This window comes from Odocoileus virginianus, chromosome 24 (assembly GCF_023699985.2).
Source record: "Odocoileus virginianus isolate 20LAN1187 ecotype Illinois chromosome 24, Ovbor_1.2, whole genome shotgun sequence".
NCBI lineage: Eukaryota > Metazoa > Chordata > Mammalia > Artiodactyla > Cervidae > Odocoileus > Odocoileus virginianus.
Window position 1 is genome coordinate 30,820,090 of NC_069697.1, and position 144,179 is coordinate 30,964,268.

The 144,179-nt window shown below is 38.3% G+C and overlaps 1 protein-coding gene and 1 pseudogene across 4 annotated transcripts; one reads left to right on the top strand and one right to left on the bottom strand.

Annotated features, from left to right (window-relative positions):
- The first annotated feature begins 17,189 nt into the window (after nucleotides 1-17,189).
- Nucleotides 17,190-95,296, top strand: SLC38A4 (solute carrier family 38 member 4). Of its 4 annotated transcripts, XM_070454524.1 has the most exons (17): nucleotides 49,388-49,467; nucleotides 60,240-60,292; nucleotides 61,417-61,646; nucleotides 66,600-66,690; nucleotides 67,196-67,311; nucleotides 70,151-70,224; nucleotides 70,873-70,965; nucleotides 77,455-77,536; nucleotides 77,623-77,705; nucleotides 77,802-77,860; nucleotides 78,740-79,015; nucleotides 79,144-79,223; nucleotides 80,319-80,419; nucleotides 82,616-82,740; nucleotides 88,648-88,792; nucleotides 89,910-90,007; nucleotides 91,704-93,973. In XM_070454524.1, exons 3-17 carry the CDS (start codon nucleotides 61,528-61,530, stop codon nucleotides 91,803-91,805), a joined length of 1,644 nt encoding a protein of 547 aa, XP_070310625.1. In that variant the 5' UTR covers nucleotides 49,388-49,467; nucleotides 60,240-60,292; nucleotides 61,417-61,527; the 3' UTR covers nucleotides 91,806-93,973. The 4 variants fall into 4 exon arrangements, with proteins under 4 accessions (XP_070310626.1, XP_070310627.1, XP_070310624.1 ...); XM_070454525.1 differs by lacking the exons at nucleotides 49,388-49,467; nucleotides 60,240-60,292 and adding an exon at nucleotides 17,190-17,212; XM_070454526.1 differs by lacking the exons at nucleotides 60,240-60,292; nucleotides 91,704-93,973 and adding an exon at nucleotides 94,192-95,296 and having other exon boundaries at nucleotides 49,374-49,467.
- A 19,033-nt stretch (nucleotides 95,297-114,329) lies between these two features.
- LOC110121522 (eukaryotic translation initiation factor 2 subunit 3-like) lies at nucleotides 114,330-115,952 on the bottom strand (annotated as a pseudogene).
- Between the last annotated feature and the right edge of the window lie 28,227 nt (nucleotides 115,953-144,179).

Here is a 144,179-nt window from a genome sequence, read left to right on the forward strand (position 1 = left end):
TTCCTTCTTGTAGATTCCATATATAGGTGAGATCACACAGTATTTATTTTTCTGTCTGATTTATTTCACTTAGCATAATGCCTTAAGTTCTATTCATTTGTAGCAAACTAGAATTTTCTCATTTGTTTTTAGTGTCTGAATAGTATTCCACATATTATGTTTCCCTTGTAGCTCAGTTGGTAAAGAATCTTCCTGCAATGCAGGAGACCCAGGTTCAATTCCTGGGTTGGGAAGATCCCCTGGAGAAGGAAATGGCAACCTGCTCCTGTATTCTTGCCTAGAGAATTCCACAGACAGAGGAACCTGGCAGGCTATATCCCACACATACCTCACAACTTCTTTATTCATTCATCCATTGATGGGCACTTAATGTGTTTTTCATATCTGACTACTGTAAATAATGCTGCTATAAACTTAGGGCAAGGAGATCAAACCAGTCAAGCCTAAAGAAAATTGGTTCTGAATATTCATTGGAAGAACTGATGCTGAAACTGAAACTCCAATACTTTGGCCACCCGATGCAAAGAACCGACTCATTGAAAAAGACCCTGATGCTGGGAAAGATTGAAGGCAGGAGGAGAAGGGGATGACAGAGGATGAGATGGATGGATAGCATCACTGACTCAATGGATATGAGTTTGAGTAAGCTCTGGGAGTTGGTGATGGACAGGGAATCCTGGCATATTGCAGTCCATGGGGTCAAAAAGTTTGGACACGACTGAGTGACTGAAATGAACTGAACTGAACTGAACTAAAACATAGGGGACATATATTCTTTTTGATTTAATGTTTTTTATTTTGGATATATTCCCAGGAATGGAATTGTTGAATTATATGTTAGTTCTATTTTTTAATTTCTGAGTGTCCTACACACTGTTTTCTATAGTATCTGTACCAATTTACAATTTCACTGATGGTGCACATTTCCTATTTTGTCCAAATCCATGCCAAGATTTGTTGTCTCTTTTCTTTTTGGTAATGGCTATACTAACAGGTGTGAGATGATATCTCATTGTGGTTTTTATTTGTGGTCAATCAAATTTAGAACACTTTCATCACATCCCAAAAGAAATTCCATACTCATAAACAGTCACTGATCATTTCCCCTCTAAGCACCCATCCCCACACAGCCCTGGGCAACCACCAATCTATTTTCTCTCCATGCATTTGTCTGTTTTGAACATTTCATATAAATAGAGTCATGCAGTATATGTATTTCTTATGGCAAGCTTCTTTTTTTAAAATAACTTTTTATTTTGTATTGGGGTATCGCCAATTAACTATCTTGTGATAGTTTCAGGCAAACAGGGAAGGGACTCAAACATACACATACATGTATCTATTCTCCCCAAACTCCCCTCCCACTCAGGCTGTGTGATTAGCTTCTTATTTTATTTAGTTTTTGACTAGCTTCTTTTATTTGACATAATGCTTTCAATGTTCATCCATGTTGTAGCACATATCAATAGTTTCTTTTTTTGACAAATAATATTCCATTGTATGGACAGACCACATTTTATTTATCCATTTGTCAATCAATGAACATTTGGGTTGTTTCCACTTTTGCACTGCTATGAATAATGATACTATGAACACCAGTGTAAAAGTTTTAGGTGGATGCATGTTTTTGTAGGAGTGGAATCACTAGGTCATTCGGTAATACTTTGTTTAGCTTTTTGAGGAATTGCTGGACTGTTTTTCAAAATGCAAAAGTCTTTCTTTCTCTCGAAAAGTCTTTGTTTCACCTTAAGTTTTGAAAAATGGTTTTGCTGAATATAAAATTCTTATTTAGCATTTTTATTCTTTGAGGACTTTGACTGTGTCATCCCACTGCCTTCTGGGTTCCAACTTTTCTGAACAATGAAGTTGGCTGTTAATCTTACTAATTTTCTCATATAATTAAGAGCTTTTTTCTTGATCTTTCAAAAGTTTCTCAGTGTCTTTGGCTTTCAGGAATTTTACTATGATATGTCTGGGTGTGGATCTGTTAGTGTTTATCTTACTAGGAGTTTGTTGAGCTTCTTAGATGTGTAGATCATGGTTAATGGATTTTCTTTCTTTTTAAAAAATCAAACTGGTAAATGTTTAGCCATTATTTCTTTAAGCTTTTTCTTTTTTCTGCTTCTTTATCTCTCGCCTCTCCCTGTGGTACTTCCACTATATATATGCTGGTGCACTTTAGTACGATCCTATGTTTCTCTGAAGCTCTGTTTATTTTCTTTATTCTTTTTTTTCTTTGTTCTGTGTATTGCATTCTTCATTTCAATTCCTTCACCTTTTGTTGCCAAAGTTTCCATTTTGTTCTTTTGGATAATTTATATCAATTAATTAATATTCTTTATGAGACATAGTCATCATACTTTTTTTTCTTTAAACATAATTTTCTTTATTTTTTTGAATACATTTATAATAGCTGCAGTAGAGTCTTTGTTAAATCCAATAACTAGACCCAGTCACAGGTAGCTTCTGTTGTCTGCTTTCTTTTCCTGTGTATGGGTCATACTTTCCTTCATGTTTTATATCTCATATTTTTTTGGTGTTAAAAACTGGACACTTTGGGTAAAATTTGTAGTAATTTTGGATACTGTTCTCCCCTTTCCCCTAGAGTTTATTTTTATTATTATTTGCTTTTTCATTTGTTTAGTGACTTCACTGGAATATTTTAAATAAAATCTATTTCTCATAAATATAAAGTTTCTGATGTTATTCCTCAAAGGATGCAATCTTGGGCAAGTACACATTTACCCTGGGAGTGTTGTACTTTTAACAGAGTTCTCTTTGACTGTCTTTCCTTGATTTCACTGTTAAGTTGTCTGCCTCTGCTGGTATCACACCCAGATGTTAGGCTCCACTAGTCGCTGGATGGTTGAGCTATTGTTTTGATGATACCCTAGGGCATCCATTGTCCCACAGTATGATCCAATTAAATTCAGGTTCCTTTGCAAGGGAAGTCTTTGAAGCCAGTCTTTGAGGTTTCTCTTGACTCTAGAAGATATCTCAGTTTTTCTTTCCCTGGTTCTCTCAGTAAACAGACTGGCCTACAATTTAACTTGTTACCTTCATAAAGCTATTAGCCTCCACTTAGTTGCTTACCACCAAAACCACCATTATTTTTAAGAGTGCTTGAGCTTGAACTCCCCCAAAATCTGTTTCAAATAAAATCAGTTCCTCTAGGAAGAGCTTTGAGCTGTTCTTACTGACTGCCTCTCTGTCTAGGCAAAACCTCTGAGTCCCTGCTCAGGAGCTGTAGATGGGGATAGCTGTCTACTCCTCTCTGATTGGCATCCTTCCTTCATAAGCCAAGTTCTGGGAGAAGGTGATAATCTCTGGTGTCCGCTTGCCTCTGTTGGAGTGGAACGTCTGCTCTCTGAGTAGCTGGTATAATCAATTCCCAGTATTGTTGGTGCAACTATCTCTCAGAAATGCAGGCTAGATGAAGGAAGGAACCCCTAATCTCTTGATTGTGCTCACCAGGAATTTAGACTTGGCAACCAGGAGTGAAAAGAAATGCTGGCATCCTGCTCTACCAGTGAAAAATTGTATCCCTTCACTGAGATCTGAAGAAAGCTCCAGTTTCTTAGGCACCTCCCCCAATGTGGAGCTCCCATTACAATGCGCTGGGGAGTGAGAGAGAGGATCATGGTACAAGAGCCACAGGCTCTTGCTAGTCTTACTGAGATTTAGTAGATTTTCTTGAATAAGTAAAATTTTCTTCACTTGCTTTTTAGGACATTTTCCAGAGACCTTAAATTGTTGTTTCTTTCAGGGTGTAATTGACATAAAAATAGACACATAGATCAATGGCAGAGAATAAAGAGTCCAGAAATAAATTGACCCACTCACCTATGGTCAATGAATCTTTAACAAAGGAGTCAAGAATACACAATTGAGAAAAGGCCGTCTCTTCTACAAGGGGTGTTGGGAAAACTGGACAGTTACATGTAAAAGAATGAAGTTAGAGCATTTCTTCACATTTATACAAAAATAAACTCAAGACGGTTTAAAGACCTAAATGAAGACACAACACCATAAAACTCTTAGAAGAGAATGTAGGTGAAACATTCTTTTACAAATTTTTATTCATGTATAGTTGACTACAATGTTGTGTTGAAACATTCTTTGACATGAATGATAGCAATTTTTTCTTAGGTCAGTCTCCCAAGGTGAAAGAAATAAAAGCAAAAATAAACAAATGATATATAATTAAACTTAAAACCTTTTGCATAGCAAAAGAAGCCATCAGTAAAATGACAAAATGAAAAGACAACCTACAGAATGGGGAAAATATTTGCAAATGATGCAACTGACAAGCAGTTAAATTTCCAAAATATACAAACAGTTCGTACAAATCAACATAAAAAAACAAACAAAAATGAGTAGAAGACTTGAATAGATATTTTTCCAGAGAAGACATGCAGATGGATAACAAGCACATGAAAAGATGTTCATAACTAATTATTAGGGAAATGCAAATCAAAAGAACAAAGAGATATCACCTCACACCTGTCAGAATGGCTATCATCAAAAATGTTAGGGAGAATATGGAGGAAAGGGAGCCCTTTACTCTGTTGGTGGGAATGTAAACTGGTTCAGTCACTATGGAAAACAGTATAGAAGTTCCTTTAAAAACTGAAAATAGTACTACCATGTGATTCAGCAATTCCATTCTTAGGTATATATCTAGAAAAAACAAAAACACTAGTTTGTAAAAGATACATGCACCCAATGTCCATAGCAACACTATTTACAGTATCCAAGACATGAAAGCTTAGAGCCTATCAACACATGAATAAATAAAGAAGATGTAGTATATACATACAATGGAATATCAGCCATAAAATAAAGAATGAAATACTGTCATTTGCAGTAATGTGGATGTACCTAGGTAATATTCAGTTCAGTTCAGTTGCTCAGTCGTGTCCGACTCTTTGCAACCCCATGAATCACAACACGCCAGGCCTCCCTGTCCATCACCAACTCCCGAAGTCCACTCAAACTCATGCCCATCTAGTCAGTGATGCCATCCAGCCATCTCATCCTCTGTCATCCCCTTCTCCTCCTGCCCCCAACCCCTCCCAGCATCAGGGTCTTTCCCAATGAGTCAACTCTTTGCATGAGGTGGCCAAAGTATTGGAGTTTCAGCTTCAGCATCAGTCCTTCCAATGAACACCGAGGACTCATCTCCTTTAGGATGGACTGGTTGGATCTCCTTACAGTCCAAGGGACTCTCAAGAGTCTTCTCCAACACCACAGTTCAAAAGCATCAATTCTTCAGTGCTCAGCTTTCTTCACAGTCCAACTCTCACATCCATACATGACTACTGGAAAAACCATAGCCTTGACTAGACGGACATTTGCTGGCAAAGTAATGTCTCTGCTTTTTAATATGCTATCTAGGTTGGTCATAACTTTCCTTCCAAGCAGTAAGTGTCTTTTAGTTTCATGGCTACAATCACCATCTGCAGTGATTTTTGGAGCCCAAAAAAATAAAGTCAGCCACTGTTTCCATTGATTCCCCATCTATTTCCCATGAAGTGATGGGACCAGATATCATGATCTTAGTTTTCTGAATGTTGAGCTTTAAGCCAACTTTTTCACTGTCCTCTTTCACTTTCATCAAGAGGCTTTTTAGTTCCTCTTCACTTTCTGCCATAAGGGTGGTGCCATCTGCATATCTGAGGTTATTGATATTTCTCCTGGAAATCTTGATTCCAGCTTGTGCTTCATCCAGCCCAGCGTTTCTCATGATGTACTCTGCATATAAGTTAAATAAGTAGGGTAACAGTATACAGCCTTGACATAATCCTTTTCCTATTTGGAACCAGTCTGTTGTTCCATGTCCAGTTCTAACTGTTGCTTCCTGACCTGCATATAGGTTTCTCAAGAGGTAGGTCAGGTGGTCTGGTATTCCCATCTCTTTCAGAATTTTCCACAGTTTATTGTGATCCACACAGTCAAAGGTAATATTATGCTTAGTGAAATGAGAGACAAATACTATATAATGCCATTTACAAGTGGAATCAGAAAAATAATACAAAAGAACCTATATACAAAGCAGAAACAGACTCACAGACTTAGAATGCAAACTTATGGTTACCAATAGAAGAGAGATCAGGAGAGGGATAAATGTGCAGTGAGATTAACAGATACAAACTACTACATATGAAATAGATAAACAACAGGATTCACTGATATATCCCAGGGAATTACACCCAATATCTTATAATAACCTTTAATGAAATATAATCTGCAGAAAATTAAATCACTATGCTGTAGATCTGAAATTAATACAATATTGTAATTGATCATATTTCTTATTTCTGTTGACTCAATCCATTCTCATTGTCATAGATTAAACAAGGTCTCAAAGTTTTAACATTTTTTTCATTAAGAGGATGAAGATGAGGTCAGGCTCTGTGACTGCTTGACCAATAGTATATGGTAGAGGTGCTGCATTCCCTTTTGTAGGCCCTGAATTAAGCAGATAGCATTTCCAATTTCTACCCTTTGGAAGATTCACTCTTGAAAATCAGTCACCATGCCAATAAGAGCACTCAAGCAGTTCAATGTGCAAGGCCCAGGTGGAGAATAACTGAAGCTCTCAGATCATAGCTCCAGTTGAAATTAGATGACATTCATCACCAAATTGTGAGCCATGTGAATGAGCTGTCTTGGAAGTGAATTCTTACAGCTGATGCTCTGTAGAGCAGAGATTAGTCATTCCTACTGAGCAAATTCATATGCAAATTCAAGTGCCACCGGCCCCCAGTTCTCAGTGTTATAACCAAAGTCCTTCTGCCCATGATCCTAGGGCTTCCTGAATCTCCTAACTCAGGGCTTCTCTCCACCCTCCCTACCCGACCCTCTAGAATTACCTGCTCAGTATCTCCATTTGCCTGACCCTCTCGCTTCTCCATGGAAGAAGCTGCATCAGAGATAATATGGTGAGCTGTCACCAGACCCTGTAAGTACTGTATTTAGACTGCTGGACCTGCCACCCTCCCAGCACATCCTCAAATTTGTCTCATCACTGGGTGCATCTTGTCAAGATATTCTCTGTCTTAGTGGGAGTGAGAACCACTTGAGGAATCTGTTAAATATATGGTTTTCCTCATATTCTAGAGACTCTGGTTCAGCACACCAGGGGTGAAATGAAGGAATTTTTCACAAGTATTCTGGGGAATTCCCATTCAGGTGGCTATCTAGGGACCCTACCTCGCACAAAATTTTCATCTGGTTCCAGGCCCAGTAAAATGGGCCCTAACCAGGTAAAGTTTATGGACCGGGATTCCAAACCCAGTATGATCCATATAACAGATATGGACACTGAAATAGTAAGACTCCAATCTGTTTGGGACCTAAGTCATTCTCTGACATTAAGTTAGGACCCTGGGGAATGGTGAGAGTTGACCTTACAAACAGACATGATCTGACCCAGTATAATTTCAGATTTTCAAGAGATAGCATTGTAGTTTTCAAACCTGGCCACACACTAGGATGATCCAAGGTATATCATTAAAAGGTAGATTTAAGGGACACAAATTGATGTTACCAAATCAACTTCTTCAGAATGGAATTTGGGAGTTTCCATATACCCCATGCTTCAGACAGATCTGGTACAAATCTGTGTGTGGACCTGTCAGCAATTAGAAACAATAAGGATATAGCACATTTCTTCTGGTTCCTGAAATTCCACAATTAGAGATTCATTCATTTGGCCTGAAGGTTATTTGGTTATTCTATCAGTAGCAAACATTCCAAGGAAAGAGGGTCCCTTTAAGTGCTGGAGAATAGGAATAACTAACCTTAAGCACTATCACATTGCTTTGGGTGAGGGTATTGAGATGTTTTTCAACCATGACCCAGCTGGAACCTTGAGGATGCTTAGCTCCACATTCCTTCACATGTTCTTCTCAACACTGTCCTCCACTCACACCGCAAATTATTTTAGAATAATTATTTTTACCTGTACACACCTCTCCCTTAGACTGCTAATTCTTAAGAACAGGGTGGGTGGGCTAGGTAATTTCAGTTGTGTCCGACTCTTTGCAACCCTATGGACCATAGTCCACCAGGCTTCTCTGTCCACGGGATTCTCCAGGCAAGAATACTAGAGTGGGTTGCCATGCTCTCTGCCAGGAGATTTTCTCAACCCAGGGATCAAACCTGTGTCTCCTGCACTGCGGGCAGAATCTTTACCACTGAGCCACTGGGAAAACCCAAATAGGTGATACCCCCTCCCCCATATTAGGACATCTCTTGGGCTGTCACCAAGTAGTTCTTTTCAGGGCCTGTTCACAGAGTGGGTGATTCTGAGGATTTTGGTGTATTGGATGGCTAAAGCTCTGCTTGCCCTAAAGAAGTACAAACTTCTGAATAAAATGAGAGAAAGAGCATTACATTTTTATGGAGTATCCAGAGATTAGGACCCTACCTCAGGGAGCAAAGTAGGAGTTTGCCTTCCTAAATAGACAGAAGGCTCTTTCCTGTCCTGCAAAAGATAGGAAATAGGACATGTTCAGGCAGGGAAGAGGATACTCAAAGGGGAAAGTAAGAGAATATGTCAGTCACATTCCATCACATTTACTCCTCTGCCTAAGGCCAGCCTAAAGAGTGAGGACCCTGTGTAGCAAGCTGATTTTAAAGTGAGAGCAAAGGTAACAAAAATACTAGGTTCATGAACAGAAGACTCAATTTGATGAGGATACTTGAAATTTACATTTAGAAACCAATTGTCATGATCACCTTGACACTTTTGTGTACTAGCTCATACCTCTGAAGAAGGATGGCCAAGTTTGTCTGGAGGCATTTTCCCTCTAAGTTATAAGTGGAATTGCTAACATAAAATGGGTTATGTTAAAAAACACAGAGCCCAGAAGCTGGGCTTGAGGTGTGACTTTGTCCTTTACACATTAAATATTGCAACAGGTCTTTCCTAACATACTACATGCTGCAATGTGTCAACATGGGTTTAAGAAAAATTTACGCACTGATTGTAAATCTCAGTTTTAAATTGACTTTTCATTTGTTTGTTTTTTTAAGTTTTAAAGGAAACTCTATTTCATGCACCAGACCCTCCTCAAAAAGATGGTGTTCAGTGTTCCCGAGTTTGAGCCTCATTCATTACCATCCCACTCAGATGCTTTCACCAGTTTATAGTCTGGCTTTATTATAAAAGCCAGAACCCATTTTTACCTTGAACTCTCTATGGCAGACTGAACTAAGAGATTCCATCCTCTCCTATCTAGAGCATCAACAGAGCATCTCTTATCAAAAATATCCTATCAAGCTGGATCATTGCTTCCAGAAAGCAAAGGGATAACTGATAACTAGTGTACCATGATGTTTAGTGTGATGTGCTTGGCTTAAGGAAGAACATAAAAAGAGCTGAAAGTATTGTGTTAGGGGTAGGCTGGGATTCTCTTGGATTCCTAAGTATGAGTATGTATGAAAGTTGCATACATAAGACTCTTTGCAACCCCATGGACTATACAGTCCATGGAATTCTCTAGGCCAGAATACTGGATTGGGTAGCCTTTCCTTCTTCCAGGGTATCTTCTCAATCCAGGGATTGAACCCAGGTCTCCCACATTGCAGATGGATTCTTTACCAGCCACAAGGGAAGCCCAAGAAGACTGGAGTGGGTAGCCTATTCCTTCTCCAGCTGATCTTCCCCACCCAGAAATCAAACCGGGGTCTCCTGCATTGCAGGTAGATTTTTTACCACCTGAGCTATAGGTTACTAGAGGATCAGACAAAAAGAGGAGTAACTCTGGTTGTCTCTAGATGAGTAAATTGTGTGTCTGGGAAATGTGTGGATTTGCAGAGGCTCTAGGAACACAGACCAGCCAGCCCACAGCTCTCACTGATAGGGAGACAGAACTAGAATCAGATTCTTGCATTTATCCCATTGTCCACCTCTGGAGAGAATGAGTAAAGAAAAGCGAGTGCGGGAAGGTGTCCCTCTTGCTGCTAAAGGTGATCATTCTACCTGAGATGGATCCACATGTCCCAGCATCTCAGGAGCACCAGGCTGCCCTGCCTCCCCTACAGGCACGGGCTTCCCATATGCATGGGAATACGTTCAAGTTGGTACTTTCATCTTCAAGACTCATTTCCTCAGGGAAGTCTGTCCCTATGATCAGTGTACCCACCTTTCACTGCAGTCTTTGTCATTTTATGTGTATTAGTGTCACACTTTGATTGTTTTAGCCTACCAGATCACAAACCCCATGAGAACGAAGATTGTGTCTGCTTCGACTCACTATTGGACTTCCCTGGCGGCTCAGATGGTAAGGAATCCGCAATGCAGGAGACCAGGCTTCGATCCCGGGGTTGGGAAGACCCCCTGGAGAAAGGAATGGCTACCCACTCCAGTGTTCCTGGCCTGGAGAATTCCACTGACGGAGGAGCCTAAAGGGCGACAGTCCATGAGGTCCCAAAGAGTTGTCACAACTGAGTGACTAACACTTAACACTTTGATTAAAATGCTCTCTCCTACCAAATTATAAACTCCATGAGAACAAAGATTGTGTCTGTTTTGACTCACCATTTTGTCACTCATAGCTAGAACTTAGGAAGTACCCAATAAATGTTTTTTAAATCAGAGGATGAGCAAATGCAGACAGAACTGGATTTTCTGAGGAAGGACATGGGGTCATGAGCTTTAAACAGGGGGCTACCTGTGGGCAGGCAAAGCCCAGAGAGGCGAGATGTCTCAAGAGAAAGCAATATACATGAGGTTTCGTGTCAGAGCCTTCCTTTGTGCAGTCAAATTAGTCAGAATTTCAACCCTGAATTGTCCACCTTGGAATACCCTTCAGAGATGCACCTCACTCCTCAGAACTTAGCATATTTACATAGTCCTGCACTTGTAAACTATTGAAGGCTGTCCAAGCAGGATGACATGAAAGAGAAGGGTCTGGATGTTCTGCTTTGCTGAGAGCCTCGTCAGAGAAGGATCTGGAAAAGCATTGAACCCCTAGGTGACATGGAAGGAGAAATCCCCCTTGGTCAGTGACAGCTACATGGAGTGGCACAGAAAATCCCAAGAAGACTCAGTCTCTCCAATGTCCCACACAGGTTAGGAAGAAACCTTCATCCAGGCTGAAGTAAAATAAGAGCCCCAGTAAAGCCATGTGATGAATAAATAAATAAATGAGTCAAGCAACTGATGCTTCTCTGTTTTACAAAAAGTTGAAAAGCTAAGTGGTCATTTTCTTCAAGATAAGGATGGAATTTAATCAAACAAAAACATTTCAAATTCAAATACCACTATGAAGACACTTTTCGAACTCACTGGTTTAAAATTATAACCTGGCTTTGTGTGCTGGGCTAAGTCACTCTGTCATGTCCAACTCTTTGTGACCCCATGGACTGTAAGGCGCCTCCATCCATGGGGATCCTCCAGACAGGAATACTGGAGTGGGTTGCCATGCCCTCCCCCAGGGCTTCCTTGGCGGCTCAGACAGTGAAGAATCTGTCTGCAATGTGGGAGACCTGGGTTCGATCCCTGGGTTGGTCAGATCCCCTGGAGGAGGGTATGGCAACCCACTCCAGTATTCTTGCCTGGAGAATCCCTATAAATGGAGGAGACTGGCAGGCTGAAGTCCACGGGGTCTCAAAGAGTCAGACACAAGATTGAGTTGACTAAGCACAGCACACAAAGCCAGATTATAATTTTAAACCAGTGAGCTCCAAAAATGTCTTCATAGTGGCATTTGAATTTGAAATGTTTTCGTTTGATTAAATTCCATCTTTAGCTTGAAGAAAATTATCACTTAGCTTTTCAACTTTTTACAAAACAGAGAAGCATCAATTGATTGACTCACTTATGTATTTATTCAGCAAATATGTTTTGATATCACATCTACAGAACTTACAGTCTCAAGAGGAACCATGTAAACAATTTATTATACAATGAGAAAGAATGAAACCTACTGCAGCATTGGAACAGGGCCATGGAAAAGTAAGCACACAATTTTGACCTCTTTCACAATATCTATCTCTTATATTTGAAGACTAGAAGTTAAATCCTTTCATGGTTTCAAAATTGAACTGCAAATTTTGTATTGCTTTAAATTTTAATTTTAAGAAATTTAAGTAATAGATTAATGATAGTTTCCTGTTCTCCATTACTTCAGAAGGCAAATTTTAGGGAACTAGGGTTTTATTGTGGTAACAAGGGAATAAAAGAAGTAAATACCCATAAGCTGTGCAATTGTAGAATGTTAAGATCACACAGGACGCAAGGATCAAATAGTCTGCTCTCTTGTACTAAAAATGAGGAAACAGGCCCAGGAGAATAGAATGAAGTTTTAGGGTAATTACAAGAAATTTTCAGTAACAGATGATAGAACTGTAATCAGTATTTTCCATGTGAAAAAGGATGATTTAAGTGCCTTAAGAGATTTACTTGATTTTTTGAAACAACTCTAGAATAGGTAAAAATACATGCTCAGTCACTTCAGTTGTGTCCAACTCTTTGCAATGCTATGGACTGTAGACCTCCAGGCTCCTCTGCCCATGGGGTTTCTCAGGCAAGAACACTGGAGTGGGTTACCATGCCACCCTCCAGGGGATCGCCCCAACCCAAGGATTGAACCTGAGTCTCTAAAGTCTCCTGCATTGGTAGGCGGGTTCTTTCCCATTTATAGGTGGTTCTTTAGCACCACCTGGGAAGCCCATGTTATCCCCAAATTACAGATGAGGAAACTGGGGCATAGAGAAGTTAATAATTTACCTAATTATTGTGTAACTAATAACTAGTCACCAGCTAGTAAATATCAAATCCAGGAAGGATTCTGGTTCCAGAAATCAGAAACCAAGTGTTTAACTTTACATGTTCTACATCATTCGCAAAACATATGTATATATTCATACTTATTTTAATTGTGGTCATTCTCATTAAACATCTCTAGTTTTTGGAGATTAGTGATAAGTTCTTTCATTTATTTTTTCCAAATAAAGGAAATAGTAAGTTAAGTTTGACATGACTATGTTTCTAGCTCTCAGAGGAATGTCACAAAGGGGAAAATTTGCTTTGAGAGTAATTCGCTATTTTCTGAAAGCTGCCATGCTATTGTGTTACCTGGCAATAGCAAATCAATGTCAGTCTCTGTTCAAACACCAGTTGTGCAAAGCATGTCAGAGTAACTGGTAGCCTGGCAGACTCAATCAGCGATTGCCTCTCTGGGCACCAAAATTCCAACTGGCCACCTAATTATGGTTCTTCTTAACTACAGAGAAAGAATTGAGAGAAGATGCAAAATACCAGTAGGGATAAATCACAGATCACTATTTAACAAACAGCTCAGGCACAGATAGTGTGTGACAGTATACAAATTGTAGGGGTGTTCCTCATTAGTTCATCCACTCATCCAATAAATAACTATAGAGCTACCCTATGGCAAATGCCAGGAACACTGATGAGGATAAACAGAGAATGGTTGCTCAGGAGCATGAAGTCTAGTGGGGCCTCTACTCCACTATAGGAGTATAGTGTGTTATGATGTGCTTCTGGAGCCCAAATGAGGACAAGGCTAACGATGGGGCAGAAAGGGGAGACCTTTGGAATCATATATAGCTGAATCCTTACTCTGATTCTGCCTCTGGCAAGTCCATTAACTCATTCACTCTGTTTTCTCACCTGAAAAGTAAATAAAAACAACAACCTCACAAGCAGTAGTAGTAGTGTTAGTCACTCAGTCGTGTCCGACTATTTGTGATCCCGTGGGCTGTAGCCCACCAGGCTCCTCTGTCCATGGGATTCTCCAGGCAAGAATACTGGAGTGCATTGCCATTCTCTTCTCCAGGGATTTCCATTCCCTTCTCTTTCAAATGTTGGTTTAAAACAAGCCCTTGGGGTGCACGTGTCTCTTTCAGATCTGGTTTCCTCGGTGTGTATTCCCAGGAGTGGGATTGCTGGGTCATATGGCAGTTCTATTTCCAGTTTTTTAAGGAATCTCCACACTGTTCTCCATAGTGGCTGTACTAGTTTGCATTCCCACCAACAGTGTAAGAGGGTTCCCTTTTCTCCACATCCTCTCCAGCATTTATTGCTTGTAGACTTTTGGATAGCAGCCATCCTGACTGGCGTGTAATGGTACCTCACTGTGGTTTTGATTTGCATTTCTCTGATAATGAGTGATGTTGAGCATCTTTTCATGTGTTTGTTAGCCATCTGTATGTCTTCTTTGGAGAAATGTCTGTTTAGTTCTTTGCCCAATTTTTGATTGGGTCATTTATTTTTCTGGAATTGAGCTGCAGGAGTTGCTTGTATATTTTTGAGATTAATTCTTTGTCTGTTGCTTTGTTTGCTATTATTTTCTCCCATTCTGAAGTCTGTCTTTTCACCTTGCTTATAGTTTCCTTTGTTGTGCAAAAGCTTTTAAGTTTAATTAGGTCCCATTTGTTTATTTTTGCTTTTATTTCCATTAATCTAGGAGGTGGGTCATAGAGGATCCTGCTGTGATTTATGTCAGAGAGTGTTTTGCCTATAATGTTCATCGCAGCTCTGTTTATAATAGCCAGGACATGGAAGCAACCTAGATGCCCATCAGCAGATAAATGGATAAGAAAGCTATGGTACATACACACAATGGAATATTACTCAGCCATTAAAAAAATGCATTTGAATCAGTTCTAATGAGATGGATGAAACTGGAGCCCATTATACAGAGTGAAGTAAGCCAGAAAGATAAACACCAATACAGTATACTAACGCATATATATGGAATTTAGAAAGATGGTAATGATAACCCTGTATGCAAGACAGAAAAAGAGACACATGTATAGAACAGACTTTTGGACTCCATGGGAGAAGGCGAGGGTGGGATGATCTGAGAGAAGAGCATCAAAACATGTACATTATCAAGTGTGAAACAGATTGCCAGTCCCGGTTGGATGCATGAGACAACTGCTCAGGGCTGGTGCACTGGGATGACCCAGAGGGATGGAATGGGGAGAGAGGTGGGAGGGGGTTCAGGATGGGGAACACATGTAAATCCATGGCTGATTCATGTCAATGTATGGCAAAAACCACTACAATATTGTAAAGTAATTAGCCTCCAACTAATAAAAATAAATGAGAAAAAGAAAAAGAAAAAAGAAAACAAGCCCTTGAGGACTGTTAAATAGATTCAGCATAGTTATCAAAGGCTCAAGAGTTTGATTATACCACGGAAAGACAATGGCATACCAGTTGTCTTGTACCACCTAGACATTGCTCAGAGCACTTCTAAAACTCTGCGAACGTAAAATAGCTACAAAAGATGACAAATTTGAATTTTGCTCGTCACTTTGTGGCTTTGTAGACAATGCAACTCATTTTATTTCAATATATGTATGATTAAAGTAAGTAGCACATATGTAAATGAACAATCTGTAGTTCTCTAGAAAATTAGGCAATGAACTACTACTTTTCTGTACTAGCTAAGATATGGACACCAAGAACTGACTAAATAAGCAATTCATTAAAAAGTTGAGTAGCTGCATAGTGAACTAGTATCAATCTTAGGACTGCATTGATTCCATCTTTATTTATATTTTCTCTGAAAGGGATTTTTGTTTTAGAAGCTTGGATTTTGCTTTTGCTAATTTAGGTAGAGAGAAATATAAATCTATCATGAGCTCTCATTAATCCTCTCCCAATTTTACCAATTTTGATGATTTAGTACTTTTATAAAAGATGCTTACATTTATTAAACAAGAATCAACGGAAAAGTGTAATAATGTGAGGATAATCTAGTTTCAACAAGTTTAAAGAGACATCAAAATTATTCTGATGTATTCTTATCTCATAAGGTGAAATTTTTTATGACAAACTAAAGATGTTTGTTGCATTTGGCTAGGCAGGGGATAATCAGCTTTCATAAAAAATATACCCTCTATATTCTGTTTAAATAATGTATTTGTTTTTAGGTTTCAAAATGGTAACTCCAGTGAAGGTAGTTATCACATTATCCTTATACTTGATTTACATTGTTGGATGGTTTTAATACGATTTGATGTGTGTGTATGTGTGTTAATGGAGAGTTTTTAATCCTCTTGATTATTATATACCTGCATTGTCTGGATGGATTTTTGTTTTTGTTGTTGTCCTTTTTTTTTTTTTAAGTGCTGAGATGCTGCTGATGCATTAGTTAATGGGAACTGTAAAATAAGACAGTTCTAGATATTCACGGTCTGAACAGTGAACCTTACCATTCTAAATAAAGTTAAATTGGGTATGTGAGAATTTAGAAAGTAATTTGTGTTGCCTGATAGTTGTTAAACTGTGGGGCTCAGGTCTCTACAGGAGAACATTTTTCCCTTAAAGAGTGACAAATGAGTATTAAATAAATAGGAGGTTGTGAACATATTTGCTACATGCATAGGCTTTCTGGAAACAGGAATTTTGGTTAACCTCAGAAAAGCTGCAGTGTAAACAGCTTTCCTTAAAATGGTAAGTGGTGCTTTAACAAGCAGAACTGAAATTATAGTGTTATTTATTAAATCTTAATTTCATCTTCATATATACTGAGGATTATGCTTAGAGTGGGCGCAGTGGGGAATGTGTGGGAAATGACCGCAAAAGACCCCTAGCCATGGTTAAGGGCTGGCAAGCTATCTTCTACACTGCTCTTGCATTAAGTGATTTTTACTGTGAATGACAGGTTTTTCATTTGCAACCCTTCCTCAAATTTTTTTCCTTTATGTCAGATACAGGTTTGACATCATTAAACCTACAGGAAGTTTAGAACCACCTACTGAAAGAAACACTCTTTTACAGATTTCAAAATGAGCAGGGACATGTATTTCCACATATAGGACAGATCCAATAAATGCAACCTTGACTAATGAAGAAACTTAATGGTTTAAAAAAAAAAAAACCCACAGAAAAGCTCAACTCACACCACGATATCCTCTGTTGTCGTGGACCCAGGAAAGCTGGAGCAGGGGCTGGCAGGTCCCAGGCTTCACTCTTGGGGGACAGCTGGACAGCTCAGCCCCACCTGGGAGGATGCTTTCGTTAACATCTCAGGTTGCCGCCTGACGATTGGTGGCTGGGGCTGGAAGGGAGGGTCCACAGGAAACGCGACACTGGGGATGCTGCCCCCTATCACATGATGGAAATTTCCACTCTTTAGAAAGGCGAAAAGAAAGGAAAGAAGGGTCTCTCAATCCACCCTTTTCCCCTGGATCCCAATCGGGAGAGGGAAGAAAAAGGCGGGTGAGTGAAGCTGTTTATATTTTCCGTTGACTTAAAGACTTGTCAATGTGCAAACCTGTGGCTGGATCCCAACTGGGATGTGTGTGTGTGTGTGTGCGCGCGCGCTCGTGTGCGCATGGGGACACGCACGCGTCTGCAACGTGGTCTCTCAACCTTCTGGGGCTTAGGTCAGGCGCTGGAGCTCCTCGTGTCTTGTTGATGGTCCTAAATCCTTATCATTTTCCAAAGAATCCCACTGCGTGCGGGTTACTGCAGGCTAATGACCGGATTGACTAGAAATTAAGTAAACCAGGGCAAACCGAGGTAAAGGGCACAGGCTGGGAAAGCTCCTGTGAGCCTCTATGCCAGGAGAAGTGACTGTGCCAAGGCGGCCTATTCTTGGGGGGCGGGCAGTGGCTGGCCTGCGCTGGAACGCCCCGCCCGCGAGCCCGGGATTCCCTGGGTGCTCAAATTTCGAGATCCTTTTTTTTGAGCCCGCCATCCACAGCCGTGGCGCCGCCGCCTGCCTGGCCAGGGGGTCCGGGACCCTCTGGAGGAACTGGCTCCACGTCAGCTCGGGATCGTGCTGGAGAGGTGTTACCCGAGTCGCGGGACCCGTGCCCGTGCCCTCGGGGTTGGGGACACGCGATGCAGGACCTAAAATAGACCCATCTTCCCTGACAGCTGGGCCCCCCGGGAGGCCAGCGCGGTTCCCTGGGTCGGGAGCTCGGGCTTTGCCCAGGAAACTCCGGGGAGGCTCCTTCAGGGGAGGAAGAAGGCGAGATCAGCGCGGGATCTGGGGACCTTGGCTGGGGCGGTGAGCGCGTTCCTTGCAGTCGGACTGAGAAGCCTGGGGTGCTCAGGAAACAGGGAAAGCGGCGCAGAGAAGCGAGCAGGAAAGACAAGTGGAGCCCAGGGAACGGAGAGGGGCCGTCGGGGAAGAAGTCTGAAGTCCAGGGATGAGGGAGGAGGAGAGAGCGATACGGGTCCAGACCCCGAGAGGGGTAGGAGTAGGCAGGAAAATGGAGAAAAGGGAGAGAAAGAATGGAAGGAAGAAAGGATGGAGACGGGAGCGGGGACTCTGGGAGCACCTCGGAGCCCGGGAGAGGAGAGGGGTGAGCGCGGGGACCAGCTCCAGAGCCTTCGCACAGGTGGGCGTGCGCCCTAGTGGGCGCTGGCGCAAGTGGAGAAACCGCGCGTCCCCGAGCTTCACCTCAGTGATCCATCCGGCAGGGAAAGTTTGAGTATCCCTTCCACGTGCACCGGAACCAACCCGGGAGGTGGGCACCAGGCTGCTGACTTGGTTAGAGGAACTGGGTAAACTAAACCAGGGATGATCCAGAGATCTCCACCTGCAGTCCTCCGCAGAGCCTTTAAATACCTGGTCCTGATTTCACCGGAGGACGCCAGTTTGGCTCTTGATGTGTATCTCTTAGTGCAAAAGGTGTATTTCTACCTGTTTCAGAGGGACCTTAGACCCTGATAAGAGAAGAGAGGAAAAGCGAAGGGTAACCTCTGCCCTGCAGGTGTAAGCAGACCTGGTCTTGCACTTACCTCCTCCGCCTCCTGGTCAGGTGCCCCAGCCCCCAAGGCTGCTGGACCTGCTTTCTTTGTTATTGGTTGGGTAGTGGTGCACTTTGGCACCCTTAAGGAAAGGAGGGAGTGGCCAGCCTCTCACCAGGAATGGTCTGTTTCCCAAATTACTGTTTTCCTGTATTCATCTTTATTCTCTCTCTAGGCAGTGCAGACATAATCATTAGGACATCACTATGACTAAATTGTCTTATGTTGTAAAGAGAGCATCCTACCCCAGATCACAATTCCCAGGGCCTGGGTTCATTTCAGCTTTGGTTAAAACTTTTTATTGACCTTAACTTTTGCCTGGAGGAGGTGTAAATTCGCCCGTGGGTTGGGTTTGTTTTTTTTTTTCCCCCCACTGCAAATAAGTCTCTAAGGAGTGGGTGAGATTGGTGGACTCTCTCATATGGAACACAAGAAATGTTTGTGTGTGTGTGTGCGCGTGATATAGTCTCAAATTCTAGCAACTGAATCTACAGAAAATCTGTGTTTTGGGTAGAAGATTGTAAGCACAGAGACACTGAAAAGAATATCTGATCTCCCCAAGTTACAGAATACCATGGGGTGGCAAAGGGTCGGACATGACTTAGCCACTACACAACAACAAATATGTGTTCAGAGACAGAAAGCTTCTAATGGGCTGATTTTATCACAAAACCTCAAAAAACAGGAAGACTGGGGTAAAGGGATAAATAACTTTCAAGGCTGTGGGCATAGGAGGTCAGCTCTTCTGCCAGAGTATGCAGTGCTAGGTGCCCCAAAGAGGCTAGTCTCTGCTAGATTCATCATAATAATGGCTCACGCATACATATCAACTATTATATTCCCTATATGTTTCTAAGTGCTTCTTTTAACATTTGACCCTCATTTCACCCTAGCCTATTGAGCTAGATTATATTATTCTAACTATATTATAGATCAAGAAATGGAGATACAGTGTAGGGTACATAGAACATCTTTGGAAGTTCTATTTGGACATTAATTATTCTTAAGTGTACAGGACGATCTTCTTTCACTTTATATTTAATCATAGTCAGAAATGGACAGGTTCTGGAGATCCAAGACTGACTTCTTAGTCTATTAGAGACTAATTCTATCCTAAGAAAGCCAAAAGCATGACCATGAAGCTTAAGAATTAATCTTTGTCAGACCCAGGACTGGATTTTTTCTTACAAGTGACATTTGAGAAATGAATAACTATGGTTCAGTTCAGTTCAGTTCAGTTGCTCATTCATGTCCGACTCTTTGTGACTCCATGGACTATAGCACGCCAGGCCTCCTTGTCCATCACCAATTCCCAGAGCTAGCTCAAACTCATGTCCATCATGTCAGTGATACCATCCAACCATCTCATCCTCTGTTGTCCCCTTCTCCTGCCTTCAGTCTTTCCCAGCATCAGCGTCTTTTCCAGTGAGTCAGTTCTTCACATCAGGTGGCCAAAGTATTGGAGTTTCAGCTTCAGCATCAGTCCTTCCAATGAATATTCAGAACTGATTTCCTTTAGGATAGACTGGTTGGATCTCCTTGCAGTCCAAGGGACTCTCAAGATTCTTCTCCAAAACCACAGTTCAAAAGCACTAATTCTTTGGTGCTCAGCTTTCTTTATAGTCCAACTCTCACATCCATACGTGACTACTGGAAAAACCGTAGCTTTGACTAGACAGACCTTTGTTGGCAAAGTAATGTCTCTGCTTTTTAATATGCTGTCTAGGTTGGTCATAACTTTTCTTCCAAAGAGCAAGCATCTTTTAACTGCATGGCTGTAGTCACCATCTGTAGTGATTTTGGAGCCCAAGAAAATAAAGTCATTGTTTTCATTATTTCCCCATCTATTTGCCATGAAGTGATGGGACTGGATGCCATCATCTTAGTTTTTTGAATGTTGAGCTTTAAGCCAACTTTTTTACTCTCCCCTTTCACTTTTAAGAGGCTTACCTCTCAGTTTATCAAGCTCTCAGGGCAAGCATAATAAATATAGCAGCTTGTGAACTTCTGAACGAAAGGTTTTTTTCTTTTATATTATCATTTTTGTTAATTTCTGCAGAGGTTTTTAGGCATATTTCCCCCTCCCCATCCTTTGTACTGACAATAATATTTCTAACTATTTTTTTGTTTTATTTTGTTTTTTTCTTCTCATCTTTAATTTTTATTTTATTTTGGAGTATATATATCTCCATTCTCTTTCAGATTCTTTTCATGTTTTCAAAAATCTTTAATCTTTCTTTTATTTTTTTAGTTTTTGCATATCCAAAGCAATAATTTCTATAGAAAACAAAAGTTAAATGTTTAATGACATATATTTTAATATGTATAAGTAATATTACTATTCTAAAAATATATAAGATATATAAAAGTAATATTACTATTCTAGAAAATTCCATGTATCACATGAAACCATATCGCATACTACTACTACCCTGATGATGTCTTGTAGGAAGATGAGGGATAGAAGAAGGGAAGAGCCAAAAGAAAGGAAAGAAAGACTCTTCAAAGTCAGACTAAGAGTCAAGCCCTTTTCATGGGTGAATCACATTTAATCTTCACACAGTACTCCACCGTATAGGTATTTGTCATCTCCATTTTACAGAGGAGGAGATTCCAGCTCAGAGAAATTAAGCACAGAGCCAGGGATCACAGAGATAGTAAGCGACAGGGCTGGCATCAGAACTGTGGTCCCTCTTATGCCAAAGTTCCTGCTTCCTATAAAGACAACAGTAAGATGAAGACTACGAGGAGAGCAAAAACTTCAATCAAGAAGATTAGAGAGGTGTTATACAACAGAGTGGGCTGTGAGAAATGGGAGAATGGAAAAAACTAATCACTTTTATGTGCCTGCTAATCTGCTGATCTTTTTTCCACTGTTTGTAATGACCTAATTTCATTCATTCATTCCGCAGTCACTGAATATCATTATCCCCCCAGGAAGTATATTAGGGAGTTTCTTTTCTCCTTGTCTCCCTAACACCTACCAGAGTCCCAGGCAAATACTTAGGTGCTCAAGAAATGTTTGTTGAGTGAAAGGATGAGTCTAGTGGAGGAACGGAGAAGGCAATGGCACCCCACTCCTGTGCTCTTGCCTGGGAAGTCCCATGGACAGAGGAGCCTGGTGGGCTGCGGTCCATGGGGTCGCGAAGAGTCGGACACGACTGAGCGACTGACTTCACTTTCACTTTTCCCTTTCATGCATTGGCGAAGGAAATGGCAACCCACTCCAGTGTTCTTGCCTGGAGGATCCCAGGGACAGGGGACCCTGGTGGGAGCCGTCTATGGGGTTGCACAGAGTCGGACACGACTGAAGTGACTTAGCAGCAGCAGCAGCAGTGGAGGGAAGAATAAATAAACAAACAGTTGTGTTAACAGCATGTGAAGGGCCAGGGGGAAAAAATTCAGATTTGAGCACTCTGCCACCAAACCTGGCTTAGGAAAGGGGTCAGAGAACATTTCTAGACCAGATGATACCTCAGCTGGGTTTTGAAGCAGAGATAAAAGTCAGCCAGGCAAAGAAGTGAAGGAAGTAGGGGAGGATTCTCAACAGAAAGACTGGCCTAAGCGGAGAAAGAAGGTAGAGACCATTCGGGAATTTAAGAAAGAGTTCAGTGGAGATTGTTGCGGGGAGGTGAGGGTGGGTGTGGGAATGAGTGGAGAGGTGAGGGGTGACGGAGTATATGGTCTGGTCCTCGCATGATTTCTCTGCAAATGTCCCATAGCTCTGCCTCTCTCTTGAATGTAGGAAGTGAACTGTGCTAACAGGGAGCAAAATGACCGAATGTGAGTTACTGGTACATTTTATTATTTTATCATTTTATTATGGCCCTATAATAGAGGACTATAACTCTTTATAATGTTAGTGTTTTAAAACCTAAGCTCAGATAGGAAGACCAGACTCTGTGTGGGAAAACCAAATTATTTTTCTTGTTCTCAAGGGGATATTTTATTTTGGTATAGGTACACTCTACATAATCATGAGAAAGACTTCCAAGCTAATGCTTTATTATGCTTTTCTTAAAAGGTAGCTTGGAGGACTATGGATTTCTCTTGTTATTTTAGTTTTTAGTGATTTTATTTTTCATTTTAGCATGCTAAAGAAGAATCAGAAAGTAAAAATTTATTTAAAAAAATGAAATGAGAAGACAGTAATAAATTTCACTCTCCTATCTCCAAAATAGATGTTTAAGCCAATTAAAGTTCTAGCTTTTGATAGTAGACTTTGAAAACCTAACTCCCAGCATCTCTTTTTTCTTTAGGTATCTTTTATACTAGTTTTTCATTGCAGGTTCGGAGGTCTGCATGCCACTTCACCATTTCCAGACTTGTAAAACACTTACACTGTCATGAGGAAGGGAATTCAAAGAGTGACTGAAACCTATAAGTAATCCCAAACCTAATTTCCATTAACAGATTAAAACCTCCACATTTTAGCATTAGATCCTTGGGTAAGTTTGTTAGTCTTTCTGAGTTTCAATCTGTTCATCTATAAAATTTGGGTCATAATAGAATCGGTTTGTATCATTAATCATTATATCATTAATCATATAGAATCGATCTCATGATCTATTAAATGAGTTAACATATGTAAAATTCTTAGACTAATGCCTAATACATAAGAAGCGTTTAATATGTGATAGCTCTTATCATTACTGTTACACCTTCTGTCACACAAAGCACTATTTGAAGCGTTAATAATGTCTATACTGAGTGTTATTTGATAACGTGTTCTCCTCAAAGTGCTGTAACTACAATAAAGGAAACAGAAGGGAGGAAATAAAAAGAAGGCTAAATAATACTCATGTGGGACAGTCCAGCCCAGAATAATGTCATTCCCTGGATAATAAGATTGAAATGTTCCCTTATTTCCTGTTGGCTGTTTGCCCCTAGTGCTCCTGATAAATCTAGTGTGTATTCATCATTAAAATGAACATCAGGTCCGGTTCCCTTGTTTTCTCTCATTTTTGTCTCTTTTGGTCACTGCTGTCACCCCGGTACCTCACATAGTGTCCGGAGTAAACAGACACTCATGCATGTTTATTGAATGAAGGAAGGAAGGAGGAAAACATGTTCCCCCTTTTTTAAAACAATATTTATTCTTCAAATAAACACTTTTTCATTGCAATATTAAAGGCCTTTACAAAATACATCTGCACTGTGAATAGTCAATATAAATATTTTTAAATTAAGTTATTTTTTCATTGTGCTTCATTTCACATAATGAAGCACACAAGTTTGAGAGTCAGGGCATGTGGATATGAATCCTGGAGCCATCACAGAGTTGGGCTTCCTGGATTTGGATCTTCTGACTTCTCAGGTTCAAATTCTGGCTCCCTCACTTTCTGCCTGAGCCACATCGAGCAAGTCATTTCACCTGACCGCTTCGTTCTCTTTATCTGTAAAGTGAGTGAAACAGTTCCTATTTCAGAAGGACTTTATGAGAATTAAATGAGTTAATTTATTCAGCAGCATATTTGGCACTTTGTAAGCATTAGAGGTGTTTGTTAACAGTTAAAAGAAACCCTTTATTTCCAGGTAGGTACAATAAAAGTACCTGCATTACAGAATTAGCTCGATGATACTGCGTGATACATATTAATAACAATAAACACCCCCAAATGTTACTGTTGCTACTGCTATTATATTTCTGTTTTGCGGGGAGGAGTTGGAGCCCTGCCAGTAGCCGTTCCATTCTTGGTCCATTGAAAGTCTAATTGATTCTGCCTTACATTTCCTCCCCACTCCGTGTGTTTGTGCTGTTATTTTTTCTTGCATCATTCACGCCTTTTACACCACATACTCCTCAGGACAAGGACTTTACCCTTTGTTTTGGCATAATTTTATAACACTGGGTACATTCACAGTACTACTATAAAAATGTTAAATGAGAAAAGGAAAAAAAGATGTAATTCACCAGGAGGCAACTTTGGCCGACAGCTGATCAGGCTGCTGCTGTGTTTGCAGTGTTGGTACTTGGTGAGGGCTGCCCGGCAGCGTCTCCAGGGGCAACTGGTGGTTCCAGGGTAATGCTCACATCCCGCCAGCTTGTGGGGAGCATGAGCTGGGCCGCTGTGCCCAGGAAGGACCGCAGGAGGCCACCGCCTGGGGTTGCCACATCGCTCACAGGTTTGCCTGCTTTGCCATTAATACAACTTCACTAGAAAGATCAGGCTAATGAGTCAGGCAAACTTGGAGGGAGACATAGCAAAGAACTGAAAAAGGTGGGGAGAGAGAGGCATTCTTTAAGGAGAGGCTCTGGAGATCCTTTCTGTTGGAAGAAACGTTTCCTGCATGCTCATGGGGCTGCATGCTATGGTCTTATTTTCTGGAATTTTTCCAAAGGGGAGAGAGGAATATGGTATCTGGTTGCAGAAGGTTCTTATAGACGAAACAACCAAACTGACCTTGATTGTTGATGGGATCCAATTAAAGGGGTTCGTGCTTCCACCCTCACTTTATGCATCCCTTGAAAACAGTCAGATGGTTCAGAGCACTGCAGAGATGGAGGGCGCTATGATAGCCCTGAGAACGCAGTTCAGCATGATTTTATTCCTTCTTGCCTTTGAAGCAACTCTTTAGTGACAGCACACCTGTAAAAAAGAGCTGATACTTTTTAGGCATTGGTAGCTATGATGTATTTATACTTGCTGTGCAGAGGAATCCGCACTGTTGGTTGATTTGTATAAACTTATTATTTTAAAGCAATTATAGTTTCACAGGAAGTTGTCGAGGTAACACAGAGAGACCCCATGTACCTTTCAAAACTGCTTTCCTCCAGTGGTTCCCTGGGACATAGTTTTCTTACAATATGAAGGCCAGGAAACTGACATTGGTGCAATATGTGTATATAGTTTCTGTGTCATTTTATCACGTGCACAGATTTGTGCAACCACCATCACAACTAAGAGACAGAACTTCCATGCCACAGAGATGAAGGACCTTTGTCGTCACACACCCTCCTCTTTCTCTCTGCCCTTGGCAAACAGCTATTTTCCATCTCTTTATTTATTTTTATCATTTGAGGATGTTGCATAAATGAAATCATAGTGTATGGGATCTTTTGTGGGATCAATTTTTTTTCATTTGGGATAATGCTCTTGAGAGTCATTCATGTTGTTGTATCCATGCACACATGTGTGCTAAGTCACTTCAGTCATGTCCAACTCTTTGAAACCCTATGGACCGTATCGCAACAGGCTCCTCTGTTCATGGGATTCTCCAGGCAAGAATGCTGGAGTGGGTTGCCACACCCTCCTTCAGGGGATCTTCCTAACCCAGGGATCAAAACTGCCTCTTTTGTCTCCTGCATTGGCCGGTGGGTTCTTTACCACTAGCGCCACCTGGGAAATGGGTTGTTGTATTCATAGTTGGGTCCTTGCTATTGGCAATTAGTATTCCAGTTGTTTGACTGTATTTACTCGTATATTTTTATATTTTTTCCTCTCACTTGCTATACTTATTTAGAACTTAAGTTGGATTAAAGAGGTGCTGAAGGAACTTGATGGCGTGACGTGTGAAGGTAAAATTTGAATGTTTTTCTCTTAAAAATGACATTTGTATGGTAGGGCAAAAAGGTGTATGAACTACATCTCCATTTAAGACAGAGGTCATTGGAGAGATGGAAAGGAGAAAAGGAATAGGGAATAGAAAGTATGTCTTCAGACAATAAGTTATAAAATCTAGAATCTGTTCAAATTTCCACACCCATTTAATAGTCTATTCTGTGATGTTATGTTTAGTTTGGACAACTCCAATTTCTTGAAACTAACACAAACAAAGCCTCTGCAGTAGGAAATCCCCTGCCAGTTTATGCTCAGTCACACAGCTGATAACTCAGGGACAGACACATAACTAGAAATGCCAGCAAATGGCACTTTAGTTTGACAGGGTCGCTGAGAGTCAAAATAGCATCTCTGGCCCCAGGGCAACTATCAAGGGTCCAGAGACAGTCATTGTTACCTTACTCTGGCTTTTCATCTCACCGGCTAATGGGACGAGCATCCCCTAGAGGTCACTTAAGTGTTAAAAGAGGATGTTATCTCTCACCTGAAGGCCCACAAACCTGGACGCTGGTGGCTGTAATGACTAAGGGAGTGCATCACTTCTGTAGGATTGGAAGAGGTAGGCTTGGCCCCTCCATCAGTCAGCACCTAATTAGGGAACTTCCCACCCCAATACTACCATGCCTCCAAGCAGAGGAAAGAATGAAATATCTACTACTATCTGAAAGTGTAAATACTCCTTTAAGGTTTTAGAATTTCACATTTTGGGCTTTCTGAGTCACAACAATTCACAAAATAACATGAACTATCAGTCAGGAACCCTGACCAGAGCCAAGTTTAACTGAAGGCATCGTCCCCTAAACCTCCATTTTAATGCTTTCTGTTACCAGAAAAATATTTATCGCACATCCTCTGCCTGAGGATGGAAGGTAGATACAGGATGCTGGTTCCAAAGCCTAAAACATAGAAAGGACCAGTAATGTCATAGCTAAAATAACTTATAACTTCTTTGATAAGCAAATCTGCTTTTCTGAATCTTTCAAAATGAAATAGAATTGTTTGTACTGTCTTTATGATTAATTTTATTTTGTGTAAATGTTAAATATCCCATATTGATTCACAGGCAGTTCTTCTGGGTCACGTCTCCTGTGTTTGGACCACATGGTCACACAGCATGTGGTAGGGCAGGTAACTCAATCCTGCAATCTTGAAGGAGCCAACAGTTGGCTGTTAGTGAGAAGGCTGAACAAAAGGCCCGCTGAATTTAGTTTACCTTTCTTATATTAATGCTGTTTACTTATGTGACTAATGATGGCAGTCATTGGTATAGGGGGCCAGACACAAAATATAAGCACATACATAAACTGTGGTTCCCAGCACTGTAGTTATTTTTTTTTTTAAGGGGTGATGGGGAGGTTGTTTGTTTTTGAAATTTTGTTCTTTAAAGAAAAGAAGTAGAGCTTTTCTGAAAGAAAAATAAAATATAAATACTGCATGTATTATATTAATGTACATAGAAATCAAGTTCTAGCTGTACAGTTAGTTTCAAACAATGTTGCAACACTATAGTAGTATCCACACTTTGAAGAATGAAAGAAAATCCAATGCTTTACATTATTTTTTATACCAGAATTACAGAATGTTCAAACTCCTTAACTGGTGGTCAAGGCCAACCTCAGACAGACTCTGAGCGAACATTCCATTTGAGATAAAGTAGACTGTAATCATTTTGCTATTTCTGGGCCCGTACTTCTGAAACCATTACTCCTGCCTGGAACCCCTCTCATCTCGGAAGCCACACCAGTTTTCCTCCATGACCCCTGCTCCATTTGCCCCAACTCTCTTGCTGAGCCCTCCAGTTTAGTTCCATTACTTGATGACAGGAACCCTATTAGAAATAGTGTTCAACATGGAGTAGGTAATCCGTGGCCATTGAACTGGATTCTGCAGTCAGACATGGGGGTATGCGTGTCCTGCTTATCCAGTCCTTCACCAGCTTTGGTCTTTGAATAAGTTACTCCATCTTTTTGATCATCAGTTGCCCTACTTGAAAAATGGGGAGATAATATGGCATCATCAACTCAGTGAACATAAATGTGAGCAAACTCCAGGAGAGAGTGAAGGACAGGGAGTCTGGTGTGGTGCAATCCACAGGGTCACAAAGAGTCTGATACGACTTAATGAATGAACAAGAATGAAGGTTAAGATATTACTGACTTGATACAAGTACCTGGCATAATGTTGGGCTGTTATGAATATGATTATTACTAGTGAGAACTTAAATAAAAGAGATTTCAGGCTTTACAAAATTAACAGGATAGTGCTGTGAGTGGAGGATGAAGAAAACTTGATAGTTTAGACTTCTCTGCATCTTTCAACCCTAATTGGTATCTCAAGGAGGAACAGAGTCCCTCTCTGCCTGTCAGCAAGGAAGGGAGAATCTTCAGCTGCCCACCCACTGAGACCAGATACAAACAGATGGAAACAGAATGATTCTTCCCTTCTTAAATCTATGGAAATATGTGTGGTTTGGCATAGATTTTAGTTTTAGTAAGAGATAATCAAGTGATGGAAGAATTTTCACAAAGAAGGGAACCAATCCTAGATATTAGCTACAAAGAGTAATTAAAATAGTCTCATGATGAATCAGCTATCCTTGAAGCTATTCACAAACACAAACTGTAGCCTCAGACAAGTGAAAATTTCCATGAATTAACTGGTTGTTTGAGCTACCTAATACCAAGTTATTAGAGTTCTAATGCTTCCCTACAAATTGATTGATATTTTACTGAAGCATGGCTTCAATCAAATCAAGGGCATAACTACTAGCTCTTTTTCTGGTTACACTTATGTCTAAACAAACTCCTTTTGTGTTTTGAATTACAGACCTAAAAAGGATGTGTTTAGACCATAGCATGCAATTATAAACAGAACAGCCATACTTTAAATAAATAGCAAAATATACTGGGTTTGGAATAAAGGGTCCCATACAAATTCTGACTTTTTCCTATTCTGGGGCCACACCTTAAATAATTACTCTTTTTTAAAGTGGTTGGAACTCTATGTGTGCAAGTGTTTCAGGATAACAACCTCTTCCAAAGGAGTTCTCAATATTACGTGAAGTGCACATATGCACATGGATCTGTACAAATTTCACAGTCACAGAGGAAGAACATTTGCTCAGAAGTCTCCTTTGTCTAACTAAGGATATGGAAAAGCTCTGTTAAATGACTGAGGAATAGAGTGTTCTGATTAAGGGGAAATTGTACCTGCTATGGATTGCTGATTTTCAAAAAATTAGAACATAGCAAGATTCATTTTAAAATCACAGTCTTATCAAATGTAATTTAATCTTTCAATGTTTCAGAGTGCTCTGGGCTCACCATCATGAACTTCATCTGTCATGGCCAAATTCAAAGGTGCCAGTTAATAGAAATTTCTGGTTGGTTGAAGAACTTTATAGTGTCTTCCTTCTGCTTTTAAACTTCTGGGAGAACTATCAAGGAAAATACATGTAGTAGTTCTGAACTAGGAAACTTAACCATGTTTAATATGGAAATCTCTAACATCTTTCAAAATAGAGAATGATATTCTGTAACTCTGTCTTCATGTGACTTCAACAATTGTTAATACTCTGTTGCATTTCACCTATACCCAAGCTTTTCCGCCCTGCTACCCCTACCATAATCATTACCAGATTATTTCTAAGCAGATCCCAGTCATCATACCATTTGGTCCATACATGATTCAGGATGTATCTCAAAAAGATAGGAAGTCTTTAAAAATAGCTAAAATATCATCACGCCTTAAGTAAACCAATGTTTCCTTAATATTGGCAAATATTCAGGCAGTGTTCAAATACCTGATTCTCTTTTTTGTTTTACCCTGTGTTTGAATCAGAATGAAACAGGTGAACACACTCATTGATTGATATTTCTCCTAAGTCTGTTTTAGCCCAGAGGTTCAACCACACTTTCTCTTTTTTTAACCTCATGTAATTTATTTGATGATAAATCCCAATCATATGTCTGATAGAATTTTCAATATTCTGAATTTTGTTAATTTATACAACCTTAAAAATGTCACCTTCAAACTCTAATCTTCTGCCTTCTTCAATCTAACTCTTGTAAATTGCTTCTGTTTTAAAGAAAAATTGCACTTTCATTTCTTTGCCTGTTTCCCTGACTGTCCTGTCCTGTCCTGCTGCATATCCTTCCTCATAGTATCTCTAATTTACTGAACATTTCTTCCTGATAGAATCTGGCCAAACTGGAGTGCCCTTTCAGTATGGTTTCAAAATGTGTACTGATCTACTAACCCAGGTGCTTACTCAACTTTCTCTAAGATTGCAAGACATCATCAGTAAACAGTAGGGGTTGTTTTGATTTTAAAAACTCTGCTATGTGACTACATTTTTAAAAGAGTACTTTTCTATTACTGATATGGAAAGATATATTTACTTGGAAGTTAACATATTTGGGATTTGCCTTAAAATAATGAAGTGGTGGTTTACAGGTAATGAGATTAACTATGGCTATAATTGTTGAAACTGATAGTGCATATGTAAGGTTTCCGTATATTATTCCACCAACATTTGTATAACTTTGAAATATTCCCTAGTAAGAAATAAAAATGAAATACAGTATATAAGCTAAGTTATGTAATGAAACATTCCATTTTGGGAAACTTTATTACCAAGGACACTTAAAAAAATCGTCTAGACCTACAGGGGTGGGATGAGGGCATAGGTTCCAAAGGGGGGAGATATAAATATATTTATGGCTGATTCACATTGTTGCACAGAAGAAAACAGCGCAGCATTGTAAAGCAGTTATCCTCCAATTAAAACATCATGTCTAAGGAACAGTGCACTTTGGTTTGTCTAAAAACAAGTTAGTTCTCAGGTGAAAAAATCAATATTAAATAATATTTAAATAAAATGGAGAAATGGGGTTGGAGCGATTGAAAATGTGACTCATGCAGAGGTGATTCGTTGGTTTTGTGATTTGACTAAGCTGCCTTCTTTAACACTCTAGTGTGGCGGAACCCATCAACATGCCCCTATAGTCTACCAATAGTTGACAAAAGACTCCCCGAAGAGGAATGACCCAAACCCTTTGATTATCCCATAAGAGAAGATACTCAGATGGATTATGACAGTCATACTTAAAAGCTTTCCTGGCTATTATGCCAGATGAGAATTCAGGTTTTATTTTCCAAAGTGAAGGTCAAAAGCAAAACTTTCCCAAAACCTATCAATGTTTAACTTTAGTTTGATTTCCCTTTGTTCTTTTTATTGAAAACATTAAGAATTAACACCTTATGCTTACATTAGCCATATATACTAGAAAATACTTGTCAAGCGACATTTAGCTTCTATTCATAATAAGTTTCTATTATCTCATTAAGTAATTGATTTTGTTGTTTAGTCGCTAAGTTGTGTCTGACTCTTTTCGACCCCATGGGCTATAAACCTCTGGGCTCCTCTGTCCATTGGATTTCCCAGGCAAGAATACTGGAGTGATTGCCATTTCCTACTCCAGGGGATTTTCCAGACCCAGGGATCAAACCTGCATCTCCTGCATTGGCAGGCAGATTCTTTACCACTGAGCCACCAGGGTAAATAATAGTTAATTTTTTGTAGCTATGCAACAGCAAAATTTGAGATTCTACAGGAAAAAAAAAGATTCTAGGGACATTTTCATGGGCAAAAGGTGAGAAGTTGGAATTTAACTGTATTTATCATCATCAGTTTAAAATATGTAATAACATCATCCGTGATATTTTTACTTTTATGAGTGTAAAAGTATTTTGTGGATTCACTCAGGCTTGGCCCTAACCCTGTAAAACATATCTTCCCGTAAGATATTGAATTACCCAACCTGGAATTCTCCTCTCATGGATTTTTCAGAAGTTTAATGCTCTCATCTGATGAGAGGTTATTCTATACGCAGATTCCTCAATCCCTCTGAGCTATTGCTTTCTACCTACTTACTTTTTAAGAATTTTGATCAGAATTGAAATAAAAAGCTAACTGTGTCTCTTTCTAATTCTTTCAGTAAAACTAAAATAGGTATATGTCCTCAGTTTCTAGATTTATTAAGTTTTATTTAAAAAATTAGAAAAATGATTCAATAACCTATGTGAATACATTTTTAAAATTCCTTTATTCTCTATCAAAATTAAGTGAGAAAAATAGATGGAGGCAACCCACGTTTGAATAGGGAAAGCATGGAAATAGTCAAGTGTGTTGGGCTTCAAATTTCATGGGATTTAAGCCAACAAATATACCAAATATTGAGGCCAAAGAAAGGCCCAGTCACCTGCTCACCTGACAATAAAGCACAAATCATTTTTTCAGCATAAAAAGAGAAAGAATGTTTTTTATTTGTTCTTTAAAAAGATATAGAGTGGGTTTTTTCAGGTTCTACAATGTTCACTTTTAACAAATAAACTTGAAAACAAAATGTCAAATGTCATGGAAAATAAAAATAAGGCATTATATTTACAAATCATGTGTATTTTGTAAAATGATAGCCATTAACTCAAATTCTTACACTGCTGTGCCTGTCTTCTTTGCCAGATTCACTGTTATATATCCAAATACACCACACCTTTCAGATTTCTTTTTTAAAAAATAATAGTGGTAGCAATAATAGGTACTTAGAAACAGTCTAAGTATTTAAAAACATTCTTATGGCTCCATATAAAAATGTTATTACTATACACATTTCCATTTTGCAGAATATCTAATCTGCACTTGGACAACTAGTATATTTTTGTATGTTTCTTTAAAAAAAAAAAAAGGTTCTTCTTATCTTAGAAACACATAGAGGCTTTGTGTTGCAATGGTTGCCATGGCAAATGTGTATATTTTAATAAATACCAGACCAGAGTAAACAGACATCGCAGCAGGCGGAGGTAGCTGGAAGCATCGAGAGCGTGTCAGTATTTCTGTTGTGAATATATATGTTTTCAGGGTTTCCTATGTTTGAAATGTTAACTCCAAGGCAAGTTAACACAAGGCAATGAATGCTAATGCTTAAAAGGCTGACTTTTATTTTTAATTAATTAATTTTAATTGGAGGCTAATTGCTTTACAATATTGTGCTGGTTTTTGCCATACTTTGGCATGAATCAGCCATGGGTGTACATGCGTCCCCCATCCTGAACCCCCCTCCTACTTCCCTCCCCATCCCATCGCTCAGGGTCATCCCCGTGCACCGGCTCTGAGCATCCTGTCTCATGCTTCGAACCCGGACTGGCGATCTGTTTCACAAATGGTAATATACATGTTTCAACGCTATTCTCTCAAAGGAGCCCATGAAAAGAAGTTATTTCTCCTGGGGATCTGTGAATATTGCAAATAACAAAAGTTTGGAGGCTATTCCTGGAATGTTTGCTAGTAGGCCGAGGAATTAAATTTGCCACCTGGTTTTCAGCCAAGAATATAGAATGAAATGTTTATGGAGGAGCCTGGTGGGCTACAATCTGTGGGGTCGCAAAGAGTACTAAGTGAGTGACTTCACTTAGTACATAATAATTGCTCTTCTGAGTCTAAAACAATCTACTGTTTAAGAGGGTTCTCATAAAAACATTAAATTCCTAGGCTGCTTCATATGGTTCATGTATTTAAAAATATACAACCAACAACAACAACTAATATTTGTTTACTTCTATACAGGTGGCACTAGTGGTAAAGAATCTGCCTCCAAATGCAGGAGATATAAGAGACTGAGGGTTCAGTCTCTGGGTTGGGAAGATCCCCTGGAGGAGGGCATGCAAGCCACTCCAGTATTCTTGCCTGGGAAATCCGATGGGCAGAGGAACCTAGCAGTCTATGGTCCATAGCGAGGCAAAAAGTCAGACATGACGGAAGCGACTTAGCACAGCACAGCACTTATCTGTATCTGTATTACTACATCCCAAGCTCTGTTCTAAGTTCTGTACATGTATGATCCCACTTGTGGAAAAGTAAATAACAAATGCATATGCCTTGTTTAATAAGTTACTGTGTTCCGTGCAAAAATAAGAACAAAAAAGAAGGAAAAAGCAATATAATAGAAAATAAAATGTCTTCATTTACCAGTCTATTCAAGATACAAAGCAAAGACCATTTCCATTTGATCCATAGAGCTATACACAGAGATTGAGATAGGTGCTTTTTACCTTTTTATAAATAGAATCTCTGAAAAGTTATTCCCCACCCTCTCCAAATCTGCTCAAGGTAAGCATACTATCTGATCTACAATTATTCTCAAATAATTTTAGTGGTCACAACAGAGAATAACTAAGTCTGATTTGATGAGATAATGCAAAGCTTTGAAAGAAAATTGTTTCTTAAGCAGTTGTGGTGGAAACTCAGGAGGCCATTTGACTGCATCTGTTTCTACATTTTGAAAATGACCTGTACATACACCTAAACATTCCTCATGGGTAGATCTAAACTTGGTGACAATGCATATGGAAACTGAACACTTTTATTTGCTAAAATCCTAGAAAAAAATAAACAGAGTCTCACATTTTTCATTCTAGCTGGAGTGAGAAGACATCTAAACATGTGTTTCATCTCTTTGCCACATACTTCTAAATCCTTATATTAGTGTTGTAAATACTATCTATACTGGATATAAAAGAAATATTTAAGCTGTATTTCCTATGACAAAAACATGACCAAAAACATTGAGAAAAGTCTTTAGGGGATATTTTCAACAACTCACTGCAGTTTCATTTTTTTTCTGTTTCATATTATAGTTCTTGCTCCTGTTGATGCTTTTCATAAGTGGGCATGGGAGTGATAAAAATCTTGTTTACTTAACAATTGCCCCAGGAAAACCAGTCTACATGGTGTGACACATTGGACAATGAGCAATACAACAGGCTAGTTATTGTTATCCTACCACCAAATGGGCAGATTTAAAAAACAACTAAATTTATCTTCTGAAAATTAAACAGCATTGTTGAGACCACAAGTCTTAGCAGTCTAGATAAGTATTAAGTCTCAAGACATTATTGATATAATAAATATACTTCAACGTTATTCTGTTTAGGAGAAAGACAGGGCTTGATGTCAGTACGGATACATTCATGTGAGAACAGTTCATTATGTCAGCAACTGGAAGACCAACCGTTTGAAAGAGGAAAAGATGGAAAGAAAGTAAAATATCAGGGTGGATAACACCAACTTTTACCAGCATTGTGTTTATTCCCATTTCTACCCATACCACCTAGGAAAAAATGGCCTGTTTCCCAAAAAGCATAAGAATGATAAGAATACTAAAGATTTTTAATGTTGTTTTTTGTTTCTATAAAGCTTTCTGTTTGAAAACACCTGCATATATGTTTCCTTATCTCTAAATTTCCAAGAATAAATTGATCTGGAGGTAATAAAAAATTTGATGCACTAGTTATTTAAACTTCAACTCATATTCTAAGCAGTCTTATACAAGTTAACTGGAAACTAGTGAGAAGTAGCATATGTGCATGCTTATAAGACTTCCCTGCATTTAAGAGATAAGGAAATGGAAGTTGTGGGTCCTTCCTTCTTTGATCAAGAAGGGCCTCAAAGAGAGCCAGTCATCCATTCATGTTGCCAGCTTATCCAGACACTGACTCATAATGATTAAAAAGGTCTTACCTTTGAATCAACTGGTTCTGATTAGACAAACCTATGTGGGTGGACAATTTGAGAATTAGTACAAGAAGGCCAGCAATCTCAAATCCCATAGTGTAAGCAAAAGGTCAGTCATTTATTGTGGCATCTGAAACATGTGTCTTGGAACATTTTGGGGTCTTCGTGTTTTGTCAATCTTATAGAAAAAAAAAATCCAAAGCAAGCCAAATCAAAGCTCCCTAGATCCACCAGCACATTTGCATGTTTAAACACTGTCTCTTGAGGACACATTCAGAGGTAAATATGTACCATGGTACTGTTCAGCTTCAGAGGTTGGTTAATGTTAAACAAAAGCATGTATTACAAACGGTATCTTATTATGAGGTTGCTTTCTGAGATTCCATGGGTCAGGGTCAAAACCTGCCGTTTTCTAGCTTTTCAACAGCACTAATCAATAGTTCAACAGATGAAATAATACTCTAATAAACAGTGACAATACACTGCCAAACCAAAAGGTGTTGAAACCAATTTAATTCTATGAATGATTTAGCTAATGTCACATTGCCCTTATAATCAAACAGCCACAAAAATACTTTTTATCTCTATAATGCTTAAATATCCGTTATCTCATTTCATCCTCACAGTCATAATGGTTCTTATAAGGCACAATTTTAAAGAGAAGACTGAATTCTAGGATATTTACATTCCTTTCTCTGCTTTTCAACAAAGAAAATAAGAACCATATTAGCTTTCGAAGTTAGAGACAATTCCTTAAGCATACACGTATAACAAATACATGATATTTATTATGTGTCAGAAACTCTTCTAAATGTTCTACAAATAGGGACTTAGTTAATCTCCACAACAGCAGAGTGAGGGAGGCACTATTATCTCCTTTTTACAAAAGAGGAAACGGAGACATGGAAATAAAAAACAACTTGCTCAAAGCCAGAGGATTATGAAGTGAAAAGAATCAGAGTTAAGTCTAGGCAGTCAAAGTCCAGAACCTATACTAGATTCAGCTACACTAAATGAGACAGTGTCTGCTCCTAAGGACTTCAAAGTCTAGAAGCTCCTGTAGACCAGTATGCTAAGAGAGCAGGTTGGCATGGTAGCAAAGCTTTTAGAGAGCAGAGACAGCACACGGGAGGGAGGGATTAACTCTGCTTTGTAAAGCCCTTCAACTAGTAGGCAGCAGAAGAGGATTCAGATCTGAATCCTTGAATTTGGACTCCAGAGTCTGTGTGTGCTCCATTTCATAGGGCAATTCCATGTTTGGTAGAAGAATTCGGGATTACAGTGAGAAAACAACAATGCACTTTTAGTACCCTAGCATATGAACCAAAGGATAAAAGCTAAGTTTGTTTAAAAAGTGGAAAAAAGCACTGTGAAACCTAATAGATATAAACATAAACATAGATACAGATCTTTTGTATATGTAACATAGAATATATAATTTAAAAGATATATGTATATAGATAGCCACAGAACTCTTGTATATCTCAACCCAACTGTAAAGCTCTCCAGTCATTCTTGTGACTTGGGGTTTGTCAGAAAAAACAGCCAGATGTTCAGAAGTAGAAGGAGAGACTAAAGACGGGAAACTCTGAGGGGCACGGTTATAGGAATATACATAATAGGTGTTCAGTGTTTCCACCCTAATTGAGTGAGTGCTAATTGATTGATAGAAAACAGGAAAAGGAAAGGAAAAAAAGAAAAGATTAGAGACAATTCATTCTGTTATTCACCTTTTAGCTTGCTAAAATTTTGATGAGAGTTATTTAAACCTAAATATTTAGAATAGGAATTTTATGTCACCAATCAGAATTTTATGTCCAAAGAGTCTCTAGGGGAAAACCACTTTGCTATTTCTTTGACAGGTATATAAATATAGTTACCCTCTGTTTACATTTCTAAGTTTTGTGGTTCAAATGGTGGCAAAAGGGACTCTATGGGAAGAAAGAAATAACTGTTTTGCCAGTAGGACCTATAGTCATGTTTATAAGTGTTTTTTCATCACACAGTAGATCTTCAATAGATGAATGGGTGAATTGCATTTACTTCTTGTCACCTCTTGTCTTGTCACCTCAGGAATTATATACTCTTTGTAAATGAGAAAACAAAGGCCCACAGAGTTTACTGAGTTGATAGTTCCACAGCTAATAAATGATGGAGTTAGACTAGGAACCCAAATCTTTAGGATCAAGCGCAATGGTAAATGTTAGCATAACAAAAGAGAGAGACCTAGTTTAGCCATTCAAATCCTTTGGGTGTCAAAGATTAGAAGGGATGAATAGAGACAGTTTCAAGACAGAAAATGTGAGCTCCTCTCAGGCTTCCTCTGAAAAAGCTGTTAAAAGTCATAAGTTTCAAAGGAAATGTCATCAGTCTTTTAAAATTGAAAAAAGGCCACAAGCAAAATTATTTGCATCACCATGATTGTCTCATGTGCATGTAAAAATCAGATCACCCATCATTAAAAAACAAGTATCAGTCTTCCAATTGTTAAACTTCCAATTATTACACTATACTGCTGGGGCTATTGCTGCTATGTCACTTCAGTCGTGTCTGACTCTGCGTGACCCCGTAGACGGAAGCCCAGCAGGCTCGCCCATCCCTGGGATTCTCCAGGCAAGAACACTGGAGTGGGTTGCCATTTCCTTCTCCAATTCATGAAAGTGAAAAGTGAAAGTGAAGTCCCTCAGTCATGTCTGACTCTTCGAAACCCCATGGACTGCAGCCTACCAGGCTCCTCGGTCCATGGGTTTCTCAGGCAAGAGTACTGGAGTGGGGTACCATTGCCTTCTCCTATTACACTATACTAGACACTATAAAAAAAAGAGTTAAAGACTAGACATTTGAAAATTAAGACATTAATATTACTAAGTATATCACTCATATATAATTTACTTGGTTATCAATCTTCACTTAGATGTATTTTAAAAATAATTAAGGAAAGTTTACCAGGACAGTACAAAAACACATTAATAATACTTTCTTGCTGTTTTAATATTTAAAAGATGGTAGGAATTCTTTTTGACCAATACAATTTGCCCTAATTTTATCCATATTAGAAAGTTTATGTCTGCTTTCTGGCCATCTTTGATACAAAATTCTCTCTGTTTTGATAGCCTTAGAAAATATACCATCTTTACCATGACTTGACATACATTTTTTGCAATCAAATTGACAAAAACTTTGAAAAAGGAAAAAAAGAAGTTTAAATAGGTTGAACATTAGATTGCAACTTAAAATATAATTTTTAAATATCTAGGAATAACTAAAGAAAGGGTCAAGATTTCTATAGTTAAAAATTCAATTCCTGTAAGTCTTATAATTATGGTAGTTATGTGAGAGGTGGACCATAAAGAAGGCAGAGCACTGAAGAATTGATACTTTTGTACTGTGGTGTTGGAGAGTCTCTTGAACTGCAAGGAGATCAAACCAGTCAATCTTAAAGTAAATCAACCCTGAATATTCGTTGGAAGGACTGACACTGAAGCAGAATCTCCAGTTATTTGGCCACCTGATGAGAAGAACTGACTCATTTGAAAAGACCCTGAAGCTGGGAAAGATTGAAGTCAGGAGGAGAAGGGGACAACAGAGGATGAGATGGTTGGATAGCATCACTGATTCAATGGACATGAACTTGGACAAACTCCAGGAGATGATGAGGGACAGGGAAGCCTGGCGTGCTGCAGTCCGTGGGGTTGCTAAGAGTTGGAATCAACTTGGTGACTCAACAACAAATCGTATATTTACATCATTTTAAGCAAAATACCTTATGAACGTGAATTTTTCTGTTCTTAGGGAAAAAATTATAATACAACAATCCTGCAAACACAAAGCGGTGACCCCAGCTCACCTAAACACAATGCAGGAAAGAATCGCTTCATGAGACCCTGGTGGTTATTACTGTTTGCAGTAACCTTAACTATCACCATTCCTGATAAAGCACATTTTCTTCACGTATCTGAAATCGTGAGCTCTATATGGCATTGCTGGACCAGTCTTTTTATTTTTTATTTTTTTTCCATTTATTTTCATTAGTTGGAGGCTAATCACCTTACAACATTGCAGTGGTTTTTGTCATACATTGAAATGAATTAGCCATGGATTTACATGTATTCCCCATCCCAGTCCCCCCTCCCACCTCCCTCTCCACCCAATCCCTCTGGGTCTTCCCAGTGCACCAGGCCCGAGCACTTGTCTCATGCATCCAACCTGGGCTGGTGATCTGTTTCACCCTAGATAATATACATGTTTCGATGCTGTTCTCTTGAAACATCCCACCCTCGCCTTCTCCCACAGAGTCCACAAGTCTGTTCTATACATCTGAGTCTCTTTTTCTGTTTTGCATATAGGGTTATCATTACCATCTTTCTAAATTCCATATATATGTGTTAGTATACTGTAATGGTCTTTATCTTTCTGGCTTACTTCGCTCTGTATAATGGGCTCCAGTTTCATCCATCTCATTAGAACTGATTCAAATGAATTCTTTTTAATGGCTGAGTAATATTCCATGGTGTATATGTACCACAGCTTCCTCATCCATTCGTCTGCTGATGGGCATCTAGGTTGCTTCCATGTCCTGGCTATTATAAACAGTGCTGCGATGAACAATGGGGTGCACGTGTCTCTTTCAGATCTGGTTTCCTTGGTGTGTATGCCCAGGAGTGGGATTGCTGGGTCATATGGCAGTTCTATTTCCAGCTTTTTAAGAAATCTCCACACTGTTTTCCATAGTGGCTGTACTAATTTGCATTCCCACCAACAGTGTAAGAGGGTTCCCTTTTCTCCACACCCTCTCCAGCATTTATTGCTTGTAGACTTTTGGATAGCAGCCATTCTGACTGGCGTATAATGGTACCTCATTGTGGTTTTGATTTGCATTTCTCTGATAATGAGTGATGTTGAGCATCTTTTCATGTGTTTTTTTGCCATCTGTATGTCTTCCTTGGAGAAATGTCTGTTGAGTTCTTTGGCCCATTTTTTGATTGGGTCATTTATTTTTCTGGAGTTGAGCTGGAGGAGTTGCTTGTATATTTTTGAGATTAATCCTTTGTCTGTTGCTTCGTTTGCTATTATTTTCTCCCAATCTGAGGGCTGTCTTTTCACCTTGCTTATAGTTTCCTTTGTTGTGCAAAAGCTTTTAAGTTTCATTAGGTCCCATTTGTTTATTTTTGCTTTTATTTCTAAAATTCTGGGATGTGGGTCATAGAGGATCCTGCTGTGATTTATGTCGGAGAATGTTTTGCCTATGTTCTCCTCTAGGAGTTTTATAGTTTCTGGTCTTACATTTAGATCTTTAATCCATTTTGAGTTTATTTTTGTGTATGGTGTTAGAAAGTGTTCTAGTGTCTTTTTAAATGAACTCACCTGAAATGAACAGAATAGAGAAAAAACATGGAACCCTAACCCCCTGTGATCCCACCAGCGACTTTGCCAGTCGAATTTTTTTTTAACATTCCAGGAACACCAGGCAGCTGGGAGCTGCTTCTTGCCTTCTGGCTTTTTCTTGTGCTGTCTCTCTACCTGCCGTCTGCTTCCCGGGCCATTGATCCTGGCCAGCTCCTGTTTATTCTTTCAGTCTAAGCCCAGCTGTCACCTCTCCAATAAGTCTTCTCTGTCCTTTTCAAGCTGAGTTGGGTGCTGCACTTCTCTGATCCCCTTCCCCATTCCCATGGGCATTTGACATACCATATTATAGCATCCTGACCTACTTCAGCAGATTCCCTGGAGAGACCAGGGCTTCTTGAGAACAGAGACTGGGTCTTATATTTTTGTCTGTCTTGCCTTAGCCCCTACCTTAAAGCCTGGCACATAGGTGTTCAATAATACCTATTTAATGAATAAATGAAGATGATTGCTTACTAGGCTGTAACAGAAACTATCTCATAGTATTACGAGAAAACATTGAGGCTCCAAATATATTTAAATATCTCTATTTTTCTCAATAGTGTTTTGAGAGTTATTACAGTACCTCTTGCTGATTGGGAAGAAAAACAATCCATCCCTCCAGAATAAACTGGACATGGATAATTTTATCTATACCTTAAATAACTCAAATGCCCATTCAGAACTGAGGTTTTCTTTTAAAGAGAGTTGATTGTTTCTGGTCAAGCATCCAAAATATTCTCACTAAAAATAGAGATTTAGTTTGTGGCTAATGTCTGGGATTGATTAACAACTTTTACAAAACCTAATATTTTAATAGTATTTATTGTTTTTCTCATAGTAAAAGTAATCCATACTCTTTAAAGTTTATGGGAAAATATAGATGAGAAAAGAAAGATTATCGACATTTTCACAATCTGGAAATCTTTATATTCTGCTATGTGTTCTCTAAGGCATTTTCCCCTTTCCCTTTAAAATATATATATTATATATAGTATATTTTTATGTATTATATGTATATTTTTTAAAAACAACACTGGGAACATATTATTGTTAGATTTTGTATCTTGTTTTTCAAAAGTTATTATAATTACAATTTTCTCATGCCCTTATTATTATTTGAATATTCTTTGAACACATGACTAGTAATTACCGCTGAATATTCCAGGAATCCAGCTCTCTGTAAAAAGACTAATGGCTCCTTGCATGTAGTATGGACATTCACCGTACCATCTCACAACTGTCTCTGAGCACAAGAAGGAACTACTCCATTTTAATATGTGGCATGATCCTCATTTAGAATAATTATAATGTTTCTTGTTGCAACCCTTAAATAAGTTCTAAAGAATTGTTTTGGATGCACACATTGAGACAGCACCTTTAATAAAGACTTTCACTCATTCAACATTTATGCAATACCTACTATGAACAGGCATAGCCTAATATTAAGGTAAACAAACAAAAGAAATTATTTACAACTAATCTAACTTGGCTGTCTAGACATACTTGAACTTATCCCTAAACCTCCTAAGTATACCATCTGCCCAAATGTCCCTCTCGACTGCTGTCCTGCTGAATGAGGTCAAGACATTTACTTTTTCTGAGTCAGCTTTCCTATATTTAAAGAAAGACTCGTGTGACCCAGCCCTCCAGGAAGTAGAATTCCTAACTCATAAAACCCATAAAGTACAAATAGTTCAGTGAATCTTGTCATGCTGGGTCCTGCTAACCCTTGTAGCAGAGGACGGTACATCTGTCAACAGGCTGCAAAGAGCTCTGACCGCATCATGACCTGGCCCTGGGGGTTGCTTACAGCTCAGCAGAGAGAGAGAGAGGGCTGCCCCCTCGCTTACTGAGATCTGATTCAGGAAATCATCTGCATTCCCTGAAAAGTCCATTAAGAAATGTCAACATCACTGTTATAAGTCTCACTCAGCTCAAATTCCTTTGACGAACACCTTAGTGTAGACTTGCTTTCCTAGTTTCAAAATTCTGGAGAGGCCAGCTTGAGCATATCTTTTGTTACTAGGGACACTGATTCTCATACAGCATTGATTTGTGTCATCCCCTTTTTGGAGAGTCCCTTCCCTTTAAAAATCCTGCTGGGTGATTATTTTGTCTCCTTTGCTGTCTATCTCCTCCCAGTCTAGCCTGGCAGCCTATTAGGTCCCAGCTTAAGAAACTGTTGGTTGTCCAATCCAGGCAAGATGACACCAGGATTACAAAGTCCAATCACTGATGAAATTACAAAATCCAAATGCACAGAAATTGTTTTGAAAGGGAATTTGCTTTGAAAGGAAGTGCTGTTATAATTTAATCATTATCTCCTAGTAGTGCTGTTTTTTCAAGCAGGCATTTACATGATAGGAATCATATAAAGCAAGGAAGGACTGGTGCTGAAGCTGAAGCTCCAATACTTTGGCCACCTGATGTGAAGAGCCAACTCATTGGAAAAGACCCTGATGCAAGGAAAGATTGAGGGCAAGAGGAGAAGGGGGCAGCAGAGGATGAGTTGGTTGGAGGCATCACTGACTCAATGGACATGAACTTGGACAAACTCCAGGAAAAAATGGTGACAGACAGGGAAACCTGGCATGCTGCAGTTCATGTTCACAAAGAGTTGGACACAACTTTTAAACTAAACAACATCAATTAACATTTAGAATTTCAGTACATTATTTAAGTTATAATTATCCACAAGCCCCACAGATCTTGTTATCTTTCTTCACCTTGGTGTAGCTGCTCAGGCAGAAGCCTAGAATGAACTTGAGATACTTTTTTCTCTGCATCGTTTCAAGGTGGGATCAAGAAATGAAATGGACCAGAAGGATCTTAGTTGCTTGAAAGGCAAAACGCAGAAAGCAAAACATGAACAACATGAGCTGTCTTCTAACTAGTCATTTTTTTTTTTTCATCAGCTGAGGCTAAAGGAATTTTCTATTTAGGTCTGTGGCCAAGTCAGTAAATTTGTCAACCTGCCCCAACTTTGTTTGCTAATTTTGCAACACAGTGACTATTCAAACATTTCCAGAATGCTCCATTGTATAACTGTAAAGGTGGTTTAGGCTGGATTCAAGAGACGAGGACGCCAACCTTCAAGCAATTTCCTCAGCACTTGTGGGTCATTGCTCTTCTCTTGGTCAGAAAATTTTTTTTTTCTGAACAGAAAAGCAGAGCCTCTCCCTGGGGCCAGGCTGGGCAGCCTTTTGAGAACTCATATTTGAGAGGGTCCCAAATTTAGACTTTTAGAAGGTATCATCAAATAAGGCTCTTCATAAAGTCACTTGTATTATATGTGTGTTGAGGTGTTATTTCGTGAAATGGGAACATTAAAAAATGTATGACAGTTCAGAAATCTGCTTTTGAATTTTTAAAAAATTTAAAAAGTATTTTTGAATCCTCTGCCAAAGAAGAATTAGAAAATTATTCATTTGTATTTCTATATTTACAGTTAATTTGGTATGTGGCTTTTGAGGGTCATATTTACATTTTTCTTCTTGTAGTCCTTATTTTTTTCTGTAAGTTGAGATTAATAATTTCATAACTATGAAGAGAGAGACCTATAGCACATCTATGCTTCCCTCACTCTGCAGATGACTCAAAGGACCTATGTGCTCAGATCACCTCCAGGATAATACGAATTCTGTGATTTGAATGATTTAGGAGGATTTATGCAACATTTCTATATGGTTTTTCTTCTTTTTAAAAAATGTATTCATACTAAGACAGATAAGATGAAGAATTTGGAGGGCCAAAGAGTGAAGTCAGTAAAGATCACAAATGCTCTTTTTCCCTGGAAGCTGGAAACCCAAAAGCCAGAGAATAAACCCTAAGTTAAAAAGAAGTAACCAAGGTATTGTTTCTAATTGCAATTATGTTAGTGTTTTCCATTTCTAGGAATGGCTTGGTCATTGTAGATGATTGCTACAATACTGTAAAATACAGTTGGATTAATTCACATATTGTCTATCTTTGGAAGCACTAATATTGTAGGATGAGGACAGACCTATAATCTTGGCAACTGATCAACTATATTAAATTTTGGGTTCACAAATCTAAAACCTAGAAATTGTAAAAGATAACTTATTGAAGAATAAGGCCTTGTAAAGACAGTATAGCAATTGAGAGAATAACTTTGAAACATGTGTTACCATATGTAAAATAGTTGGTGGGAAGTTGCTCAATCCAGAGAGCTCAACCCCGTGCTCTGTGACAGCCTAGAGGTGTGGGATAAAGGGGGTGGAAGGGAGGTTCAAGACGGAGGGGATATATATATATATGCTTATGGCTGAGTCACATTGTCACAGACAGAAACCAACACAACACTGTAAAGCAATTATCCTCCAATTAAAAATAGATTTAACAAAACACAATGTAGCACAGAAAAGTTAAAAAGAAACAGAAGCAAGGAAAAAGGTAGGTGACCTAAAGGGAAATTAAAGTAGGAACAAAGAAAAGCACTTGAATACAGATATAAAGGCAATACAAAATTAGTAAACATTAGGTGATTTTGTTTCTTAGTCATTACTGTTTCTACCCATATTCTTCCAATTTGGCTATAACCACATTGTATTTCCAGGTAGTATTTTGTCCCATGACTGCAATTAGAAATTTGGGTACAATCATGAGAACAAGAGATTATCTTTCCCTGTGTCATTGCAAAATGCCATGACAGTCTGGCTAAAGGATATATATATATATATTTTTTTTTTTTTTTTAATTGTTGACCAATTTTTAACTTTATCCAGCTGGAACTTTCCCTTCAAAGACATCGATGAAGGTAGAAATTTGAAACAAGAGGAGTAGTGCTTTTAAATAAGGGCAAGAAAAAAATCTGATTTAATGCATGGGTATGATCTGAATCAGTTTGAGTCAGAAAGTTTGTACTTTTACTAGCTAACATATTGGGATATACATTCTAGGATCTTCTCTGTACTATTTGAAAATGAGAACCACAGATTGATGGAGTGTTGAAGTGGATGAGTTACCACCATATATTCTCTTTCTCTGTGTAAAGAAATATAAAGGTTTCATTACAAGTTTCTTATTTCTGATAGAAGTATCACATACAATTCACACCATGTGTTGTGAGCTAGTGAAAGTGATAAATAGAAACAGGAGTACAAGAAAGAATCAAACTACCATTGACCCCGCTTCAAAACCTTTCCATTTGCCTCTCTTCTGCCATTATTCTCAGACGGGTAAATATCACCGAAGCCAAGCCATCAGTCAGCCTCCCAGCATCCTTCTTGTCCTTTTCTCCATCTGTACCCTACCATCCCACCTGTATCCCTCCCTGCTGATTCTTGATTTTCTTCAATAGCTTTCAAGAGATCTTGATCACAGAAATCTGAGTTCTCTAGATTTAATGCCTTTTATAGCCTGAACTATTCCATTCCAATCTGTTTTTCTCTGAACAGTCTCTGCTGCAGCCAGACTAGTTTTCACTGTTGCCAGAATATGTTTCTAACATGTCTACATTTTGCATCCAAAATGCCTCTCCCTTTCCTCTCTACCCATTGGAATCTCACCCAGACTTTAAGGCCCTCTTCAAGATAAGTAGGCTCCCTCAAGTCATCTTAGATGATCTTCGCCCCTGGGGACTTTTCATCTTCTAGAGTCCTGGAGTATGTGATATAATTCTGCTAATATTAATCATATTGTAATCTGGAAGCTGGGTATCTCTTTAAGTGGACATATACTACACCTCGCAAACCAAGTCTCCACCTCAACCAAGTCTCATATACCTGTTCTTGGTGGCACTTCTATGAATTCCTTATGAAAAGGATCATAGTGTTTGTCATTTCATTGTTCAGACTTGCTTCATTATTCACTATCTACATATTTTTCATTGAATTCATTTTTTTAAAAGTCTGTACATATTCTGGTTCATTACCTCTTTGTACACTGATGCTTGTGCCTAATTAGATCCTATCAGATTATGTGGCATTTTCATGTTTGAAAAATCAAAAGAAATCAAAACCTACTACCAAATGTATATGAAATTACATTATGATATGATTTAAGAAATATTCAGAACATAAAACTATAATGCTGAAGTCTGCATTTTCCTTGTGAAAGGAAAGTTACTATGAGTTTTGTGAAGACCAAACCATACATTTCTTCATTAATCTTTGCATATCCAAACATTTCAGGTATCTAGGGGAAAAATAATTTCACAATAACAAAGTTCCTAAGTCATTTTAATTCAGCCAACTTTTGTCAAATTAATTTGTCTATATTTGACTTTTGAATCAATGTCATGAAAGTTTTCTGATAAGAATTTTACAATTAGAGTAGCTTCTAAAAAAATATACAACTCTTCATAGAAGTCTCTTATGTGTACTTTTCATTTTAATCCAGCATGCTAATTTGCTGTAATTACTTAGTGAACTTGAAGAACATAATAATTATATGGATGCCAAGACTTAAAATTTGAGAGGTAAAACCATAGGTATTTATTCATTTATCTCCACCCTATTTTGCATGAAGATATACTATGAAAGGAAATTGCACTATTACATGAAATTTTGCTAGAACACAAATATTTCATTTTCTAACAATTAGTGCAAGTTGTTGCTTTCTTAATTTTATACTCATCTGATAACTTTGCAAACAGAAGAAAAAAGTTGGAAAGATAATAATTAAATGATGGGAATAACTTAAAAAGAAATATTCTTTAAATTTATCTGAAATTTAAATTAGTGTTGTTGTTGTTGGTCAGTTGCTCAGTCATGTCTGACTCTTTGCAACCCCATGGACTGTAGCTCGCCAGGCTTCCCCGTCCTTCACCATCTTCCAGAGTTTGCTCAAACTCATGTCCATTGAGTCGGTGATGTCATCCAACCATCTCATCCTCTGTCGTCCCCTTCTCCTCCTGCCTTATATCTTTCCCAGCCTCAGGGTCTTTTCCAGTGAGTCGGCTCTTCACATCAGGTGGCCAAAGTTTTGGAGCTTCAGTTGACAAAAAATTAGTGTATTTGTTATCATTTTCATTTTTCTCCTAGACCATAATAATTTTCATCCGATCATGGACAAAACTACAAGGTAACTGAAAAATAAAGAAGCAGCAACTAAAAGACAAATGAAAGTAAACATAGTATGTTAAAGTTAATAGACCAAATAGGCCTATTTGAAAGGGAAAAGAGAAATGGATAATTGAACACTTTGCTTAATGTTTAATTTCTTGTATCAACTTAAGATTTTCTCAAAGAACAATGTTTAGTTTTTTTTTTTTTTTTTCAGAAATAGGAAATTGACACAACTGTTGCAATCTAGCATCCAGAATTTCTTTTGATTGGTTACTGGAGAGCTCATCGATATTATAAATATTAAAAAGGCAAGGAACTCTTAATTCCAGACTGATTTTTTAATCTGTTTTCTCACTTAACTTTCAGAATGTTGTCTGCTTTATACATTTTCATAACAGAATGAATTATTTGCCAACACATTTTAACTCTTCTGACATATGGAAAGTCAAGCAGATTTTTTTGAAAGGGAGAAAATGTTTGTTTAGAAATTCTTTAAAAACTCCAAATAATGTTTTGCTTACTCAGCACACTACCTTTGAAATGGTAGCAGAGGCTGAAAGGGCTTAGGATTTCCAGCCTCACGTCACCTTGAGTAACTTGGTGCTGTTGTGTGTCTGTTATCCTAATATAACATTTCCTCTCAATAAAATCGACGATTCCAAAGAAAATAACTCTTCTGCTATTTTATACTTTCTGATTGTAATATTTCATTAAGCAGTCTGATTTCATTACTATGGTATTACTTTAATTTGACTTCAGTTCAGAAACCTCTAGAAAAATTAACATTTCAGATTTATCTGTCAGCCAAGCTGTAGAATCTTGATACAGAAAGATACCAATCAAGGTAAAGCTTTCAGTAAGTGACTATTTTGTTGTATAAAAGCCAAAATTCTAAAAGCAAACAGAAATTGGTGTAACTGGTGTTTAATCCGAGTGTATAACAGTAAACTGATTTAGCTTCTCTATTTTTTTAAGAGCTGACGCAAGTTGGATGGAGGGAGGTGTTGGGTTGAGGGGTTGGTGGTGATTGGCTTGTCTAGCTCACTCCCACTGGTCTTTAAATCATTGTCTAGATCCCCAAAAGTTCACATAAGTCAACTCTGCAACAGGGGTCTTCTATGCCAAACAATTCTGGAAAGACTGCTGAGGACTGGATACATAATTAAGGTAAAGCTGTTTTTACATGAAAACTTGCAGTGTTGAAATAATGCTTCATTTCTTCTTTTTATGGTATTGATTATTTATTACTTTTCTCATAAAAAATCGATTCAATATAATGTCAAATATTGAAATTATTTACCCAGATCCTGGGAGGAGGCTCTGGAGTGAAGAGTTGACACAGTTTGTCTTAAGAAAAAGTATAACATTTGAAATGTACATTCTTAGCGTTATTGAAGACTTTCTTTATCTTAAAAACAATAACACCCACCAAAACTTAGTTTACTCAAAGAAGGAACATCATACCACTACAGCAGATGTGAAAGGCTAAGTGTTTGGGTAGTGTCATTTTCAAAAGAAAAAAAAAATATTGTGTCTTATCTTGTGTTTTTATGTAACCATTTTAGTGAAGGAGTATTTTTACAGCAAGTTTACTGGAAGAAACTGACAGATTAGTAGAATATAAGCAAAGCTTTGGATACAGAAAGTCTGGAATCAGATATCTAAAAGTTAGATCTGTACTCCTCAAATGTATTTATCAGACACTGGGAGAATTCTCAATGTATTTTGAGCTTCTTATAGAGCATATGGAGTTTATTTTAATTAAATGTCTAGGTGATAACAAAACTGTTTTATAACTCAGTGAAAAAATATTTTAAATGATGATATACATCATATTCATGGACAATTCATTGACTAAGGTTTATTCTTGACAAACTAAAAAAAATTTAGGTATGTTTCCTAGAAAAGACAGCCATTTGTTTTACAAGACAATATCTTCCATTTTTTTTCAGATTTATATTTAGATAGTGTTTTGGGATTTTCTGGAAAGTCTTTCTACTTCTAAGAAGTATATCAGTACCATTTAAGTACTGAGAAATGTAGTTTTGAGAGCTCAACTCTTGATTTTTCTTAAACTATGTTATACAGTATGCTTTAGGGGTTATTGAAGCTATTATTTTTAATATATGAGTTAATTTTTTAAAAATTAAATAGCTTATTTCAGGAGAAAAAAAGTACCTCTGCAGGTGGTCCAGTATCTATTATATAGAATATAGGCATTTAGAACTTAGTATATCCATAATTTATGACAAATTATTAAATATTATGCATTAACATGGATAGCATAAGGAGTTCACTGTGTAATATTAAATATGCTACATATCAAGGTGCACTTCTGGAAACAAACTACTGTTTGGGAAAATAACTAAAATTTATGCAGGAATTTAAGGTATTTCTTAACATTTAAGATGACTAGAGAATCTGTGTCTTTTTCTAAGAGCAGAGCTAGAAAATTTATAAGTAAAATAATGTATATGGATTTTATGAGTAGTCCTTTACACTTCATCAAAAGGCTGCTTTAATTCTTATATTAGCAAGCATGTAATATTGTTAGCAAAGGGACTTTTAACTTTCCAGTTCTCCCTTGATATTATTTCTAAGCTATGTCTAAGTAGAGGAAGGGAATGAAAATACTAAAATATTAGTATCAGCAATACGAAGTTGTCAATTGAAGGTGTGCATGCTTAGTCACTCAATCATGTCTGACTCTTTGAGACGCCAATGACTATAGCCCAGCAGGCTCCTCTGTCCATGGCATTCTCCAAGCAAGCGTACTGGAGTGGATAGCCATTCTCTTCTCCAGCGGATCTTCCTGACCCAGCAGGGATCAAACCTGGGTCTCCTGCTTTGCAGGGAGATTCTTTACCATCTGAGCCACCAGTGAAGCCCAACTCAAGTGAATACGGTTTTGCTATTATTGGCAGTTTCTTTTGTAAGATGTACTTCAGACTGACAGTGAACGCTTTCATGAAAGCTGATTTCTGTGAGAAATCATGCCATAGACTAATGAGTCATCTGAGTATCAATGTGTGATTAGAATGACATTGTTGGGGAAGTTGTTTAAGAGAATTTTACATAAAGGTAATATTAGATTCATTTCATTGTCAAAGCTATATTCATTTATCCAAGATATATTTTGGATGTGGATTTAAATCAGCTCCTTTGATGCAAGATAATTTGGCTTTTCGAAGTTGTGGTTGGTGGTGGTTTAGTCACTAAGTCATGTCCAACTCTTGTGACCCCATGAATTGAAACCTGCCAGGCTCCTCTGTCCATGGGATTTCCCAGGCAAAAATACTGGAGCGAGTTGCTATAGGATCAGAAACTTCCTGCTCATCCAACTGAAGGGTAAAATCTGCTACCTGAACCTAGATTTCAGAGTAGATTCATCAGAACTGGACTGGCATGAAAAACAAATATCAATGGTGGAAAATTTAGCTCCTTTTGTGCTTTTATCAGGTAAAATAAATGTTTGTAAATAATACTACAAAGAAAGGTTATATATAATGTTTAATAACTGAAAGTTGAATATAAGGAATCAGCTATTTAGGACATTCAGATAATGTAGTAAGTATGATGAAACAAAGACTTCTAAATGGTGATAGTGTTCCAAATACTTTTATTTCAGATTTTGATTTTGCACCTTCATGAACGAATAAAGTAAAATGGCAATTAGATCACTGCACTCAAATATCCAGTCTGTTTTGGCAAAACCTCTCTTGCAAAGGAACCTAACTTCTTCATTAGTGAGAAAGGCTAGACTATAGAAAGTTCTGTCAAATCAAATTTGGTTTTTCTTTTAGAAGAATTGTGAACATTCTTTGTACAACAAAGCTGCTCTTCTTCTTGGGAACCAGAAGGGAACATTTCTATTTCACTTTGAAATGTTAACCTATAAAGCTATAATAAGAATTGTACTTGCATCTATAAAGGAGATCATATAAAATTGCCTTGGTCTTAGAAGAATATGTCACCAGGTACTGTGCTAAATAATGGAAATATGTGTAGTCTACAAACCTCACCTTGTCCCACATGCATGAAATTTTTTTTTTGCCTAGCAGAGGAGAAAGTTATTAATATTTATCAAATGATCATACAACTAAAAATGTAAGTTCAAAATGTGATGAGTTTATAAGGAAGAGGAGACCGTGCTCCATGGGGGAATCTAATTTAGACATGGGGCCTCTCTGACCATTTGGCAGTTAAAGATTTTCAGGTTCTTTTAGTTAACTGTGGGAGACACTTTGTTAAGAATGGGGGGAAGGGAATTCCAGGCAGAGGGAACAGCAGGTTAAAAAGGTCTCGAGGTGGCAATGAAGAAATGAAAGAAGTTCAGTGAATCTAGTGAGTAGGGGGCATCTGATTCAATGCAGGACTCAAGATCTCTGTCTGGATTAAGCTATGTAGAGCCTTATAGCATGTTAGGAAATTTGACTTTATTCTGAAAAGTAATGAGAAAAATAATTTTGGGTCCTTAAACATGTAGTCATCTGGATTAACGTAATGGTCATGGAGAGGAAAGTAAATTAATTTTAAATAAATGTTGCAAGAAAGATTGATATGGTGATAGGTTGAACATGGGAGAGGGGGTACAGTATAGAGAAGGGGAAGTACCTATAATGATAACCAAATTCCTCTTTTTCTTTTAATATTAACTTTATTTATTAGGCTGCACTGGGTCTTAGTTGTGACACACAGGATTGCAGCATGTGGGATTCAGTTCCCTGACCAGGGATTGAACCCAGGCCCCCTGGCATTGGGAGCACAGAGTCTTAGCCACAGCACCACCTGGGAAGTTCAGCCAGATTCCTCCTATTGTTACTGAAAGGTGTATGGGATCTGGCTGCTTGACCCCCAAAAGCCAATAAACAGGCAGGTTGGTGGAAAGGAAAGTTTGCTTTATTTCAGATGCTGGCAACTGGGATGGGGTGGGGGAAGGGTGGACATCTGTCCAAAGGCCAACTCCCTGCCCCCTCCTGCACCATCCCTGAAAAGAGGGGATTAGAGTTTTTATAGACAGAGAGAAGGAGCTATATGCAAAAACAGCACAGTCAGCTCTGACAGTCATCTTCAAATTGATCATTGGTGGTATGGTCAGTCTCATCTTGGTTGTCTTAGGTACAGTTAATCTTCAGTTCCAAGGTCTGTTTGTTCCCATTTCTTTGTAGCCAGTTCTCAGAATTGTGGTAGCTCATGTCGTGGGTACAGTCTAGTCATCATTTAGTTAATTCTTCCACCTGATGTTTGAGTATCTGTAAGACAGCTCACAGGATATGGCTCAGAATATTATCTATAGCCTTTGAGAAAGAACTGAAGGTCCTTGACTATGCTAATGCCTACATTATTATTATTATTATTTGGTTTCCTTTGTTTCTGCATTTTTCACTTCTCTGATTACACTTATTCTTTAACTAAGGTTTTCCACAGGCAAAAGGCAGGCAGAGGACAAGGGGAGGAGGGCAAGGACTATCGGGTCCTGCTCCGTTTCACTGTGAGCACCTCTTCTGAAGTGCCATGTACTGAGATGGGGAGCAGCAGGAGAATCTACGGCTATGAAAACTAATATATTATATATTATATTATGAAAAGGGCTTCCCTGGTGGTTCAGACAGTAAAGAAGCTGCCTGCAATGCAGGAGACCCAGGTTTGATCCCTGGGTCAGGAAGATCCCCTGGAGAAGGGAATAGCAACTCCAATATTCTTGCCTGGAGTTTCCCAAAGACAGAGGAGCCTGGTGGGCTGCAGTCCATGAGGTTGCGAAGAGTCAGACATGACTGAGCGACTGAGCACACACACACATAATATGTTATTATATTTTTCAATCATAGCATCATTCTTTTCTAGTTCTCCAGGGAGTGATTCATTGATTAGTTCAATAAGTATTTATTCAGAGAAAAAAGTAAAGATTATAATATAAGAGCTTGTTAAAAAATCTGTTTTCTCTACTAAACAGAATTCATCAGGTATAGGGATTGTGTCTTATTCATGCTTTACCTTTCATGGTTTCAGGCTTATAGTTCATTCTCAGTATTTGTTGAATAAATAAATAAATACCATCTTTCTACACTTCCGTGTTGATTAATCATGTTGTTAAGGTTTAGCAATTATGCTGTAGTCTAAATGCTTTAAAGGACCTACTTTGTGCAGCGGGCAAATGATTCAGAGTATCTAGTTTCTTGTAATGTTTTAATTATTTTATAATTGTGTTTTTAACTGTTGTTCCCTTAAAATAGATCAGTAATAGAATCTTCAGAGCTAAAGATATGAGCTGTGAAACTGTGTTCCAACGTTGGTGAGAAGATGTCCCTTGACCAGGACCAAAATTAGGATTAGGGGCCATACTTCATGCCATCTATCTTATCAGACAAATGGCCCAAGGTGGCAGAGAACTCAGGGAGACCCAGGAACTGAAAGGAGGCCAGAGTACCTAGAACAGTGAGGTGGGACGAGTGTGGAAGGAGTGAAGTTAGGAGCAGAGGGACCATGAAGAACTTTGTGGGCATGTGGAGAATTTTATACTTCATCCTAAGAGTAAAGGAAAGACAATAGAGGATTTTATGCAAATAAATGACATGATCTAAGTTTTATTTTTTAAAGATCAATATGCCTGTTTGTAGAAAATGAATGAGGAGGGGTAGGGTAGGCAAGAAAGGATGAAGGTATCAATTATGATCATTGCAATTGACAATGTAAGAAAGTTTGGACAAAACTGATGGTGGAAGCAATAGAAGGAAGTGGACTAATTTGAGAAATACTTTAATTGTTGCAAAATCAACTAGACTTTAGAAAGGAATAAATGTTAAGGATAAAAAATTAGAAGACTGATATTTCTGATGTGAGGATCTGTATAAATGGTGACAACATTCTTTGGATTGGAAATATTGGAAGAAGGAAGAACTGTCACAAGTTAGATTTTAGGCACATTGAATTTAAACTGCCTTTGAGATACACAAATATATATACATCAGGCTACTGGACACATGTAACTGCAGGTCGGAATGAAGGCCTGGGCCAGAACTGTGACTTAGAGAGTCCATGGTTTATGAAGCCTTGGGAGTAGATTGGAACAAGGGAAGTTTAGGACCTATCCTTGAGGAATTCAAGGAAAGAAACTTCAAATGAAATGATCCTTCTTAAAGGAACAAAACCATAAGAGATCTGTAAAATAATAGAACTCAGCATTCAAAATCTAAGATCATTGCATCTGCTCCCAACACTTAATGGCAAGTAGATGGGGAATTAATGGAAACAGTGAGAGACTTTATTTTGGGGGGCTCCAAAATCACTGTAGATGGTGACTGCAGCCATGAAATTAAAAGAAGTTTGCTCCTTGGAAGAAAAGCTATGACCAACCTAGACAGCATATTAAAAAGCAGAGATATTACTTTGCCAACAAAGGTTTGTCTAGTCAAAGCTATGGTTTTTCCAGTGGTCATGTATGGATATGAGAGTTGGACTATAAAGAAAGCTGAGCACCGAAGAATTGATGTTTTTGAACTGTGGTGTTGGAGAAGATTCTTGAGAGTCTCTTGGACGGCAAGGAGATCAAGCCAGTTAATCCTAAAGGAAATCAGTTCTGAATATTCATTGGAAGGACTGGTGCTGAAACTGAAACTTCAACACTTTGGCCACCTGATACGAAGAACTGACTCACTTGAAAAGACCCCAATGCTGGGAAAGACTGAAGGCAGGAGGAGAAGGGGATGCCAGAGGATGAGATGGTTGGATGGCATCACCAACTCGATGGACATGAGTCTGAGCAAGCCCTGGCAGTTGGTGATGGACAGGGAGGCCTGGTGTGATGCAGTCCATGGGGTTGCAGAGTTGGACATGACTGAGGGACTCAACTGAACTGAACTGATCAGCAACAAATGGAAGTTTTAAGAATTCCTACAAGCCAGGAAGCAGATAGGGGTGGAAAACCTGTGAAAGAGACAAGGAACCAAGGTAAACCAGATAATTGGGCTTTTTCCAGAGGCAGTCCAGTAGGAGTTCCAAGTTAAGTCAATATACACAAAGAGGAGGCATGATTCATGAATAACCAATGGCCAGGTGTTCACCAAGGAACTTTGGTTTGGACTCTTCATCTGTTTGGGCTGCCCCTTTTGGTCAAAAAATAAGGCTGCAACCTAGTCTATAAAGAGAGCCTAAGAATGGACTCTATAATAGATATTAAGACCTCCACAGCAGGCACAGAGAGATAACAAGCAAAACGGAAGCTCCATCAAGAGGGAAACACATCATTGTGCCAGCTACCTACAGTGTGTGCCACCTACAGTGCCAGCTATGTCTGGGAATGGAGTCCTGCAATGCTCTGCAGATAGACTGGCTGCATAGACGCCACTTACCCCGGACCTGTTGTTTGCTGTTTAGTCACTAAGTTGTGTCCAACTCTTGCAACCCTGTGGACTGCAGCCTGCCAGGCTCCTCTGTTCATGAGATTTCCCAGGCGTTCCCTTCTCTAGGGGATCTTCTCCACCCAGAGATCAAACCTGCAACTCCTGCATTTGCAGGCAGATTCTTTAACACTGAGCCAGCAGAGAAGCTGCAACAGGAGACCTACAAGGGAGCAATCCATCAGTGGAATGAGCCTGTAAGATTTCAGAGAAACCCCAACTACTAGCTTTCTAAGTTAACCAATATACTCTTCATTCATAAATATGAACAGACAACCTAGAATCAGTAAGAATTTCAGGAAAGCCAGGCAAATGGAAGAGAAGAGCCAAGATGAACAAACAGAATAACTCCAGGAAAAAATAGATAATTTAGGGAGCAACAAGAGCTTTTGGAAACTTGAAATCAATAGCCTTAGAAATACTGCATCTGTAAAACAAACAAAAGAGATGGTATGAAAAAAAGAAGAGAATAAACAAATGATCAGAAATTTAAAACGTGATTGTGAAAAATAATTAGCTGGCAGGTTGAACAAGAAAATGGGTATAGCTTAAACGTAAACAATGGTTTTCTACTTTACCCCCAATACTTTCTTCTGGTACCAAAAGCGTGAGTTTTTCCCACACCAGCCAATTCTCCCACACCAGCAGGGAGTCCTACAATTTAATCAATTCTGGCACTGTTTCCTGGAGTTAGCATCAGATCCCACATATTAAGGGCTCAGTCCCACAAGACTGCCTCCACTTCAGATGCAATGGCAAGTTCAGACCTCCTGTACTTCTGACCAGTCAGCTATAAATCAGATTTAATCATTTCCTAGAATCACTCGCAGAACTCAGGAAGACAGTTTGCTTACTAGATTACTGGTTTGTTATAAAAGGATATAATTCAGGGACTGCCAGATGGCAGAGCTGCGGAGGACAGAGTATGAAGAAAGGGACTCAGAACTTTCACACCCTCTTCTTGTGGACCACTCTCTCAGCATCTCTATATGATAACCACTCCAGGAGGTCTTCAAACCCCTTCAGTTAGGGTGTTTTATGAAGCTTAATATCTAGACATGACTAAATAATTGGCCGTATGTTATTGACTCAGCCCACACCCTCTCTCAGTTGATTGGAAGTAGGGTTGGAAGTTCCAGCTCTCTAATCAATTGGTTGGTCTCCCTAGCAACCAGCCTCCATCCCAAGGGCCATACAAAAGCCACTTCATTATCATAAACTCAGGTGTGGTTACAAGGGTCTTGCTATGAAAAACAACAACAGCAACAATAACAAAAACATCTTTATCATTTCAGAACTATTTCATGAATTGGGTACAAAACCCAAATATTAGTTATGTAATTACATTTGGAGCTTTGTGCCAGAAACGGGATGGAAGACCAAACGTATATGTATTATTATATCACAATGTTACACAGCTGCAAATCAAATTTGTTATTCTGGAAATTAAGGAACTATCCCTGAACATTGAGTAACAAAGAGATGGGAAATAAAGAGAAAATCTTGGCAATAGAGATAAAAAGGGCCAGTACATGACTAATACAAGTTTCAAAGGAAGGGAAACATTTTAAAATGGTAGAATATTTTTGTCAGAAGAAGGATACAAATCTCTTGAATGAATGGGCTTTCCACGTGTGGATTAAGATAAATTTTTAAAACTACTCCTATCTAGTTACATCCTGGAGAAATTTCAGATTTTGTTAAGGAGGAAAATTCTAAAACCTTCCAGAAGGAAAAAAAAAAAAAATCAAAGAGATGAGAATGATTCATCAGAGGAAGCTGGAAGTCAAGAAACAAAGATTTTCAACCTTGTTAAGGAAAATGATTTTGAATCTAGAATTCAAGCAATCAAAAAAGTTTGAGAATAAAGTAAAGACACTTTGCAACATGAAACAACTCAGAAATTCTATTTCTTGATCTATTGTGTGAAAAATTTATTCAAGGGAGTATTTTAGCACAATGCAAAATGAATTGAAGAAAGGGGATAGCATGGCATTCAAGAAACAGGAGCAGCTGAATAAGACCCAGAAGAGGGAGGAGGAAGCCCTTCAGAAAGTAAAAGAGTGTGGATAATTTGCTTCCAACATTTTAGTGCATGCCTGCTAAATCATTTCAGTTGTGACTCTTTGCGAGCCCATGGATTGTAGGCCACCAGGCTCCTCTGTCCATGGGATTCTCCAGGCAAGAATACTGAAGTGGGTTGCCATGCTCTCCTCCAGGGCATCTTCCCAATCTAGGGATTGAACCTATGTCTCTTATGTCTCCTGTACTGGCAGGCAGGTTCTTCACCACTAGTGCCACCTGGGAAGCAAAAATTTTAGTAGTATAGGATTATATTGCCTTTATTATGTAGTCAAATATACCACTTGGTTCTTTGGGCATACTATTTACACAATTGTAATGTAAATTACAGCACAGCAGTGTTGTTGATTATTTAGGTAAATTATGAGAGATTTGTTTTATACAATAGATGACATTATCGTGAATCTCAACATTCATTTCAATGTATAACAAAAACTACTGTAATGATGTAATTAGCCTCCAACTAATAAAAATAAATGAAAAAAAAAAAAAGAAATATTTCATGAGCTGAAACAATTAGGAGTGTGGAAGAAGCAATTAGGAGTATAGAAAGAAGTATGTTAATTTCGTTATCTTTCCTAAGTGTCAGTTTAGAATTGATAAACCAAGTCAGAGAGGTTTTAGTGAATAGTTTAGATTTAGAATGACTCACTTTAAATGAAGAAGTAAAAACGGTAACTGTCATTAGTGATTGCTACTGGCAAGTGAAACTGATACTGTGGGATGCTGAGACAAGTTTGTACTCCGTACAAGTTTCTATTTTTTCTTTTAATTGTATGCTTCTCTCTGGTGCTTCTAAGATTTCTCTCTTTATCTTTGGTGTTATACACTTACACTGCCTTTTATTAATGAAAATGTTCATTTTTCTTCCTCCTGTTGGAAGTACTGTGTGGGCTTTTTGAATCCTGAGAACTACTCTCTTCCTTTAGTTCTCAACAATTCTTTGTCCTTTTTGTCTCTCATTTCACAATTCTTTCATATTAGAATAACTATTCAGACACATTTAACTTTCTACTTCTGTTTTTCTTTGCCATGTTTTTTAACTTCATATTTTCCTTTCTTTCTTTGTGATGTAATTTGAGTGATTTCCACCAATCTATCTTCCAGTTTCATTACTCTCCCTCCAGCTGAGTTTTTAAAATATGATTATATATTTTATTTTTAGAATTTTTTTTTCATTTATTTTTATTAGCTGGAGGCTAATTGCTTTACAATGTTGTAGTGGTTTTTGCCATACATTGACATGACTCAGCCATGGATTTACATGTGTTCCCCATCCTGATCCCCGCTCCCACCTCCCTCTTTTTGTCTTTTTCTCAAACCAGTCTGATCTTCTATTGTGTTCATAATCTGTCGATGTTATTTCTTATTTCAAATCTTTTATTACTTTTTATTATATTAAATTTATAATCCATCTTATTTTTCCTTTTATCATAAAGTCCATTCTAAATTACTTTGCAGCTTGCAGTCACTCAGGTGTGAATTATTGCTTCTTGTGCCTGCTGACTCCCCTGGTGAGTTTCAGTTTCCATCTGTGATGTGCAACTTTTGTGATGTGGAGTGTGAAATCGTCTTGATCAAGGGTTGTCCTCCACAGATGGGCTGCTGCGGTACTGGATTTATGGAGTCATTCTCATGTACCTGTTTCTTATTTGCCAGGGAATTTATGGATCCATGCATACTGGAGCAATTTTTATGTTAGTTTCTCTGCTCAGAATTTCCTTACCAAATGTAGTGTATGCTTCAGAGCCACACCTTCCAAGAGTGATAGTATTTTCCCCAATGTATTGACTCAATAAGAATTGAATGACTCTAATAGTAAAAATTTCAGAATATTAACATTAAAGGATTCATAGCAATTTTTTTGCACAGTGCCAGTCCACCCCTTTTCTCTTAATTGAGGAAAATGAGGTCAAAAAAGCTAAATGTGCTGAGATCCAGTGAATTAAAGGCAGAGCAAAGCCTAAAAGCTCAATCCTTTTTTTGTTAAAATGCATTTCAACTTTGCATAGGTGGTGACAGGCTGATTCAAAGATAAACTTGTACTTACTTTTTTTACTGTTCTTAACTTTGGTTTCAAGATCCAAGTGCCTGAAAAATGGCTCCCTGAGCCTGACTCTACCTTGTGTTGCATGTTATCAAGTATTTTGATGGTGTTTGTTAATTCTTTCATTAACAAATTAAAGCAAAATTAACACAGTGATTTTCTGTGTTACTGCTGGTGGAGACACTGGTAGATTCTATCTTGGCAGGTCTCTCTTCCTCAACAGCTTACCATTGTCACCCATTTAAGTAACACAATTTTCTAACATACCTAAAGTTTTTTGAAGACTGCTACCAAGTCTTATGATTTATTTTTTTCTTCCTACAGTGACTATCAAAGCCCCTGCCATTGAAAAAACATTATATAAATACCAGCTAATTTGGCAATTTATTAAGAATTTTCCATTTTCTCTTTCATTTTCTTTCTTTCTTTTTGGTATTGGATAATGGAAACTTTGGAGACATACTTTGTGAATTTTCCAGGAATTTACTTACTTCTCATGTTTTTACAGAGAACATACACAAGTAGGTGATTTGGATTTATTTATCTAATTTAAAGAAATTTATAATAATTTATTTTGTGTTCTGTTTGCAGAACAGAGTGTTCTGAACATAACACCAAGTAGAAGAGCCTCAAGCTGAAGGTACAGTATCTTGTTTACACTGAAGGAGCTTGTGTGTGGACAAGAAAGCGCTGACAGCTCAAATGGATCCCATGGAACTGAGCAATGTCAACATCGAGCCTGATGATGAGAGCATCAGTGGAGAAAGTATTCAAGATAGCTACACCGGGATGGGAAATTTAGAAAAGGCAGCAATGAGCAGGTATGGGGTTAAAATGACCAGGCTCCATGGAAAAATGAGAGGTTTATGGACATGGAAAACAAAAATTTTGTTGGGAAGAACTGGATTTATTACCTATTTGAGAGATAGCAATGATGTTGATGTTAACACATCAACTCTCTGATCCTGAAGTACACATTGTTATATCATTATTGTATGTCAGTCCTTTGTATGACTACTTTAAAATTATAGTTACAGTGTTGTTGTTCCTATTAATACTATAGAATAATTTAAATTATAATCAACATACCATTTCTCTTACCTTTTGGGTTATTTTCTCAGTTTTCTCTTCTTCTGACTGCTCTGTTAAGTGTTTCTACATCTCCAGAGTTCTGCTGAGATTCTTCTCTGGCTAAAAGTGTCCTTTGAGCAAGCTTATTCACAACCATCATGACTTCACCCACTGAACATATGTCATATCTTCAGCCTGTTAAATTTCTCAACTGAATTTCAGATCATCATACCCAACTGTTTACTATACATCTCTACTGGATGACTCATGTGTCTGAATTGCCTCCTTGATTAAGTTACACTTGTGATGTCTAATATTGAACTCTTGTCATCCTCTTCAAAATTTTCCCCTCTTCTAGCAATTTCATCTTGGTGAAAGTCATCAGCATCATTCAGCAACTCAATCAAAGGGCCTTTGGTGTCAACTTTGACTCATCCCTTCTCCCAAACTGCATGTACCATGCTTGACTATATCCAGTTGCTTCTACCTCATTAATGTTTCAAATCCACCCACTTGTCTATATCCGTTCTATTGCCATCTTGCTTTTGTCCCTCATCATCTGTCACTCATCCACTAGAACAGCCCTGATTAATCCCCATCTTACAATTTACTCTCTTCTATCTAGCCCTTCAGATTTCTTGCAAAAGTAATCTTTTACAATTTCAAATTGACTCATATCCTATCCTAAGGTAAATCCTTTCAGTGCTTCCTCAGTAGCTATGAGAGAAAGATTATACTACACGTTGCTTGGCATATGAGGCCTTTCGTGATCTAGCCCTCCCCTAGCTCTCCCGTCCATCCCTTGCCCCGTTCCCTGTTTGTGTGCTGTTTTCTAGCCTTGTTGAGCCACTCAAAACTCCTGTTCCTTCATTCACTCTGCTCTGTCTGCTTGGAATGCCCTGATTTAAGTATTACCCACTCACCTTAGCCCTTTTTCTCTACTGGCTGCACTCTTTCTTCAAGAATCAGCTCAATATTGGGTCTTCTCCTATGAAGCCATCCCCCAGTTAGAAGTGATCACCTGCGTTGCACCTTCTCCCTACCCAGATGTTCGTGATGCCCCTTCAACAGGTTAATGGCACTGCCTGGAACAGAGTAGCTGACAACTGTTATTTGATAAGTTTATTGACTTCTCACAAAATATTATATAACTCAAATTATTCTTGATTTAAGATATTCCAAAGTGAATTTTTTTTTTATTAAATCTAGGTCTGAAGTAGAGAATATTATCCCCAAATCAGGATGTCTTATTGCATTCACAACACCCAGGAAGTGTGTCAGGAGGAAGCACTCTTCTTCCTCCAGGAAGCCAGCCCACTAAACATTAGTGTTGTTGGATAAGAGAGGCCATGGAGATGTCAACACGACTCTTTGTAGGTTGGGTGACTCTTTTTTTCTTTCAGCATAATATATTTTAAAATTTTTAATTAGAGGGTACTTTACAATATCATGGTTGTTTCTGCCATCAATATGAATCAGCCATGGGTATACATATGTCCCCTCCCTCTTGAAACCCTTCCCACCTCCCTCCCCATCCCATGCCTCTGGGTTGTCACACAGCAAATTCCCACTGGCCATCTATTTTATATATGGTAATATATAGGCTTCAGTGATACTCTCTCCATTCATCTCACACTCTCCTTCCCACACTGTGACCAAAACTCTGTTCTTTATGTCTGTGTCTCCTTTGTTGTCTTACAAGCAGGCTCATCAGTATTATCTTTCTAAATTCCGTATGTGTGTGCATACTAAGTCACTTCAGTTGTGTCTGACTCTTTGTGACCCTATGGACTGTAGCCCACCAGGTCCCTCTGTTCATGGGATTCTCTAGGCGAGAATACTGGGATGGGTTGCTGGGCCCTCCTCCAGGGGATCTTCACGACCCAGGGATCAAACCCAGGTCTCCTGTGTCTCCTGCATTGGTAGGCAGGTTCTTTACCACTAGCATCACATGGGAAGCCCAGATCCCATATATATGTATATGTATGTTCTTATACAATACTTGTCTTTCTCTTTCTGACTTACTCTTGAGGAGGCACAACATGGTAGAACCACGGGCTTTGGAATCAGCAGAGGAGTCATCTGACTTTGGAGAAGATATTTATTTTCTTTGAGCTTCAGTGGAAAATGCAAAATGGCAAACCAACACCTACTTTGCTGAGGATTAAATGAGTGACTTTGAGATAGATGATTCTCAGTGGACTTTGGTTTTTTTCCCCTCCACTTCATCACTCAGGAAATTGATCAAACCCAAGGGCTCTTTTGTTTCTGAGAAGGGTGCATACAGATATGAGCTCTGTTGAAGTGGCAGAGCTGAAGGGGACAGGGTCCTAAGAAGAGTCTTACAGAGTCGTTAGATTTGGTCCTCTGAAAGCCAGCACAAAAAGAGCAAGAATGCTTTCGTCAGCTTCAGATAGTGTGTTCTGAAACGCTTACAAGGACTTAGCTTGTAAGTCCTGACTCTAGTGGGTCATTATTTTGCAATTTTATGATCATTTTTAAAAGATGGTTTGTTTATGTTTGGTTTGATCTATTAAATGTAAATTTGGGGGTAGTTCAACATAATACATTTATCTGGAATCATTATACTTTTGTTTTCAATATATGCTGGGTTTGATATTAAATCACTGAAGATGCTGGGGACATTTCTCATGTATTTTGTACAATCTTGGTATGTTTTATGACTACAATTCATCTCATGCCAAAATAAGAACATGCAAATGCCTCAAAAGAGAAAAACTTAAAAATTACTCATGGGCTAAAGGATTCTAGCTTATTGATTAAGGTTAAAAATAGAATGTTGGATATTCCAGAGTTTAAATCTAGATGACACCCTTGTTTTTATTATCATTAGGCCCATTTGGGGCTCTGCTTCATCTTATCTTTTCCGTTTCCAGCTAGGAACATTATGTGCCAGTCTCCATGTAGCAAGTATATTAACTACAGACTATTAAAATAAAGCACAAAAGGGAGGAAGGAGTGCAGAGATGGAGGAAGGTAGCCTCTAAGTGCATTCTTCTTCCTTCAAGAGATAGGAGAAAAATGACAGGAAATATTACTAACTTGTACACCAGGTGGTTCAAGAAAAGCCACTTCCTAGGTTTTAGAAAAGCGCGTGAAACTTTGTGATTTTGTCTTCGTGATCTGTCTAGTTCTATCTGCACTTTATATTGTTCTCTCTTCTCAAAAAGTAGCCTTATTGTCTTTCGCATAAGATATTTTCAGGCTTAACTTCTAAGAGATAGCTTGCACAGATTTGTAATAATTATTTTACCTTTTTTATTTCTAAGGGTTACTTAAAAAAAAAACTCCAATCATTTTATCTTACTCTTTCATGCAAGAAATGCCTTAAAAGTTGCAATTTACCTAATAATGAAGCACTTTTAAAAAGCATGCATATTTGAGTATTTCCTATAATCGAAAGCCTATGTGACATTTTCCAGTATCAAAATGCAGTGGTGGCAGCTGAACTCATTAGTCAAACATTCAGAAACGTGACTGGCACTAGCTTCATATCCTCAAAGTCTCTGGCGTACAGCTTCAGTCGCCAACCAGTGGTGTCATGGGATGTGCAGCTTCCAGCCTGTACCAAGTAGACCATTGTCGCAGTGTTTTGTGGATTTGTGCTTGCTCAGTCTTCTTCAGTCGTGTCTGACTCTTTGCAACCCTATGGACTGTAGCCTGCCAGGCTCCTCAGTCCTTGGGATTCTCCCGACAAGAATACTGAAGTTGCCATGCCCTTTTCCAGGGGCTTTTCCCGACCCAGGGATCGAACCCACGTCTCCTGCAATGCAGGCAGATTCTTTACCAGCTGAGCCACCAGGGAAGCCCTGCTCTGTGTGGATAGTGATGTCTTAAAGCCCTGCTCTTTAATCCTGCATCTTACAGCCCTCTCAACTCTTCTACTAATTCACTGTGTTTCTTTAAAAGGTTTTCTTAGTTTCATTCATTAGTTGTCTAACACAACCAAGTACATTTTCAGAGTAATTAAAATATACATTCTTGCACACAACCAAACATAGCTCAGAGCTACCATTGAACTCCTTTCCAGCAAGAGATATGCTTATAAAATGTGGAATCAAAAAAGAGGAAAATGCCAGCTAAGGGCTCTGTCTAGGGCTGCATGATGCTGTAGGAGACCCTAGACTTGGGATCTGGTGGGGCTGGACATGCTGTCTTACTCTTGTGAGCCATAGTTGCTTCATATCAGACATGGAAGTTTCCCTTATGAGGACTTTTGAGCACCAAGAGAGATGAGATCAGAGTGCCAAAGCACTTAATAAATACTTATTGAATTAATAAGATCCTGTGGTCATGATGTATTAACAGTTGAGAAAACACAGTCACTGCTCTTTTCGCTGTCTTTGGGAGAGCTTGAAATGGCAAAACTCAGCTCTAATTATTCTATTTTTTGCATAGTCAATGTGGGAGGGAAAATGTGGCTTTCAAGAGATTGCAACTAAAAAATGTTTTCTTCCTCAGAGCTTTCTCCTTCCCTCCCAAAGTATACTCATAAATAGGGCTCGGTCCTTTTGTCTGGAAGGAACACTAGTATGAGGAGGAGAAGAGGAGAAAAAAAAGCTTTAAGTGTCTTGTTTTTCTTCCCCTGATTCAGTGACTTAGATCACCTGAAACATAAACATAAATCAGAGCATTTACTAGATGTTTTTTACTGTCTTCTTTTCCTTTGTGTGTATGTTCAGTCAGTTTACTAATGAAGATGCTGAAAGTCAGAAATTCCTGACAAATGGATTTTTGGGGAAAAAGAAGTTGGCAGATTATGACGATGAACATGTAAGTGATTCTCTGCTTTCCGGCAGTCAACAGGACTTGAGGATGTCTGATCTACCTGGGTCTCTGCAGGAAAGCAATGTGACTGAAATTTTCCAAGCCTTGATCAGCACATTCTCTGTTTATTCAGGCCCTTACTGGAATAAGGGCTTGTTTTTCCTGTTCGCCATATGGCTGCATAAATCATTTATGAAATTTATTTGTTTTTTGGAGAAATCATTCTAACTCAGATGTGATCTGCAGTCATACATGCTTTCCCTTCTTTCTATTACTCAACCTGTATTTTTTATTTTTACTGAGACCTCTGCTGAAATCAAGTACCACATTCCACTGAAAATTACATGCTTTTACTGAAGTTGAGTCATGGTTTTATTTGCTGTGATTTTACTTTAATCTTCCATTTTTGGTGGTAGTCTCTTGCAGAAAAGATAATGTAGGATAAGAATAATCCAAAAAAGGTTCATCCTTTGGTGGGTATTTGCTTATCATGCATCCCTTTTTCTTCAAGCATCCTGGGACCACTTCCTTTGGAATGTCTTCGTTCAACCTGAGTAATGCCATCATGGGCAGTGGAATCCTGGGCCTGTCCTATGCCATGGCCAACACAGGGATAATACTTTTCATGTAAGTGCCTGGACATATCTACACGCAGTTCAAAGCCTGTGCATACCTGGTGCTCTTTCAATTAACAAAATTTGATCTTTGTGAATAAGAATCATCTGAGAAAGTATTAGCATATTCTCTCTCTTTTTTAAACACAACAGCAATGAGAAATAATAAGAGCAGTCTAATCCTGGTACTTGTTCAACCAGCCATCTCTATTCAAATGGCAGAAAGTTTGTGTGTTTGAGCCCCGCTCCCCCAAAGTGCTAGAACAGCCCTACCAGTCCAAAGATATTCATTGTAAAATAATTTTGTGTTTAATAGTTCAAAAGATCTTTCCCAGTAGCAAATCTGACTTTATCACACTCTTGGGAAAAGTATCCCCTCTCAAACTGGACCTGCAGAGTCCTGTGTGCCTCGATCCCATCTCAAGTCCCATCATCTGTTGCTCTATATGCCAGATACAATGGGTACAGTGGCCTGCTCTCCATCCCTTGAAGGTGCCATTCCCTCTTACCACAGGGCCTTTGTACATGATCTTGGAACCTTTTTCCCTTTCCTCTACATCTAGTTAACTCCCCATAACTCAGTTCAGCCTCACCTTGGTTATGCCTTCTCCCAGTCTCCATGACTGGGACAAACCACCTTATGGTCTCATCACAGTGTTAGTATTTTAGTGCAGTTATTGGATTCATTTGTTTAATGGCTCTCTCCCTGGCTAGACTATCATCTCCAAAGCATCAAGCCTTTGGAGATGGCTCAACCCTGTTTTTATTCACCTCCTGTCTGTATCCCCAAGACCTAGTAACAATGCTTGCCATGAGGAATTTTTGCAGAGTGGCCAAAGTTTATTCCTAAACGAATGCACATTTTCCAAGCTTGGTCAAATGCTGCCTAGTGGCAGCAGCATCACAGAGCCGACCTGGAGGATGAAGGCCATGTTGTGACAGACAGCCACAGACATTTGTGCATTATGTACAGCCTGACATTTTCAAAGGCACAGTTGGCAGCAGCGAAATACTTCACAAGAATAAAGTTAGGCAGGCATCAGTGTGAATGTAGACCACAATCCCTAATGCAATGCTGGAGTCTTAAATAACTGTCTAAGAATGTAACATTTATATTATAAATATATGCTATTTATGTTCCAAACATCACATATGATTAGGTAACCACATAGCTATTTGAGGGCTAAGGATCAGGCTGGACTATAAATATTGATATTGTGTCAGTGCTTTGATTGAACTGTTAGATTATAGTTTTTAGCTGAATGGATTTTTATGTCAACTTTACCTTTCTAAGCCATGTTTGAAATAAAGTAGTTTTAAAAAATTCTCAGATTCTTAATGGCTAGAGGTATAGTCATATATGTAGTTGTATAGTTTTGTAATATACTCTGTCTTTGAAACAAACAACTGCCTTCTCTATACTAATTACACATACCATTAAAATTAACTAGGAAATTTTCATAGATCACTGATGAATAGAAGTAAGAGATACTTTCTCCAATTCTAGAGCCACAGATCATCTTCATGGGAGGAGAATGTTCCACTTTTTAAACTGAGAGCCTCATTTTAGGCCTGTAAACATTTAGCAGACTAATTTGGCCGAAGCAATTAAATCGTTAGAGATCATGAGATGTGTTTTGTGTATCCAAGTAGCCCAAAATGGATTCGGCAATCTCCCTTAATTCCCAATAAGTGACGCAGGATTTCATTGGTGTTACTTTTAGTATTTTCTGCCAAAGCAAGTATATGTTTAGAATATAGAGTATTCTCATTATTTTTCCAGGAGATAAAATTATATAATCTGAATTGCATAATTCTTAAAAACAGGTCAATTCATAAGCTCTATGGAACAACAGATGAATATGACATTGATTAGACAGTTCTGGTGAACATATTTTGTGATAAATAAGAGCACAGTAGAGCTAGAATTGTTAGAACATTTGTACCTCATTGTCTAAATCTATGTTTGCAAACTTAACTTCCCCAGGAATTACCAAAGAATTAGATCAGTTGTGGGGAGAATGTTTAGTGTGCTTTCATCATAGGAAACAGGCAAAGGATAGATTTTTTTTTTCAGTTTCAAGTAAAGGTTACTATTGGTCCTTAATTTGTTATGTAATTGCTTCTATCTACACTCTATTTTTGATGTTCAGTTCTTGTTTTTGGAAAGCACTGATCACTGAATACATAAAGAAACCATATATGCCTGTGGACATTTGGAGGGCCCTGAACCAGAAATGATTCTCTTCTGAGTACAACAAAGGTTTTCCTGCAGCCTAGACTTACCTTTTTCTGTTTTTTCTATTATACAGGCATTTGCCAGACCCTCTGGTTCACACCTCTGATCACTCTCATATAACGCGCAGACAGCAGTAATGGAACTCAGAGTTTGCTTTGACTTCTATGTTTCTAGATTTTAGATGGATGTTTAGTCAGGTCATTGAATAGCCCTTCAATTATAAATATTCATGAGAATATCATGCAAATATGATATACATATACATATGCCCTTTATACGGAGTAAGTAGATATAGTATTTGCTAATTTTGCTGTACCATTAGCATTTAAATTTTAAGCTAGATTCTACTACTGGTAGTAGTAACACTGAAAAAGGTGTGTTAGGGACTTCCAGTAGTATGTTTTGGCCCATAAAATAAAGCCAATTCCAGTTCTGAAGCATTAAAGAGTATTTGTGACATTCTGAAAAAGAATTTTTCAGCATCCCCAAATCCACATACTCTTGGAAAGTTAATGATTGAAAAAACCAAAGTAATAATGTATTGTAACACCATGTATTATTATATCTTATTTTTTACAGAAATCTTATTGTTTCCTTTCTATTCCCTTCACAGAATCATGCTGCTTGCCGTGGCAGTCTTATCTCTTTATTCAGTTCATCTTTTATTAAAGACTGCCAAAGAAGGAGGTATGCTATTCCTTAGACACCAGATACGCCATTTTGATTCTGATTAAAGGCATTTTAGTCTCTAGCTCCATATCTGTAATCAATTTTACATTTAATTTTCTTCTAATCCCAATCACATGGCCTCTTCATGTTTTAGTTATCTAGGCAAGTGAAAAATCAAGGGAAAGCAAAAGTCAGCCTGCTCAGGTTCGAGCCAAATAGAGAAAAAGACTTGGTGGATGATAGAAATAACATTTCTGACTTGCTACATGGAGCCAAGATGAATGAGGCCATCACTCCTTGTTTGGAGAACATTTACCATAGTTTTTAATGGCTTTTGAGATTGCACATTTGGGGTTTATGATTTCTATAGGTGGTCACTTAGGTCATTTAGGTGTGCACACTCCGTCATGTCTGACTCTTTGTGACCCCATGAACTATAGCCCCCTAGGCTTCTCTGTCCATGGAATTTTCCAGGCAAAAATACTGGAGCAGGCCACTAGTTCCTTCTCCAGGGGATCTTCCTAACCCAGGGACTGAACCTGAGATCTGTGATTTCTATATGGTGCTTATTTACATGTTTGAGGTGCCAGTGCAGAATTATATTATAGAAATATCTTCATCACCAAAGCAGTTTCTTAACAAGGTTCTTTTCATTTCTGATTATAGGGTCTTTAATTTATGAAAATCTAGGTGAAAAGGCATTTGGATGGCCTGGGAAAATTGGAGCTTTTATTTCCATTACAATGCAGAACATTGGAGGTAAGAGGTTCTAGCTTTCAACAAACGATTTAAACTTTCTAAAGGAGGTTCAAGAAATAAGAAAATTTAATGGCAATGAGCAATAACTTAAATAGAAATTCCTGCTTTATAATTTTTAAATTTAATAAGCAAAGTTTTCTAAACAGATTTGCTCTCTCTAACCCAAAACAGCAATATCCATATTGAAATGAAATACTGTATAAACTCTATGAAATAAATTCTATAACAAAAATAAAGAATAAAACCTTTCTTGATTTCAAATATATATAAATATATATGATTGACCATATTTAAAAAAAGGAAAAATTCAGTATCTGAGGCACGTGGTAAATTTTGGGGTCATTGAGACACATCTTGTGCAGTCAACCCATTGGGCAGTGTTCATAGAAGTTGTGCTAAGGTAAAAATCTGGTGAGGCATCAAAAGCATTGTAAAACAGATTCTTATAATACTACTGAATGATCATTTCCAGAGAGAGCTTAGAAGCATATATTTTTAATCATGTTCCAGGTTATACTTGCCCACCTACTTCACTGGTCCTCTCATGTCTTTGACCTTCTAAAGACATTTTAATCCATATTTCTGATGTCCTGTGGCTATGTCCTCTTGCATAATCCAGACTATATCACCACATAGTGGCACTTACTTCCCCATCTCCTACGCAGTCCCAAACCAGTTATTCCATCCTTCTATTCTTTCATCTTAGTGAACAAACAATACCAGTAGCATCCAGTTTCTTAAACCAGAAATGTGGGGATCAGCCTAAACATTTCCCTCTCTCCCTAACCCTGACCATTCAATTAAATACCAGCTCTTAAGAAAAGAAGAGAAGGGAAAGGCAAAGAAGAAAAGGAAAGATATACCCATTTGAATGCAGAGTTCCAAAGAATAGCAAGGAGAGATAAGAAAGTCTTCCTCAGTGATCAGTGCAAAGAAATAGAGGAAAACAATAAAATGGGAAAGACTAGAGTTCTCTTCAAGAAAATTAGAGATATCAAGGGAACATTTCATGCAAAGATGGGCTCAATAAAGGAAAGAAATGGTATGGACCTAACAGAAGCAGAAGATATTAAGAAGAGGTGGCAAGAATACACAGAAGAACTGTACAAAAAAGATCTTCATGACCCAGATAATCATGATGGTGTGATCATTCACCTAGAGCCAAACATTCTGGAAGGCAAAGTCAAGTGGACCTTAGGAAGCATCACTACAAACAAAGTTAGTAGAGGTGATGGAATTCCAGTTGAGCTATTTCAGACCCTAAAAGAAGATGCTGCAAAAGTGCTGCACTCAATATGCCAGCGAATTTGGAAAACTCAGCAGTGGCCACAAGACTGGAGAAGGTCAGTTTTCATTCCAATGCCAAAGAAAGGCAATGCCAAAGAATGTTCAAACTACCACACAATTGCACTCATCTCACATGCTAGCAAAGTAATGCTCAAAATTCTCCAAGCCAGGCTTCAAAAGTATGTGAATCGTGAACTTCCAGATGTTCAAATTGGATTTAGAAAAGGCAGAGGAACCAAAGATCAAATTGCCAACATCCATTGGATCATTAAAAAAGCAAGCATTCCAGAAAAACATCTAATTCTACTGTATTGATTACACCAAAGCCTTTGACTGTGTTGATCACAATAAACTGTGGAAAATTCTTCAAGAGTTGGGAATACCAGACCACCTTACCTGCCTCCTGAGAAATCTGTATGCAGGTCAAGAAGCAACAGTTAGAACTGGACATGGAACAACAGACTGGTTCCAAATCAAGAAAGGAGTACATCAAGGCTGTATATTGTCACCCTGCTTATTTAGCTTATATGCAGAGTACATCATGTGAAATGCTGGGCTAGATGAAGCACAAGCTGGAATCAAGATTGCTGGGAGGAATATCAATAACCTCAGATATGCAGATGACACCACACTTATGGCAGAACGCAAAGAAGAACTAAAGAGCCTCTTGATGAAAGTGAAAGAGGAGAATGAAAAAGTTGGCTTAAAACTCAACATTCAGAAAACTAAAATCATGGCATCCGGTCCCATCACTTCATGACAAATAGATGGGAAAACAATGGAAACAGTGAAAAACTTTTTTGGCGTGCTCCAAAATCATTGCAGATGGTGACTGCAGCCTTGAAATTAAAAGACACTTGCATCTTGGAAGAAAAGCTATGACCAACCTAGATAGCATATTAAAAAGCAGAGACATTACTTTGCCAACAAAGTTCCATCTAGTCAAAGCTATGTTATGTATGGATGTGAGTGTTGGACTATAAAGAGCACCGAAGAATTGATGCTTTTGAAGCGTGGTGTTGGAGAAGACTCTTGAGAGTCCCTTCTACTGCAAGGGAATTAAGCCAGTCAGTCCTGAAGGAAATCAGTCCTGAATATTCATTGGAAGGACTGACGCTGAAGCTGAAACTTCAATACTTTGGCCCCCTGATGTAAAGAGCTGACTCATCTGAAAAGACCCTTATGTTGGGAAAGATTGAAGGCAGGAGGAGAAGGTGATGACAGAGGATGAGATGGTTGGATGGCATCACCAACTTGATGGACATGAGTGTGAGTAAGTTCTGGGAGTTGGTGACAAACAGGGAAGCCTGGCATGCTGCTCTCCATGGGGTCGCAGAGTCGGACAGGACTGAGCGACTGAACTGAACTGAACTGAACCGTTCTTTCTCTTGTTTATCTTTTGAATCTTTCTCCTTCTAGTCTCATCACCACACTTCAGACTGTTGCAGTAGCCATCAAACTGATCTTTCTGTCTTGAGCTTCCCCTCTTCCACTTGTAATTCATCCTCCAAATTAACTTTCTCAAATCCAGATCTACCCCAGCTTCTCACATGCATAAAATTCTTCAGCATGCCCTCATTATTTTCAAGATAAGATTTAAACTCTTTAGTCTGACATATAAAGGTCTTAACCATCTTTCCTTTGCCTACCTTTCCTGAAAAACCCCCTATCGATCTGTCTCTGTCCCTTCCCTACCCATCTATCATCTGTTCCTTATGTGTTCTGTGTCGTAACTAACTACATTCAGCTCCCCTAATTTTTCCATCCTCCAGCCCTACCACACACGCTTTCTCTGGTTCTCCCCTTTGGTTGTTCCCATGCTCCATCGTTCTCTAAGCTAGTAGGTACTAGCACCTCGGGGTTCCTTTAACCTTGTTTGTATAGAACTGGTATATTGTTGCTGTTCAGTCACTCAGTTGTGTCCAGCTCTTCTTGATCCCCTAGACTGCAGCATGCCAGGCTTCCCTGTCCTTCATTATCTCCCAGAGTTTGCTAAAACTCATGTCCATTGAGTCGATGATGCTATCTAACCATCTCAAGAGGTTTTTAAATCTTTGAGTAGAGAATAGACTTTTGGAGCCTGATGCACCTGAATTTGAGTTTGTTTCTGTCACTATCTATGACCTTGGGAAAGTCACTTTACACATCTGCATCCATTTTTTCCATCTATGTAAATGAGAGTAGTAGTTCATTCTCACATGGTCATAATAATACGGGTTCAGTGCATAATTCCTCCCCAGTTTTCTGGTTGTTCTTAAATGGGATTTTTATAATTCTAAGACAAATGCATGCTAATTGTGAAAAACTAAAACATTACATGAATATACAGATTACAAAGAAATGTTTATATAAATCATCCTTAGAAAAAAACACTTCAGGTTTTCCTGTCAAATTTAACAAATATAGTGTTACTGTTAAAAGAGGATCATCTTATAATACTGATTTACAGCTTGCTTTTCATTTAATGATATGCCTTGAATGTTTTTGCATATTACTTTTTATAATGGTTTTTGAATTTTCCATTGTACAAATGCACAGTAATTGATTTCCTGAATCACTTCATGAACAGTTTTGGAATGTTTCCAGTTTTTTACTATTGCAAAAAATGCTGCAATAGATGAACTTGTATAGAGTTCTTGCAAGGAGGCCATTCTTTCTGATTAATAAAATCACTAGAATTATTGGGGATTTCTAAAATGCAGCAATTTCTTTGAAAACCTTTATCTAACTATAACTGCTCCTACTAATGGATAGTTAGTAAGAAGATAAATAAAATCCAGTCATATCATAATGATTTGTATTTATGTCTGTCATATTTTTATATAGTAAGAGTACAATACCAGGTAGAATTTGGCAGTAATTGTTTCATTTTTTTTACTGGCATTGAGCCCCAAGCATATAAGTCCCCTGGCCTCCACCAAATAAATTGCTTTACATTGGGCTCAAATTTTCAGCCTTATTAACATTTAATAAGTCAATCCTAAAGGAAATCAACCCTGAATATTCACTGGAAGGACTGATGCTAAAGCTGAAGCTCCAATACTTTGGCCACCTGATGTGACTCATTGGTAAACATCCTGATGCTAGGAAAGATTGAAGGCAAGAGAAAAAGGGGGCAACAGAGGATGAGGCGATTGGATGGCATTACTGACCCAATGGACATGAGTGTGAGCAAACTCCGGTAGATAGTGAAGGACAGAGAAACTTGGTGTGCTGCAGTCCATTGGGTCGCAAAGAGTTGGACATGGCTTAGCAACTGAACAGGTACAACAAAGATTTAAATATCAAGCATTTCATAGTAGGAGATTTAAATTTAAGGATTTCATAGGAGTCCTTTGCAGGTGATCTAATATACTTATTTGGCCCATAGAACTAACTGGACATACACATACTTAGCCCTGATCCCAATAGGCTGAGTGGCAATAGCATTGTCCATTGTTCCAAGTGTAGCTGCTATTATGTTTTTAAACAATGGAATAAACTATAACATGGTCTCTCAATCAAGCCCCACCACACACACACACACACACACACACAGTGTGGCTTTAAAGAAGTAAGGTGAAATTTCATACACCATTCCTGAAAATCTCTCACTTTGGTTACTCTATGTGATTAGTGGTTATTGTGGCCTAAAAGAAATCACTTGTATTTCTGTATTTAGCAATTCCACATTTAGAACTTTTAATTCTCTCAATCCCCTGAAAAGTTAACACTGACCATGGATGTTTCAACATTAGCAAAATAACGTTGACTTTATCCAGACAGGTCTGGATCATTCTGAATTTTTGAAGACCAAACACATTAACAGTGGTGACATCACTGAAAATCAGCAATTAACAGCTCTAAAATTGAATGGTACCTCACTGAACTAGTTAATCAGAAATATCTCCTGTTTACCCTCTGTAAGATTTAGCTTTAGCCAAGGTCTTTGTAAAGATTAACCAAGTCATGTTTACAGAATACACATCAGGTATTGTAAAAATCATTTCATTTCACAATAGAGAAGAAAAACTGGCCTGAAATTAGGGAGCTTATATTTTGGATGTGGTATGTCATTTTTCAAGCTGTGTGATATTGGACATGTCATTTAAGCTCTCATAATCATTATATCCTCAGCTGTGGAATGAAGATGGTAAGATGCATCTTGCTCTTTCAGCTGACCACGTGCAAAGCTAAACCATGTGGGGAACTGTTATCACTATTATTAATTTTATTTGAGGTTAAGGAAATATTTTAAACTATTAATAGTTCAATTTGCAACTTGGATCGCTGCTTGAAATGTCTGTTAGCAAAAATTCACTAGACGGATGTAGTACACACTTAAACCTTGCAATGTGAAAATTGTCAGTGTTATTTTCAGTTGAGCCTTTTGACCGTGTGTGAAACAGCAAATTAGTTTTATTCTTCACTGAGTGGATGGACTTTGGAAAGGGATGTTGCATAAATCCCCCAAATGGTATGTTATTGTGCATGTCTATATAGATGTTTTTCCAGAGAAAGGGTTTGCACATTTTTATAGGTCAAATTTTCAAAAGAGTACATGATCACACGTGCATCACTTATAGAGATGCTCGAGAAATTTTGCCACTTTGTTATGATTTCTTATTTGGATAAAGGATATAGAAAAACACTTCGTTGATAAAGGTTAGAGAAGCTATCCTCTCTTGTACTTTTCTTCTTTATCAATCCAGTATGACTCCAATTTGGAGAATCAGCAGTCTGAGATTTTGTGTGCCCCTCATGGAGATCACAAAGGACTAAGCTGGTGTCCACCTACTGAGGGCGGAGTGACGTGTACTCTACCCAGCTCCACCTTGCAATTCTACCCCCTCTCTTGTGGTTCACACCTTTGGTTGTCGAACGTCTGCCTGAGTTTTAGATACAAACAGGCACACAAGTAAGGCCATGATGACTACTAACAGGAATGCTTCAAAGCTGAGGCTTCACTGAAAACCTCAGAGCTGGATTTAACATAGAATCAGCATTGATACTGTCAGCAAATGTCCATCAGGAAGAGCCAAAGGGCCCAATATCCATTTATGAGAAGAACTTGGAAGGCATACAGAATATGCAGTGGGTGGCTTTTCTTTCGGTTTGGGAATTACTGAGAAGTTGGGATGTCCCCAGTGCCTGGACTTCTCACAACTTGCCTGTGATGCTGGTGCCATGAACACGACTAAGCTGTCACATTTTCCATTTTAGCCATGTCAAGCTACCTCTTTATCATTAAATATGAACTACCTGAAGTAATCAGAGCATTCATGGGACTTGAAGAAAATACTGGGTATGTCTTCTGTTTTCTCTGTAACATCAATAGACTCACTTTACTTGGTCTTTTCTGATCCTAATATTCTGGTCTTTCTTTTCCAGAGAATGGTATCTCAACGGCAACTACCTCATCATATTTGTGTCTGTTGGAATAATTCTTCCACTTTCTCTCCTTAAAAATTTAGGTAAAGTCATTTTCCATTTTGATTTTCATTTCATATTCTAAGAGGTAAGCTGATTGTGGATGCCATATTCACCTTCTGGAATTTCCTAACTCTTAGGTTACCTTGGTTATACCAGCGGATTTTCTCTTACTTGCATGGTGTTTTTTGTCAGTGTGGTAAGTGATTTTTGACATGATCCTTGTAACTTGGTAGGCATGTGATGCTTTCAGTGCCTGAAATGGTGTCCTAATTTTTGTTCAAGCACATCATTAGCGTGAAATAGTTCTTGCATCACAAGTAATTTTCTTGTATTCTCACTTGGAATGAGAGAAGAATAGTCATGAGTTCCAATATAGTTGAGTTAGAATGTCAAGGCCATTGCTAACAGTTTGTTCTAGGCATACTAGATGTTATAGTTGGACAAAAGGAACACTTCAGGAGGAATGTGACAATAACTCAGGTTTTAAAAAGGTGGAGGAAGAAGAAGTGAAGAGACCCAGAAAATAAACGAATAGACTCTAGAATTATCCGTATTTGCATGAATCAGTCATTTTCTCTTACTCATTCTACCCATGAAGAGAAGGTGACCACAGGGGAATTAAAGAAATCCTTTCCCACCCTATTCCTCTCCCCTCTAAAAGGAGGAATTTCGGTGAATATCATGAATGCCAACATTTATAGAGCATTTCTCCAAAGAGGCAAAGGAGGAAGGAAGAGTTTCTGATGACTATTTTCATTAGTTTGAAGAAATGAAAGATGAAATGCAGCAAGAAAATGATCATCTTTCTCATAGAGTATGCATGAAGCTTAGGGTGGATTCACACAGAATACTGTCTTGTTGCCAACCATAGCTCCAACTCCAACCATAGCTCCAGCTCCTCCCTTTGAACAGAGGCTATAGGGAGTCTCCATCATCCACTAGTCTAAGAGGAATCTTCAGCAGAGTTCCCTCATGTTTACCCCATAAACCAACCATATGGATTTTTGTTTCATTGTTTCCCTCAAAGGGCTGACTCTTTGTTGTTGTTGTTGTTGTTGTTAATGATCTGGTCTAGGTGATTTACAAGAAATTCCAAATACCCTGTCCTCTGCCTATTCTGGATCACAGTGTTGGGAATCTGACATTCAACAATACAGTTCCAATGCACATGGTGATGTTACTCAACAACTCCGAGAGTAGTGGTGTGAACTTCATGATGGATTACCCCCACCAGAATGCTGCAGGACTTGACGAGAACCAGGCCAAGGGCTCGCTCCATGGCAGTGGAGTAGAGTTTGAAGCACACAGTGATGACAAGTGTCAGCCCAAATACTTTGTCTTCAACTCCAGGGTATGTGAGAGCCCCCCTCTAAGAGTCTAGCGATGGAGTCTCTGAATTTTTATTTCAGAAGCTGAGATGGCCTGAGGTAGCCCTCTCTGTTGGAATGCTAAATATGAGGTGTTATCTTTGTTTTTCAGACGGCCTATGCAATTCCCATCCTAGCATTTGCTTTTGTATGCCACCCTGAGGTCCTTCCTATCTACAGTGAACTTAAAGAGTAAGGCAGCCATCATTTTAACATTTAAACCTGCTTTGAAAATGTGCTCATATGTTCAAAGGTGCTTTATATAGAAGCATAGTTTATAGCTTTGTCTTTACAGAAAGTTTATGCTGTAACCCACTCATCAGTAACGTGCTTTAACCACAAAGGTGTGAAGCAGCCCCTTCACTACTTTCTTTTCTCCTACTCCTTCATCCTAATGATCCAGGTGAGGGGTCCAGGGGAGGAGGAGCCCATGTCTGCAAGGATTTTGGCAGGCATGGGGAATTTGAATTTGAAATTGGTGGGAAGAAGATGTCACCTGAGCTCGAAATGACCCACACCCATGCAGACCAAAAATTATGGTTAGGATGGCCTGGCTAAGCAGCTTCTTATTTTACCCTGAGAGGAGGGTGTCATATAATAATTCTCATCTTTTTTACCCAGACTTCAATACTCAGTTCTCACTAAACAAAAATAACTTGCCCCATATATTCAGATTTACTTCTTGAAAAAACTTTTAGAGCACTTCCATTTGATTTACTCGAAAAGTCCTATGTAGCAGTTCATCTACACTTAATCTTAGCTGAAAGATGGGGAAGTGATAGCAATTACCCTAGAGGCCTGATGATGGTTTAAGCAGCCAGGTGCCTCCAGAATGGTTTCCAGAAGCTGTCCAGGTAAAAATACTAAGCTTTCAGGTAGTCTGAACTCCTAGAAGGAGTGTTTTGTTGATTCTAGTGAATTCTTGTCTTCAAATCTATCTCACTGTGAAGTATGAAGGCTTTCTGCATTAGAAGCCAGTTTAACCTTTGTGTCAATTACACTTTCATACATGCAATAGACAAGCATACTTATCAACATAAAATAAACTGATCCTTTTCTAGGAAAATAGTTATTTCTAAGACTGAAGAAGTAGCATTTAAGAAAAATGGAAGCAAATGCTCCATAATTCTCGAAGGCATATTTTAAATAAGTGATGTTTCTGCACTCAAAATGTGGTTTTATAATGAGCAACACAGACATATATTATTCTCTTAGCTTTTAAATTGCAAAAGGTAGTATTTTCATCAGTTCAGAAAATCAAAGCTCAATGTCCTTTATCTTTTTTAGTCGGTCCCGGAAGAAGATGCAAACAGTGTCGAATGTCTCCATCACGGGGATGCTCATCATGTATCTGCTTGCTGCCCTCTTTGGTTACCTAACCTTTTATGGTAGGTCACTCTGTCAAAGTCATTCTCTTTGTGCAAATCCTAGTTGGACAGATCATTAACCTGGTAGGTATAATTCTTTTAATTACTCTCAATAAACAGCATGATCTATAGATACACATACTCAATTAGCATGCTATTTTAGCCTCCTCATTTGACCTAAGAAAATGACTTAAGAAAAATCGAATTAGGCTGCCTAACAGTTTACAGTAATTTGTGAATTCCCTCATATTTTATTTAAAAAACCTCTCAATAGTAATTCCTTTTCTTAAGGGATAAGGGATATTTCAGCTCTATGTTGTAAAGCTCTTTTGGTAGAATAACTAATTAACAAACAAATGGCAGAAAAAGTACAAAGTCCTTGAGTTGGAACCTGCTTCTTGTGTACCAGTCAAGTCAAATCTGGAGGCCTGGAGCATTAGACAAATTTTATGGCTAATTTCATTCTATTCTATTATAGTGACTGGTTTCTAAGTGAAGAGGACATGACAGAATTCCTTTCAATCTGGGGACATACTATCAAAAAACAAAGTGACTCTGGTCACATTAGATTATGCTGAAAATATTTCCTCTGTGGACACAAAAGGAGCAGGATTGTTCTTCTCTTCCCTGAAGCATGGCCCTAGAGATGAATTTCAGGGAATCAAACATTGATATTAATCAATATTATCAACTTACATATATTTTAAAAATAAAACTTTCTAACGGTTTGCATTTTTTTCCTGACTGACTCAGTAAATTAAATTGATTGCAAGACAAGTTGGCGAGGAAGAGGCTGGAGAGGGCACCATTTGCTTGGGTTTTTTTCTTTTTGACTAATATTTGGTTTAATCAAGCTCTGGTTTAGATTGGGCATTAACTCTGCTGGTTGTAAATTAATGAAAGTCAGGACAATGTCATTGATGGTATTTTTATCCTCCTTTGATTTCGAGGGATGGAGTGGGAAAATCAGAGTACATCTGATTCTATGAGTATGTCCTTATCATGTGTGCCTGGAATTCTGAACAAAATGTGTTTTCCAGGAGGGCAGCATCTTAAACTTAGAGCAGTATTCGTTGAAAGATTCTATAGCAATCATACTACTTCATCTTTGCATTGTTACATAGTTCAGTTCAGTTGCTCAGTGGTGTCCGACTCTTTGTCACCCTGTAGACTGCAGCACACCAGGCTTCCCTATCACCAACTACCAGAGCTTGCTCAAACTCATGTCCATCAAGCCAGTGATGCCATCCAGCCATCTCATCCTCTGTCATCCCCTTCTCCTCCTGCCTTCAATCATTCCCAGCATCAAGGTCTTTTCCAATGAGTCAGTTCTTCACATCAGGTGGCCAAAGTATTGGAGTTTCAACTTCAGCATCAGTCCTTCCAATGACTATTCAGGACTGAATTCCTTTAGGATGGACTAGTTTGATTTCCTTGCAATTACTTAGTCTAATGAGTCTCAACTCAGTGAGACAAACAAAAACTTGACAAAGTCCAAGAATATGTCTGTCAAAGTCATGATGGGGTCATAATTGTTGAGCTTGAAAAAGTGTTAGAGATCATTTGTCCTAGGGTTTCCGTACTGGGTTTGGAGAAGCTGCATCAGGGCTTTCTAGGTAGGTGGGAGTGGAAGGAGATGGCAAGATGTGAGGGACAGTCTGATAAGGCTTAGTCCTTTCATCCCTTTCAACCAGAAGACCTCAGCCTGTCCTGTTCTGTGATGCTTCTGTAAAGCAGAGAGATTTATCACAATGTCAGTGACCCAGAGAAGAGCCTTAACAATTTTATATTAAATCCTGCAACTTTACAAGCTTCAGGACCCTTTGTTCATTTGAAAAAAGATCACACGAGGTGGCTCAGCAGTAAAGAATCCACCTGCAGTGCTGGAGACGCAGCAGAGGCAGGTTCGATCCCTGGGTTGGGAAGATCCCCTGAAGAAGGGCAAGGCAACCCACTCCAGTATTCTTGCCTGGAGAATCCCAAGGACAGAGGAGCCTGGTGGGCTACAGTCCATAGGATCACAGAGTTGGACACAACTGCAGTGACTTAGCACACATATGCAACTAATATGTTGAGACAGGATAAAAGCAGAGGTGTCTGGATTCTCAGATCTGAGTTCTTCCTACTATACTCTGTTCTTCCTATAAAACGTTGTCATAGGTGAGCAGTGCCGATGTGACTCCATCAGTGGACTCATTCTCCTCTTCCGCTTTGCAGGAGAAGTTGAAGATGAACTGCTTCATGCTTACAGCAAAGTGTACACGTTTGACACCCCTCTTCTCATGGTGCGCCTGGCTGTCCTTGTGGCGGTGACACTGACCGTGCCCATAGTGCTATTCCCTGTAAGTACCTGGCTTTGCTCAAAGAATCCTGCGTGATCACACAGATTAGTACATATGCTCTGACTTGATGCTGATTTAATTAAAATGCAATTCCTGAGAATGTTATATTTTATATAGCATTTTGAACCTACTGACTATGTAATATGTAGATACAGTAAGTATTTTTATTTTTTATACTTTTTTACTTATTAAAAGTTAAAAAAAAGTTTGGCCAAGCCACCCAGCTTGCCAGATTTTAGTTCACTGACCAGGAATCAAGCCCATATCTCTGGCAGTGAAAGCACAGAGACCTCATCATTAGACTGCCAGGGAATTCCATAGAGCAAGTATTTTTAAATGCTAAGTACTTTTCAAATGTAGGGGGAAAAAAATCACCAAATTTATTTCTATGTATTTATTTGTTTTGTGGTTTTATTGAGGTTGAAATTTATTTTTAAACTAAAATTTTAAGAAAGAGATCTTGAGCTTCTCTCTTATAGATTAGTAGAAATGAGTAGTAATTCATAAACACACTCACTTTCAGATTATATTGTATTTTCACCACAGTTCTGAAGGTATTTCATTTTTTTCCTCCTAGTGCTATTATGCTACCTTAACATTCAAAAGTCACCCTATTTAATCTGATTCTTGAAGGTGAATGAGAAGGAGATTTATGTTAAGTAAATGACACACTGCAACCAAATTTCCTTTAAAAAAAATAGTCGTATCATCCATCATATATCCCTTCTGCTGCTTCTAAGACTGACACATACCCTCTTGCCAGACTGGTATTGGGACAGTCCCTTCATGGCATTTCCCGTTGGGGTGAGTTGTTATGGGATCATAGAGCAAGGCAGGTTGTGGAGACTTGAGTTACAAGTTAAAACCACTACTTATGGAGAAACATAAGTCTGCACTTTCCTGCCAACTCTCCTTCCTTTCATAAACACTGAATTTACCGTTCATTTTAGGGGGAAAATTAGCAGCACAGTAGTCAGCACTGTCCAGTACAGAATGTTCCATACAGGGCCAAACAGATGAGGACTAGTCATATAATGACACTGTGGTCACTTTAAATGCAGTTTGTGTGCTGAAATATTAGTTGGCACATTCCTTTTTCATGAGTGCATGAAATCAGATCTTTATTACAACGGTAGCTAAGAGTTTACTTTTTAATAATGTCTTATCCCTCATTTATCTAAAAGAATTTCAAATGTCATGCACACAGCTTTAGCCTAAAATCAGCTCCATTGTAGGTATAAGGCAGAAGACAGCTGTAGACAGAAACTGTACCATAGGGTAAAATTTCCAAGCAAACAGCATCGCCAAGAAAAGAATATCTGGAACCCTTCTTTTTGTGTGTAAAGATATTACTGATCAAATTTTGGCACACAGTGGGCACTCATATCATTGTTGAGTCAAAGCATTTCATAAAAGAAATCTGTTATGTGCTTCTGCATTGTTTTTTACTTTTTATTCATAAGCCCTAAATGTGGTGCTTTCAAGCCAAGGTCTCGGGAGGTTAATGGACTTTGTTGGGTTACCCAGCTAGCTGGTAACAGTTGAGCTAATGCATTGCTCACAGGTGACGTTGATGGCTACAGTCATAATCATGGGAAGTAGAAGTTAGCCTTTCATTTGGTGATGATCATTTCACCTTGACATTCACAATCCAGATAGAACATAGAAATTCTTTGCCTGTATAACAGATAAGGCATTGGCATAAATCTGACCATCAAGAATGGCAACACATTTCCCATTAGATATATCTCCCATTGTGGTCTGAAAGCATTTCCCATCCAATGCCCATTAAAACCAAAACTGACCACTAGAACCAAATTTCAGAAAGCATAACTAACTGCTATCCTTCAATATGTATTTTCATTCACCATTAACAGTTGTGAAACATTTTGTTTGTAAATCTGCCTCACCCTTACAGTGTTACATTGAGATGGTCTATATAATTGTCCACATTTTCCCCTAGAGGTTAGGGGTGTGCACAGTGATCGGCATAGGATGAGTTCAACCATGTTTGCTAAGGAAGACGATCTCCAGATGAAGCTTGCCTTTTCTTAAGTTGTATGAACTGCTTTTTCTAGCAAAAAAGACATAGACTCTTCCCCTTGCCAACATCTGCCGTGAACTTCAGTTTGAATGAGGATCTTGGCTACCTGAACCAAGCCGCCATGTTTTGATGGATGACATAAAAGTGGGTTTGGCCTCCTTGTCCCAGTCAAATACCTGCAGGCTGCATTTTAGTCACTTCTCTCTCAAAATGATAGAAATTGGTTATGCTGCATTTCTTTGTTTCTTCCAATTTCAAACCAAAATTTTCCATGTGTCGCATGCTGAGTCAAATAGCATGCTTCTCCTGATGAGTTTCTTTGAATTAAGAAACTCTTGACCAATAAGCTTATTTACTTTGTTTTGATATCCCTACACATGAATAATAAAACAAGCAAAACCTAAAATGGATTAGGTTTAGTCTGGATTAAAATCTATCAGTTTTAGGTATTTTTGGTATTCTCCATTTTTCAACAAACATGTTGGTCATTTTTCTTAGGAGCCCAAGGAGAGATAAAAAGGGTTTTGTTGTCAGTGGTGGTTGGGTTTTCCTTTTATCTCTCCATTTATTATCTTTCTTTTTTCCAGACAGCATTTCCTTCTTAGAAAAGGCACAAAGTGTTTATTGAACAAATAAAGACAATTAAAGCTAGTTTTTCTACAAGCTGCTCAACATTTTTTCTTTCTTAGCTGGAGAAGGTGATATGGGGCTGGGGTGTCTATTATGGAAACGACATCAGCTTGTGCTTTTCTTTATGCAGAAAATGCACAGATTTTCATGAAAAACATAAAAAACACAAAGACTCAAATTCTACTCACTGCACCTTTTTCTCTTTAAGAAAAAAGAGAGATTATGTCTCGGATCCTCTGCTGCTGCTGCTAAGTCGCTTCAGTCGTGTCTGACTCTGTGTGACCCTATAGACGGCAGCCCACCAGGCTCCCCCGTCCCTGGGATTCTCCAGGCATGAACACTGGCTAGCTACTTCTATTTCATTTTATTTTAGTAAAACCATTCTTTTCACTTATGTTGCCTTCAGATTTCCTGTTTTGAAGTGAATATGGGTGTAGGCATAGAAATATGGCAGATGTTTCTATGTCTGGAATAGCACATTGACCATTGGTATTTCCTACACTCTCTGTCCTACACAATCCTGCAAATGAAGTGTGGTTCACTTGTAAGCAATAGACTGTATTTTCTTTTTTTTTTTAGAGTTGAGAATGAAGGCTCCCACTTTCCAGCTGGCCTCCACATTTCTGACTTTCCCATTGGGTCCCCGTATTAGAACACAGTACCTCCTAATAGGCTCCTGTTTGGAACATTAAATCTGGAAATAACATGTTTTCTCTAGAGCTGCATGGAAATGGTCTGGAATCACTCTGGGGGACTTTCATCCCCACAGTATCAGATCCACATTTCCAGGTTCTTATCAGTTGTGTCAGTAGAGAAAAGGACACTGAAGTAAGTCAGTAATAAGCCAGAGTCACCTCTGTCCTGACATAGGTAAATAGAGCTGCTGGGGACCTCAAGATCCCAGGCTCACCCCACAAGGCAGTGTTTTTATGTGGAATGACTAGCAAGTTTCATTCTATTTTTTTCCACCATCTACCACCACCAGCAATCTCCCATCTTTCTCTTTGCCCTGCTGCCCAGTTTAGGAATACATGGGCAACTCTCTACACCTTCAGTTCTTTTTGGGATTTTGTTATTCCTTGTTCATTCTGAAGCACAAGCTTTCACCATTTACTTCAACCATTATTCCTATAAAATTTCTGTACTCTAACATCATTAAGCCAAATTGTAATGTTTCTGAGAGCCATGAGATCTTAGGAAACTGTATTTATTTACATTCAGACACCCAGTACATATAGGCTTACCTCTAACTCAGCTTAAACAATTAAAGGCATTATTACAACAAAGGACTAAAAAGCACAAACATGTGACCCCCTGCCCGAAAATAACCTGTATTCTACTTGTTTATGCTATAACTTTATCACTTTCAGACAAATAAATCCTTAAAACCACAGAAAGCTTATTTTAAGCATGTTATGTGTGGACAGCATCGAATAAGCACTAATTGTCAGACATAATGTAGAATTAATAAACTATTGGGAAAAACAAAGTCAAACCTTTTGTTTTCCTCAGTTTACTTTTCAGAGTTGTGTAATTTTCACTCATCCAATTTTTAAAATCCATTACAAACTCACTCTTAAACTGTTTCCAGAGACTATACAGATTTGCCATTCTGGAAATGAAACTGCCTTTTAAACCTAAACAAATGGCTTTAATTTTTGGTGGACTGGCATGAAAAGAATGTTACATTTGACACTGAGGCAGTTCAACTGAAAGTTTTTGTTATTTGTATGTGTGTTTCAAAATATATTTTACTTTTCTCTGTTTTCAGTGAATTCCAATCTTCACACTATTAAGAGACTTCAGAAGCCAAAGTTTAAAGTGAAAATCAATTTCACATTTCTAAAAATAAGAAGTCCTAGCTTAATTGAAGTGCTCATTTATTGAAAAGCCAATAAACTAATCCCACTAAGTCCAAAAGTGTCTTCTAAAAGATTCCAAAGATAAGAATATTTTCAACTTTGTTAAGCTGTACAAACAAAAAAGGCCCTCCTTCCCTCTGCTCAGGAGGATCTTTTCATCCAGTTACATCAGGGTAACTTGAGCCCCTGCTACATTTGGAGCCTCCCTGACCCTTCACCTACTTATTTCAGCTGCGGCAATAGGACTAAAATCTCATAAGAATCCTGAAGGGAGGGGAAAGAGTTGTTCTGTTCAATTCATCATTATTGGTGCCTCCTGCATGTGAGACACTAAGATAGAAACTCAGGAATGTTAAGATTGTTAGGTCTTGTTCTTTGCCTGCTGTGCATTTATAAGCTATACTGGGGCGGGGGAGAGGTGATGGGGTGAAAAGAAAGAAGTAAACACGAAAAGTATCATGTTTCTTAAAATACCAGGTGGTAAAAATGTTAAATAAAGTGTGAATTTAAGAGATGCCAGGTTGGTAAAAGTTCTGCTCACAATCATATGCAAATAAATTCAGTGCTTGCCCTTAATCCGGGCTGATGAGACATAATTAGAAATCAACAGGGGTTTTTTTGTGTCTCTGAATTATATATCTTATCTGTTCTTTTATCTCTTTCTGACTGATTGTTTTAAAAAAAAAAATTCTGAAAACTGAGAAAGTAAGCACAAGATAGATCGCCAAGGAAAAGTGACTCCCTCCCAAACATCAAAAATCAACTTATACAACAATATTAGTGCACCCAATACCACTGAACTGGAGACTTAAAAATGGTTAAGATGATATATTTTATGTTATTTGTACTTAACCACAATTTTTTATGTTTTTGGAAAAATATCAGCATCAAGATCTTTTCTGGGGGAAAAGAAAAACAAAGAAAATGCTTTCAGAGGGATGAGAATATTTGAAAAGTAGATGAAAACAAAGCAGTGACCCAAAGGGGATAGTGGGAGTGGGAGGGGAAATACATTAGGTGTTTGGGATTAACATATACACACTGCTGTATGTAAAATAGATAACTAACAAGGACCTACTGTGTGGCAGAGGAAGCTACAGTCAATATCTTGTAATAAATCTATAATGGAAAAGAATCTGAAAGAGAATATATATAGTCATACATAAATATGTATAATTATATGTATAATTGAAGATGTATATGTATAAATATATGTAATATACATGTACATGTAAAAATACGTAAAATATATATGTATAATTGAATCAATTTGCTGGGTACTTGAAACTAACATAACATTGTAAATGAACTTTCAATAAAAAAACAACACAAAGCACTGACCTTGCCTTTGAACTCTCTCTGCTGTTGCAGATTCGCACATCAGTGACCACACTGTTATTTCCCAAAAGACCATTCAGCTGGATAAGGCATTTCCTGATTGCAGCCATAATTATTGCTCTTAATAATGTTTTGGTCATCCTTGTGCCAACTATAAAATACATCTTTGGATTCATAGGTAAGTTTCCAAGAGGCTTTTATTTAGTCAACTCGAGCTGTCCATAAATGGAGAGCAGGGAGCCAGTGATGGGAGGTCAAGGATCCCAGTCCGTCTCAGGCTCCCAGAATTCCTAGTAGTCCAACTGGGCTCCAGTTGGTTACCATCCCTTCCTTTCAGGTGACACTGGACTTTATGGACAGGACCAGAAAATGTTGGTGCTAAAACCTACTTTATAGGCATCTAATCTAGCTGCCTTTTCTGACAAACAATGCAACTTAGCTCTGTAGAAGTCAAACCATATGTTAGAGTGAACCCAGGATTTGGACTGAGGGCTTAACTCTGCATCAAGAAAAAAAAGAGGAAAAAAGGTAGATTCTACTTAAATGGTCTGTGAGTATCAGCTGAGCACTAAGGGATGTCTTTGGAGAAAGAAGAGATTGACTTTGTAAAACATATTATTTCTCTTAACTGGGTGACCCATTAATATATTTAATTTTCCATTCTGCTGATTTGAGGGTTTGCTCACATTTAAAGTACAATATGAAACTTTAAAAACATAGGTGAAAACAACTTGAAAAGTTAGAAGTGGATTGGAAGGGTGTGTGAGGAGTTCAGCTTCCTTAGTATGTGTTTATATTACTAATCCTATAAATCTATAACACTCGGCCTTTTTGTTGTTTATCATGTGTGATGTATATTTACTAGGCAGCTATGATGTTAGGTGCATTTTAATTTTATTTATAAATATATTTTGTTTTGAATAAACATCCATGGGCTAATACTTCAGTCACTTGATGTGAAGAGCCAACTCATTGGAAAAGACCCTCAAGCTGGGAAAGATTGAGGGCAGGAGAAGAGGGTGACAGAGGATGAGATGGTTGGATGGCATCATTAATTCAATGGACATGAGTTTGAGTAAACTCTGGGAGATAGTGAGGGACAGGGAAGCCTGGCATGCTGCAGTCCCTGGGGTCACAAAGAGTTGGACACGGCTAAGTGACTGAACAACAAACCGTGAGCTTATAGTGCTTTTTGTGCCTTGCTAAGGGCAGTTTTAGACTTGGTTTCTTTTGAGTGTATGCCCTTGTGTCTCTGCCTGCTGAGTAAGACTGACTTGTCCCGTGTCTCTCCTCAGGGGCTTCTTCTGCCACTATGCTGATCTTCATCCTTCCAGCAGTTTTCTATCTTAAACTTGTCAAGAAAGAACCTCTTAGGTCACCCCAAAAGGTCGGGGTAAGTAAGGTTTACCATCTCTCCCTTTAAGTTTCCACTACTTAAAGTAAACCAGGAAATGCATGCACATGTTCCAAAAACTGAATTGATGCACAAGAACCGAAAATCAAAGATGGCTAGAGCTCTGGTGGAAAAAAAGGAAGTGTAGATTTCTAGCACTGAGATGATTCTGGGATTTCTTTTCTTCACATATGAAATAGCTTGTGCTAAGTCCTTCCTACCTGTCAAATGCTAATGGAGTTTGCCCACAGGCATACATTTATAACAGTTTCTACCACCAAGCTATTGTTGCACTATCCACAGGAAACAATGCAGGAAGGAATTAGGCTCCTTAGCAGCCTTATGAAAAAATATTAACATTTTGCTCACAGTCATTAGGTTTGTGAGGCCAAAAAATGTTGCTTTTGTTTTCCCCTCCTCAGTACCTTGTTATCCCCTGTGGACTAAGAACAGAACCATCTGTTGTTCAGTTAGTCTCTTTCCATATAATTTATAGTCCTATTAACCTGGGGAGTAAATATTTCTTTCCCATAATACTACTACAAAAATGTATACTAGAAATAGTTGTTCTTCAATATTAAATATTATCTATGACTGCTTAATAAAGTCTTATATTAAGGCTTGAAAAGTGCCTCTGACTGACTGAACCTGAATTTTGCCTGTGAGTCATTCTCCTCTCAGGATGGTTTGGGGACTTTAGGAAAGTTTGGTATCAAAAGCTCCTCCAATCGTCTTGCCCCCAGATTCCCACTCTATGTAGTCCATTCTGCTTCAACTTTTATAGCACTGTGACCTTGGTAAATCACTTTTTTCTGTTTGACTGGATGTAAAAGTGAGTAAAATATCCTAGATTCTTCTTGGTGAAAAAAGACTTCAGTGGCTGTTTCTTCCTATGTAGAATTAGGAAGTCAATCTATGTGGTAGTCTATAAGGCCGCTTTTAGTGTTAAAATTGTGAAATATTTATGTTTATGTAATTATAGGTATATTACAGTATACACATATATGTATATGTAATTACATATTAATAGACACATATACTTTTCCAAGAAATATGTAATATACATTATATTGTGTGCATGCTTAGCCCCTTTAGTCGTGTCCGACTCTTTGTGACCCCATGGACTGTAGCCTGCCATGCTTCTGTGTCCTCTGGGCATTCTCCAGGCAAGAATACTGCGGTGGGTTGCCATGCCCTCCTCCAGAGGATCTTGACCCAGAGATCAGACCTGCATTTCATATTATGTCTCCCGAATTGGCAGGGGTTCTTTACCGCTGGTGCCACTAGGTTTTGTTTTTGTTTGCTTTAAAAAAAATTTTAATCACATCATGCATGCTATTCTTTTATAACCTGCCCCCTTTCACCTGAAAGATTGTGAGTACTCTGTAAGTCATTTAATCTTTTTCTGTTACTTGATTTGTAAGGATTATAGGGTATTCCATTATTTTATGTACCAAATCAATTAACCATTTTTCTATATTGAACATTTGGGTTAAATCTGTCTACTATCATATTCCTTTCCTCTTTCCCCAGGTAGGGTTCTAAATTGATTAACTGCTAGGCATGGGCAGCTGTAAGAATAATACAATTCAATATGCAAATCGAATGGCTGTCTTAAGTAAATGACTTATAAAAGCAAACTGTACTAAAGAAATATAATTTCTGTGTTCCCTAACAAGTTCTTTCTGACTTACAGGCTTTAGTTTTCCTCGTGGTTGGCATCATCTTCATGATGGGAAGCATGGCACTCATTATAATTGACTGGATTTACAATCCCCCAAATTCCAAGCATCATTAACCCAAGGAAAAATACTATCTTTTCCTGTTAGAGATGGTTACCAATTATGCTCCCAAAGACATTTTAGTTATCTTGTTTGGAATGTTAGTCCTAGGAAATAACAGGGAGATTCCAAAGATGTTTACCAGCAATATTACCAAGCACCTACAGAAGAGAAGATCATCATTTTTGTCACAAATGGCTGTTTATATGTTTAAAATCTGTGGTGCACACTTCCACCAGGTTTTACAGCAGTGTGTGATGATGTATTTTTGCTTCTGCGTGTGCAAAATAAGGGTAGCTGCATGTAACGATCACCAAATAATACCCTTTTCCCTCTCCCCACAAAAGTACCAAATTTCTGTATTCTCAGAATATCAAGCAAAAATGCCCTGATGGCAAAGCTAATGCCACTTAATGCCTTCCCTCAATCTTGCACCAAATACTCCGGGTCTATTTAATGACAGAGGCAAAAGACATGTATTATGAACTGTCTCTGCAAGTTACATGAGTGATCAGACACCAGGCTGGAGCATCTTAGCTCAACACTAAAGGAAAATTTTGCCCGTCCTACTTGTGACATTGAATTAGTGACTTCTTCATTCAACTGTTCTTCTGTAAATATTAAAACATCTAATGAAACACAGAGAGGGGCTTTATTGAAATTATAGAGCACCAGCAAAACAATGCTTATGGCTATACGGAATGTTCTGGAAGCATTTGTTTATTAATATTATTCCCAGGCCTCTTGTCATACTTTTGTCACTGAACAATGCCCTCCCTCTCGTCTTCCATTTTCGTTCAGAATTTTTAGAATACCACTATTCATGTGGAGCTACACTACCCAGTATTGTTTAATACATTTTTATTTGATAAACATTCAGTGCAGGAAACTGTGATTGCTTTATGTTTATGTATATAATCTTTTTCTGTAGTTATCAGAATTTTAATGTATGGTACATTTGATTTTTATTTTTTACATGTGTAGTTTTCTCTCTTCACAGTCAAACATTTATGTTATTGGGGGTGGGGGTAGGGAATTGAGTTGATAGGCTCAAAAATCCACATGTATGTATCTGTCTATTGGGCATATTTTAAATTTGAAACCTGAGTGATATATTGAATAGTTTGATAATGCTCTTCTTCAGTGTTTACAATATTACCATAATCATCTACAAGAAAATAAGTTCCCTATTTGCAAATAATTATCAATACTAAGGTAGTTCTTTTAATTTAGAAGGTCTAAAATAGGATTTAGTTCATTTTAGCTTGAACAGGTGTTTGCTAACATAGATTTGCTGTTTAATACAGTGTTGAGCTATTCTCTATGAAAATAAAAGTGCTAACACTACAAAGAAATGCAAATTATTATTCTTGCTCACTTTTACAACATAGTTACATGAAATGGATTTAAAAATTAGTACTCACTGCCTAGAATTTCTAGAGTTTGCTCCTTTTTTCCTCAATCAGTAGCAAGCACATTTGTTGTATATTTTAGTATAGCCTAGTATGAAATACAGATGTTATGTAAGTATGATAATATTAAATCTATTTCAATAGTTTTTGCTGGAATGTGCCTTACATAAATATATATTTGTTTTATGTATTATTCTCTAGAGGCATAATATTGTAAAATGGTGCACTTTGTTAGGGAAATTGAGCATTACTAGAAACTATCATGACTTCTGACTATTATTTACCAAATAGCATTTTTAAGATATCTTTCTATTTTCAATTCATCTAAAGAGAGTATCAAAATAGAAAATGGAAAAAAGGTGCCTTCTGAGTGTTAAAAATGTTTGATCTGAATGTATTTAAATGTAAATACAATGGATTGATCCAAAAAACTGAAAAGCTGTAAAATCTGTATATATTTTGAATGCTTTACATTTGAAATGACTCACTTGAAAGTATCAACATGCAAATTTATATAAATATTCAAGAGCAATACTACAGTGCCAAATAATAAAGTGTCATTTATTCTCGTGGTCATTTTCAGAATTAGAGTTCACACAGACTGCAGGACAGGCATACATATGGTATATTGTACTGGTTAATTTAGCCCCATTTATAAACAGATGAAAATTTTATTTTCTTATTTCATTTATAAGATGGTTCAATATATAGGGAGGCTTTTTTTATTATAGAAAGTGTATATTGGTATATAATAAATGAACTTTTCAAATGACTATGATGTAATTTTCTTTCTGTTGAAGGCATGAAAAATATTATTTATAAATGAAAACATTTTAAATCTTAATATTGTCTCTTTTATATTGGTATATGTTCCATTTTTATTGTTACTCTGACATAAAACTGGTATTTATAGCTTTTAAAAATAGTTGCCATCTTATTCTGGCAAAATACACAACTAATTTGAAATCATGCTTGTTTTGTATCATCCTAGAATGAATGTGGATGAAATGACTCTCTTAATGGTGAATTAATGAAGAATTCATCTGGGATGGAAAAAGAGGGAATAGAAGAAAGATGAAAATAGCTAAAGAAAGATGAAATATTTGGGAGAAGGGAAAGCAACATAGGAGTGCTGAGGACTGGGTAGAAATGAACTTGTAGTGGGACTGACAGGTCATATATTAAATGTATGCTTGACTTTCTAAGCAACTTCCAAGTCATTCTCCAAAGTGGTTCTACCATTTTCATTTTCACCAGTAATATACACAAGTTCTAGTTGCTCCACATCCCTGTCAACAGTTGACATTGTCTTTTGTACTTTGCTGCCCTTCAAGTAGGTGTGGAAAGTTATCTCACCGTGATTTTCATTTTCATTTCCCTGAACTAGTGTGGGAAACTTTTCATGCATATAATGACCATTCATGTTTTCTTTTGTAAAGTGTCTGTTCAAATCCCTTGCTCATGTTTAAAATTAGGTTGTCTTTTTATTGTTTTTTTGTCAGAATTATTTATATATTCTAGATACATGTGCTTTGTCAGATTGCAAATATATTTTCCCAGTCTATGGCATGCTTACTCATTTTCCTAAATATGTTTTGCAATTCCTGTCTTAATGAGGATGAGATTAATTGGAATGGTCAATTAATTGTCATAATTGTTTAGATTTTCAAATGTGGAGAGTATGAGAATTCTTTCTCTTTTTTGTTATTGTGTCTTTTTGTTTTGTAGTTAGCTTCATTTAATGTATGCTAATCTAGTTCTTGTTTTATACAGATCTTTGATTAAAAATAACTTTTTCTAAGTCACTTTAAATCTTAGTTTGGAGACCTAGTACTGCCTATATAAGCCCAGGACATCAAAAATCCTTTTCAGCTACTTGTAGTCAGCTTTATTAGATCCCTCAGCCCTTGCTATAGACACATATAGAGGAAACAAGAGAAATTAGTTTATTTGATTCTCATTTACTAGCTTGGAAGTCCTGTCATTTTCTCTTGACTCTGTATTTTCCTTCATGTACAGAAGCGGCTTGCATAGTTTTTGCTTCTGTAGCATGTATCTTCATGACTGTCTTTTCTCAATAAAAAATTTTGCACAAATTATTAGTTTAATAAAATCAGTTTAGAGCTTTTCTTCACAGCAAACACCAAAATGAAAAAAAAATCATTATGAAAGTCAAAACATGATGAGGAGATATTTAAGGGAAAACTGTTTGATAGCTGCATATGAAAGTAAGTATTAGTCACTCAGTTGTGACCAACTTTTTGTGACACAACTGTGGACTGTAGCCCACCAGGCTCCTCTCTCCTTGGAATTCTTTAGGCAAGGCAAGTAAGAATAATAGAGTGAATAGCCATGCCCTTCTCTAGATCTTTCGGACCCAGGGATCGAACCCTGGTCTCCTGCACTGTAGGTGGATTCTTTACCATCTGAGCCCTCGGGGAAAGGAAAACACACTGGAAAGTAAAGCACAATGGCAAAAAGCACAAAGGCAGTCAATGATGATTAGACATACCTATGTAGCAGGAAATATAATTCTGTCCATTAAAGAATAAAAAATTAAAGATAATAGCTGCTACAAAATGCAGACCAATATATCCTCAATGTTTGAAGAGATAATACAGATCTATCAAGAATCTAATAGAAGAATGGACAACAGACATGAAATCACATACAGAAATGAATGGTGAATGCGTATTTACAAATAATTAGATCTCACTATGAATCAACTACAGGCAAGTTAAAATATAACTAAAAAAATGGCTTTGTCAGAGTACTGAAATAAAGACAATGTTCTGTTTTAATGACTATAAGGAGTTAATCACTCATTCTGGTGACAGAAATCTTTCTTTTGCTAGCCTTATGTGGAGTTCATTCTGGCCATGCTTATACAGATCCTCATAAATGCTTGTAGTAGTCTCCCCAGAGATGTTCACACTCTAATCCCTGGCACACGAAAATATGTCAGGAAATTGAATTTAGCAGATAGAATTGAAGTACAGATCTTAAAATAGGAAGATTATGCTGAATAATCTAATCACATAAGCCCTTAAAGTCAGAGAACTTTCTTCAGCTAAAGTCAAAAATATTTAAAGCAGAAGAAGGGCTCAACTTGCCATTGCTGAGGTGAAATGGAGGAGACCACGTGGAAACTGTGTGAAGGAAATGAATTCTTCCAACAACTCAAATAAGACAATAAGGTGATTCTTCTCCTTAGCTTCCAAGTGGGAGCCTAGGGCACCAGCACCTTGATTTGAGCCTGGAGAGCCCAAGCAGAATACTCTGTTGAGCCAGCCAGACTTGTGACCGAAAGATCTGCGAGATAATAAATGAGTGCCTTTTTAAGCTGCTAAATTTGTGATAGTTGGCTATGACAGCAATATGAAACTATGAAATACAGTATTCATGTCTGTTGATTAACTAATTTCTGTTCTCAGGAACTAATCAGAAAAATGAATTGACTATTACATACTCTGTCTTATTTCAGCATATAATATCTTACAGTTCTGAAATATTCCAAATGTACAAAATTGTGGAATCATTTAATAAATTCTAGTATCTTCATAGGCTGGACTATGATGCAGTCATCAGAAGTATTTTAATCAAAAATATTTTCACTAATAAAATGAAAAACTATGGTATAATATTAAGTAAAAAAAGAATAAAAGTTTTCTTATCCCCATTTTATATATTAAAAAAGCATGAAATAGAAAAAAAAATGAAAGCAACCTAATGTTAAAAGTAGATATTTGTAAGTAGAAAAATGATTAGCAATGTTGGTTTTTATCTTCATATGTTTGTTATTTTCTAAATTATCTATGAAGATTATATATTCCTTTTCTCATTAGGAAAAAACTTTTCAGAAATAGAAAAGGCTTTCTGCCAAGTTCTATTCTGGAAAAGAATTAAACCCTGCTGCCAATTTCTATACATTTTTATATTTTCAGCTGAGTCTAAAGACATAATTAAATGAATGTGTAATTCACAATTAGGGAATAGTCATTAATGACTGAAGCAGACTCTCAAAGGATGGTACAGACCCTGATCAGAGGTGGGACTGGGATGAGATAAGGATGACTTGAAGAAAACAGTGTCGCATAGCCAGGAGACCAAGTTTCGAGTCCTATATCCATGTTCTGGGCAAGTCATTTAATTTTATTGAGCTTTTGTTTCCTCATATTTGTTGGAATAATTTCTGTATAATGTAATTCCCATGATCATTTAGCTTGTAATCACTAGAAATGTCAGAAGATTCTGTCTTATAACATAATCATATCTTTAATGCAAAGTTTTGGCTGTAGTCACAAATGAAGGCTGGAAGAACTCTCTCCAATGGGAAAGTTACAAAGCATACATTGCAACAATGATTTCACCAGTTTGTCCTGGAAGTGAGCAGATATATCAAATGTTTCTGAGGAAAACTCTGCCTTGCTGCTCAGGTTGAGTAATTTAATGGATAAACATTTACTCAGTGAAGAACATGCCAGATTCCACACTAGGTACAAGAATACAGAATAGTCCTCAACTTCAAGGATTTTTAAGGACTCTAGAGGAGGGAAAACATGTATACAGATAGTTACAATACAAAATGGAAAATGCTTTAGTTTATACCCAGGATTCCCTGGAACCACTAAAGGAAATGCTCAAGTCAGCCTTGGGAAAGACGCGTAGTCATGGATTTCTGGCAACAGATACCACATAAGTTGAATCCTAAAGAACAGTTTGGAGTTATCAGGTAAAGCGATGGAGTAGAAGAGCAAGTATTATGCATAAGAACATGATTCCTCTCACTGACCTCCCCATTCCCCACATAAGCATGTATGCACATGCCTTCCACAAACCATGTATTAGATTCCTTTTACTGCTATAACAAATTGCCACACACTTAGTGACTTTAAAAATATCTTTTATTATCTTACCATAGCAACAGCAGGAATCAGTAGAAGCCCCAGCAGAACCATACAAATCAAGCAGAGCAAATAAAATAACAAAGATTCTTAAAATTAAACTGTGCCCAGCCCAGGTTGGATGCATGAGACAAGTGCTCGGGCCTGGTGCACTGGGAAGACCCAGAGGGATCGGGTAGAGAGGGAGGTGGGAGGGAGGATCGGGATGGGGAATACATGTAACTCCATGGCTGATTCATGTCAATGTATGACACAACCCACTACAATATTGTAAAGTAATTAGCCTCCAACTAATAAAAATAAATGAAAAAAAAAAAAAAAACCTGTGCCTAGTACTACAGCCACAATGTAGACCAGGACTGATGTGTCAAATCGAAAGAGAGTGACAGCCTCTACAGTAAAAGATTTCAATAGGCAGAATGTCTGACACACAGCTGAAGATCATTAGTCATATCAAGAACCAAGAAAAGTACAATTTGATCGAGAAAGATAATTAACTGATGCTGACACTGAGATGAATCCAATGTCGGAACTACCTGATAAGGATTTGAAAGCATCCATCATAAAAATGCTTCAGTGGTCAATTACAAACTCTCTTGAAACCAGAGGAAAACAACGGAACATCTTAACAAAGAAACTGAAGTTCAAAAAAGAATCAACTGCAAATTATAAACTGAAAAACACAATAACAGAAAGTTAAAGAAAAATTCACTGATGTTCTCGGTAATAGAGTGGAGATGATGAAGGGTATAATCGGTGAATTTGAGCAAATAGCAATGGAATTCACCTAATCTGAGGGTTTTCCTGGTGGCTCACACAATAAAGAATCTGCTTGCAAATGCAGGAGACCCAGATTCGATCTCTGGGTTTGGAAGATCCCCTGAAGAAAGGAATGGCTACCCACTCCAGTGTTCTTGCCTGGAGAATTCCATGGACAGAGGAGTCTGGAGGGTTACAGTCCATGGGGTTGCAAACAGTCAGACAGAACTGAGTGATTAACGCTTTCACTTTCATTTCACTTTCACCTAATCTGGACAAAAGAAAGGAAGCAAAGAGGCACTAGAGAAAGAAAGAAAGAGAGAAAGAAAGAGAGGAGGGAGGGAAGAGCCAGGAGTGAGGAAGAAAGAGAGGAGGAAATAAGAGAACTGGGCTGTGAACATATGTGACCAAAACAAGAAGTCAACATTTGTATTATCAGAATCCTAGAAGAAAATGAGAAGAAATTGGATTTTAAAAGTCAACTTAAAGAAATAATACTAAATATTTCCCAAATTTGGTGAAAGATACAAAGCTACACTCTAAAGGATAACTCAAAAAAAAAAAAAAAAAAAGCACAACAAATAATAGTCAAATTTCTAGAAAGTTAAGATGAGGAAAAAGTCTTGAAAACATCTTAAGAGAAACAAAATGTTATCTACAGAGGAATGCCAGTTCAAATATTACAGGATTTCCTACCAAGCCTATGGAAATCAGAAAGAATCAGCACAACAATTTTCAAGTGCTGAGAGAAAAAGAACTGTCAACTGCAAATTCTATATTTTTCAGAAATGAAGGGAGATAACAACACTCCCCCTAAAGAGGAAAACTGAACGAATTATTCCAGACCTAGTCTTAAAAATTGATTAAAGAACATCCTTCAAACAGAAAGCAAATGATAAAAGAACAAATGTTAGAGCATCAGTAAAGAAGAAACTAATGAAAGACCAGAAATATGTATACATACAATAGACTATTCTTTTCTTCATGAGTTTTGTCAATACATTTTGTTATTGAAACAAAAATTACAATACCATCTGATACTCAAGGTAATACTTTTTTTTTTAAAAGGTGACAGTAATAGAGACCTAAATAGAAGTGTGGTCTTCACAATTTGCTCAAGGTGATTAAATGTTGATATCAGCTGAATGTGATAAATCATATATGTATGCTACAATATCCAGAGTAACCACTACAAAAACTATCCAAACAAACACATTAAAAAACACTATAACTAAACCAAGATGGATTCCTCAAAAATGTTTAGCACACTGGAAGTCAATAAAAGAGAAATAGAAGAATGAGAACCAGAAAGAACAGCAAGAAAAGAAATAATAAAGTGGCAGACTGAAGCAATGACATACCTGTAATTACTTTAAATGTAAATGATCTAAGTACACCAATCAAAAAAAGATTAGAAGAATGAATAAAAATTATGACTCAATTACATTCTGATTACAAGAAACTTGCTTCACGTTCAGTGACATAGGTAGGTTGACAGCAAAAGGATGAAACAATATAAACATGCAAAAAATTAATAATAATAGAACTATGACTATATTAATATCTGATAGATTTCAGAGGAAGGAAAAATAATAGAGACAAAGCAATATCCCTTTGTCCCTATCATGTAAATAACAATAAAAGAATCAATGCAGCTGAAAATACAACAATTCTAAGTGTGCACAAAACAAACAGCAGAGCCTCAAAGTCAGTTCAATTCAGTTCAGCCAGTCAGTCGTGTCCGATTCTTTGCGACCCCATAGATTGTAGCACGCCAGGCTTCCCTGTCCATCACCAACTCCTGGAGCTTGCTCAAACTCATGTCCATTGAGTCGGTGATGCCTTCCAACCATCTCATCCTCTGTGGCCCCCTTCTTCTCCTGCCTTCAATCTTTCCCAGCATCAGGGTCTTTTCCAATGAGTCAGTTCACATCAGGTGGCCAAGTATTGGGCTTTCAGCTTCAGCATCAGTCCTTTCAATGAATATTCAGGACTGATTTCCTTTAGGATTGACTGGCTTGATCTCCTTGCAGTCCAAGGGACTCTCAAGAGTCTTCTCCAACACCATAGAGCCTCAAAATATATGAAGTAAAAACTGATGGAGCTGAAGGAGAAATATGAATCCACAATTACAGTAGCAGACCACCATATTCCTCTCTCAGAGACTGATAGAACTACTAGACAGAGAATCAGTTAAGATAGAGATCTGAAAAACATAGTCAACCAAAAGGTTCTAATTGGTACGTATGAAACACTCCATCACCAGAAGCAGAATACATAGAATTTATTCAAGCACTCACAGAACCCTAACCAAGATAAACCATATCATGGACCATAAAACAAATCTCAACAAATTTAAGAGGATTAAAGTCATACAAAGTATATTTTCTGACCATAATGGAATCAATTAAAAGTCAGTAACAGAACGATATGGAAATTAAACAACACACTTCTATATACTCCTTGGATCAAAGAAAAAGAATCAAAGAAAAATTTAAATGCATAGAACTGACTAAAATTTTTAAAAACAACATATCAAAAAAATGTGGAGTGCATCTAATGCAGTGTTGAGAGGAAAATTTGCAGCACTAAATTGTTTACATTAGAAATGAAGAAAGGTCTCAAGTCAATAAGTTAAAGTTCTAAGTTAAGAAACATGAGAAAAAAAGAACAAAATAAACCAAAAGAAATCAGAAGGAAGGAAAATAACAAAGGTAAGAGCATGTATCATTGAAACAGAAAACAACAGAGGAAGTCGATAAAACAAAAGCTGATTCTTTGGAAAATTGAAAATTGATAAACCTCTACCAAGACTGACAAAATAAAAAGAGAAAATTTATAAAGCATTGTGATTTAGTTTGACAGAAAATTTGCTTTTCTAGTAGTTCATAAAATAACGGTGTATCTTAAAATTTTTAAACATCTTAATTTTAATAAAATATACCTTTTGTAAAATACATTGTTAACATTCTTTGATAAAAAGGACATGGGCTCCATTTTTTTTTTAGAGTTCCTACACATGGTAGTACAAAATGGTATGATTACTGCCACCATGTACCACTTTAATTCTATGATGATAGTGGTGGTGGTAATATTTGTGTGTGTGTGTCTGTGTGTGCTTTGGAGGTAGGATGGAGGGGGCCAGACCAGCCAAAGAAAGGCTACAGAAGGTAACTATATGAAACATGAACTCACTGCAATATGAATTTTTTTCCAGATCAGACTTATTTTGATCTAACTCGTTAGTTAGTAGACCCATAAGAAGAAAATATTATAAAAGGGAAATTGAGGGCCCAGGAATGAAAGGGTAATAGTGAAAAGATCTCTACACTGCACTTGGCCTTCCTGGTCTTTGAAATTCTCAATCCTGGCTCACACAGTATATAGCTCCAACAACAAGGCTCCTAGACAACAATCTTTACTCTTAGTTTGACATTAAGTGAAACTGTCACTAAGCTGGAGTATTTCCACCAGCCCTGGGGGTGCAGGGAGAAAGCCAGAACCCCAACTCTTTGCTGTTCATAGCTCAGCTTCCCTGGCACAGGATTGTGGAGAATTTAATTAGGGTTATTTGTGATTAAGCTACATGAGACTGATTCTTCTATGATCAGGTTCCTGGCACTGTCATCTCAAAGGAAAACTTGATTGCTCTCCATAAAGTGATGGGGATATTTTTTCCATCATTGCCAGTTTTTTACCTTAAAATTTTGGAAAATCATCAAGTTTCACTTGGTGAGTAAAAGATTGTCTAAACCTGGTCTACAGACCAAACCTCTGTCCTCAGATGAATAATCAGAATTTCTTTCAGCCTATACTAACTCAGCAATTTAAAGAGGATTAAAAATATTTGCCATTTTCAATCTCTCTCTTTTCCTAAAGGTACATAAAAATCTTGGCCAGGATGGGTTGCTAATGGATATAGCTGCTGTTTAAATGACAGTAGTCTACATCTTGCTGTGCAAGAAAATGAAAAGAAAATAGACTATTTCATCAAATAATTATTTACTTATGAAGGATGCTCATCACATAGATCATTTTCTATTTAATAATGTTATGAAATGAAGTATTATTTAGTAGAGCTTTACATAATTATTTTCACTACTTGTTTAGAATAAGAGTTAACTAAATTATATTGTTTTATTTCCAACTCCAACTCTGTTGATGGGAGAGTAGAAAAATTGAGAAGGGGGGCTTTGGAGGTTTGAGTGTTAGCTACCAGCCCTTGCCAGGGGATCCTGGGAAAGACCCCCCCCCCCCCCCCCAGCAACTAAGCCCTTCGTCTTGTGGGCTGATTAAACCAAATGATCTGAAGCAGAGACCCACTGAGTCTATGAAGGAGACTTCGGCTAGAGAAAAACTTACCAAGTAAGTCTCAAAATTGCTGAATTCCCATGACACTTTCAAAATCTCTCTGAAAGACAGATTGCCCAAAAGTTTCAGCAGAGTCTTACATTAAAGTAGAGGACCAGGGACAGCTTCCTGGTATATACAATTCTTCACATCCCAGCCCCATGTAGCTCTCTCTCATCAGTAACACACACACACACACACACACACACACACACACACACACTGATGGAATGAATGTTTTTAACCCTGCAAAAGTCGTCCATTGATGCTCTAGCTTCAAATCTGATGCTTATTTGGAGGTAAAACTGTTGGGAGGCAATTGAGTTTAGATGAGGTCCTGAGGGTGAGACTTTCATGATGGGATTGGTGCCCTTGTACAAAGAAGAAGAGACCCGAGTGTGTGCTGTCTCTCTCTCTCTTTCCGCCATGAAGAGGCAAACCCGCTATTAGAACAGGGCCTGACACTGGTCTCTTCCACCTATGGTTAAATTTAAGCCAATTGTTGCCCTCTTACTGGATTATTTACATTTAAACCTTCTCTCAAACTGAGATTTAAAGCTCTGATTTTTTGTGTGTGGTTAACAAACATGTAAAATTTACCATCTTAGCAATTTTTCATCTTGCAAAATTAAAACTCAGTATCTATCGCACAAGTTTTTCTCCCTCCTCACAGTCCCTGGCAACCACTCTCTGAGTCTGTCTACTTTAGACATCTTATATAAGTGGAATCATGCAGTATTTGTCTTTTTGTGACTGGTTCAACTTAGCAATAATGTCCTTATAATACAATTGTAGCACACAGTAGGATTTTTTTCAACATGAATGAGTTAGAAATTGGAAAAAATGCAAAATTGGAGACATAATTAGAAAGCAGTAAATAGAAGCACAAAATAAAAGGTGTTTTATGCTCAGCTTTATCAACCATACAATCCATATGGCTTAGACTGGGCAAATCTTTGGGATGAGAATAGTTGGAGAATTGGTGTGCCTTAAAGCTCAAAATGGGTGGACTACTTACTTACTTGCTCTCCCCTCTATACCATAGAAGGGATAAAAACCAAATCCGTAGAGGCACTAGTAAACCAAAAAGCTGATGTTAGCAGACCAGAATATTAGGTTATTTCTGTATGGTATAAAGCAGATGAACTAGACTTGGATGTTTGCGAAACCTAACAGAGTATGGGAATCTGCTTTTGAGGTCACTGCCTGTAGCATTCACCCCAGTCTAAAGTCCTGAAAATACCTCTCTAGACAATAGATTTACTTGTAGGAAGTGCCCACCATGAGCCCTGGGGCTAGAGAGGGAAGTGGTGTAATGTCCCAGGTCATTTCTGGCTTCTCTGAGGACATACAGCCTCACACTTAAAGATAAGCCTCTCTGGACTTCAGAAAAAGCCCACTCATCACATCAACCCACTTTCTATAGAATCAGAGACCATTTGAGGAAACAGAAAGAAAGGCAATAAATGGAAGAAATAAAAAAGATCATCAGGGAAAGCAAAATTAATGCAAGAGAACACAATGTAATTCTTGGGAGTTAAAAATCTGGTTGCTAAAAACTCAATATAAAAACTGAATCCAGAACCAGAGAGGACTACAGGTACACTTAGCAACCTGGAAGCTTAGGCTAAGGACATTTTTAAGAATTCAAAAAAATAAAAATGAAAACTATGAGAAATTAATAAACTTGGAGCTGTATCCAGATAAATATACATTCAAATATTTACCCAATAAAATGAGAGAACCAAGAGCACGGAGGGAAAAATAAAACCAAAGAAACAGTGGAAGAAATTTCCATATGCTAAAGAAAGACATATGTTCAGATCAAAAGGGTTTAGCATGTTTTACACAAATGTTAAGAAAACACACATTCTGATGATTTTCATGAATTCCAAGGATAAAAAGAAAATTCTACAAACTTTTAAAAAAGAGAAGGTGGGAGGAACCTTTAAAAAAGAAAAAGTAGAAGGGAAGGAATACCACAAAGGAGCTGCAATGAATCTGGCAACAGACTTCTGATTGACAAGTGAAGAAGTCAGAAAATCATGGAGAAATAACCAAAATATTCTGAGGGAAAAGGATTTATAAATTTTTCCCAGCTGAATTTCCATTCAAGTATGAAAGAAAAAGGAAGATAATTTTGAACATGCAAGCAATTTAGAAATTTTGTCACCCACAGACCCCTCTGAAAAATATTACCCAAAATAAACATGTAATCCAAGAAGAAGAATGACAGATATACAAGAAATGCAAGAATAAGAGAAATAGAAAAAGTAACCAGGAGAGTATGTAATCAAGACAAACAATTTCTTATATTGCAGCTGTAATATGTATTACAATAGCTGAGCAAAGATTCATAAAACAGAAAATGCAGTTTTAAAATAATCTGGAACAACAGAAGAAAGAAGGAGAAGGAGAAGAAGAAGAAGAAAAAGAGGGAGAAAAAGAAGGAGGACAGTGAGAGGGAGTGGAGGGGAGCTAAGAGGAGGGGCCGGGGAGGGAGAGAAGGAGAAAAGGAATAGCGGCAGAAAGGGAATAAAGGACAGGAGAGGGGAGATGGGAAATGAGCAAAATGATGCCAGTGGTCTTGTACAGTTTTAATGGAAGGCTGGAGGGAGAGTACAGGTGAGTGGGGAGCACTTTCCCCACAACTGTCACTGAAGATTCCATTAAGCTCCCGATTCAGTTAGCAGAAACCACAATTTATCAGAATTCCAGGAACCCTGTAGGACAAGATCAGATAATGCACACCCATATGTGACTCGTTCCTGACCACTTGCCCCTTTTTGTTAAAGAAGTCCATACAGTTTATCATCCAAATCTGTACATACATGAGAGTGAATGGGGCTATTAACTGGATGAATGCAGGGACAATATGCCTAAACCAGGATTCTCCTGGAAAATGGGGCTAAATGATCATACCTAATGATCATAAGGTAGCCATCTGTCAGTCACACTGACCATGCTGGAGAGAGCCCTGTCATGCTGGAGAAAACAGCTGGATCCTTACTTGGCCACAAGTCATCGATGGATTTTCATCATCATTGTTGAAGAACTTACATTCTGATGAATTTGTGTAATTTCATGTAAGAGGTGATTTGCAAACATCAAGATCTCTTAGTTCTTGAATTGGGCTCTGCTAATGACGGTTCTTGTCGAGGACCCCCTCCTCTGTCATTCTTTTTATTCCCAAACTGGTTAAATCTAACAAAGAAGGTGCCAGACATGAGGTCTATTGCAAACCTGTTTAAAATGATCATTTCCCCACCTTAAAGAAACTGAGACAGGGGTTGTAAAATGCTCCTTTGAAGTGACTTAAAAGACAGAAGTGCTATCTCAGAGGCTGAAAGCTGGGCACTCCGTGTCCATTTGGGTTGGTCACAGCTGAGGAAAACAAGGAAGGATGTGTAGATGAAAAGACCATTCAACAACTACATTAACCTCAACTGTGCCTGAAATGCAGGAAAACAAATCAGCTAATTGCTGTACAGGCTCAAGGTTTACAGCTCAAAGTCTGCTGTAAGCCAGACTCAGGGTTTCCCACCCACAATCGCTCTCTCTGTCTCCCACAAATCTGAAGGACATCTTTACAGGCAAAGTTTGCCCTGATATGAGCCTCCGAGGATGTGGGCCCTTCAGTTTCTGCTGCATCCTCTCAGGCTCGAAAGTGTTTATTCACTGTCACTGTGCTTCTATGTCTTTGCAGTTCTCAGAGTCCTTTAAAAAAAAACACATTAGGTTATAATTAAAATTGTCCATTATATGAATATGTCTGTGATGAGTAGATATGTAGTTTCCTTTCATTTTATCTTGGGTTTTTCTGGAAAGTCAGTATCCAATCTTGTTAAGCAGTCATGCAAGTGAGTGTGAAACAAGGTGTTAAAGAAATGAAAAATTGAGCACCTAAAGCAACTGAGTTATCTTTATTCATAAAATGTGGCTTAATCACATTAAATTAGACTAAATGTTCAACATCATTTTATTCGCTCTACAATGTATTAGCTAGAGGTTTAGAAACTTTGTCCTGGCAACCCTGAAGTCACCATCTTACGTTTTTCACTTGAGAGCAAGATTTAGTATAAAATAATTGCAAAGGCATAGGTGGAGCTTGAGGACATTACACTAAATGAAATAAGTTAGTTAGAGAAAGACAAATACTATATAATGTCACCTACATGTGGGATCTGAAAAAGCTGAACTCAAAGATATGGAGAAGAGACTGGCAATTGCTGATGCTGGGGGTGGGAGACGGGGAAAATGAGTAAAGGTGGTCAAAGGGTACAAACTTCCAGTTATAAGATAAGTCCTGGAGATATGATGCACAGCGTGGTGACTACAGTTAAAAATACTGCATTATGTATCGGGAAGTTGCAAAGAGAATGAATCTTAAATGTTCTCATCACAAGAAAAGAAATTGTAACTACGTGAGGTGATGGATAAATTAATTGAGGTAATCATTTTGTAATGCATACATACATCAAATCATTATGTTGTACACAGACTAATACAATGTTAGGTTTGATTATATCTACAGTTATTATTTATAGCTGTAAAAAAGTGTGATCCTATCCAAAGTGGTTTAATTACTGAAGGTTTAAAAGAAAAAAAAAAACCCTACAGTGAAAGATGGACCCCAGAGTATGCCTGAAGTAGGTCTTCTTTTAAGCCAGTAAATAAATAAAAGGGAACATTCAGACAATGCTTGCTATGTGTCTGGAACTATTTTAAATGCTTTATAAATATTAATTCATTTTAGTGAAGTCCAAAAGGCTTTACTGAAGAAAAGCAATAAAATGTTTCTAATAACATAAAAATTTTAAGTCATGAAAGAGAGAGAAAGAGAGAGGGAAAGGACAAGAAAGGGTTGGAGGGAGAGCTGGAAACCAAGAAACAGAAATGGGAAAACAAGGAAAGGAGAGACAAAAAGTGAATTTTTTTTTCAGTAGGGAAGTTAATTTATGAAGAAAGTTTATGATGAGAGAGAAGCAGTATGAAAAGTTACTCTTCAAAAACTGGTACACTGGGATGACCCAGAGGGATGGGATGGGGGTTCAGGATGGGGAACACATGTAAATCCATGGCTGATTCATGTCAATGTATGGCAAAAACCACTAATATTGTAAAGTAATTAGCCTCCAACTAATAAAAATAAATGGGGGAAAAAAAACCTGCCCCCTTTCAGCATTACTATTTTGGGAATGCCTTTTATCAGAGCATGACACTCAACAAAAAGAATACCCTGGGGTACAGGGGTTACGACTCTGCACTTTCAACACAAAGGCTGTGGGTTCAATCCCTGGTCAGAGAACTAAAATCTCACAAGCCATGCAGCAAAGCCAAAAAATAAAAATAAAATTAAAAAGAAGTAAGAACTAAATTAAAAAATTTACAGAGAGAAACAAAATAAAGGTTTGTCGCTACTCTGGCCTGAAGAAGCATCAGGCTTCCTTACCCTGTAGCCTGTTTATCCCCATGACGAGCAATGCCAGGCCAATAACAGGAACAGTTAGCATGAACTGAGCATCATCGATATCCCTGACACTGAGACTAAGCATCCTGGGCCTTGAGTCAGGTTCTGCAATGGGCTTGATTATCTCTGTTTTCTCACAGATGTTGCTGATGCCATAGGGCTACAGATACACTTTGTGCAGTCAGAAAATAGGGGCTGAATGTCCCTGATTCCTTGGAGTTCAACTAGTCATAGAGCTGAGGCCAACAAATATACTTGCATGAGGTTTGGAAGATTCAAATTCTAGGGTATCTAGAAAGGGAAAAGCTCTGCTCTGTTAGTTCTTCTGGAAAACAGTATCATGGAAGTATTTCTGTGTCGGATAGAGCAGATGCTGGTTTTTTAAGACCATCTGTAGCTTTATGAGTACTGAGAGCAAGGGGATCCATTTACCTGCCCATGTCATGGCAGAGGGCAGGGGTGGGAGTCATTCTAGAACCAGTAGTTGTGATGGCAGCTTTCTCTTTTCTGAGCTTCCTGCTTGTAGTCAAGGCAGAAGTTCACTTAGAGATCAGTTCTTCAACGATTTAAGGAGTCATTCCTAGAAGCTCAGCCTAAGCCTTTAAAGTTTTAAAAAGCATCTGATTTCCTACACTGGATGTCTTCCTGCTTAAATTGGCTTGAATGGATTCAGTTGACTCTACTGAATTTTCACTGGGGGTATCTCAATTGATAGGGACTGGTTCTCTGATTTGGTGGGTGAAAGGTAGTGAAGATCCAACTGCCATTAAGGAATAGAATATTTATCATTCACAACCTGCAATGTCAAAAAGCTACTTAAACCATCTTTAAAGCTGTATGCAATAAGTGTCTGTTAGCACTTTTGGCAGATAGGGGCTACTTCCATAGCACAGTGTGAAAGGCACAAGAAATACAAGAGAAGTACTGAGGGTTGGATGCCTCTAATGTACTTTGAAGCTTAAAGAAAGGAAATTCAATGCTCAATGTTGTAAATTTTTACATCAAGGCGTAATCAGAGAACCAGGAAGTTTCTCATTATCATAAGAGAATTTCTTTGTCTCAAGAAAAATTTACCAAAACTCAAATGCAGAGTGTCATTATGTTGTTTGGAAAACTGTCTACAACTTCATGTGAAAGCAAAGCACAGACTGAGAAAGAGTGGAACCATGAACATCAGAATGGTGAACGAGATGATCTGAATCCCCCCAACTCTACTGATCATTCTTTGACAGTAAAATCATCTTCTCATTCTCTGTCTGAAATAGTTCTTGCTCAGAGTCTCCTCATATTCCATCTATACCACTTCTCATTGCTTTCAGATGTTTAACTACATTCCAACATGCCCCAGGAGACCAATTAGAAAGACAAACCCAGGAAGAAAATGCTGACATGGCCCCCAAATTACAAAACTTTGCTAATTAATTTTACCTATTGCTTCATACCCTGGAGAAGGGAAAGGTTACCCACTCCAGTATTCGGGCCTGGAGAATTCCATGGACTGTATAGTCCACAGGGTCACAAAGAGTCAGACACGACTGAGAGACTTTCACTTTCATTGTTTCATAACATAGCAACCAAAAACTTAGTGACTTAAAGCAACAAAATATTTACCTAGCTCATGAGTCTGTAGTTATCAATTTAGAATGAGAACAACTGGGTGGTCATTCTAGTATGGACCAGGATCATCTATGTATGCCTGGGTTCACTTACATGTCTCAGACCTCAGCTGGAATGACTGGGATGACAGCTACATGCTCATTCTCCGGTAGGATACCCTGAGTTTGTCCATGTGGTGGTAGAAATAAAACTTAAAATAATTCCTTTTAATTAAAGGATAAATAGATAAATCTATAAACATAATGGAAAATATTAGCGGGAATCTCTATGTAATTGATTAAAAATCAGAAAGGACACAGAGAATTTGAATAAACAGAGATTAACAAACTTTTCCTTATGTATACATACATACATATGTATATATATGTGCAGAGTTCAAAACTAACAACTGCAGAATATTTTCTTTATAATTGTTTACGGGATAGCTACTCAAATTACTCATGTGTGTGTGTTAGTTGATCAGTCGTGTTCAACTCTTTGTAATCCCATGGACAGAGGAACCACCAGGCTCCTGTCCATGGGATTCTCCAGGCAAGAATGCTGGAGGGGGTTGCCATTCCCTTCTCCAGGCGATCTTCCTGACCCAGGGATTGAACCCGGGTCTCCCTCACTGCAGGCAGATTCTTTACCAGCTGAGTCATCAGGGATTCATAAATAGGCCTCAAAAACCTTTCCAATATAAACATCATACAAAGTATGTTCATAACAGAGTGGAATTAAGCTCAAAATTAACCACAAAAGATAAGTTAAAAATCCCCGAATGCTTAGAAATTAAATACGGATCAAGAATGTATCATAGTAGAAACTGGAAAACATTTTAAACTAAAGGGTAGTAAAGATATTGCATACCAAGACACATGGGCTGCTGCTACCGCTGCTGTTTAAGGAAATTTATTGCATTAAATGCACATATTCAAATAGGCAAAAGGTTTAAATGAATAGTATCCATAAAGAGAAGTTAAAAATATAGCAAATTATAGGAAATATAAAAAAGAAAGAAGAGAAAAAAATTAATAAAGTAACAATGCTCTACAAATGGTATACTATAGAAATATTCAACAAATCCAAAGGAGGTTCTTTGAAGACTAATGAAAAGAGTAAAGTCCTAAGAAGACTGGCCAAGAAAAAGGAGGAAAAAACACAAATGACAATATCAGGAATGGAAAAGAGACCACTTTATGGTAATTAAAATAATAATACTGATAATTAAAATAATAAAAAGACATTATATATAATTTATGTCAATATATAGTTTCCCCCAAATGACACTGAAAGTAAAAAATATTTATGTTTATTGAATATATTAAATCTACAATTTAAAAACATCCCACAAAGAGAAGTCTGGATCCAGCTGGATTCATGCGTGAATTCTTCCAAACATTTTAGGAAACAAAAATAATTAATCTTACAATTTTTTTCCAGAGAAGAGAAAAGAAGAGAATATTTACTGGCATGTTGTATGAGGACATTAATCCTGGGCAAAGACACAAAAGAAAAGAAAATTATGGACCAGTCTTTCTCAGTAGATGCAAAAACTTTAAGCAAAATATTAGCAAATGAAATTCTGAAGTGTAAAGAAAAGGACAAGTTGACTTCGTTTCCAGAGCTTGAAATTGGTTTACCATTTCAAATGCAATCAGTATATAATATCTCACCCACATTAACAGAATAAAGGAGAAAAAGCTTATGTTCAACTTGAAAGATGCAAGGCACTTAATAAGATGTAATGCTCTTTTATGATAAACTTTTAGCAAATTAGGACTGAAAAAGAAAATTTGTTTTTTCATCGAGTATTTAAAATTAAAATGTATATCACAGATTTAATAGTAAGAATTTTCAAGTGCGAGAATATATTTGAAATACATGTATATAACAAAGGGCTCATATCCAAAATCTACAAAGAACTACATATCTATAAGAAAAAGGTAGGCAACACAATTTTTCTAAATGGTGTTTCACAAAAGGGAATCTCCAAATGTGAAACATGCTCTAGTTCAGATAGCAAGAAATGCAAATTAAATCCACGATATGTTACCAGCAGACATCTACCAGACAGAAAGGGTAAAAAAGAAGGAAGAAGATGAGGAGTGCTAGGATGGTAATAGGAGAGGGAGAAGAGAAAGAGAAGGAGAAGGAGGAAGAGAAAGAGAAGAGGGGGAAGGGGAAAGGAAGAGAAAGAAGAAGGAGGAGGGGATAGAAGCAGGAGAAGGAGGGGGAGAAGACAGAGAAGACTGTCTTCTTCTGACAGAGAAAAGGAAGAAGACAGAGAAAAGGAAGAAGTAGGAGAAGAAAGGCAAATGTTAATAAGGATACACTCAGCATCTGGGGCTCTATTGATGCAGCACCTGGACATAAAGGTACCAGTGCTTTGTGAAGCATTTGGCAGCATCTTCTACAGCTGAATATATGCATACTGTGCGTGCATGCTAAGTTGCTTCAGTCATTTCCAACTCTGTGTGACCTGATGGACTGCAGCCTGTCAGGCTCCTCTGTCCATGGGATTCTCCAGGCAAGAGTATTGGAGTGGGTTGCCGTGCCCTCCTCCAGGGGATCTTTCCAATCCAGGGATTGAACCCACATCTCTGAGGTGTCCTGCAGTGGCAGGCAGGTTCTTTATCACTGTGCCACCTGGGAAGCCCATGTGTATACTACATGATCCAGTAATTCCACTCATAGGAATAGACCCAACATAGAAGTGTACATATATTTATCAAAAGACACTCAAGAATATACCCATTTACAGCACTCCTCATAAAAGTCCACCCACTCCAGGGTTCTTGCCTGGAGAATCCCAGGGATGGAGGAGCCTGGTGGGCTGCCATCTGTGGGGTTGCATAGAGTTGGACATGACTGAAGTGACTTAGCAGCAGCAGCAGTATAAATGTCCCCCTACTGAAAACATCACAACATCCATCAACAGTAGAGTGGATAAAAAATCATAGTGTATTTTTATAATAGAGGAACAAAGCAACAAGAATACACAAAATATAACTACACACTGATGAATCTCACAAATACAATATTGAGCATAAGAAGACAGAAAACAAAAGAATAGAACAGGTAAAGCTAATCTATGGGGATAGAAGCTAGGAGAATGGGTACTCTGAGAGGGGTAGATGGGAACTTTAGGGAGATTTCTGGGGTCCTGGAAGTACCTGTTTTTCCAGCTGACTGATGGTTTCAGCTTATGTAACTCTAAATGTAACTCTACACTTACAATTTTGCTCATGTCTATATTTATGTTACTCAAAGTAAAAGTTGAAATTAAATCTGTTCCTTCCAAAGACATGTAAAAATTATTCATTTTTGACTTATTCATGAGCTTTAATTCCTTTCTTAGCATTATTATCTTTAGTTATCATGCCTTGTTATCATTTGACAAATTTATCTTTTTGAATAGGGTGTTTATGAAATGTTATGCCTAAAATATTTCTCAGATTTGCATTTTGTGGTTAATAGGCTTGAAATGATTAATACTTTCAAATAATCCTGTTCTGTAAACTTTATCTACCTGAGAAAATCTTTCTACAGGCACTAATGTATACAGGAAGCTCAGAGCAAATGCTGAATTGAAACCATTCTTAATTCAAATCTTAATTCAATAGTTTTATATTGAAATGTGCAAAATTTACAAGCCCAGATATTTTCTCAGATAGCATCTTTTTTTTTTTTTTTTAAAGAAGAAAGATTTTCTTTTGAACAGGTTAGGTGGAATGTGTGCTGCAGCAAAGTCTGGTTGTAGCAAGCAGTTTACTTTCAAACCTGCACTGTATAAATTAGACTTTATTTAGAGATGATTAATTTCTGATAAAATGTAAATCCAACCCAACATTATGCCAACTTTTACATTTATTGTAGACCCTGTCTCAGTACTAGAGGTTAAATTTTCATCACTCAAAACTGAGAATAACCTTACAGCTACTACTAAGGTAATGAACTGTGAAATTAATTCCCCACTATTGCTTTGAAAATATACCCCTAGGTTGTTAAGAGAAATTCTGACTTCATCCTTATCTGTTATTTAATTCTTCAGTCATCATCTATCATTGGCTTGATTGTCCCTCCTCTTCTTATTTGAGCCCAACCAATTAAATGCCAGTGTTTCTCAACTCTTTGACTAAGGGCGATTTTTTTTTTCTTCTACTTCCATGCACACAGAATTAGTCAAAACAGTTTTGCCCAAATCAGCCTTGACTGCACTAATTCTTCCTCCTGTAGACAGGGATCCTGTGTTCACCATAAGCACTTCATTCTTTGATAGCTTTTGCACTTTTGCTGCTTTCTTGTCTCCTTCTGTGTGTCCACCGAGGAGCCATCTAAATAGGAAATAGGAAATTTCCAATTCTGTGAGTATTTCAGGTAAACACCAAGTAATTGCCACACCATTCTGTCAGCCTGGCACAAGGTCAACTTTTGTTCCAACTCCAATAAGACCTCCTAGAGCAGTAGATTAGGGTTTCCCAGCTGGCACTAACGGTAAAGAACCCGCTGCCAATACAGGAAACATAAGAGATATGGGTTCGATCCCTGGGTCGAGAAGATCCCCTGGTGGAGGGCATGGCAACCCACTCCAGTATTCTTTCTTGGAAAATCCCATGGAGAGAGGAGCCTGGTGGGTTACAGTCATAGGGTTGCAGTGAGTTGGGCACAACTGAAGTGAGTTAGCTCCCATGCAGAGCAGCATACTGATGATCGTTATGCTCTGCAAAAAGTGATAAAAACATGAATTTTCCTTCACTATCTTTGGAAACAACATGGGGTCTGACTTCTATCTCCTGACCCACATTTAATACTCCTTTTTGAACACTACCACCAGCTACATTCTCCTTAAGGTCATCAACTTCACATCCAGCTTTGTTGACATCAAAGGATCTAATAACAGTAAGTCAGGGTTCTGAAGTAAAGTCTCTTGGGGGCACTGGAGATTTCTTTGCTATGTATTCACAGACAACTTCAATACTGTATTTTAGCTGAGCAGAAATTCAATAATAGAAGCTCCTTCTATGCTATTGTACCTTGTACAAATGCAAGGATCTGTTCATACCATTCTTTAGTCTGACTTTTTAAAAAAAAATCAAATCAGTTTTACTTTTTAGAATCAAAATATGCTTCAGTTTCATAATTTCCATAGCAGTCAAGTGTTCAGAAGTCTGAGGCTGAGGACAAGACTCATTCAGTTCAGTTCAGTCACTCAGTTGTGTCCAACTCTTTGTGACCCCATGGACTGCAGCATGCCCTGTCCATTACCAACTCCCAGAGCTTGCTCAAACTGATGTCCATCAAGTTGGTGATGCTATCCATCCATCTCATCTTCTGTCATCACCTTCTCCTGCCTTCAATCTTTCCCAGCATCAGGGTCTTTTCCAATGAGTCAATTCTTTGCATCAGGTGGCCAAAGTGGTGGAGTGAACTGATCACATGGGTCAGAACCTTGTCTAACTCAATGAAACTGTGAGTCATGCCATGTAGGGCCACCCAAGACAGACGGGTCACAGTGGAGAGTTCTGTCAAAATGTGGTCCACTGGAGAAGGGAATGGCGAACCACTTCAGTATTCTTGCTTTGAGAACCCCATGAACAGTATGAAAAGGGAAGACTCATTATCAGCTATCAACAGAGAAGCGGCATCCATCACTGTGGCATTGTTCAGCATAGAGCCATCACAATATCGTAATAATCCAGGGCGGTCAAAAAGGCAACAGGCATGGGTGCATCCTCAGTCATGTCAGACACTTTGCAACCTCATAGACTGTAGCCCACCAGGAAATCCCAGGTCCATGGGATTTCCCAGGCAAGAATACTGGAGTGGGTTGCCATTTCCTACTCCAGGGAGTCTTCCCGACCCAGGGATCAAACTCTCATCTCCTGCTCTCCTGCACTGGTAGACAGATTCTTCACCACTGTGCCACCTGGGAAGCCCTAACAAAGGAAGCACGGCAGAGGACAATATAGGTCATCAAGTTTGTAAATCTTAGCATTAGCACAGTCAAGTTTTATTGTAATATTTCTTTCCAGTTCATTTTACAACCATAGATTTCTCATGAACTACACGATCAACTGTACCTATATTAATTAGAGTGTGGCTGCCCCAAATTCACACCAGCCTTGCCCCCCTGACCCCCCTCACCCCACCATCTTGCCCAGAGAGAGATAGAACCTTTTTGCCTTCATTTAGGATACATTTCTTTGATAAATATTTTTATAGAAGAGAATCATTAATTCAATTTATGATTTGATTTGTTTGAATTTCTGCCATAGTTAGATGCTGAAAAATAATAAAAAATATGATCACTCAGTTCTAGATACATGTAGTCATCCTAGTGTCAGTCACTGGGGATTGTCCTCTGCCCTCCTTTTCCTGAGGTGGCATCTATGTTGGGGCTCAGGTACCATCACAGCATCAGGGGAGGCACCTACTTGTTAGACACCTGTCCACAGTGACATTCATTACCATAGCCATTGTCTCACCTGGTTATGGCATCAACACTTTATGCCAGCATCTTCTTTTTTTTTTTTAATGCCAGCATCTTCTAAGAGGTCACATTCTCCATGATTTTTAGACCTACTATCCTCTGAGATCTTTTGATGACATCCCCTTGGAATTGACAACAACTTCTGGCTTGCCAGTTTGCATTTAGCTGGTTTTTGTGCTTTTCTTGGGGTATGGAAAAATTCTGCTTTCCTCTCAACTTCTTCTGAATCCTTCACATTCCTAAATGGGTTGGGGGAAAGATGCTGTGACTACCAGAGACTCTCCAGCCCTGCTCCCCATGCAGCCATCTCAATTTATTTTTAATTTATTTTCTTGAAGTATAGTTGACCTACAATGCTGTGCCAATTTCTACAGTGCAGCAAAGTGATTCAGTTATATATATATATATATATATATATATATATATATATCGTATATGCACATACACAAATAGATTCAAGGGATTTGATCTGATAGACAGAGTGCCTGAAGAACTATGGACAGAGGTTCGTGACATTGTATAGGAGGCACTGATCAAGACCATCCCCCCAAAAAAGAAATGCAAAAATGCAAAATGGTTGCCTGAGGAGGCCTTACAAATAGCTGAGAAAAGAAGAGAAGCAAAAGGAAAAGCAGAAAAGGAAAGATATACCCATTCGAATGTAGAGTTCCAAAGAACAGCAAGGTGAGATAAGAAAGCCTTCCTCAGTGATCAATGCAAAGAAATAGAGGAAAACAATAGAATGGGAAAGACTAGAGATCTCTTCAAGAAAATTAGAGATACCAAGGGAACATTACATGCAAAGATGGGCACAATCAAGGACAGAAGCAGAAGATATTAAGAAGAGGTGGCAAGAATACACAGAAGAACTATATAAAAAGATCTTAATAACCCAGATAGCCACAATGGTGTGATCACTCACTTAGAGCCTGACATCCTGGAATGCAAAGTCAAGTGGGCCTTATGAAGCATCACTACAAACAAAGTTAGTGGGGCTGATGGAATTCCAGTTGAGCTATTCCAACTGAAATTGAATCCTAAAAGATAATGCTGTGAAAGTGCTACACTCAATATGCCAGGAAATTTGGAAAACTGAGCAGTGGGCACAGGACTAAAAAAGGTCAGTTTTCATTCCAATCTCAAAGAAAGGCAATGCCAAAGAATGTTCAAATTACTGACAATTGCATTCATCTCACACACTAGCAAAGTAATGCTCAAAATTCTCCAAGCCAGGCTTCAACAGTACGTGAAAGGTAAACTTCCAGGTGTTCAAATTGGATTTAGAAAAGGCAGAGGAACCAGAGATCAAATTGCCAACATCCGTTCAGTTCAGTTCAGTCTCTCAGTCATGTCCAACTCTTTGTGACCCAATGGACTGCAGCACGCCAGGCTTTCCTGTCCATCACCAACTCCCGGAGTCTACTCAAACCCATGTCCATTGAGTCGGTGATGCCATCCAGCCATCTCACCCTCTGTCATCCCCTTCTCCTCCTGCCCCCAATCCCTCCCAGCATCAGGATCTTTTCCAATGAGTCAACTCTTCACATCAGGTGGCCAAAGTACTGGAGTTTCAGCTTCAGCATCAGTCCTTCCAATGAACACCCACGACTGATCTCCTTTAGGATGGACTGGTTGGATCTCCTTGCAGTCCAAGGGACTCTCAAGCATCTTCTCCAACACCACAGTTAAAAAGCATCAATTCTTTGACTCATCCTTCTTCACAGTCTAACTCTCACATCCATACATGACCACTGGAAAAACTATAGCCTTGACTAGACAGAACTTTGTTGGCAAAGTAATGTCTCTGCTTTTTAATATGCTATCTAGATTGGTCATAACTTTCCTTCCAAGGGGTAAGCATCTTTTAATTTCATGGCTGCAGTCACCATCTGCAGTGATTTTGGAGCCCAAAAAAATAAAGTCAGCCACTGTGTCCACTGTTTCCCCATCTATTTGCCATGAAGTGATGGGACCAGATGCCATGATCTTAGTTTTCTGAATGTTGAGATTAAAGCCAACTTTTTCACTCTCCTCTTTCACTTTCATCAAGAGGCTTTTTATTTCCTCTTCACTCTCTGCCATAAGGGTGGTGTCATCTGCATATCTGAGGTTATTGATATTTCTCTCAGCAATCTTGATTCTGGCTTGTGCTTCTTCCAGCTCAGTGTTTCTCATGATGCACTCTGCATATAAATTAAATAAGCAGGGTGATATTATACAGCCTTGACATACTCCTTTTCCTATTTAGAACATCTGTTGGATTATCAAAAAAGCAAGAGAGTTCCAGAAAAATATCTACTTCTGGTTTATTGACTATGTCAAAGCCGTTGACTGTATGGATCACAACAAACTGTGGAAAATTCTTCACGAGATGAGAATACCAGACCACCTGACCTGCCTCCTGAGAAATCTGTAGGCAGGTCAAGAAGCAACAGTTAGAACTGGACATGGAACAACATACTGTTCCAAATAGGAAAACTAGTACGTCAAGGCTGTATATTGTCACCCTGCTTATTTAATTATATGCAGAGTACATCATGTGAAATGCCAGGCTGGACGAATCACAAGCTAGAATCAAGATTGCCAGGAGAAATACCAATAATCTCAGATATGCAGATGACATCACCCTTATGGCAGAAAGTGAAGAGGAAATAAAAAGCCTCTTGATGAAAGTGAAAGAGGAGAGTGAAAAAGTTGGCTAAAAGCTCAACATTCAGAAAACTAAGATCATGGCATCTGGCCCATCACTTCATGGCAAATTGACGGGGAATCAGTGGAAACAGTGACAGAGTTTATTTTTTGGGGACTCCAAAATCACTGCAGATGGTCACTACAGCCATGAAATTAAAAGACGCTTACTCCTTGGAAGAAAGGTTATGACAAACCTAGACAACACATTAAAAAGCAGAGACATTACTTTGTCAACAAAGGTCCATCTAGTCAAAGCTATGATTTTTCTAGTAGTCATATATGGATGTGAGAGTTAAACTATAAAGAAAGCTGAGCATTGGAGAATTGATGCTTTTGAAGTGTGGTGTTGGAGAAGATGCTTGAGAGTGCCTTGGACTGCAAGGAGATCCAACCAGTTAATCCTAAAGAAAATCAGTCCCAAATATTCACTGGAAGCACTGATGCTGAAGCTGAAGCTTTAATACTTTGGCCACCTGATGCAAAGAACTAACTCATTGGCGAAGACTCTGATGCTGGGAAAGATTGAAGGTGGGTACAGAAGGAAATGACAGAGGATGAGATGGTTGGATGGCATAACCAACTCGATCGATATAAGTTTGAGTAAGCTCTGGGAGTTGGTGATGGACGGTGAAGCCTGGCATGCTGCAGTCTATGGGATCGCAAAGAGTCGGACATGACTAAATGACTGAACTGATTGAACTGATAGACACATACATATATACGTTCTTCTTCATATTTTTTTCCATTATATCTTATCACAGGACATTGACCATAGTTCCTGCATTATACAGTAGGAACTTGTTGTTTATCTATTCTACATAACAGTTTGCATCCACTAACTCCAACTCTGAATCCATCCTTCCCCACGCCCCAGCCCCTTGGCAATCACAGCTCTGTTGGCCAACTCAGATTGTCATGGGGTGCTGCTGCTGAATGAGCATTTCCCAGGGTTCTGGAGAGAAAACAGAGGCCCTGGCCCCTCTGCTCTGGGCTTCTCATCATTGGGAAAATTGTTCTGTTAGCTATCCACTCCCCAGTGTTGGAGCTAACCACAAGGCAGGGAAGCAAGGCACAGCAAACCTGTTCCGAGCACCTCACCAGCATCTTGCTCTCTGCTTGTCCTCTAACTTTACTCCAACTGTGTCCAAGACCCTCCCTTGCAGGGAGCAAAAGGCCTGATGAACTTGCTCAGTGTTTCAATTTAAAAGGCAAGGACTTAATGTACTTCTTTGGTTCTTTGTGTTTTTTATTTGGGGGACAATAAAATCTCTTATTGCTTCCCAGGTGGCGCAGAATTCACCTAGCAATGTTGGAGCCTCAAGAGATACTTGTGCACCATCCCTGGGTTGGGAAGATCCCCTGGAGGAGGAAATGGCAACCCATTCCAATGCTCTTGCCTGGAAAATTCCATGGACAGAGGAGCCTGGCATGCTACAGTCCATGGGGTCACAGAGTCAGACACGACTGAGCACACACTCACACACACAAAATCCTCTAGCTCCAAGAGGAGAAGGTCACAGGGTAAACAACTAACATAATTAACAGAAAACAACGTGGACGAATGTGATCCTGTCCTATGGCTGATATCTATTCCTTTATAGCACTTGTTACAGTACAACCAAATCTTCTTAGCTCAGCACTTGGAGTAGACTTTGTATGTGTAGCTGCAAAGTCTAAAATCTCTGTGATCAATAGCGAGGACCCTGTTAAAAGTACACTTTGGTCCTGGGACAAGACAGCAGAGGAAACAGAGGAAAGGACAGTGGAATTGGATGATGAATGAACAGGTCACCAGACAGTATCAGAATTTGTAAACCCTGATTCGCTCATATGAAATAATGTTTCTCGACTAGGGAGCTTAGACTAATGGGGGTCTTTAAGTTCTCTTTCTTCTTTTTTCATTTAATCATTTATTGTCAAAAATACAGCTTTTGTACAGTACATACGCTTTCTCCCACAGTTTCTGGTTAGGGAAACAAAACTCCCGATATTGGCTGTTATAGAAAAATAGAACTGAGTTTTACATATTAGCATTTGTTACTGTGATCTGTTTATATTTTGGTGCATTTTCAATTTCACACATTCCCTACAAATTCTTTAAGTCTATATTTTCTTTTAGATGATGATCTTAAAAATTACTATAAACATATTAGTAATCATCTAGACAACCACTCTATCCTCAAACAGCATCATGTGGCTTTAATTCCTACTTCTCCATTTGTCTTTACAGTAGCCATAAGGAGTCATTTTTAAGTGACTACATTTAAGTTTTAATGCATTGGAAGCATGTTTGCCTGATGTTAGATCAGCAGCCAGGGGCTCACCCGGTGGCTCTGTGGTAAAGAATCCACCTGCCTATGCAGGAGACACAAGTTCAATTCCTGATCTGGGAAGATCCCAGATGCAGCAGAGCAAATAAGCCCAGTGGTCACAAATGTTGAGCCTGTGCTGGAGAGCTCAGGAGCCACACCTGCTGAAGCCGACACGCCCCAGAGCCTGTGCTGCGCAACAAGAGAAGCCATCGCAATGAGAAGTCATGCACCGCAACTAGAGAGTAAGCCCTGCTCACCACAACTAGAGAAAAGCTCGAGCAACTTCAAAGACCTCGCACAGCCAAAAATATAGAAAATAAAGTAAATAAAACTTCAAGTCAGTAGCCAGACCTTAAGTGTTCTAATATCAAAACAGAAATGCTTGTCTCTTATTGTCAGTTACACTCAAATTGAATGATTTTGCCACTTAGGAACATGCAAGTTTTCTTTGGAATGATTGTTTTCAATTAAAGATTTTTCCATAGCATGCAATTTGTTTCTTATATTAGCTAATAAATTAGATTGATTTGACAATATGAAACCAACTCCTGCCAGCAAGTAACATAATGAACTAGTCTCATGATTACAGGCTAGTGTAAAAATAAAGAACAGTTGAGGATTTAATGTAGAGGTGAGGCATTTCAGCTAAATGAAGACCAGCTAAATGATGTCACTGTGTACCTTATGAGAGAAGTTTCTCACATTTAAATGAAGAAAAGGGATGGGAGACTTGAGTCATCCCTTGGCACAAGACAGCTTCTGGATGGCAAACTTGAAAGCCCCAAACAACAGGCGTGTATATTTCAAATCACAACATAGCCAAGAAAAACAATTACCCACCATACTGGATTAATTTTTATTTATTTATTTTTTAATTGGAGGATAACTGCTTTACAGAATTTTGTTGGTTTCTGCCAAACATCAACAGGAAACCATGAATCAGCCATAGGTATACATGTCTCTCCTCCCTCTGGAACCTCCCTCCCATCTCCCTCCGCATTCCACCCCTCTAGTTTGTTACAGAGACACTGTGTTCCCTGAGTCCTACAGCAAATTCCCATTGATTATCTATTTTACATATGGTTATACAAGTTTCCATGTTACACTTTGCACACATCTCATCCTCTCTTTCCTTCCCTCCCTGCCGCCCACCACTGTGTCCATAAGTCTATTCTCTATGTCTGTGTCTCTATTGCTACCTTGCAAATAATTTCCTTGGTACCCTCTTTCTGGATCCCATATATAAGCATTAGTATATGATATTTATCTTTCTCTTTCTGACTAACTTCACTCTATATAATAGGCTCTAGGTTTATTCACCTCATTAGAACTGACTCAGATGTGTTCCTTTTTATGGCTGAGTAACATTCCATCATATATATGTACCACAGCTTCTTTATCCATTGATCTGTCAATGGACATCTAGGTTGCTTCCATGTTTTAGTGATTGTAAATAGTGCTGAAATGAACTTTGGGGGTATATGTATCTTTTTCAATTTTGATTTCCTCAGGGTATGTGCCTAGTAATGGGATTGCTGGGTCATATTGTAGTTTCATTCCTAGTTTTTTAAGGAATCTTCATACCATCTTCCATAGTGACTGTATCAATTTGCATTCCCACCAACAGTACAAGAGCGTTCTCTTTCCTCAACACCCTCTCCAGTACTTATTGCTTATAGGCTTTTTGATGATGGCCATTCTGACTGGTGTGAGTTGATATCTCACTGTAGTTTTGATTTGCATTTCTCTAATAATGAGCTATGTTGCACATCTTTTCATGAGTTTGTTAACCATCTGTATGTCTTCTTTGGAGAAATGTCTGTTTAGGTCTTTTTCCCACTTTTTGATTGGAGTTTTTTTTTTTTTTTCCTGGTATTGAGTTGTATGAGTTGCTTGTATATTTTGGAAATTAATCCTTTGTCAGTTATTTCATTTGCTATTATTTTCTCCCATTCTGAGAGTTGCCTTTTCACCTTGCTTACAGTTTCCTTTGCTGTGCAAAAACTTTTAAGTCTAACTAGGTCACACTTGTTTATTTTTGTTTTTATTTCCACTACTCTAGGAGGTGGGTTGTAGAGGATCTTGCTTTGATTTATGTAATTGAGTGTTCTGCCTATGTTTTCCTCTAAGAGTGTTACAGCTTCTGGTCTTACATTTAGGTATTTGATCCATTTTACGGTTATTTTTGTGTATGATGTTAGGAAGTGTTCTAATTTCATTCTTTTGCATGTAGCTGTCCATTGAAGAGGCTATCTTTATCCCATTGTATCTTCTTGGCTCCTTTGTCAAAAATAAAGTACCCATAGGTGTGTGGGTTTATTTCTGGGCTCTCTATCTCGTTCCATTGGTCTATATTTGTTTTTGTGCCAGTACCATACTGTCTTTATGACTGTAGCTTTGTAGTATAGTCTGAAGTCAGGAAGGCTGATTCTTCCATCTCCATTCTTCTTTCTCAAGACTGCTTTGGCTATTCAAGGTCTTTTGTGTTTCCATATGAATTGTGAAACTTTTTGTTCTAGTTCTATGAAAAATGCCATTGGTAACTTGATACAGATCACATTGAATCTGTAGATTGCATTTGGTAGTACAGTTATTTTCATAATTTCATTATTTCAGAAATAATGAAATATTCATCCAACCCAGGAACATAGAGTATCTCTCCATCTGTTTGTGTTATCTTTGATTACTTTCATCAGTGTCTTACAATTTTCTGTATACAGTTCTTTTGTCTCCTTACATAGCTTTATTCCTAGATATTTTATTCTTTTTGTTGCAATTGTGAATGGGATTGATTCTTTAATTTCTCTTTCTGATTTTTCATTGTTAGTATACAGGAATGCAAGTGGTTTTTCTGTATTGATTTTGTATCCTGTGACTTTGATAAATTCACTGATTAGCTCAGCAATTTTCTAATGGTATCTTTAGGGTTTTCTATGTATAATATCATGTCATCTGCAAACACTGAGAGTTTTACTTCTTCATTTCCAATCTGGATTCATTTTATTTATTTTTCTTCTCTGAGTGCCATTGCTAGGATTTCCAAAACTTTGTTGAATAAGAGTGGTGAGAGTAGGCACCTGTCTCTTATTTCTGATCTTAGAAGGAATGCTTTCAGTTTTTCACCATTGAGAATAATGTTTGCTGTGGTTTTATCATATGCCTTAGCACTGTGCCTTAGCACTGCCTATGGTCTTTACTATGTAAAGACCCATTTTTTGAAGTTTTTTTTTTTTATCATAAATGGGTGCTGAATTTTGTCAAAGGCTTTTTCTGTATCTATTGAGATTTTCATATGGTCTTTATCTTTCAATTTGTCAATATTGTTAATATGGTATATCACATTGATTAATTTGCATATGTTGAAGAATTCTTGCATTCCTGGAATAAACCCTACTTGATCATGGTGTATGAGCTTTTCAATGTGTTGTTGAATTTTGTTTGCTAGAATTTTGAGGAGGATTTCTGCATCTATGTTTATCAGTGACACTGACCTGTAACTTCCCTTTTTTTGTTGTTGTCCTGGCCTGGTTTTGTTATCAGGGTGACAGTGATCTCACAGAATGAGTTTGGAAGTGTTCCTTCCTCTGCAATTTTTTGAAAGAGTTTTAGAAAAGATAGGCATTAGCTCTTCTTTAAATGTTTGATAGAATTCACCTGTGAAGGCATCTGGCCCTGGACTTCAGTTTTGGGGGAGATTTTCGATCAAAGTTTCAATTTCAATGCTTGTAATTGGATTGTTCATAGCTTCTATTTCTTCCCAGTTCAGTCTTGACAGATTGAATTTTTCTAAGAATCTGTCCATTATTTCCAGGTTGTTCATATTACTGCCATATAGTTGCTCATAATAGTCTCTTATAATCCTTTGTATTTCTGCATTGTCTGTTGTAAACCCTCCTTTCTCATTTCTAGTTTCATTGACTTGATTCTTCTCTCTTTTTTCCTGGATGAGTCTAGTTAAAGGTTTGTCAATTTTGTTTATCTTCTCAATGAACCAACTTTAATTTTATTAACTTTTACTATTGCTTATTTCATTTATTTCTTCTCTGACCTTTATGATTTCTTTCCTTCAGCTAACTTTGGGGATTTTTTGTTCTTCTTTTTCCAGTTGTTTTAGGTGTAAAGTTAGGTTGCCTATTAGATGCTTTTCTTGTTTTTTTGAGCTATAAACTTCCCTCTTAGCACTGCTTTTGCTGCATCCCATAGGTTTTGAGTTGTTGGGTTTTCATTTTCATTTGTTTCTAGGAATTTTTTTATTTCCCTTTTTATTTATTCAGTAACATGTTCATTATTTAGTAACATATTGTTTAATCTCCATGTGTTTGTGTTTTTACAGGTTTTTTTTTTCTTGTAATGGATACCTACTCTCACAGAATTGTGGTCAGAAAAGATGTTTTGTATGATTTCAGTTTTATTAAATCTACTGAGGTTTTATTTGTGACCCAAGATGTGGTCTTTCTTGGAGAATGTTCCATGTGCACTTGAGAAGAAAGTGTATTCTTCTGCATTTGGATGGAATGTCCCAAAGATATCAATGAGATCTATCTGTTCTAATGTTCCATTCAAGGCTTGTGTTTCCTTATTAATTTTCTGTTTTGATGATCTTCCATTGGTGTAAGTGGGGTGTTAAAATCCCCTACTATTATTGTATTACTGTCATTTTCTCCTTGTATGTCTGTTAGTGTTTCTTTTATGTACTGAGATGCTCCTATGTTGGGTGCATAAATATTTACATTTGTTATGTCTTCCTTTTGGATTGATCCCTTGATCATTATGTAGTGTCCTTCCTTATCTCTTGTAACATTATTTTAAGGTCCATTTTATCTGATATGAGGATTGCTATTCCAGCTTTCTTTTGATTTCCATTTGAATGGAATATATTTTTCCATCTTCTCACTTTCAGTTTATATGTGTCTTTAGGTCTGAAGTGGGGTTCTTATAGACAGCATATATATAAATGGGTCTTGGTTTTGTATCCATTCAGCCAGTCTGTGTCTTTCTGTTGGAAGATTTAATCTATTTACATTTAAAGTAATTATTAATATTTATGTTCCGATTGCCATTTTCTTAATTGTAGGGAGTTCATTTTTGTAGGTCTTTTTTCTCTTGTATTTCCTGACTATATAAGTACCTTTAACATTTGTTGCAAAGCTGGTTTAGGGGTACTAAATTTTCTTTACTTTTGCTTGTCTGTAAAGCTTTTGATTTCTCCATCAATTTTGAATGAGATCCTTGTTGGGTAGAGTAACCTTGGTTGTAGATTATTCCCTTTCAGTACTTTAAATACATCCTCCCATTCTCTTCTTCCCTGGAGAGTTTCTGCTGAAAGATCAGCTGTTAAGCATATGGGGTTTCCCTTGTATGTTACTTGCTGCTTCTCCCTTGCTGTTTTTAACATTCCTTTTTTAAGTTTAACCTTTGTTAGTTTGATTAGTATATGTCTTAGCATGTTTCTCCTTTGGTTTATCCTGTATGGGACTCTTTGCACTTCTTGGACTTGATTATTTCCTTTCCCAAGTTGGGGAAATTTTCAACTACAATCTTCAAAATTTTTCTCATACCCTTTCTTTAACTCTTCTTCTAGGACCCCTAAAATTTGAATGTTGGTGCATTTAATGTTGTCCCAGAGGTCTCTGAGACTATCTTCAGTTTTTTTTTTTTCCATTCTTTTTACTTTATCCTGCTCTTCAGCAGTCATTTCCATCATTTTATCTTCTGGCTTACTTATCCATTCATCTGCCTCAGATATTCTGCTATTGATTCCTTCTAGAGTATTTTCAATGTTAGTAATTGTTGTTAGTCTGTTTGTTTATTCTTTATTTCTCCTAGGTTTTTGTTAATTGATTCTTGCAGTTTCTCCATTCTATTTTTGAGGTTTTGAACCATCTTTACTATCATTATTCCGAATCATTTTTCAGGTAGTTGGCCTATTTCTTTTTTATTTTTTGGACTTAAGTGTTTCTAGGTTATTCCTTCATTTGCACCATATTTCTCTGCCTTTTCATTGTTTTTAAACGTATTATGTTTGAGTCTCCTTTTCCCAGACTTTGAGATTGAATTCTTTCTTCCTTTTGGTTTCTGCCCTTGTAAGGCTGGTCCAGTGATTTGTATAAGCTTCATGTAGGATGTGATTTGTGCTTGTGTTGGTGGGAGGAGGTGAGATTTTTTGTTTGTTTTCCTTTTTTCTTCTTTTGGGCAAGACTGTGTGAGGTGGTAATCCTGTCTGCTGAGGATTGGATTTTCACTTTTGTCTTCTTTGATGTTTGGATGAGGTGTCCTGCACAGGGTGCTGCAGGCAGCTGGGTGACGCTGGGTCTTGTATACAGGTGAATGGCTTTGTGGAAGTTCTCATTAATTAATACTCCCTAGGCTATGGTTTTTCCAGTGGTCATGTATAGATGTGAGAGTTGGACTGTGAAGAAACCTGAGAGCCAAAAAATTAATGCTTTTGAGCTATGGCATTGGAGAAGACCCTTGAGAGTCCCTTGGACTGCAAGGAGATCCAACCAGTCCATCCTAAAGGAGATCAGTCCTGGGTGTTCATTGGAAGGACTGATGCTAAAGCTGAAACTCCAATACTTTGGCCACCTGATGCAAAGAGCTGACTCATTGGAAAAGACCATGATGCTGGGAGGGATTGGGGGCAGGAGGAGAAGGGGATGACAGAGGATGAGATGGTTGGATGGCATCACTGACTCAATGGACATGGGTTTGAGTAGACTCTGGGAGCTGGTGATGGACAGGGAGGTCTGGTGTGTTGCAATTCATGGGGTTGCAAAGAGTCAGACACAACTGAGCGACTGAACTGAACTGAACTGAACAACTAAAATAATGGAATATACACCCATGAACAAAACCAAAACAGTCAAAAAATATATAAATAAAGTACAATAGACTGACCTGGCAAGCAAAGGAAACCAAAAATGATATCCACCAGTAAAAAACAAAATTGACTAAAGCACAAACTGGAAAACAAAACTAAAGCAAGGTGCCAACTCAAGAATACAGCAACAAAAACAAAACTAACAAACATGGGAGAAAAACAAACAAAAGGAAGAAAATAAAGAAAGGATAGAAATGCAAAGTTAGAGGTAGATAAAGAAGATTTATTATTAAAGATTAACTACAACAGGAAAAGAACAGTAGGGAAAGCATACAAAAGAATAAATGTAAAAAAAAAAACAATAAATTTTAAAAATTAAAATTAAAAAAACAGAGAAAAAAAGGAAAACACAGAACCATAAGAGGCCCAAAGCAGAGGTAGAAGTATATGAAAGAATAATAAAGTGTGATTTTAAAAAAAATCTCAAAGGCTTAAATAGACTTAATAGTACAAATAAAATCAACAACTAAAACAGAGGAGAAAAAAAAAAGAAAAAAAACTCCAGAAGCAACTACAGAACAAGTCAAAATGTAAGACTAATATATGCTTTTCTTGAGTCTCTGCTGTCAGAGTCCTTTCCCTCGCTGGGAGTTATAGTCCTCCTTGCTTCTCTAGGATGCCCTCCAACACTGTGCTGGTTTCCAATCAGCTGTGAGGGAAGCTCAGACTCTAATTTGGTCCTATTCCTGTGTGTTCTTGCCTCTAGTGTCCACAGCTGTCAGAACTAGTTTGTTTTCTTTTGTGGGAATTCTCGTTTTCCTTTTATATATTCCATAGACACAGAGTCTGCCGAATTAATCGTGTGGATTGAATCTATAGCATGTACAGTGGTGGGAAGGTTTTGGGTCCTCTTCCTTAGCCACGCTGCCCCTGGGTTTCATTTGTGGCTTTATCTCCACCTCTGCCTGTGAGTTGTCCACAGGGCTTTGCTCCTGAGGCTGCCCTGAAGGACTTGGGTTTGCCCCTGTGAAGGCCAGATGTGGAGGTGATGCAGCTTCTTGGGTTGCAAGGGCCCCAGCAGCACGAAGTACTCATGGAAACCAGCAGTTAGGGCAGCAGAAAATATGGAGTTCTAGAAGGGCATAGCAACCCACTCTAGTATTCTTGCCTGGAGAATCCCACATACAGAGAAGCCTGGCAGGCCACAGTCCACAGGGTTGCGAAGAGCTGAACACGACTGAAGTGACCTCTCATGCATGGATGCAGGACTTTTATACCCTCTGACAACTCTGTCCCAGTGGGGATATTGCATGGAGGTGGTGCAGTTGCTTGGATCATGGGGGCCCTGTCAATGCTGGCTACGCAGGAGCACTGGCATCTATTGTCACAAAAGAAATGGTGCTATTAAGGCTTTTCCTAGCCTGTGGCAGCTCTGCTCCAGTGAGGACTGAGCATGAAGGTGGTGGACTGCGTGGGTCACAGGGACCCTCGAGGCGCTAAGTGTGCAGTGACGTGGATGGTCTCAGCCACAGGAACTATGGTCCTATCAGAGTCTTTTCTAGGCTCTGGTAGCTGGCGATCAGAAGGCCTCTTTGGCTGGCCCTTCTCTGTTGCTCCCCCCCATTCAGGCCCTTAAAGGGCCCCGTGGCTTGGGTCCTATTCTGTTGTCCCACGTGTCAGGCACTTAAAGAGCCAGGCTCTCTGTTGTTCAGTTGCCAGTGCTGGCATTTGGGGATAGAGCGACTACAGTGATGGCTCCACCCTTACACAGCAGTACTGCCTTGCCTCCAGGGCTGCCTGGTTTTCCTCCCCAGGCATTTCCCACCACAATCTCCTCCTTCACATGACCTGGGGCTATAGAAGGTCAGAAGGTCAGAAGTCAACAGCAGCCCTCACCCTGGGATTGCACCACAATCCCTCTGCTCCAGTCCCCAGCTGCTGTGCCTTCTACGGGACCCACGTCCCTCCCTGGGGTACATGTGGCTGTGGCAAGAATGGTCTGTGTGATTCTCATTCCATTTAGACTGTCTCAGATCATCTATTTCACTCTCAGCCTAAAATGTTTCTCCTCTGTCCCCCAAAATTGCCCCAATGTGGGGATCAGACCCCTGCTTCAGATCACCCACCCACCAAGGGCAGGATGAGTCCTACTAACTCTCCTCTTTCCCCCCCTACTTCCTTTGTCCTACCAAGTTTTGCATGGCTCTATATATTTTTTTCCAGTGCTCAGATGCTCCTGCCTCTCTCAGTGGCTGTTCTGCTAGCACTTCTGTGTCTGAAGGTGTATTCCTGATGTATGTATGGAGATATACTCCACGTCCTCCTATTCCTCCACCTGCCATCTTGTTCTCAGTTAATTTTAAATATTTCTTTTAAATATTACAGGTTTTACAGATTTGTGATTTTTTAGCATATAAATTGATTTTGTTCTTGCATTTGTATAGGAATGATGGGCCATATGGAGTTTATAGCTAGTTTTTCTTTTTCTACATGGATAAGAGAAATTAAAATAAAAATAATTTGAGCTCCATCAATAGAACTTCACACACACACACACGCAATCCAGATCCAGTGTTCCTACCTGTGAACACTTCCAAACATTATAGAAGAAATAATAATATTTTTATACACATTCTCCCAGGGAAGGAAAAAGTATAAGTATTCCCAGCTCAATTTCTAAGGCCAGTTTAGCCTCAACACCAACAACTGTGAAGAACATTGCAATAAAGGAAAATGGCAAATCAATCTCTCAGAAATAAAGATGCAAAAATGCTCCAAAAGTTGAATAAAAGGAAACTTTCACTAGAGTATATACTGAGGAATTAGACATTTACATTAGAACAGCACTATGTAGCACCTACTCATTGTTTACATAACTACATTTAATGGTGAAACATTTATTTTAAAAGTCAATGGCAGCATTTTCCTAAGGAGAGAATCTCTCTTTTCTTGATTTATCCGTCCTTTCATTATTTTTTTCCCATTTGGTTTAAGAAGAAAAAAAAGGGCTCTTTATCTTTAATTAGTGTAGGATATGCAGTGTTAAAATATTTTATTAGTGTATGGTTTTTAAAAATATTGGTTCTTAAATGGATATATATTTCCTTTTTCTTATAAAATATCAAAATAAAGATCTTTTACTAAAAGTATTTGGACATTACAACACTGAAAAGAGAGAGCAGTATTTATTCTCATTATGTATATGGAGAAAGTGTGATAGTGATATTAAATTGTAAAGAAAAGCACTATTTGTGTAAAGCTTTGAAATCAAGGCTAATAATTCTTAAACAGTTCATTTTTTATCAATGTAGCTATATTTGCCCTTATAGCTATAAATTTTAACTCTGTTTTGCAGTGATGTGACCAAAGGCTGATGGTGCTGTCCTCAGTTTTGAAAAATATTTAAATAATTCTAATTTTAACCATTTCAGTTAATAATTGCATCTGGCTATCAATCATCATCTAGAAATGATTAACCAGGACCATTTTGATGAATGAAGTCATATTCTGCTAATATATTATTTTTAAAAACATAACTTCATTTTTAATCTGACAAAAACACTGATAGGCTATGGTTCTGGAAGATGGGAATGTGAAACAAAAAGATTGCTAACTGATATGACTAATAAAAGAAAAAAGATGGAGTTCCTCCAGTTGTCCAGGAAATAGGACCTGAGGAGACTGGACTAAAAAGGAAGAGAGATGAGAAGTTGAGGCTGAAAGAGAGAAGAGGCTTAGAAACTTATCCTGTGATCAAAACAGTGGCCAGGGACACCTTCCTGGCAATGGGATTGTCCAATGGACTTTCCAAATCAGGGGTGTCTAAGAGTTCACGGTAAATTGCAGAGATGTGATATCAACTCCACTGTTACCCTCTTAAAGCCTTGCATAAAAATTTTCTAATTGGCCTTGTGATGGAGATACTTCGGGGACTCTAGGACAAAAGACAATATCTCTTAGTAGAACAAAGAACAACTGCAGGACATGAGAAGTAAGCAGAGGTTTCATGAGAAAGCACTCCTACAACCTTCAGGAAAGCACACAGATTTGGAGGAGGGCACTGTAGAAAACCCTTTAGCCGTTCTAATTCTAACATCAAGAACAAAACAACTGTTTGAGATGATGACATTTGTATTAAATATATGAGAATAGTACCGGCATTTATTGAGATCTTCATACATACCAGTTTGTCTAAGCTCTTTAAATGTATTAGCATATTTCAGTCTTACAACAACCGTACAACTAAGTAAAATCATTCTTTCCACTTTATAGATGGGAGTGAGCTAACTTGTTAGAGATCACACAACTCTTATATGGTAGAGTTGGAATTTGAACTCAGGGAGTTGATTTACCTTAGCATGTGTTCTTACCTGCCAAATCATACTGTCTCTTAAAAATAATACATCTAAATCTGTTTCTCTTTTAAGGATTCAGTCATATATTAATGCAGACAGATAATCAGATAAATAGGGGGGAAAAAAAGAACAACAACAACAAAAATCTACTTTTCTCTTGACTTCATAAGGTCCTGAATTATAACTCAACTAACTTTGTCTTGGTCCAGAACTTTATCTTTCACACAGACTAACTTCCAGCCTAGTCTCTCTTCATCTAGGCCTGGCTCCCTCAAATCTTTCTCAAAGTGCATTGGTTTAAAGAACCTGCCTGCAATGAGGGAGACCTGGGTTTGATCCCTGGATTGGGAAGATCCCTGGAGAAGGGAAAGGATACCCACTCCAGTTTTCTGGCCTGGAGAATTCCATGGACTGTATATTTCAAGGGGTTGCAAAGAGTTGGACATGATTGAGCGACTTTCACTTTCACTTATACAGTGATTAATTTAAAACACATATCGTGTGGGTTAAGTATCTGGCCTGGGTAGAGACTTCCTAAATATCTCAGTCAAGACTTCGGTAATCTGAATACGCAAAACCGAGTCATCATTGTGCCTTCCAGGATGTCTCCTTTTTGAAGTTTATTGGCTCCACCCTCCACTCTCCCTCCTAGGTTGACACAGCTAGAGAAAATCATACTACTTTGCCCATCTGTGTCCTCAGGGTTTTGCTGAGTCCTCAGTTCTGCCCTTCATGCTTTGTGCTCCTTTTGGTTAGCATCTTCTCTGTATTCAGTTATCTCTGTCAACCTTGACCTTGCTCAAGGCCCTAACACACTCTTCTTCTCAATTATTAGCACATGGCATTGCTTCCTGCTGGAGCAAGCAGCTAAGCTGCTTCAGCTTCCACTTCATCTTATCCTTGCCCTTTCTGCTGATCCCATATTCCATATTTCAGGGGGTGACTGCACTACCCACCCAGTCACTCAAGCCTTCAGAAAGAGAGTCATCTTTTATCCCTCTCCAATTCTCAGTCAAACACTAGTCCTTTCCCACTACCTCCCAAATCCTTTCCAGGCTTATTATTGCCTCATCATTCCTTCTAACACTGACCTAGGAGGTTCTTATAATCTTTTAGAAAGTAATTGCCATCATTTTCTTTTGGTTTCCTTGCATTTTTCCCCCTTCAAAATGTATCACTCACATATACAGCCTTTTTCATCAATTTCAAATCCAATTTGCAGCACTCCTTGCTCCCTTGAGTTCCTTGTGTTCTGATGTGTAGGGTAAAAATGTAAGCTAAGCTCCCTTTTTGTTGTCCTCTAGTGCTTTGTGGGTGATGGTTTCTTCAGGTTTACGTATTTTATTTCCTTCTCCAGGGGATCTTCCCGACCCAGGGATCAAACCCGGGTCTCTCTCATTGTAGGCAGATGCTTCACCGTTTGAGCTACCAGGGAAGCCCCTAGGTTTATGTATTTTAAAGCCACTTGTGTTTTTCAGCTCTTTGGTATCAGGACAAGGTAAAGAAGCTGGGAAACTTGAAACTTTTTTGCATCCCCTGATTGGCTGGATTATCTTTATGGCTCTCAGCCCTCTGCTTCAGAATGAGACAGGAAAAGGCAGCAGGAATTGAAGAGGAAGGTATTTTTTCACTGTTCTGCTTCTGTTTTCTGGAACTTAGGATCTAGCAATGGTGGAACAGCCAAGTGCCTTGGGCTCCTTACCTAATTACTTACATAGCTGGCACCCAACAAACACAGGTTCATTAGACATATTTAAGTGAAAACATGGCATATGATAAAAGAAAGTTTCCAAACAAATTATTTTCCTTTGCAGGAGCCATGTACTATTCAAGTGAAATTGCTTTTGTGGTGTTTTAATGTATTCTGGCACCTTTGGGTAAGGATGTCTCTTTGTTCCTGAACTGGTTTCCACATGTTTGTGTGGTCACAAGTTGTGCTAAATGCATGCTATTGGAGTTAACACCACATATTTTGGGAACTTGTCATGTCTGAAAGCAGGAGCTTCCTCTTCTGATGGACTGAGGCACGTACTTGCTTGTTTCAGTTCACTTCTTCCTTCCCAAAAGGTTTAGCAACTCAAGGAAACTGACAGCTCATTATTTCAGAACTTGGAAAAAGTGATGGGGTTGGCAAGCATGAGCCTGTCTTTCCCACCAAGGCTGCCTCCCTGATCCTTGATTTAGTTTCACTCAGTTACACAAGTATTTGTTAATTGATTTGGGTTCAAAGAACTAGGCTGGGCATCTCAGAGAGGAAAAGGAACACAGACGCAACTTCTGCTGTCAGAAGTCTTATGATGGGGCATTACACAACTACCTGTACTCTAAGGTACGGTGAAGCCTCCCGAGAGATGGCCAGCATGCTCTGCAGGAGGAACAATGAAGAGGACACCCTTAGCGCCCTTGAACACCCTGGGCATAAGGATCATGTAGCTCTACCCTTTCCTGGGTGAGCAGAAAACCCATCTCAGAGCCTTTTCTTATCTATCCTATCCCAGAGAGTTGGACTGAGAATTAAACAAAATATTTTATGTGAATTTCCTTAGTACAGGATCCCAAAGATAGTAGGATCTGCTGCTGCTGCTGCGGCTAAGTCACTTCAGTCGTGTCCAACTCTGTGCGACCCCATAGACGGCTGCCCACCAAGCTCCCCCGTCCCTGGGATTCTCCAGGCAAGAACACTGGAGTGGGCTGCCATTTCCTTCTCCAATGCATGAAAGTGAAAAGTCAAAGGGAAGTCGCTCAGTCGTGTCTGACTCTTCGCCACCCCATGGACTGCAGCCTACCAGGCTCCTCTGTCCATGGGATTTTCCAGGCAAGAGTACTGGAGTGGGGTGCCATTGCCTTCTCTAGTAGGATCTTAGCAAATGTTATTTTCTTTTGTTTTGATTGTACCTTTAAGATGGATTCTCCCCCAAATAGATATGAGGTTTTCAGGCAGAGAAGGGACCTGAAGATAGGCACTTGGGGCAGAAAGAAGATCATAAGAGGACACAGAGGTGGGGAAAATGGATTCTGTTAAGGAGAGAGTGAGTTCCAGTTTTACTATGTGGAAATAAAGAGAGTGACTTGGAAAGGTGAGTTGGGGCCATACTGAAGGGGCAGCAATATCTGGATAGGCAGGGTGGTGCAGTGGTCAGGCCTGGGCTTTGGAGCCAGATTGTTTAGGTCTCACCCCTGGCCCTGGCCTGCCCACTCACCCTGTAACCCAGAGCTGACTTCTAACTCTGTGTCTCAGTTCCTTTACCTATAAAACAGAGTTACTGTGAATGTCTTTGCCATATTCCTTTTCTGTATATCAAAAGAGTTTAAATTTGTAAAGCAATTAGAACTGTGCCTGGCTTGAAGTGATATAGCCAGAAGGCGCGCTGCAACTGCATGCCCTGAAGAGGATGTTTCATCTCTCTTTACCAAAGTAAATGGGCCTTTCTGCTCTGAGAAATAGCTCCGGCTTGTACCTGATTGAGATAATATGGAAGTTTCTCAAAACAACAGTTGTGAGGAGACACATGTATACCTATGACTGATTTATGTTGATGTATGTATGGCAGAAACGAACACAATATCGTAAAGCAATTATCCTTCAACTAAAAATAAATAAATTAAAAAAAAAAAGAATGCGTGTGTTCCTCAGACTTTCTATTCTTGGATGATGCCTGCAGGCTTTCCATCCCCATAAGGCTCCCTAGTTGCATCCCCAAAGGGGGATTGCCAGCTGCCACCTGCAACCTCCTGCCAATAACAGACACCTCCCTTTCCTGCTTGCTGGTGATTATAGAACCGATCATATCATCCCAGACAGAAAGATGACTAAATGACCAGAGACCAACTTGAGTAATAATAGTTCAGATTTTCAGGAACTAAAGGCCTCGCCTTTACAAAGAAACTTCTGGATCCCCTGCATTTAGAGACCTGCCCAGGTGGGCTCCAGTTCCCATCCCTGCATCGCTGCACTCCAGAGGCTGGATGCATGGAAAAGCCACCCTCAGAGGAGCGTTCTGGAGGCCCTGAACCTCCTTCTCCCAGACCTGATCTCTAGCGGGTTCCTATATTTGTGTGGTAACACTGTGTCATTTGGCTTCAGGGAAGAGATCACTTCTGAGTAAGAGACGGGTGCTTGGGATTAACTCTTTTGCTTTCAGGAAACCCAGTAAGTGAAAAATTCAATCCCCATGGTTTGGAGAAGGAAAATTACATCCAGGGATAAAACTGGGACCTAATGTCTCAGCAAAAAGAAAAAAATTAGGGGAATTGTGTGTGCATGTGTGTGTGTGTGTGTGTGTGTGTGTGTACACTCTAACACTATGGTGAAGTGGATGAGGGTGAATTCCATATCTTCAGACTAGGCATAAAGGTACAAGATTTATTGGGGAAACATGAAAATCAAGGGCATATGGAGACCCTTGCCCTCCATATTGGACAATCTTGAAAGTGGACTTATTAGTGAGAGGAGCAAATGCTTCTGGACTCAGGTGCTAAGCTGACTAAACCTAAGTGCCTGCTGGTTACAGGAGCACTGAGAAATGGAATCTGCCCAGGGCCCATGGGAATTCACACCCACTCCTGCTGTGGGAAAGGAGCTACCAGCTCAGAGGCCACCATGTCCTTGGCAAGCTGACCTGAGGTGCAGCCGCTCCCAATGGGAAAGAGGGACCGTCAGTCCCCGCGCACTTGTTGACAGTCCACAGAGAGCTCCTGGGGCATTCCACAAACCTCCTTCCTGGAGCCTGCATCCTGGAGAACCACAGGTTCCAACTGAGTATCTGAGCTGTGCTTGCTCACCAACTCAGGAGAAGGGTGAGAAGGAGGAGACAGGGGCTGTCCCAGCGGCGTTCTGACATTCACGGAAACTACACTCGTAGCCTTCTGGTTATGCAAGATGGTGAAGGGCCCCAAATCCTCAGAAAACAGTTGAAAATGCTTTAGCACATTTCCTGAGAAAGTCTAGGACCAAGTTTAATGGTCACACAGAAGGAAAAATAAAGGACTTATTCAGTGTAATTCCAGACTTAATAACAATGAACAAATTTTACCTCAACATTAAAACAAATGAAAACACAGTTAGAGCTGCCCAGTCACAGATGAAGTGGTATATCCTTCAGAGGAGTTAGTTCTCTATTACTGGAGGTATTGAAGTAGAGACTGACAGCCATCTGTCAGCTATTGCATAGGCGAGATTTGAGATTTCAACATTGGAGAGGGTTGAAATAAGCAAAGAAATCTTAACCTTGACTAACAGTTAGCATGGCTGTTCTTGCTCTTTCAATGACCCAAACTCTTGCGTTGCTTTGATTTTGCTTCCCAGAACCCTAGAGAGTTAAAGAGTTTGGCTTTGCGTTTTGGTTCTATAAAGGACCTTACAGATCATATAGATCAATCGCAACCAGTTTTGCTGATGGAGAGACTGAGGTGTAACTATCAGGTGACTTCTAAGGTTATACAGTTGTTAAGTAGAACAGCAATGTGAACTCACAACCTGGAGCATCATGATGGTTTCCCAACTAGTTACTTTCCTCCACTACCTCTCCAATACTATTTATCCTACACATTCTACACATACACAAGATTGATATTGCTGAAACACCAGATTGATTATGTCATTGCTATATTTAAACCATTCCATAAGCTCCCTGTGCTCTTTAAAAATATACTTTGTTGTTGTGTTTTTGTTACTAAGTCACATCTGACTCTTTTGTGACCCCCATGGACTAGAGCCAGGCTCCTCTGTCCATGTGATTCCCCAGGCAAGAATACTTGAGTGGGTTGCCATTTCCTTCTCCAGAGGATCAAACCTGTGTCTCCTGAATTGACAGGTGGATTCTTTACTGCTGAGCCACGGGGGAAGCCCTAAGCCATCAAAGAAATCCACAAAAATATACTTAGAGTTCTTTATTATGGCATTTAAGATTAAATCTTCCTGGTTCTATCTCCAATTCCAGCTCTTCAACCCAGTTCTTTTTATACCTAAGATATTCAATATGTATTGAATACAACTGATTTGGGGAATAACAATTTTATTTCTTAGGCTATTTCTTGCCATATTCCTCCTTTGTAGAGTTTGCTGATTGTTTGATTAGTGACTAGCCTGTGACAAACCTCAGAATTTTTTAAATGTGTTGTTCTTCAGGAAAATCAACGCAAGATACCATGGACCGTGTTTTGAGCAATGTTGCATAAAGGGAGCTTCACATGAAAGCTTATAAATGTTGGAGGAAAAAAGCCCACTCATAGCCCACTTCCAAGAATTTCTTAATAATTACTTTGTTTCACCATAAAAATAAATCAGAGCTTTTAAACATACTTTCCAGATACCAACTTCTCAGAAATCATTGTGCAATTGCGTGAGAGTATGTGCCTTCACGAGACCAACATTAGCATTTCAATTATTTTAAGAGAAAAGATGAAGGCCTTGAATGCATTTAAAAGCCAAGCAGAAAGTCTCCTCCAGAAACAATGAAAACATCTGTAATTCTTGACTATAATAGGGATGACAAAATAAAATGTATCAAATCACAAATTAATCTGGATTCATGACAATGATAACTTTGACACTAAACTGCTTTTACAAGCCGTTTACAAGCTAAATTTCCTTTAGTGCTGTCCAACTTCCATGCCAAATGAACCAGGATCCTATTCTCTTAAGGATGAAAAACAGTATGTCTTGTGATGGACCTGTTATTTCACAGAGTGTATGTTAACTTTTGCTTGCTAACAGCTTACTACCCAAACATAGTGGCTTAAGACATTATCTATTGAATTATCAGGGGGTGATAGACCATCACTCAATACCTCAAACAAACAAAAACATAAAACTAAATTTATTGCTGACATAGTAGAGAAGAGCTATGCTGATTGGGAACAGTCTCATCAATTAGATCAGACTGCTGATCTTACAGAGGACTTGGGGAAATCCATGAAGTTCAAAGACTGGCAGGTTTTCGTGGTTGTCATCTGCTGAATCACGGTTACTCAGATGAGACTTTTGCTGATTGACTGGCACATTCAGAGAGTGCGCTAATTTGAGTGAATTTATTCCAAACTGATTGATTTACAAAAGGAAGATGTTAATCGTACTCTTTGGCTGGGCTTGCAAAAGCAGTTTAATGCGGAAGCTGTAGTTCGTCTGTTAAATGGGTTTAAAATTCATGTGATGGCTGTTTGTTTCCATGGCTACAGAAAAAAAATCAGTCTTTTGATAAGAGTGTGTAAACTAGGCAACCCCAAAGATGATTTCAACGACTTCTGCCTCCTGCCATCATGACTTGTATAATCCCCTCCCCTCGAATGTGGCCTGGACTTAGTGATTTGCTTCTAACAAGTAGAACATGGTAGAAGTAATAAGATGTCACTTCCAAAGATTTAGGTTATAAAAGACCTCTGGGGAGTTGTCTTTTACTTGCTTTCAGTTGGATTTCTCAGTCTGGGGGAAGTAAGCTGCCATGTTGTGAGCAGCTCTGCTGAGAGGCTTATGTGACAAGAAATTGATATTTTTAGGTTTTCCCCCAGGTGGTCCTGTAATTTTAGTGATGGGACAATTGCACAAGGAACATCGCCTAGGGATCCAAATGCACAGGCAACATTGTAAACTATAATCTGAGTTGTATCTGTTTTTTCAGATTGAAGCCCTTACTTCCTTTAGGGCCTTGTTTGTCTGTTTTGTTTTCTGTGTTCCTGTTCACTCATTCAGCCATACAGCTTTTAACAAACCACACCCATGTGACCATGCAGCTTCCATTCTGACACAATGGCTTTTCCATGTGCGTTGTACTCATCATTGCAAAGAAATTGATTCCAACTCCTTCAATAGCAGAAAAACTGAACTTTAAATTCGCTATAACAAAAAGAGTAAAATATATAATATTCAGTCCACTTCTCTAGCCTTATAAAATCAGTTCTTTTTCTTCATATTTGTTGCACTAAACAGGTGTTCAAAATTAACAATCTTATATAGTTTCTTATGAGGCTGAATCATTAGCTAAAATTTTGTGTAGCTGGTTATTACAATTCTTCCTTCATCAAACTTTCTAAAGAAATATCCACTGACTATTATATAGCAAAAATAAATGCTATTTACAGGGAAAAAGGGAGTTTGTGATTTAGTCCATGAAAAGCCAGTAACAAGCTACTTTTTAGAGAAATAACCTAAATCCAATCCTATTTCCATGGAGACAAATATCAAATTGCTGTGTGAATATCTTTTCCAGAAATATAGTGTATTGTAAGTATGAATAAGGGTGCTTTACACCTTGTATGTTAGTATTTATTTTGTCTATGGATATAGGAAGTGTATTAAAAGTAGACAAGGAAGAGATGCACTACTACTTAGAAATTTTAGCTTTTTTAAAAATGCTCTTTTTATGTCTGTATTATAGTGAAATCATTCTTAAAGGATGTTCCGTACTATAAGATCAAGAATGTAAAAACGTCAATTTAGGTATGGTTCACTATGGATTAAATGGTATTAAATTCCACATAAAAATAGCTACCTTCTTGTATATAGTACTTATATATATTATATAGTACTTATATATTTTGTGTGATTTTGGTGTGTTATATTTTCATGTGCTTTTAAATGTAAAAAGGTGTCAAAGAGGTTGGTAGATATTTAACTAATCAGAATCTTCTGATGATTTCTTGTTCATAAATTCAGTTCATAAAGTATATTCAAATGTCTATCAAAGTCCCAAACCTAGTATTTCTTATAGCAGATTAGAAGTACATGTGGAGAAGGCCATGGCACCCCACTCCAGGACTCTTGCCTGGAAAATCCCAGGGACAGAGGAGCCTGGTGGGCTACAGTCCATGGGGTCACGAAGAGTCGGACACGACTGAGCGACTTCACTTTCACTTTTCACTTTCATGCATTGGAGAAGGAAATGGCAACTCACTCCAGTGTTCTTGCCTGGAGAATCCCAGGGACGGGGGAGCCTGGTCGGCTGCCATCTATGGGGTCACACAGAGTCGGACACGACTGAAGCAACTTTACAGCATCAGCAGCAGCAGAAGTGCATGGGATTTTCTCATTTTTTCTTTACAATAGTCATATAATAATTTAACCCACTCCCCCAAAAACATTATTTTACAGAGGAAAATTCTGATTCTCAGAGAGTTATAGCTTGTCCAGAATCACTCAGCCTATAAATGGAATAATCAGAACCAGACTCAGGTCTTTTGGCTCCAAACATATTCTTTCCATTTTGTCATTTATCTTTATTATATCTTTACCCTCTAACCTACCACATCCGTTCTATCAATATTTCTCATGTCCAAAGGCACTGAACCCATTCTTATGGAAAGAGCATATGGGAAATACAGTCTGTATGAGTATTCTCTATTCCTCAGCAATTATAGGGTCCAGTGGGCCTTCACAGTTTAATTACTTGCCCATTATATTAGCAGGCATCCTGAGGGTATGTGTGTGTGTGTTAGTTGCTTAGTTGTGTCAGACTTTGTGACCCCATGGAATGGACCTAGCCCATCAGGCTTCTCTGTCCATGGGTTTTATCAGGCAAGAATGCTGGAGTGGGTAACCATTCCCTTGCTCCAGGGGATCTTCCTGACCCAGGGATCAAACCCAGGTCTCCTGCACTGCAGGCAGATTCTTTACCATCTGACGGTATGGGAAATCACAAATACATAATGCATCATACAAATTAAACTCAAGCTCAAACGATAAGCAGAAAATCCCTTCATGTGGGGCATACTTCTCTTGTCTTGAATTCGGTATAAACATGTACATACATCTGTTGTTTATATTCTCTTGAATATTCTTAGCAAACCTCCATGATTTAAAAAAAAAAATAAGAGAAAGATCCTTGTAATTGTAAAGCATTTTCAAAAAGAATTTCATATACATTATTTATTTAGTCCTCCCACCAAGTCGTGAAGTAAACAGATGGCAATTATCCTCACTTTCTTAGACATAGAAGAAAAAATTCAAAGAGGTTAATATTCCCTTGAGTTTAGACAACTTTGAAGGCAGTTCACCTCAGAACATTAGAGCTGGAAGGGGCTTCCTTAGATATTAGGAAGGGCAGGATTTCACAGCATGTTCTGTGCCACACTGGTTTTGTGAGATGCTCTATAAAAAGTGGGTCAGTGCCAATAAGAAACACTGCATATTATATTCCCTGCTTGAGAATCACAATACATACTGGCAGAAAATGGCTCTGAGAAGCACTATGTTTTTCTTAAGATAATTTTGTTCAACTCAGAGTTTCCAACAATTGACTTAATCAAGGAAAACTGTTCTGTAAAACACTGACCTAGAGTAACCCCCACAGAAAGGAGATGAGAGAGCTGATATTCAAAATAGAAATATTTATTTAACACCACACGACTATTTACATTAAAAGATGGAACTTAAATCTCCAAATTCACATTCAACATCCTTCCTAATATCCTATGCAGCTTCTCTATACTTAAATGCTTACTTCTCTATTCTAGGAATAATAATTTGGCTGGGCTGCATATTCAAAATTAGAAGTATATCTTATATAAAAATCTTGTAAGAAGGAAAAGAGGCCCTCTTTAGTTCTTTTTTAAAAGTGTTATTGGATGAAAGTTTTTTTTACAATGTGTGTTAGTTTCTATTGTACAGCAAAGTGAACCCGTTATACGTATAAACATATCCCCTCTTTTTTGGATTTCCTTCCCATTCAAGTGACCACAAAGCGCTAAGTAGAGTTCCCTGTGATACACAGTGGGGTCTCATGAGTTATCTGTTTTATATATAGTAGTGTATATATGTCAATCCCAATCTCCCCAGTCATCCCACCCATGCATTTCCCCACTTCGTGTGCATGTGTTTGTTCTTTGCATCTGTGTCTATTTCTGCTTTGCAAATAGGTTTACTTGTACCATTTTTCTAGATTTTCCACATATATGCAGTAATATATGATATGTAGCACATATATACACCCTTAGTCCTTAATTCACTTATGTGCTAATCAAAATAATCTCAATGAAGGGACTTCCCTGGAGGTCCAGTGGAATGCAGAGGTTGTGGGTTCAATCCCTGGTCAGGGATTTAAGATCCCACACACTTCACAACCAGAAAATCTAAACGTAAAATAGAAGCAATATTATAACAAATTCAGTAAAGACTTTTTAAAAGTGGTCCACATTAAAAAAAAATCTTAAAAAAAATCCAATATAATCTCAATAATGTCTGCCATTCTTGTGTGCCAAGATTATAAATAATCTTTAAAGCATTTAACAGACTTACAA

Excerpts from the sequence above, each read along its gene's own strand:
- SLC38A4 (XM_070454525.1), top strand. The coding sequence starts at position 61,528 with ATGGATCCCATGGAACTGAGCAATGTCAACATCGAGCCTGATGATGAG. Across the intron at positions 66,691-67,195 it reads CAGATTATGACGATGAACAT|CATCCTGGGACCACTTCCTT; the intron begins GTAAGTGATTCT and ends TTTTTCTTCAAG. Across the intron at positions 88,793-89,909 it reads ATACATCTTTGGATTCATAG|GGGCTTCTTCTGCCACTATG; the intron begins GTAAGTTTCCAA and ends GTCTCTCCTCAG.